Raw genomic sequence first — 144,179 nt, forward strand, 5'->3', positions numbered from 1 at the left:
TATGTTCTTATACAAAAAAACATGTACTTGGAGGTTTGGAATGCGCTCTTTTTTATAAGAATGTTGTGCTACAAGAAAAAGAGACTGAAACAAATACACCAAAAGAAAATATGAAAACAATTCTGATTCGATTCTCGGACACAGGGACGCTTAAATTTTGTACAGACAAAAAGTAGGTAGCAAAAAGCAAACAAAAAAGGCATGTTGGAAAAACTGATTTTAACCCACTTTTTTCTAGTTCTTATACAATGCATAACTGATCACTTTATGATTCATGTAATGTGACTATCTTTTCCAAAATTGAATTGAAAGAGATCTTCTGGGAAACGCGTTTACGTTTACGACGAATTTCGTTAAGAACGTTCAATAATGAGAACAATACACCTTTTCGGCCGTAGCCGCCAATTGCCGCGCGAGCATTTTCACTAAAACCGTCCCAGTCCTTTTTTGACACATTTTTCTATTGTCTATAGGTGCGAAAAAAGGACTGGGATGGTAGTGGGATAAAAATGCCCATGCGGCAATTGGTGGCTACGGTCGAAAAGGTGTATTTCAGACCCACCAAACCTGATCTTTGAAAAGTCTCCAAAAATCTCATTAACACGCCGCCACCCCCTTCTCACCAATGGGACCCCTTCCCACTGGAAACAATTACCGAAACATAATTTTTGTCTTTGCTGAAAATGATCGGATAAGCAAATCCTCATAACCGTGAAAAGCACAGTTTGATATCATATATTGACCTGTGCCGACCGATCGAGATTCTATTCAGCGCGAAATCAACGCAGAGAAAAAAGTAACCATGACGACAATCCAAGATCTTGGATGAAGTTCAAAGTTGATATTTTTATTCCCGTCGTTGAAAACACAACTAAAAAATGTCATCAATGAGTTAAAAAGAGTCAGTGATAGAAAATCATAACATAAAGTCTGTCAATTATTTCGATTCAATTAAAGTGACATTTCCATAATTAATTGTTCAGTAATTACTGTTATACATTTGAGGATCATGTAAAAGATTTCTTTCGAAAAAAACTCATTTCAATTACACTTGGAGGTTTCTGGGGAATTCGTAAATAGTAAAGCCCCGCTTATTATTTTTAGATTTTTTCCAACTCCCCCCCCCCGCTTATTCCAAACCCCCGGCTATTAATTACCGGAGAGTAGGCAAAAATGGGTGCTGGGTATGTGCGGACGGTAAGGTTTTTTTCCACCTTTCAAAATCTCTCTGAGGGTAGCAAAAATCAGAAAAATTTAAATTAGTCCCTCTAGGGGTAGGGAGTTTTTTAAAAATCGAAGAAAATTATTCAAAAAAGTCTCTCTAGGGGCCACCTTTTCAGCAAAAGCTAGTCTCTCTAAGGGACGTTATCTCCTGTAAGCGACCAGCAGATGTTTTGAAAGAAATCGACCTTCCTAGAAAATGAAACCTGTTGTTCACTTTTTCATCAAAAAGCGTCCCCTGGCAAAGAACAGCAGATATTTCGTGAAAATGGCTCGCCGAATGCTTCTTTGTAATCTCCAAAGAAATGTCCAAAGAAATGACGGCAGTCTATACTTTTTGATATATTTCTTATACTTGGGAGTAAATACCGTGAAAAGCACAGCTCAAAATCATATATTTACGCTGTGCCGACGAATCGAGATTCTATTCATCGCGCAATCAGCGAAGACAAAAGTAACCATGACGACCATCCAAGATCTCGGATGAGCGTAATAGTCGATATCTTTATTCCCGTCGTTGAAAACACAACTTACAAAAAGTCATCAATGCTTTGTAAAAAGAGTCAGTGATAGAGAATCATAATATAAAGTCTGTCTATTATTTCGATTCAATTAAAGTGACATTTCCATAATTAAAAGTTTAGTAATTACTGTTATACATTTGGGGATCATGTAAAAGATTTCTTTCGAAATAAACTCATTTCAACTACATTTGGAGGTTTTTGTGGAATTTGTAAATAGTAAACTGCATATTGATACAGTCTGCTAGACATAAATATGGTAATATTTGCTCTTCTTCTTTGATTTTTTCTACAGTGATTAGATTGACACATGTGCGATAAAATCTATATATTAATACGCTTAAACGTGTGTGTTTACAACGTTTTGTAAAAAGTTTTCGAAAATCTAACAAAGCTCTACAAAGCCTCCTCTTCATGGCGTTGAACCATCATCTTTTTGCACCTTAAGCAGATTTCCTACCACTAGACTAACTTTGAGACCCCAAGATACTATTTTCTATTCACCAAGTTTGGAGCTTGATGGGTTAAAATCAACCTTCTTCCCAATTTTTTTTCGTCATTTTAAAGAATTCTTATTCAGATGCTCTTTAAAACTTTCTGTTTACAATAGCGACTCCCTATCACTTTCAAAACTTTTTAAAACATTTTTATATAATATTTTGTCCCGGTTTGAACTTTGGTCTTTTTGAAGAACGTGCATTCTTTTGAACCAGTAACCCAACTGTGGCTTGCGTAAAATTAGTTACTTCATCCAAGGATAAAGCAAGAGTGTCTTTCAAACTTTCACTTTGAAATTGTCTCTCTAATCTATATATTAATACGCTTAAACGTGTGTGTTTACAACGTTTTGTAAAAAGTTTTCGAAAATCTAACAAAGCTCTACAAAGCCTCCTCTTCATGGCGTTGAACCATCATCTTTTTGCACCTTAAGCAGATTTCCTACCACTAGACTAACTTTGAGACCCCAAGATACTATTTTCTATTCACCAAGTTTGGAGCTTGATTGGTTAAAATCAACCTTCTTCCCAATTTTTTTTCGTCATTTTAAAGAATTCTTATTCAGATGCTCTTTAAAACTTTCTGTTTACAATAGCGGCTCCCTATCACTTTCAAAACTTTTTAAAACATTTTTATATAATATTTTGTCCCGGTTTGAACTTTGGTCTTTTTAAAGAACGTGCATTCTTTTGAACCAGTAACCCAACTGTGGCTTGCGTAAAATTAGTTACTTCATTCAAGGATATAGCAAGAGTGTCTTTCAAACTTTCACTTTGAAATTGTCTCTCTAATCTATATATTAATACGCTTAAACGTGTGTGTTTACAACGTTTTGTAAAAAGTTTTCGAAAATCTAACAAAGCTCTACAAAGCCTCCTCTTCATGGCGTTGACCATCATTCTTTTGCACCTTAAGCAGATTTCCGCCACAGACTAACTTTGAGACCCCAAGATACTATTTTCTATTCACCAAGTTTGGAGCTTGATTGGTTAAAATCAACCTTCTTCCCAATTTTTTTTTCGTCATTTTAAAGAATTCTTATTCAGATGCTCTTTAAAACTTTCTGTTTACAATAGCGGCTCCCTATCACTTTCAAAACTTTTTAAAACATTTTTATATAATATTTTGTCCCGGTTTGAACTTTGGTCTTTTTAAAGAACGTGCATTCTTTTGAACCAGTAACCCAACTGTGGCTTGCGTAAAATTAGTTACTTCATTCAAGGATATAGCAAGAGTGTCTTTCAAACTTTTACTTTGAAATTGTCTCTCTAATCTATATATTAATACGCTTAAACGTGTGTGTCTACAACGTTTTGTAAAAAGTTTTCGAAAATCTAACAAAGCTCTACAAAGCCTCCTCTTCATGGCGTTGAACCATCATCTTTTTGCACCTTAAGCAGATTTCCTACCACTAGACTAACTTTGAGACCCCAAGATACTATTTTCTATTCACCAAGTTTGGAGCTTGATGGGTTAAAATCAACCTTCTTCCCAATTTTTTTTCGTCATTTTAAAGAATTCTTATTCAGATGCTCTTTAAAACTTTCTGTTTACAATAGCGGCTCCCTATCACTTTCAAACTTTTAAAACATTTTATATTAATATTTTGTCCCGGTTTGAACTTTGGTCTTTATGAAGAACGTGCATTCTTTTGAACCAGTAACCCAACTGTGGCTTGCGTAAAATTAGTTACTTCATTCAAGGATATAGCAAGAGTGTCTTTCAAACTTTTACTTTGAAATTGTCTCTCTAATCTATATATTAATACGCTTAAACGTGTGTGTCTACAACGTTTTGTAAAAAGTTTTCGAAAATCTAACAAAGCTCTACAAAGCCTCCTCTTCATGGCGTTGAACCATCATCTTTTTGCACCTTAAGCAGATTTCCTACCACTAGACTAACTTTGAGACCCCAAGATACTATTTTCTATTCACCAAGTTTGGAGCTTGATGGGTTAAAATCAACCTTCTTCCCAATTTTTTTTCGTCATTTTAAAGAATTCTTATTCAGATGCTCTTTAAAACTTTCTGTTTACAATAGCGGCTCCCTATCACTTTCTTTCAAAGTCACCCTCGAATGTCCAACCACGATGGCTAGCCACGATGGCCAAGAAGATCTAAAATATACTTTTGCTAAGCCATTTATTTAATTGTGGTTAAAAATTGCAATGCAATGTTATCTTCTTCCTCCTTTATTTCCTAAAATCAAAATCTAATCCATCGATCGGCGGCTATCTTTTTACCGTTAGAATTTTTTAGATGTGTAGTGATTTACTGGATTGGGACACGCAGCGTGCGACGCTGCGCATACGGCTAGTTTCTATTATTTGTCTTCAGAGGTTACTATTTTCTTTGAAAACTTAACCTCTGATACTCAGGGTAGGGAGTAAAGGCTGGGGACACAAGAAGTTTTTTTTCGCGTATTTGCAATGCAACATGCTCCATCCCACATTTGTAATGCCCAGTTTGAGTTAGAAATCGTCATTTTTAGTCTAACTCGTAGGAATTGGATTGGGCTTCGTGGTCAAGCAAAAAAAAAAAGTGAGTCTTTTCAGCGAGATTTTAAGCCAAAAAGAAAAAAAAATGCAAAAATTTGACAAAAATCCACTTTTTTAAAGATTTTGACCGTTTTTTGACCATTTTTGGTCAACGAGTGATCCAAGAACCTCTAAATTTGGCCCTGCTTTACTTGATTCTGTCTTCCAGCGAATTAGTTTGAAGTTTTACTACTGGGTACCTTTCTATTATTCAGGCGGGTCTGCGCAGCGGGCCTTACTGCTTTGATTCCCCTTACCTACCCCATTTTGCCGCCCACCCCGCCCTTCCTAAATCGGGCGGCGCCGAACAAGCTCCTTCTAGATCCGGCGATTTTCTTTAAAAAACTTAGAAAATGACCGTGGCACTTAAAGGGTTAAAACATCGCTTCATGTGTGTCCATCTTCATTGATACTGTTGAGTCTCTATAACTCGAACCCGTAAAGGAATCACGAATTTGTTCGAGTTAAAGAAATTTTGAGCTATGGAATAAGGTTTTGAGAAATTTTATTCACTCGAGTTAAGGAGACCTTTCGAGTTGTGGAGGTTCGAGTTAAAGAGACTCTAACGGTATTTTAAGCCTGTAACCTGTTGATGAATAATCAAATCAAAAAAACGAAAATATGTATTTTTTTTCTGTACATTTAATTGTCTACTATAAATCCTCAATAATAAAATATAAAATCTAAATAACAAAGTGACATTCAATAAAATCTTTGAAAAAAAATTAGTTTACCTTAAAAAATATAATTCAAAACATCAAAATAAAAAACAATGATAAAATTTTTTAAACAGTCAATTCTCTTTAATTCAAACCTCTAATATTCGATCTTAATTTCTAACGTTCGAATTTCCTTTTACATGCGAAGCTTCAGATTGCTAAGAATACTTGCAAATAAAGTAGATCAAATTTTGTACCCCCCCCCCTACACACTTTCTTTTTTTCACGTGGTATATTTTTCAAAATCTGGTGACGGTTTTTACTTTAAACGACATTTGTGTGAAAACAACACACGTCACGCTTTTTGGATGTGGAATAAGTGGTTTTATTTCCCATCCAAGAGTTTCAACTCTAGCTCTCGTGGCTTTGAAATCAATGGGACCCCTCCCTACTATTTGGTAAACCTTATGGAGTCAAACATGTCATTTTAATGGAGGTTGGAGAAAAATCTGACGACTGCGAAACAATGATGTAAATCGTCCAAAACTTCATTTAAAAATTCTTCACTTCCCAGTGTGTTTCTTCTTTTTCTTTTGTTCAAGTTATCATGAAAGCCAATCACTATTTTCTTTATTGTCGTTTGTTGCTGATTGGTTCCAGAGCTAGATGTGGGCGTCGCGCCCGATCCTTGGGCGGTTGTGGTAGGTGTACCTTTGACCTGTAAATCGATACTCATTTGCTTTTTAGGCGTTAGAGTTGGGCTTTGTTTAATAATGCTTGATTGAGTGACATTGGTTCGACCGTGACACTTGAAGCCTGGAGGACACCAGCTTGTTTGACGTCGTACTCTCGGCCTCTGTGCGCCGGACACATTATCGTCAATCAAATACTTGTTACCAGACTCCTGGAGAACGATGCTCAATAATTTCTCATTTTCTAACAAGTGAGATTTGTATTTCTGACAGCGCTCTGATTTGCCATCCGCAACGCATCGTTGGATATGTTTAAAAGCACCTGACAATCGATGAATCGTTCGCGAATCGAAGTCAAGCGAAGTGTATCGGGTATATTCATCGCCTTTTGTACCGAGTGGGTATGTTTTCTCGTTGAAACCTTCCAAATCGATTTCTAAATCGGCTGCCTCGTTCTCTACCGCAGCTTGTCTACCATATTGTTTTTGAGTGCTACGATCTTTGTTATTAACCACTACTTGGATACGAAGAATGCTGTTGTCAAGGTCTTTACATACAGTATAAGTTGTAAGGGTGCCTTCTTCATCTTTTGTCGTTACTGTGACGGAATTGCATCTTTCTTGATTGCTCTCAACCTAAATGTAATAGAAATATATTTTTGAAACTATCCTTTAATTTTCAAAAATTTTACGAAATTTCATAAAAAGATCGTCTTTTTTCGTCAAAAATACAAAGAAATGCCATTTTCCTTAAAAAATACCAAGACGTTTAATTTTCCTTAAAAAATACAAAGACTTTTAATTTTCCTCCAAAAATAAGTATAATTAATTTAATTAATTTTCTGCTAAGTTTCCAACTCAAGCAAACTCAATCAATGCACCTTTTCGACCGTAGTCGCACGGTCAGGCGCGTGCTACTTTATTATTTAACTTACCACCCTAAACTCGATCCATCCAATTCTTTTTTGACACTTTTTTCTATTATCTATATGTGCGAAAAAAACAGACTGGTACGCTTTTAGGGTGGTAAAAATACCCGCGCAGCAATTGGTGTCTACGGTCGAAAGGTGTATAAAGCTTGTTCGAAAACAGTGGTGATAATCCCTCAACAGCATCCGAACTGATCGAAAATTCTCCAGATTAAACAAGAAAGGTCATTTAAATCCGAATAGAAATACATAAATTATCTTAAACAATAAAAAACGGAATAATCAGACGGCTTGTATCACGAAACGAAACTAGAAAAAAAGTTGTGAAAAATAGAAAATCATAATTTATTTGTCTAATTACCTTCAATGATAATGTATGCGTTAATTGCATCATTATGCAAAAGAATGTTAGCCATGCTAATTGGTATAATGTATTCCTCAACATTATCATGCAGTATATCTTGTATTGTAATGCTAAGTATTTTTGCAAAAAAATATCTTCCTCTTTGTTTTATTGCCTATATAAATACTTCGATTCCAATTATGATTTCTTTGATCAAAATGCCTCTAGTCTGGAACAAGTTCTTCTTTATTTAGAAGAATAAGGTCTTGAGTGAATGAAGATGATCGAAAAGTGAACTGACATTTAGAATGTTGGTTGCAGTCCTTATATACGACTCCAACTCCTCGTTCTCGAATAGGTGGGTAATCAATTTCGGTTTTAAAACAAGAAGCGTGGGAGCTTTATTGAACACACACAATACCATATTGCAATTATCGAAACTTTTTTTGTGTTCATTAATGCTATTTCATCAATCAATGGCTATTATTTTCTATCCAATTATTTTTTTCATTTTTGACATCATTGAATATTCAAGACCAGAAATGAAGCAGAGGGTTGTCCTTAGCATTCTTACAATCTTAACTTCAAACGCCCCGACAGAAACTAGGAAATAAATTTTTCGATGAACCTAAGCACCAATGGAATCGTCAGAAACTTCTAGGTACTAAGGTTGGATTATGACTTCACAATGACGAAGTGTCTATAGTTAGATTCCATCGGAAGATATTCGAACAATCCCGTAAAACTTTTGCTAACCAAGGCCACCCTAGGTTAAAACAAAGTCAAACCAATGGCATTACTACCTTATACGCCTTTTTTACGTAGACTCTTTATTTTGGTTATTTTTAGGCATGTGAAGGATGAGTAAAAATAAGTATGTTAATCTGGTGGCTGTCGGCGGAGCCGGGAGTGAGAGAGTCTATCCCCTTTTCTAATTGCGCTAGACCTGGGAGGTCGAATGCTGAGGTACAGAACCACACCTACTCTCATCTTCAAGTAACTCACTGCATAGATCAGATTACCCAATCTAAGCTACTCATTCGCTGAGTCAGTTGGCGATGACCGGGGATCGAACCCATAATCCTTAGATTCTAAGACGAATGCTCTACCGACTTTTTCTGAAGGATAAAGGTTAATGTAAAAGGGGCCAAACATTTGCCTTTTCAACTTAAAGGCTACGATAAGAATAAACAAATTAGGTGAAAATTCTTGTTCTATGTTCTTCAAAAACCACCTATCATTAATTTAACGTTGTTAGCCAAATTATTGCCTGTACCAGACGATCACGGCTTTTTTCTCGACACCGTTCCGATCAATCATGTGTTGGGTTAGGGATAGACTAGCCAAACTAGGACACTTAATGTAGATTGCGAAAAAATAGCGATTCAAAAGTTTTGACGTTTTCGAGTTAAATAATTCATAGTGTCAGTGGCGGTTTAAAGTAATGTATTTGTAACTTTCAAATAACGTTATGAGTACGGAAAAGTGCCTGGCGTCGGGTCGGGGTCGTGGTCGTGGTCGGGGGTTTAGCTTTGGTACCAATCTGTAATTAGAATTCACTTGGTAAGTGAGATACCTTGACTCAGCTTAAGATTTCCCTTTTTCTTGTCCAGAAAAGGTTGAAGATTTCCTTCGGTTTTTCAGGCGTTGATATAAGAATATTGCGCACGTGTATCTTGAGAAGAAAATAACCAGCTTTATTTCAACATGATAGTCTTGTCATTTGTTATTCATTTCGTTGGATTGAAAGTTAAATATAATATCGCCAGATTTCGAAAAATATGCAGCTGATAACGAAGAAAGTGCTAGATTCAATACGACGTAAATCTTAGACTACAATATTTCTTGCTTGGAAAAGTTGAAGGTTCAACTCTATCCATTAAGTGGGGCTTTAAACACAATGGTGACCTTTCCCTCTTTATTATCAATGACAGCTTACAAGTAAATTTAATATATATCTGTGATTTAGATCAAATATAGATAGTTCCAGTCACTACGTTGGTTGGATACCTCAAGGGAGGTCTCATTGTGTCCCATATTGTCTGTCGCGGATACTGGATAGGGGGCGAAACAGAGGATGCCATGGATACTGGCAATCTTCACCCCAAAGACAATCAACCAGATTTTTTTCTTTTGCAACCTAACTACTTATTTGTACAGTTTTGGGGTTCTCCTTCCAAATCAACTAAATCTAAATGCAAATATTCCACCTCCATAGCACAAGATTCAAAATTATGAGAACGACAACTTTGATATCCAAGCCTAAGAACTCACACAAATCTACCTTCGCATTCAGCTTGTTTCGACAAAATTCGGCCCACTAACACTCTACTAATAATCTTATTCTCTGTTATCACAACTCCTGATGTGCACGACCGGCTATCATCCAGATGACTTGTATCATTTTGGGATCCGTCCTAATATTATGCATGTCTCATCTTGATGATATTATTAAAAAAGGGGCGAAACAGAGGATGCCATGGTGGATACCGTCTGACGAGTCCATTGATACAGGTGTGTTCTTTTCTGAAGACGGAGCGATTGGCTCTTCAGCTTACACGGCGAGTTTATATTTTCTGAAAGATGGGGGGATAGACATCATGAAATCAGGAGTTTTAATTTGATTGTACGTCCTAAACGCATCCCCAAATGGAGGGAATCGCCTTTTTAAAAGAGCGCTAAGGCGAGGCCATGAAAATGAAAATTATTCTTTCGTTATCACGTTATACACACTAGTACAGAATACGCTTAACCATGTACGCATATAGTATTGGTACCTTATCGGCCAAAACTTAGTCGGCCTTAATTAATAGTCGGCCCTAATTTTAGTCAGCTCGTCAAAATTTAGTCACTAAGGGCCAACTAATAATTAAGACCGACTAAAAATTTGGGCCTAAATTTACAAGCAGATGGAAAATAGGAGAAAGATTAAAATACTGGAAAATAAGGAAAGCTTAATTATAAACTTTAAATTTGGCCCAAATTTTAGTCGGCCCAAATTTTTAACTGGCACTAATTTTAGTCACCAAGCCAAAATTTAGTCACTTAGGGCCGACTAAGTTTTGGCCGATAAGGTATACTTGTATTAGATACTTTACGTGCTGACTTCCACGATGTTTATTTGTTCATTAACCATTTATGTCAGAAGCCTATCACCCACTAAGTCTATTCACATTCTTGTTGAAACTCAATGCATGCAAGATAAGTCCCAGCAGACTTTATTTGCACCACAGTGGAGAAATTTTAATTTTTATCTTATTGACCATGACTACCAAAGTCTTTTTCAAATTAGCTGCCAGTGAAATTACAAATGTGAAAAAATTTTGATAGAATTTGATTCAGCGTTTGATTTTGTCCTCGTTGGAAAGGTAATCGTGAGTGAGAAATCATATGAAAAAAATTCGACCAGTATGAGAGCAGAGCTCCAAAAAACAAAAGTTGTATTTTTGTGAGACTTTTTATAACCTAAATCGTAGAAATTTTAGCGAGACTAATTTTAGCGTATATTAGCGAGTCAGGAAAATCTTGATTTTTCTTGGATTTATTTTAGCGAATCAAGATTTCAAAAAATTTCGCGTGGATAAATTTTAGCGAATACTCGTATTACGTTATTGACCGAACTCGTTTTCTAGCATTTCTTTGCACTGAAACCCTTCCTATTGATGAAAATGTATCAAAGCAATATAACCAGAAATTTCACGCGGATATATTTTAGCGATACGTCGATTCGACGTGTTTTAGCGATATTTATTTTAGCGAATATAGGGAAAACTCGCTAAAACGCTAAAATTAGTCTCGCTAAAATTTCTACGATTAAAGTAGATGAAATGAAAGACAAGACAACTATAGACAACTAAAAGAGAGGGTTTTATTCGAATACTCTGAGGTGCCTGATAAAAGAGGGGGTTGGATATTGTGGGTCTAAATACCCCCAAAATAAGGTAATTATATATTAAAACCAGGCTTAAGTAAAACAGGAGACTCGCCTTTTGAGAGCCGAAGTTATTTTCAAAATTTGATTTATTCTCGGGTGTCAAGATATGAAATAGGGGGCAATACTTTGTCAAAATGTTGTCAACATTTGGTGTTGGAATCTCGCAACCACGGTAAACTACCGACACCTACATCTCTAGACACATCATTGACACCTACACCTGAGAATCCTCCGCCAAGAAGGAACTTGTTAATCAAAAGTCTGTCCATGTCATAATATCCTTTGAGATGGTATTTTTAAATTTGCCTAAAATCTTGCTGGCAAGAACAAAATAAATTGAGTACTGGTTTACGTAAATCTTGGGAGCTTTCAAAAGATTAATAGTCTTGGATTAATTGTCCTAAATTACCAAAATCTCGTGATCTTCAATATCCCACTCACTAAACCAAAAAAATTTCTCAAAAATGGTCCCAAAAATAAATAAGGCTTACATAAGCTTTACTTCCGAAGAATCCGGTCTTTGATCGTTTCGTTCCATCATTTTACGCTTTTGTCGGAAATTTCATTTTTCGTTAATCGTGAACGAACGCCTCGCCCTGGATGTTAAATGGATGTTTTTTGTACCAGCAAAACCTTCTAGAAGCTTTGCTTATGATTCGTGCGCCGTAGAAAAAAGATCCGCTTTCCAATCTATGTCGTCCGTCAAAAACATATGAGATTGTACGTTATAAGGATGTCTTTTGAACGTCTTGAACTAAAAATTCTGCAGAGGTCAGCAAGTTTTGTAGGTGACACGAAAATTCGTGAATACATCATTTTTATGTTGCAATCTCGAATTTTTTATAGTTTGTTTGGAAATAGAAGATCTACACGTTTTCTGACGTCATTAACTTAATTATGATAATTGATAATTATGAGTTAATTGATTGGTTGGTCGAAAAGATAATTGATGTACTTCTTGGCATTTTTAATGATTTCATTATTTCACGAGATAAGAAACTCTTCCTGTGATGCTTGAGTAAGCCTATTAGTCAAAATTTGGGCTTATCTGTCACAATTATTTACTTGCAGTCAACTCACTGTAATTCGAACCTCTATTATTCGAATCTTTCTGTAATTCAAACTAAATTATTGGTCCCCTCAGTTTGACAGTGGCTTAAATTACTCTCTGTAATTCGAATCTTTCTCTAATTCGAAGAAAATTTTTGGTCCCATGAAGATCGAAGTAGAGAGAGTGAACTTATAATCTCTTAAAGTGCTTTGTCAACATTGAGAAAAGTTTGCTATTCTTTACAACTTTGAAGCTTATCTCGACTGTTACTGCGGGCCCCTCGATTAACCCCAATCTTCTACATATGTAGAAAAAAGTAATTCGAAAGCTGGGGTGAGATGAAACTATTTTGATCTTATTCGGGTATAGTAGCATCCGATATTTCTTTAAAAACGCAATGTAATTATTTGTACAATTGATAATTAGGACAGGTATTTCCTTTACCAATTAAATGTAGTGTAAAGATATGTGTACACCAGTTTTCTAAACTAGACGATATTGTGCACTTCGGATATCTTTTGTTATAGATAATTTGTTGTTATAATGTGTAAGTTTGTATCCTTATCGAAAGTACAATAGACTCTCTGTTTATTCTAACTTCTATAATTCGAATCCTTTTATAATTTACAAACTTGTTCCCAGTCCCCGTCAAAGAAGAAACCCACTTATAATACTTTCTACAACTCAAATTTTTCTTTAATTCCGTCGAACAAATAAGATTTCCGATCGAGCTTGAATTAGCGAGAGTCGATTTTAATACATCCCATATAAATTGCACTAATTCAAACCTCCTGTTAGTTTAGGCTTTTTTTTAACAAAAACAAATGACGATATAATCCTAACTTTTTTGGGAAAATCATCCTTAAATAGTCTTCAGGTATCAGCAAGTTTTATAGGGTGAAAATTCAAGCTAAATTTTAATATGTTATACATATACCCGAATATGCAAAAAAATGGCACTTTTGCCAAAGGTTTTGAGCCTTACTACGGTATAATTGGTAAATAGCAGTTAAAAATGGGCTTTTCCAGAAAGAAATATTTACCCCCACTGTTGAGGATATTGATTTTTCGAAGTATCAAACCAGGGGTATCCTACTTTTTTAGTAAAGACCCCCTGGATATCCACTCTTAAAAATATGCTCAAACCCCTGGATATCCTCTCTTATAAAGAGGCTTACCCCCTGGATATCCACTTTTGAACAAAAATCGTTAGCCCCCTGGATATCTGATATCCTCAACAGGGGGGGGGGGGGGCATGGACTATTTATGGAAAAGCCCAATAGCATTCTCAGGTTCAGTTGTAGACGATGTTATCGTCCGTTAAAGTGATAGTAAAGGCGGGAAAATATGGCGGTATGGCGTTATGGAGGGAAAAAGGAAAAATAATCGGCGGGAGAGTTTCGAAGACTGGCAAACTCTACCGGATGTAAACTCTTTGCGGCAAAAAACCCGTTTGCGAATTTTTTTCGGATTCGGGCTTATTTCTTAGATAGTGATTTGTCTTAGACTGTAGCATAGTCTAGTTTGGTTGCCAAATTCTACGATGCCGATTAGCGGAAAACACTCGTTGACTTTTGGGTGCTTCTGTATTGTATCATGAATAAGTGCTCCAAATATACTCGTCTTTTTTTAAGAACCAATAAATTTTTGTCGAGGCTCGGCTGTTCTTATTTTTTGGCACTTTAAGCCTCAAATTGTTCTTATCCTGTTCTTATTTATAGGGTGTTATTGAGGTATTTAGGGACTTTTTACCCGTTCTTTACTACTTTGACCCCTTAGTTGCTTGAAATTGAGAAATCTCGGGCTCAGCATAGTTCATTGTTCATTTTTTGGCGTTCTTGAGCCTCGTTGTTCTTGCAAAATTGTTCTTAACTTATAAAATAGACGAACTTTACACGACAAACTAATGGTATTGTTGGACCGAATCTATTTTTCTGTAGGCTCAAATTCAACGAGAATACCATAGCAACTGTCAATGGCAGCATTCAATGCTGATCACGAAGCGGATCAAATCATCAGGATCGAGAGGGGCACCACATTAGACGAATAACAACAAATTTTCTATTGTAAGTCTTGATAATTCGTCTTTGCAATAACCGATCATAGTGTTCTATTAGGTTCGTCCCCCCTCAAAAATTGGAAAAAACCCCACTGCCCCCCCCCCCCCCTTTTAGCCCCTCTAAGGTTTAGAAAAATACCCACTTTAAAATTGTGTGTTATGTTCTCTTAAATTTACAAACTTTTAAGCCTGTGTTCCTATTTTCCCTTACATATATGGAGGAAAAGAGTATTATAAGTCGATACTTTCCCATTTGCGCCCGGATTATTTACTTCCTTCTTCACTTCACTTACAAGCGAGAGGGGCCCTAGGCATTTTCGACTGTCAAGCGATGATTAACTTCTTAAAACGTTCGTTACCTACGAACTCCAATAGATTAGTTCTGCGTGCTATAAAGTGTTGTAGTCATCCAAAATGCTGTAATTCTGGAAGCTGGAAAGATGAATTTTCATTATTGGCAAACTATCCATAGAAACTTTGAGTCAGATTTATTGATTGATCTTTACTTCCCGTCTGTAGATTATGCTACCATTTTAAGTTTACTCATGTATGTCAGCAATTTTGCATTTTGGTTGCTCCTGACAACGTTAGACCTTTATTTCAGTACATCCCTGTTTCACAGCCCCGGTGAAACTTTTTTTCTTCATCGGGGATTAAAATCCCTATTGAAATCTCAATGGGAATAGAAATTGTTCCAAGGTTAAAAATCCAGTGGAGATGGGTTTAGAGTGCAATTTTTAGACATTGATTTTCGAGTGGAGATGAAATTAAAGTCAATTTCCCAGCGGGGCTGAAATTCCAGGGTATTTTCCCACCGGGGACCCAAATCTTTGCCAAATTTTCCAGTGGGGCTGGGATCCCAGCGGGTCTGTGGCACAGGGGTGTCAGTAATCTGATAATCTGATAAGATTTCTTCATCTGATAAAGGAAGTTTTCTCGCTATGTGTCGAAATTTAAGAAAAGATAAAAATATTTATGATATTTATGATGACTTTACCAAATACACTTTTTTATAAAAACAAACTAAGAACATAAGGTTTAGATGACCATAATATTAAGAACAAGCTGAGAAAATTTAAAAGTTAAAATTAAAAAACAAACATGCAATGTGGAAAAAAATGTAAAATTTCCTTTCACTTCAGTATTGCGCAATCTAGTGAGTCATTGGGAGAATAATCGTTGTTCTGTGGGGGTAAACTCGTATATGGTACGCGTCTCGCTCTTGTAACCACAGGAGCAATTTTTTAACATTTTGTATTATTAAGATAATTATATACTGTAATTGAAGAATTATTCTACATTTTCATCTGATGAAATTCAATTGTCACGCCCCTTATCATTTTACGAGTTAGGAAAGCTCCTTCAGCCAACCTCTTTTTTTAGGAAACCTCAAATTGTAATTAGTAAAGTTAATTTCAAAAACAACTCAATTACAGTAAGTATCTTCAACTTGAAAACAACAAAACCGCAACGGACTATTTATTTAGCCGCCGGTCAAAAAACTCATTTTCCCTTTTTAGGGTAATAGCCCACGTAATTATCTCCAGCCTCTAATACACTTAGAAAATTGCATAATTTATGTGGGATTATGTAGGAAATAAATTAAATAGGTCTATTTTGGTTAATATGCACAGCGAACGAGGGTATTCATTAAAATCTAGTAAACAACAAACCACAATAATTTTGGGCAATTGAATAATGTTTAATGTCATGACATTACACGTTTTTTTATAAGAACATCCAACATTTTTAAAGCATTCTGATATTATTAACTTTTTGGGTTTCAAGCCTAAAAGTGTTCTTAAACTTTTCTTATTTTTCGACTATTTTGTCAATTTTCCTATAGAATCAGCATTTTTTTTGAGTCCGCTAAGACTTAAAATGTTTTTGACTTGTTCTTGATGTCTTGGCTTCGAAGCCTTTATGTTCTTATATAGTTTGTTCTTATAAAAAAACACCTACCCTACTTTTAAGTGGAGACGTCAAGGAAATAAGCTCCTTGAATGAATTACATAATTTATGTGGGTTTTATTTGGGAGGGAATAAATTATGTGGAGGTATATGGAGTCAAACAACGAATTATTCAAAACATATTTATTTAGAACAGTCTTTAGCTTTAACAACCACAAATTAGTTTGTATACGACCGAACAATATGTATAATTTTCGTTCGTTTAACCTGATAACATCTGTTCATAATTTTCTTACGGTAAACCTCTGAAGGCGCTTGAAAATTAAACATCTGAGGAAAATATTCTGCAACAAGAATCTTGTTGTGCGCTGGAAAGTCACAAACTAAGTTTTCCTGATATGACGCCCTATTTTCAAACACAACCACGTAACTTTGTTGTCATTCCCAGTTCTTTTAGACGAGCGCGGTCCTTACGATTTTGAGATAGCTTATTCGTCAGATTGTTATGTTTTCACATATTCCTTTAGAGCTACAGTGTGGTGGGCAGAAAACAATCACAATCTGATCTCAGGTTACGTTCGTTTGGGCGTCAAAGGAGGGGACTTTTACTACACAAAAACTAACTAGAGAGGGCGTAGTAGTAAACCTGGGGGCGTACTAGGGCTGCAAGCTGGAGATTATGCGCCGCCTGATTTTCTAAAACGATTAATAAAAGGATAATTTTGTGAATTTTACGACCCTTTTTGGGACTAATTTGTCCGAATTATCTTTCAAGGGGAAAAAAATCTTCCTTTTTCATGTACCTCAGTGATACTGAAATTTAATTTTATGACTTTTCAAAGTCTCTCAGGTTCCGAAAAGGCACCCAGTGGCATATACCCGTACCCTTTACCTGCCTAGATGCTCCACCCCTCCCGGGTAGTAGATTAGTTGAGATTTAGTAAGCAATACAGTTAATTTGAGCGTTGTCAAATATGAGCGTTGACACGTCAGATAATGGTTTCATAAATTTCAATTGCACCAATATCATTCGAGAATTTACAAAAACAAGATAATTGTGATGTTTTCTATTAGCTTAAGAATAGACCATTGGAAATAATTATGTGAAAATGATTTCATACCCCACACTACTTCTTTTGGAGCGTAGCTGCCAATTGCCGCGCGGCTATTTTTTGTCCGTTTTACCACCCTTAACTCGATATCCTTTTTTTACAATTTTTTCTATTGTCTTTAGGTGCGAAAAAAAGAATGGGACGGTTTTAGGGTGGTAAAACGGACACAAAAATGCCCGCACGGTAATTGACGGCTACGGTCGAAAAGGTGTACATTGTCGCTAAAAAATCCCACTTTTTCGCAACAATATCCGACTGTATATACATAGTCTGTGAAATATTCAACGATATCTTTTTAAAACGCTGCTGGACCTCGATTGGAGCCTAATTCTAAGTCCCAAGTGAGGAAATACGTGAACCTGGCCCAATTTAATTGAAATTCATTGCACTTTTTATGAGAATATTTTTGAAGTCTTCGGATGTTCTCTGTTATGTTGTGAATTTCAACCTAAAATTTTTTTGAGTATTTTTGAGCAATCTTTTAAATTTGGTGTTTAAAGTCTAAAATGTTCTAAATTATTCTTGATATTTGCTCATCGAAGCATTAAGTTCTTTTCATATAGTTTATTCTTAGAGAAATTATTTTCTATATTTCGGTTTTCTTCGAATACGTAATTAAATACAGCATGTACCAAAAAAGTGGATACATGAGATGTCAAATGTTATGTCTGGTATACTGAATATTTCGATCTCAAAAACCTATTCAATTAAATGAATTGAAAGGGAATTGAATATCTAGTGAGTGAACAGAGACTTATATTCTCTTTTTAATTATTCTTAGCCCAGTTTAGGTAATGAGTTTTGAGGATTTTATTTTATGTACAAAATTTTCCACTTTTTTTTGGTACACTGTATTAAAATAAGACTCCAAAGTGGACCGCCACACTTGGCAGGCAGATTCTTTACGGAGATTGCGTAAGAAACCAGGACCTGTTTGAAGATCGGTCCTAGTCGCATTGGCTAAAATGATTAAAACACCCCTGTCTCACAGCGCCGGTGGAACTTTTTTTCTCAGTGGGGATGAAAATTCCTATTGAAATCCCAATGGGGATAGAAATTCGTTTGTTCAAAGGTTAAAAAATCCAGTGGGGATGGTTTTGGAGTGCAATTTTTAAACGTTTAATTTCGAGTGGGGATAAAAGATGAGTCAATTTCCTAGTGGGGCTAAAATTCCAGGGTATTTTCCTACCGGGAACGAAATTTCTGACAGATTTTCCAGTGGGGCTTAGGATCCCAGCGGGTCTGTGACACAGGGGTGTATTAAAATACCCTAGTCAATTATTATTCCCAAAATTAATTTTTCCGCTCAAATTCTCCACTTGCGCGTGCTTCAATCACACTTTTTGGGCTTCAATCTTTTTTGCTTGGAAAAAAAATTACGTCATAAATAATGTAGCGCACGAAAGAAAAGTTGAACACATTTTAACTTTGTTCAACCGTTACGTCAGATCGCGCCAATGGAGTTGCTTCATTTTTCTTTTGACCAATAGCGTGGAAGCTTTGCTCGAAAAAGTGCGATTGAAGTGCGCGCAAGTGGAGACCGGCCTTAATACTGCCGTCCCATGGTAAAACCAGGTAAGTCCAAAATTTGGACTTTTATAGCTTTTGCATAAAAAAATCCTAAAGGTATAAGGAATCATCCCATATAAACAGATTTTATGTAAGGGTTTCAAATTTTGCAATATGAGGACTTCTTTAAAAAAGAAAAAAAGGTAAGTCCACTTCAACGACTGAATTTACTACGATAAAACCAGGTAAGTCCATAATTTTTGCTTGAAAAAACTTGTATTAGGTAAGTCCAAAATTTCCAAAAAGTTGAAAATGGACTTACCTGATTATGCCTTTTTGCGATTTTCTCAAAATGAACCTCAGTGGACTTACCTGGTTTTACCATGGGACGGCAGAATAGCTAATTATGCAAACAATTCATTTTTCGAAGAAGAATTGCGTGGGCAGTACGTGAGTTACAACGTCATCTGTTAATCAAAAAACTTTAATGCGAAAACTTGATGATGAAAAATGAATTTCTAATGTCTAGAAAGGAAATCATTAAAATGTTATTTTTAAATTTGGCTGATTCTTGTTTTGAAATACACAAGGCGACTGACACCCTCGAGCTTCATTTCCGGGGGAGGGGGCACTTCAGGTAAGTGACCTACCGGACATGCGGCCCTTAAGGGTAAGTTTTTTGGACTTTGGAAAGTGCACTGTAAGGGTTGATTTGTGAGCAAGTGGGAAAAAGTGCACTGTAAGGGTATAAAATTTGGGAAATTACCAAATTTTGATGTAAAATGTGAGAAATTTCAAAAAATTTTGCTCTGAAAAGGACAAAAACTTTCGAAAAATTGCACTATAAGGGTCGATTTTCAGCCAAATTTTTCCTACACTGTAAGGGTCCGATTTTAGAGACCTGATTTTTGGCCGAACTTACGGTCGTTTTCAAAATCGAGTGCCCCCCCCCGGGCTTCATTAAAAAGCCCAACTTTTCTAACTCTAATACTCCTAACTCTGTCTCACCGCAGCATTGGAACTACTTCCTGTGGGAAAAAAATAAAAACTTACAAAATGTAGTTGACGCTCTATAATTTTCATCTGTTTTCATCACCCGATAGATGATACGTGTATGTTTTCTTGTTTGGCGGTAGTCTAGCAAGCTAGACGACTAATTCAGACATATTAGAAATAAAGCAAAAAAGTAAATTTTAGTCGTCTAGAAACCTTTGTGCACTAACTCCAAACAAAAAAAAATGTCAATATCGCAATTAAAATTTTTTCCCGCTCAAAAAGAATTCTTGAAAATAAAATGTGTGTGGTTTGTGTGTTAAAAATGTTTCATTTGAGTTGATTTTATTTTGAGAGTTTGTTGTTGCTTAATAAATTGTTTTCTCGCTACGCAAGTTTCTGCGTAGCTAGGCCCGGTATCTATAAGGCTGGAACACCGGATTCTTCCAGTCGTTTATACAAACTAAATCCCGTATCATTATTTGTGTTTATTATTAGTATTACATGCATTATAAACGACTCCAGTCTAGTTTGGCGGTGGATTTCAATTTTTTCAAATAATTTAAAACGTCGAATTAGGGAGCGTAAACTGTATTTCCAAAAGAAAAGAGATGAGAATTTTATTGGTAAAATTTCTTGATAAATGGGCTTTAATAGGTACCTGATGGTAAGTGATTTTTTTATACTAACTAATAAATTAAGTTTTTTATAATTGGATTATCCAAGAAAGTTTTAAAAGAGAAGTTTTAAAACTTTCTTGGATTATCAAAGTTGTTATAAAGTAGTCGCGCGGTCAGGCGCGTGCGTGCCACTTAATTATTTGATAATCCCACTAAACTCTATCCAATCCTTTTTTGACACATTTTTCTATTGTCTATAGGTCCGAAAAAAGGACTGAGACGGTTTTAGCGGGATAAAGCGGACAAAAAATGCCCGCGCGGCAATTGGTGGCTACGGTCGAAAAGGTGTATTTTTTTAAAAAGCGTTTAAAATAATCATCATGACCTACTCGAATAATTTGAAACAGTGTTCCCACGTGTCCGCTCTACCATAATTTATTACTTTAAAGGATGCACGTGGAAAGAACCTAATTATGCGGTTTTTGAAAGTCATTGCATGATTATGCAACCAACCACGTGCCAAGCAATTAATTAAAAGATAATTATACACATCCGTGGTTTCTGAACGACAATTTAAAAAATGACGGATACAGTTGTGCACTTAATTATGCTTAATTTATGCGGAAAATTTATTGCTGGAGACAATAGAACGTAGGTTTAGCGAGGGTAAATAATATTGAACTTTGCAAAGAATCGGAAAGACAAGATTGCGTGATTTATTAATTCTAACTCTCGTGTATTTTTGAATTCGAGTCTACAGTTGGCTCTCTATAATTCGCTCTAGATCTAGATACGAGCCCTGCGAGTGTATTCGGAATGGGTCCTACTCCCGATGGAGTAGGAATCACGGCGCTGACAGACTGCGACTTGACAGACGCGAGGCGACGACAAGCCATGGCGTATACCGTAACACTCGAACGACACTAGGAGAGCGATGCTCACGCGAGGCCGAGCCTCCTGAGTGCCACGGCACGTCACAATATCCGTCTAATCTACCCACACTCTTGCACCAGAGTAATGGTACCCAATTCCCCTCACATGGTATTGGTTTACCAAGGCGGAGGTACATTCACTTGCCGAGTGAATCGTAGTGACACAGTGGGTATCGAACTCGGGCCTCCCAGGTGGTGCTCAAGGATGGTAACCACTATACCACTACGCCTATCAAAGTTTTATGCTTTTATATAGTTTACTCTTGTAAAAAAGAAACGATTAAAATCATTTGGTCATCATGACCTACTCGAATAATTTGAAACAGTCTTTCCACGTGTCCGCTCTACCATAATTTATTACTGTAAAGGGTGCACGTGGAAAGACCATAATCGATCTTCAAGGGACCAAAAATGTTCTTCGAATTAGAGAAAGATTCGAATTACAGAGAGTAATTTAAGCCACTGTCAAACTGAGGGGACCAATGTTTTAGTTCAAGTTACAGAAAGATTCGAATAATAGAGGTTCGAATTACAGAGAGTTACCTGTACTATGACTACATTTTGGAGTTTTTGCCTCAAAACTCTTGTATCTTGCTTATTAAAAAGTGATTTCATTGTTATTTGCTTATTGTCAAATCTAACAAAATCAACATCTAACTGCATTAAAATGGGACCAGAAAAATCAAACACCATGGTCTAAGAGACCATTGAAGATTTTTTTGCTAACGTTGGAGATATCCTTTATTGAGGATTTCAAATTCTGTTTTCCTAAAGCTTGAAACTCATAGTTTCTCAGAAATATGTTTTCAAAGTACAGTATATGGCCCCCAAAACGGAGACGGCCCCCAAAACGGAGACGGCCCCCAAAACGAAGGTTTTCATTAAAATGAAGATTCTGACTTGTAGATTTATCAGAATTAAACGATTTTTGTTTATTTTGAAAGAATGATGGTTAAAATGAGCATGTTTTTGCTGGTTTGAAACAGATTCAAAATAACATATTTGCGTCCATAGGAAATATTTTAACACCAAAATTAGATAAAAATTGCATATAACTCACTCTAGCTCCTTGGATAATGTGAATGAGTTATGAAAACAGGGTATAGGAAACTTTCTACACCTAATGCCGTTCAGAAAATGCAAATACAGACTTTAGAGGCTGGGTAAAAGATATAGCATCTTGAAGGTCAACCAGTATTTTGGAGCCCTAGAATCAGCATTGACAAAACCGAAAATTCTAAATATGAGAAAAAGCAAAAAATCTTGGAATTCTATTCCTATCACCTTGAGTTGATAGTTTGTTTAAATAAAAAAAATTAACATTATATATAAAAATTTTCGCTGAATCAGCAAAAACGGCAAATTCTGTCATTTTTTTGCAAAACATAGGAGAAAAATATCTTTAAAGCTTAATATTTTCAGTTTCAGTTAAACTTTTTTCTAAACTTTTCACAGCTTATTCTATACATGAATGGAACTATTTTCAAAAGAGATTGGTTTTCAAAAACTTGATTAAGACGTTGTTAAATCAAAACTGTCATTTTGAAAATTTCTAAATTTTCAGTTTGGACTTTGCAATATCGAAAATCTTGAAATATTTCATAAAAATCATAAATTTTACATCCATCGGGTCGTAAATTTAAGGGGAAACACAAATATGTTCATAGTTTTTCCCCCTATTACCACTGGGCTTAATAATTTGATTTTAACTACACCTCCGTTTTGGGGGCCCCAAACCTGCATTTTGACAACCAGGGGTATACTGTAAAAATTTTATCAAATAAATTTATGCCCAAAACCCTCTAAATCATATTTCAAAACTATGGTCAAAATTTTGTATTCATATCTCTTAACCTTTAGAAGCCGCTGTCTTTTTTTGAAAAAGGCCAAAAAGTTCATCATTTTTTTCTGGAAATTTATTCTTTCAAAGGCAATTTCTGGACCAGGACAAACGATTCAGGTATCAACTTTGGTATCGTTGGAAAGCTCTTTCTCTCAGCTACAAAAAATAGCGGATTTTTTTTCTCTGAATCTCAAGTGGTCAGGAGTTATGACCAAAAGACTGTGTATCGGTAAAATGGCCTTTTCAAAACGTATATATACGTATTCTGGCTTCTAAGGGTTAAAGATATCTCGAGAAATCGCTAAAATTTCAAACCTCCGTTTTGGGGGCCATTAGAAAAAAGCTACCTATCTTTAAGCGATTGAAAAATATTGTTGAAATTTAAAATTTTGAAAAAGAACTTCCAGGAAATAAAGTAGAGATGTTAAAGGTTTTCATGCAGCAAAATTTTTTGTAAAATCTCTTTTCCTCTAGATTTGAGAGAAATTTCAAATTTGATCACTGTTTTGGGGCCACATACTGTAGAAAAGAGCGCTTCTTTCCAAAAGGGGTGAACCCGTGCGGTACAGTTGATGTTCTATTATTCGATACCCTCCGTTATTCAATAATTTGTCAACGCCATTAAGAAACTCTCTTAAACGATTATTTTGAGCGCAACGATGGAAATCAATACCTTGAGTCTTCAAGCGTTACTTTTATAAATAGATTAATTTTTTTATGAATTCATCTTGGAAACAATTACCATACATAGTAATAATTAGAAAACGAGGTAAGTGTTGCTCGTGACGTAATTTATGAAAAGGTCTATTACCCTTGAAAGTAGAATTCGAGAGTGACAACTGTATTTTTATCGTCCGGGACGATTTTAGACTCATTTTTCTGATGTGTTGGATAATATTTCGTGTCATTGCGGGTCATTCCCTATTTCTTTAAAAACCCAAGCACGTGGCCAAGAGATCGAGAAAATGACCTTTCCAGGGATATTCTCAGGTGCTTAATAAACGGAGGGGGGTAGAATAAACGAGTGGGGGTCGTAAAAAAACTTTCAAATTTCAGGGGATCTAATTACGGGAAGTGGTTGGAAACTACCTTTAAATACTTCCAAAATAAGGTAATTAAGATAAAATCTGGCTATTTAGAGCAGAATAAAGGACTCTTCTTTTGACTGCTGAGAATATTTTCAAAAATTCATCCGGGGGAAAAGGGCGTTAGAGATTAGGCAACTGGGAGTATTGGCTTTGATCATAAGTAGCGACCTGAGTTCTGCGACTGCGACTCCTGGACCAGTGAATTGAGAGCATTGTCTCGATTACGGCCGAGCAATGAGGACGATGATGATGATTTACCATCAATGGACGAGTCAAAAACCGAAAAATTCCATATGATTTCCCATAATAATATCTTACACGCGGTTATCTTTTCAACAAGCACAAAATCGTATTCTAATTCAAGCTGCATAAAGGTTTTTCGCATTCGAAACTCTGCTGACAGCTAATTTGAAAAGTTCTTAAGCTACAGTGTAGTCTTCGTATTTCGAACCTCTTTAAACTCGAATGTCTCCTTGACTCGAACAAGTGTTCTCATCCATTCAGATAACAATGTCTTTTCAACTTTTCTCCATATCTCGAAATTTCCAAGTTCGAACAAATATGTATTCGAATTATGGAGAGTCCATTGGAGTAATTTTGGCAAAACTCTGAGTCTCAATAAAATGTCACTTGTATGTTTCGCGGGGGGTTGCTGGCGCTCTGCCTCTTCGATATAAATATAACCATTAAAGATTTAATCTATATTCCGGAAGTAGAGTACTACTTGAGTATTCTCTACTATTTTTCATGATTATGTCGTCATCGATAAGATTTTCTTCCTGTCTTAAGGCCGATCTACACTTTCGCGCGAAATGAGCGACAGTTTTTTTCCTGAAGAAAAGATTATGTTATAAAAAAGTTTCGCGCGAACAAAGTTGAAGTAAGTTCTACTTTTTTCATCCGTTACGTCAATTTCGGCCAATGGAGTTGCTTCATTTTTCAACCGACCAATGACCTTACAAAAACGTCAAAAAGTTTTCACTCGTGTCGCGCGAAAGTAGAGACCGGCCTTTAGGGATAAGCATAGATTAAAATTAGGATTATTTTCTTTGTTGCTATGGATACTCTTTGAAGCGGAACTCAGTAGTTAAAATACGTTCAGCAATGGAGGTTAATTCAACCATGCAATGTGAATGAACTTATGAGACAGTTTACGAATGGTTTCTCTTTTATCAAGTGTGTTAATCTGATGTGGACCACCAGGAAACAAGGCCAGTGCACTCTCATCTTATTGGTTGGTCTTGTCGAAGTTACATTCACTTGGCAAGTAAATCACATCATTAAGTTAGAATCGAACCCTGACCCCCTCTGCGCTCAGCGCTCTGAAGTCCGAAGTCTTGGTAAAGCTAGGCGCTATATCGAAGAAGTCTTTCTATGATACACTTTTTCGACCGTAGTCATGTGGTCAGGCGCGTGCCACTTTATTATTTAATTTACCACCCTAAACTTGATCTAAAATCTGTCCAGATATAATTGGCAGTGGAAACAAGAATGCCTGCAACTTTTGATAGTCAAATATAATTATGGGAATTTTTTTTTCTTGTTTTGGAGAATTAAAAGCGCTATATTTGAATGTATTTTTGGTTGAAAAATTCGCAATTTTTAGCGGTTAAATTTGCGATTGCAAAAATTGAGCTTTTTTTCTACTTATGCTATAACGTTCATTTTTACACCAGTGGTAGTTCGACCTTGGTTAAGAAATTTGTCAAATTTCAAGGCAAACAAAAAAGTCCTTCGGAAGATATGGGACCCGAAATACCCCTAGTCTGAATTGCAGACCTCTACAAAACCGCAGGTAGTAAAGGTCTGCTTAATAATCTACCAACCGCTTTCCGATTCGGTTTTTTTTTATTGTATTTTACAGAATCTTGGCGAGTGTAAAGTTTTAACGCGAGTGAAGTCGAGTTGACTAGATTACGTCATTCTTATTTGCTCAGTACGATTGAGAGAATGATAAAAATCAATAAAGGCGGCTAACTCGCGTGAGGAAAACAAGATGGCGGAGGGGATAATCTTGTTACCTCTGCCAGAATAGGTCCACAAATTCCTGGGACAGGAATTTTTTCTCTGCTAATCTGCAAGAAGTAATTAACAGAAATTTACAAAATCAATGCCTCCAAAAGTTCATTTGTTTGCCAATCGTGCAAAAAGAGTTTGACAAAAATTAAGGCATCATTTTTTGCATTGGATAATAATTTTTGGTGCAAAGGGTGAATCCTGAACACAAAACATTGGTAAGGATTATTTGTCTTGTGATGATTGACTTTCAACTATGAAACTGTGAGAACTGTCAATGTTGGCAAGGAATATGAAATATATACAGACCACCTCCGTGTGCCATCTGGCCATGGGTGGATTAAAACCTTTTATTAAAAGTCACTTCTTTTGGTGGCATTCAGACTTTGAAGCTTATCCTGCTTTAGATTTGATCTGTAGCATCACGCTTCACCTTGTCTTGATAATTTTCAGATAAATTGAAACAAACAATTGCCAAACAAACTCTGGTACTTTTTCTTGATTTCAGAAGAAATACACGTAGATTTGGTCAAGCAACATATTGTAAGAAAAAAAACAAGAATAGTTTACTGTATTATCAGAGATATCAAACTATCAGTTTTTGGCAATAAAAATCTTCTATATTTCCAAGTCAAAACATTTGAATTGAGATAAAAGTGAAACATTTAAAGACATAAAAAATCAGGAATCAGCTCACAAAATTTTTACGAGTAATCTCTTGTTCATTTTTCTTATCTAATTATCTAAACTTATTCTCAGTCCCCGCAAGGAATTTGACAGTAATATTGTGTTTGTTAGACCATGACTTCAATGGTCTACCAGCTCTTTTACCTTTAGAACCAGAAAATTGATCACACAATGCACAATTATCTTCATGCCTCTGTTGAGAGTTGCAAAGTTCAATTTGAGGGATGATACCACGGTATATGTGTTTATTAATTTTAGACAAACACTTTCCTGCAACGTACACGGTTTAGGTGGATATTTTCTTTTTCTTATATCCTCGTTAATATTAACATCAAAGTATTTGAATAAAATATCTTTGTAGTGAACAGCTTTTTTACATTCTCTGCCTTTATCTAATTTCCGAGAACAGATTCGACAAAGTCCTTCCAAGATTTTTGAATGTGAGGCATAATCCATTTCTCTGGTGAAATTAGAGTCTCGACAGGGTTAACAGTTCATATTCACCAAATAATCAACAAATAACAAATAAGTTATAAAACAACAACACACAGGAGGAATGAGGAAGGAAAACAGTATCCGTGCGCCCATCTATTTTCTAAATTTAAACTCAGCTCTGTACACTACACTCCTATGTAGAATACTTTGAATTTTTGGCGCTCTACATGGTTTCAAATTAATTAGAATTTATTAGAAGAACAGGAAAGCATAGTTTATTAGGGTTCTTGTGGCTGCAGGGTGTATGAAATTCAATCTAGGGTGCCAAATTTTGAAGATGAGTGCCAAACCTGAAACTCTCTGAAAAGATTCTTTAATATTGTTAAAAATCAGGAAAATTAAAATCAATCATGAAAAAATTCAAAATTACCATAAATTTCACTCTTCTTTGCAGTAGGTTTCATGGAATCCATATCATACACCCCCATCATATTTTCCGAGATTTCTTGATTGAGCCATTAAAAACAACGATAAAATTATACTTTATAGCAAGCCTAATTATGTGGCTTTACCATCCAATCAAAGAGCATGGCATAAAATATGTTTTTGCTTTCAATATCATAAAAATTATAGCATGAGTCTATACAAATTACAATTTGGCTCTTCGCTGCAGCCGCCATGTTGTTGTTCCTTCTCGTAGACATGCATCTTCAACAAAAGAAAATTATTCTTTTATCGAGAATCAAACCAATCGAATCAAATCGAATGCAATCGACCGATTGAAATTCGATTGTCGAACGCAATCGAACTGCGAGATTCTAGGTAATATTTGATTGGTTACATCTATGTGTTGAAAAAATAATTGATATATCATGAAAATCTGATGATCTCCAGTGATTTGCAACAACTTCTAACACCCCTAAATATACCACTGGAAAGTTACCCTTATGAGAGTTACTCCTACAACTGATCGACTACGTCATCCTTAATTTAATGTTGTCACCCATTCTCACTACTAGGTCTTAAAACATCAATTGTGGACACGGTTGATGTTTTTTATCCACAGTCAATCATTTTTATAGACAGTCAATATCCAAACATCGACTGTCAATACTTTTCATCAACTGTCAATATCCAGATATCAACAGTCAATATCCAGACATCAGCAGTCAATATCCAAACATCGACTGTCAATATTTTTCATCAACTGTTGAGATTATTTAATTGACTGCTGATGTCTGGATATTGACTGTTGATATCTGGATATTGACAGTTGATGAAAAGTATTGACAGTCGATGTTTGGATATTGACTGTCCAGAGAAATGATTGACTGTCCATAAAAATGATTGACTGTGGATAAAAAACATCAACCGTGTCCACAATTGATGTTTTCAGGCCTAGTAGTGTCTGGTGAAAAACAGAAAAATATGTGAGGGGGAATCGCTGTTTGAATAGACTATAACTGGAAACAGCTCATTGCACGTACCAGGTGTGAGGCTGAGGGTATAAACTTTTGAAATCTCCAAATAAATTAACAGTCCATAATTTCTGGTCAAAAACACACAAACAATCAAGAGGGATGTATCAATTGTGATAACGAGCAAGTTCATTGATTTTGAGGTAATGGAAATGCCCTCATATTATTAAGCTATGCTAAGCTCAGAAACATTGACATGGATTTGATGAAATAATGCAAAACATAAAAATATCAAACCTTTTGGAGCACTGAAATATGTGTACTTTCCATTTGCAAAAGCTCTCAGTAAATTGATTTGGGGCTCTCGAAAAAATGGGATACCAAACTGGAAAGCCAAATTTTGTAATGTTGTTTCTTCATCCAGTTCATCCATCATTACAAAACCAGTGTCAAGTGTGGACTCCTTGAAAATCTACACAATCACTTCCTCGCTACAATTTTGATTCCTTTGGAAAATCTATTTTGATTTCTAAATCACATCGGATAGATTTCCCTTTAGAAAGCGTTTCGCAAGGTCCAAAGTCCGCTCTCACCAACTAAAATACTCCTTTAGTCGATATACGACTAAGAGCAGCATTTCTGTGGAAAGAGGATCTACCCTCTATTAAGCATCCTCTAAAAGAAGCACGGATTCGTTAGTGGATTCGAGCAGCCTAAAATACCCCACTTTTCTGTGAAATATCAAATCTCCAACTTATTACTAAAAACAGGGGGTAGTGATATGATTGATAAAACAGTTTTTCGATCATAACACATTTTACGATCTTTTTAATGACCTCATAGCCAAATTGTGTTTAGTGTTTTGGCTTTTTGGGAATTAGCAAAATTCTTTAATGACTTAAAAATAACAAAGGCAATATAAGTCCATGCTTATCTTTTCAATAAAAGCAATTATACTGTGATTTCACTTCGTTTCGAAATAATCAATGATACCAATAATATATACCATAATAGATACCAAAAAATTTCCATAATTATATTTGACTATCAAAAGTTACAGGCATTCTTGTTTCCACTGCCAATTATATGTGGACAGACTTTAATCCTTTTTTTACACTTTTTGCTATTGTCTTTAGATGCAAAAAAAAGTTTTAGTGTGGTAAAACGGCCAAACAAATCTCCGCGCAGCAATTGGCGGCTACGGTCGAAAAGGTGTATTTTACAACAGCCAACTAATTTTATTGCCGTCTAGCTTACCACTACTGTTGTAATTATATGATTCTAAAATCGCGTCAAAATGGTGGGTGTACTTGCATAAAATTTGAATACTATTTTCCCGTGCCAATATTTTTATGATGTCAGTTTTATAATTATGCAAGTTGTTGACTACTACGGTATTTGATGACATAATTAGTGTCAGTTTTCTTAATTATGATAATTAATGCGGTCAAAATGTTCCTCTCTCTCTCGGAGGCTTAATGATGCGGTTCAATTATCTTCAAAATGATAAAAATAGAAAATAATCTGAGCGGATGTGACGATTACTGGTCTTGATTGTAAACAACCTTTTATCAGTAGAAAATTCGTCGGTGAAAAAATTGCTCGATCAAAAATAATCGTCGGCAAAAAATGTCGTCGGTGAAAAATTTGTCGATAAAAGATTTCGTCACCAAGCGTCACTAAGTAGGCTTATAGCAGAGACACAATGAGGCGATCCTATCGTCTACTCAAGGTCACTAAAAAGGGGATTATTTTGAAGGCGGGAGGTTAGCCCGGGTTGGAGTAAGCAGTGGCGGAGGGTGTTTACAGTATCTGTTCCAATCCCTACCGCCACTATTTTTCCTATAAACCGCCCTGACGCCCTGCGTTTACTATCCCTCTGACGCTAACGAACAATAGTATCGTCTAAGGCACGATTGGAAAAATGCATGGTGCAAATAAAGTATACACGTTTTTTATAAAAACAAACGATATAAGAATAAAAGATGATAGTAAAAATATTGAGAACAAGTTAAGAACATTTTAAGACATCGCGTACTTTAAAACACCTTATTTCTTATGAATCTGCACAAAACATGCACATAAAATCATGTATTTGGGTAGAAGGCTTCAAAATCTTTGCATGTTCTCATAAAAAAAACGTGTAGGTCCAGAGCACAATCGGGTTCAGTTTGAACGTTGAAGTTTGAATGCGAAGTGATAAAGGGTTATTTCAAAAATTTACCCCTTAAAGCTTTTATTTTTACATAAGTGTTCCCGTTTCATATCAGACACATATTTCCTATCAGGACAGTGTCTCCCTATTATTATATTGTGCTGATATAAGCAAAAGTTATTTTCTTTTCCTCTTTCTGACCAATCTTGCTCCACATCCGTGTCAATCCAATGTGAAAAAGCTTGTGAATTAAAATTGATGAGTAAGCAAATGATATCACTCTTATTTAAAAACAAGCAGAATGCTTTTTTTTTTGAATTTTCAAAATTTAACCTGTAGAGACACTCTGTTAGGGGGGGGGTTTGTAGGGGTTCGAAATACCGTTTTCCCGTCAAAATTTTTGCTGAATCCCGGAATCCCGAAAATTGAAAAAATAATAACACCGTCACACCGGCTTGTACAGGGCAAAAATGTACCTAAATACCGTCACCGTCTGATTTTAAAATACCGTTATCCCGTCTCTTTTTTCGTCAAATCCCGTAATACCGTACGAAAAAAGGGCCAATCCCGTCACACCGTAAAAGTACTAACCCCCCCTGTTAGCATACAATACAAAATACCTCAAACATTTTAGACGTTTTAGTGTACAGTGAAATAAACGTAATAGACGTTTCAATGTAGATAACTAGAAGGTTCGATGAAAACCTTAATTGTTGTACCGTAGAAGATGCCAATTCTTATCATGAATTTCCAATCATGGACAAAATATTCGAGACAAAAGGGATTTCCCTGCGTAATTTTAAACACCACAAATGATTTTTAAGCGTGTTAAACTACAGTTGGAAAGTAAATTTTTAACATGGGTCTTAAGACTTATGACCTTAGGATCTCAGGATTTAAGAGCTCATATCTGCTTCAATAAGGCATGGAATATAGCCCAGAATCCATCGAACCCCTCCAAAATCGAAATATTCAATGAAAGAAAGTTGAAGTGCTCAAATAGCAATTCTCGCCCGAACTTTAAATTCTGAAAAACGTTAAAATATCAATATATTTCGACCATGATTGTGAAGAAATTCTTATAAAGTATGTTCTGATATAAAATGTAAAGCAAATTCAGCAATTTTTGCATTTGTCTGAGTCAAATCTTATCAGAAGTTAAAATCTCGAAAACGTAACATACTAAATCAATGCATAAAAAGCCACAATTATACTCGGCTTTTTCAAGAACAGACCCCCTGATTTTTAAATTGATTTTACAAGAAAATCACTTATTGATAAATATTTTTCAGGGGGTTTACAACTTTTGTGTTGATGACACATCCATATAATCTAAACCCCCGTCTTGATATAATAATTACCATCTATTCCTACGTATTAGGATTGAATTTTTTTATTCTAACTCATTTTTGGTATAACATGTTATATTATGAAAGTTTCATTTTTTCTTGAAAAGAAAAATGATCAGTAAGTTTGTTTTTTACAGTCTTCACTACTTTGAGTAATATTTTCCTTTGTATTTAAACTTTAGCTAGCTAGCTAGCTATACAGAGTGTCCCAAAAAAGTGGAAACATTTTTATAAAAAGTAAAATCCTCAAAACTCATTATCTAAGCTGAGCTTTTAAATAATTTTAACAAGATTCTCCGTTCAATCAATAGATATTCCATTTCCAAGATAGGTTTATGAGATTGAAATATTAAGTACGAGTTTTAAAATTTGGCGTAAATTAATAAGGATTTTACTTTATATAAAAATTTGTACGCTTTTTAGGACACACTGTACTGTTTGTTCTAATTATTTTTGAAATACTTTCGTATTTTGTTTTATGTCTATAACTTCCAATGTATGAAGAACGTAGGGTGTACTAAGGTTGGAGAATGCCGTGTATGTATGGACCGGACCACCGAAAGCCGACACTTAGAGGGATTAAATCGGCAAAAATTAAAATAAATTACAAAAATATTTTTTTTGTTTTTTTTTTGTTTTTGCATGGTTTTCGTGACCTCAAAGCGATTTAAAAAGCGGAAATTTCCGATCCTTAGAGAGAATATTTTGACTTTTGGTTGTTTTTTTATAACCTTTAGAAAGTAATAGCAAACCCTCACCGTCCGCACATACCCACCATCACCTGATTTTGTCTAGGTACTCCCCCTGGGGAATGTTGAAGAATATTTGGTCTGAAAAATTAGGAACTGCTAAGAATAGCCTAGACTAGGCTTCATCCATTCTTATATTTACAGGTCTGTTGTATTTGTTGTTTTCATACCAACTCCTCTTTTTCAATGGAATGGATGTTTCTTGTCAAGATCAACAACCACTAGCTGAAGGTATGTTCTTCTTTTTGGACACCTACCCAGCAGGCACGCACACAACGTTGTTTCAACGTTTGTTTAACGTTCACAACGTCCATATAACGTTAGATGAACGTTGAAACAACGTTGTGTGTCGGCTGGGACAATCTTGGACACGATATCGGGCAAAAAATAGGAATTTCCCTCCTAATTTTAAAAACCCCAATTAGTTTTTAAGTGCCTTAACTTAGGGTTAGAAAGTAAAGTTTTAACTGTGAGTTTTAACATGAGATCTTAAGACTTGCAACCTTACTCTTGTCTCCCGAATAGACGCCCCACCCCGCTAATTGTTAAGAAAAAAAATCCAACCCCCCCACGCTCTTATTAAGACCCCCCCCGCTAATAAAGTTCGAATAATTCAATATTTTATTACAGTGTAGATAGACCTTAAACTTGTTAAAATTGTCCTTTTTGTCAGTATTGGTTCTTATTTTACGTGTTCATCTGTTAAAGTTTCTTTTTTGTTGTTGAAATTGATATCAATTTAAAAAAATCTGTCTTCAAATTACCCCCCCCCTCTTATTCCATCCCCCCGCTTATTAGAATTTAGAAAATTTTCCCACCCCCCTGCTTATTCGGACTCGCCCCTCCCCCCGTCTATTCGGGAGACAAGAGTAGGATCTGAGGATCTCACTAGGCTGACAGTATAGCCTGGAACCAGTGTACCCCTCCCAAATCGAAATTTCAATTAGCCTTAAAATGTCATTCTCGCCCGAACTTTCAATTCTGCAAAATGCTAAAATACCTAAAAATGTCAACATATTTGGACCATGAATTTAGCTGACAAGGAGGAGCTGCAATAAAGTTCAAAATATATTGATGATTTTCGATAATTTTGGATATTTTACCGTTTTTCAGAATTTAAAGCTCGGGCGAGAATTTCGATTTCATCACTTGCACCTTATTTCGTTGGATATTTCGTTTTTGGAGAAATTCAGTGGATTCTAGGCTATTCCCAGCCCTATTTGTACCTTTGGAGTCTTTGCATCCTAAGGTGTTAAGTCCTAATTAAGTCTCATGTTAAAACACAGAGTTAAAACCCCTGAATGTCCCAGAAGTGAATCAGAGCACTTAAAAATCATTTGTGGTGTTTAAAATTTTGCACAAGGAATTCCCCTCTTTATCAAATATAATTTACTTCATTGTGTGCTGGGGTGGAGCTTGATCTAAAATCGTCTTTTTAAAGTTTCGAATTGATTTCAAGTGTTAAATTGACGTCTTTCAGAATTGTTAGAATTGTAATCAAAATCATGAGATTAAACAGGAATCCCATGCTTGTTTTTGTGAGACTCTGGATAAGATACCCTCGGTCAAATTTTGAAATTTTTTAATTCCAAAAAGTTTCAAAATTGACCTCGGAAAATTTATCCCGAATTTCTCTTATAGCCATGAGATTACTAGTACTAATCTATCTATAAAAAAATGTTTTAACCTCCATCTATAATGAAATTGATGGTTTGAGCTTTAGATGCTGAAAAGCAATTTGCTAGGTTGGTTTCCTGGACCGATTTGGGTCTCTTAGAATAATACATCCAGGATTTAGTTAAGGTAAGTCGGCAAAATGGATCCATAACTTCAGGAAAAGGGTTGGCTCTAACGTCTAAGAGGCTGGTCTGTCGGGCTGGAAAATGAAGGAGTGACGAGTGTTCTTAACATTGGGTGATACTTTATTCTTTTTTGTTCTTAGATGATCTGATTGCTCCACGTGTACACGAAATCTTCCTGCTACCGCCCATCCCAGTACAAAGGGTGATAGGGCGTGATAAATTATATCTTACTTGCATGGCGTCAGGAAATCCCGCCCCAAATTTAGAATGGTCACGTGATGGCGTTCTCTTTCGAGAGGGCGTTCCTTTCAATAGTTTAGGCGGAGCAGGCGGCAAGGTCAAACATATCTTAAGAGGTGAGAATAAAGATTTTCTAAAAGAACTGCAAAAGCCGAGATGTTAGACAGCTGGTAATCAGACCCACCGCTTTGATAACCACTTTCTGTTGTATTAAAATTTCTTCGGGTTCACGCGTCTGACAATATGGAATCCGTTATTGGAGCGCAATCAGTGCAGAATTACCCATTCATTGTGACCTCCTGCGTGAACGTGCTTGGGATTCGAACATTGCACCTATCTTGTGGTGCAAGTCTGTGATCGAAACCTTAACACTACCAATCGGCAGAATGTTAGTGAGACACAGTGATAGCCTTATCCGGATTGTGAGTGAATGTTTCGATCACAGACTTGCACTACAATGGACTGTGTTTGAATCCCAAGCACTTCCAGGCAGGATGTTAGGGAAAAATGGTGATAGACTTTTTGCCTTCACTAATATATGACGTAATTATCTCCACTTTTGTGCCTATTTTTACCATGGACCAGGGGGGGGGCACGCAGTTACTACAAGACATGATGTGTAGTAAGTGCTTTTTCAACACTTTTTTTCAGGACCACCACCCTTTGCAGTTACTACACCTTGGTAGTAACTGTTTTCAGAAAAGATTTCCAGGTACCACCCCTGTTTTTGAGTGATATCATCAAAAACATGCTCAAAATTACCCTAAATTGCGATTATTTTTCAACCTAAAGCCATTTTTGTGCTAGATTTTCTTTTAATTTACTTTGTTAACAGCTGTTGAGAACATTTTAATGATAATTAGGGAAAGCATAATTTCAAAGTTGGGTCTGAGAAAAATTTCAAATTTTTTTTCGTCCATTTATAACAAAAATATTTTTTTTTAACAAAGAATTTTTTCACAAAAAAATTCATTTTTTGTGAAAAATTTTGAAAGTTCTTTAAAAAAATTAAAATATAAGCACTTACTACACCAAAAGTGCTAGTTTTAGTTTTTGGCACCACCCCCAAACAGCAGTTACTACACTGTGTAGTAACTGTTTTCATAACTTCTGAATACAGTACCACCACGGTAGTAAGTGTCATACTGTCTTGTAGTAACTGCGTGCCCCCCCCCCTGCATGGACTGCTGTTTCACCTCCTACTACCAAAACGTTTTAAAGATTTTTCATCACGAACGGGAGTTTATTTTCTCCCATCCTAGCAGGCACACAACGTTGTTTCAACGTTTATCTAACGTTCACAACGCCCATATAACGTTATATCAACGTTTAGGCAACGTTGTGTGCCAGCTGGGATAATTCAAATTTGATCGTGAAATGTTCTATGAATTATAAAATGTTATTGACCTCCTGTGCCTTTTTTTTTTAGGAAATGCATTGACCATCACTGAGGTTACCGGAGATGAAGATTCTGGTCGATATCGGTGCATTGCTACCAATTCTGTTGGTTCAGTGTTTTTAGAGAAAATTATCAATATCAGAGGTAAAAACAAAACCTGCTGCTGTTTCTCCCTTTACCTATTCTTGCCTAGCTTTCTACTCTAAACCACTGATCTTTAACTACTTGACTGGATCGGGCTACCTGTGTATAATGGAAGTATCTCCAGTTTTAGAGCTGACTAGTCTGCCATTTTTTTTCTGGTCGTTACGTTAACAGCGCGTTTCGAATGTTTTAAAATTCGAACGTTCAAAAATCTATGGACAAAAAAATGGTCTAGTCGACATCAAAACCTTCCATGGGATGTCTGTGAGCAGTTAGCCTATCTCTAGTGTAAAAAAAATTATGATATTTGTGCCCTAAACTTTGAGACAAAAAAGAAAGGACTTACATACCATAAAATCTAAAGCTAAATTATATCTACTACAAAAAAGGTTTTTTCTTCTATTTGTTTTTAGTAATTGGAGAATTCTTTCCACCTGGGCGTTATCAAGATCCGCCCATCAAGCTGAATCCCACTATCGGGCGTAATTACATCATTAAATGTCCGCAGCACGTGTCAGGGTACGGTACAAAAATGAAATGGGGCACTGTGTCCGAGAATTCATTCATCCCGAGTTATTTTCTAGCCGGACGACCACACAAACGAGGATTTCCGATGTCAGGCAATCGGTTTGCGTTTTCGTATGTGACAAGAGACGACTTAATTTTCTCGAAAAATGTCGGTGGTGTTCGATGTATTATGGTGAATTTTGGGTTTATCGTGGCTTCAGTTCAAATGGTGTTATGGCAGGCGTACAAAGGTTTGTTAATGAAAAAGTTTTTTTTCGGTGCTTTGAAATCAACGCTTTAGGTTGTCCTAGACTACGGCCGCAACCCAGACGGCACACAACGTCAAAACAACGTCCATGTGACATTCATAACGTCCAAATAACGTTATTTGAACGTTAAAACAACGTGTGCCAGCTGGGAAGCTTACTTTTACTGATACCAAACGTAAATTTTCTTATATCTCAGTGATCAACGAGGTGAGGAAACCAATCTTGATTCAGCACATGCCCGAAACAATGGAAGCCTTAGTAGACACGAGTTTCTCCATGAGTTGTGGCGCTACCGGATAGTAAGTTTCGAAATATGTGCCTTTTCTTTTTGTATGAAAGTAGTATATAAATTTGTAATTGAGTCCCAATGTTTACTTTTCTGTCCAAAAAAGGAAAGCTAAAAGTCGCTCTTTCTGACGACAAAATTTTGCTCTTATGTAAAGATGATGAAAACTGGAAAATAGTTTCTGGACTCCTTCAGGAATTTCTGAGTAAGTGCCCTCTAATGGGGAAACACTGACAACCACGTGACATGTATTACACGAGAGTACAATGGTTGAGCGTAAGAGTTCCAAAAATAAATCCTAAATTATACAAACGAATGAGTGATATTTTATTTATTGAATTATTTCGTCATACTTTTGGTTGTAAAATAATCGATAAGAGTAATCAATGAAAATTGGGCGGGAAAACTAATTTTTCAGTTATTCGAAGTCTCACGTTATTTGAAGTTAATTTTTATTCCCCTTGGAGCTTTATCATCTATTCTGATAGACCTGACCTTGTTGTTCAGCAAAAACAATCAAAACCGCGTTTCTTTTTGCTTGAAATCGAAAGCGAAACCTTTAATATGATTGATGCCCGCGAACGGTATGGTTGTGAGTTCGAGTCTCGCCGGATCCGTTGGTTTTCCAACGGTTCTGGTGGCTGGTCAGAAGACAACACGAGAGCGACTGTATTCACTTCATTTTAATATGATTGGCTTTTAATTTCATTCCAAATCTGGATTATTAAAACGGTATCCCAACCTGGGAAAAGTCTCATAAAATCGCGTTTCTTTCTAAGAACGTGTGACCACTGAATGAATAACAAAATTTGATTGACCGTGTTATTAACTATCATTTAGAGGTGGGAAATTCAAGCTCGTAGCCCAAAGCATGGAGTTCCACCAAAGGTTACGAATTTTGATGAATATTGATTACTAGGTGAAATTCGATATGACAATTGGAACAAAACACAATGAAGGAGAGGGAAATCTCCATCGCAGGGAAAGAAAATAAATGATGCTGCTAGCATAAACATAACAATATAAAAAGGACAATCGGACAGATGTTGCAGAAACAATAACATCAAACACGCAAGGAACTTGCGAGATTTCTTATTATTGACGTTTTTTTTTATATTTTGCACGTTTTTTATTACGGAGCAGAAGCAAGCTGGATCAACCAAACTTTATGAATATATTTTTCGACCTGAAGCGCAGAAAAACTAGTTGCACGCTAAAAGGTGATTTTAGCACCTTTTATCAGCTTGGCAAATTAAACCAACAAATCCAGAAACAGTTCTCAAAGACTTATTATCGAAATGTGGCTACAGATTGCTTTAGCTGCTATCATCGTCTCGTTCACTGCATTCTACTTGTACATGAAACATAAAATGTCTTACTGGAAGCGGCGAGGGATACCGGAAGATAAAGGATATTTCCCCTTCGGTAGCAAACATGCTTGGGATCTTTTACAAAGGAAATTGCCGTTCATGCATATGACAAATTATGCATATGAGACACACCCTGGTGAAAAGGTCGTTGGAACTTATGATATGTTTGGAAGCCCAGCTCTGGTTATTCGTGATCCTGACATTGCTAAATTAATCTTGGTCAAAGATTTTGATAATTTCATGGACCGTAAACCATTTCATTGTAACATGTATGGTCCTAAAAGTAAGAATAACAGATATATGCCATACATGCTGTTAGAGCTTCGTGGCCAGAAATGGAAGAATGTAAGATCGTCATTGACACCTGTTTTCACTAGCGGCAAACTGAAGAATATGATTCCACTCATACATAAAGTTGCTGATAACTGTGAAACATACTTAGACAAGAATATTGGTGTTGAATTTGAGGCGAAGGAGTTGTTAAAAGGTTACGCTTTGGATGTAATCATTTCAACCGGATTTGGTTATGAGAACGACACTATAAATAATCCAGAAAATATCTTCAAGAAGCATGCTGATGTGATTAAAGGGAAAACGTTCAGTCTGAAATTGATCATTGCTATTCTTATGTTCATGGCGTGCCCCAGGCTTCTCCGGTGGTTGGATTTGTCCATATTCGATAAAAACTCGGAAGATTTCTTTGCAGCACTCATTGTTAAAACTATCAAGGTGAGATTTTTTTTTGCAGTCACTCTATTTTATTTTCATTTATGATGGTATTTGACCTAAAAATTTGATTCTGCATTTCTATTTTCAATAGAACATCATTTGATACGGTTGTGCAAGCGCATTTTTTTCTCTCTTTGGTCTCGAGAGGTAAACAAACCTGTTTACGCCTGCATTTAAGGGTTTAAGGGAAGTTGTTTTTTAGTTCTGTTGAGCAGAGTCCTCTCCAATTTTAATATTTTCTTGATATTTATGATATTAGTTGTATAGTGGAAGCTGAAGCTGAAGCTTCAAAAACTGAAAGCCCACTTTTCCGGTCCTTTGTTGGCGGTACATTGTCCCTCCAGAATTTGGGATATCAAACGCAGCTGCCAGCTTTAAATGATATTACTTTGAATTCTCTTTCAGGAGCGCAAAGAGAGTGGACAGAGAAGAAACGATTTGATAGATGTCTGTGTTGATATTTTGGAGAAGGAGCGAAAAGAGAATGAGAAAAGTGTAGAAGATGAAGAAGAGGCGAAAAGAAGAAATGAAGAAATGGAAAAAATAATCATCGCTAATTCATTGATCATGTTTCTTGCAGGTAACCAGCGAATTATTTCACTAAGTTCTGCTAAATCTTTTATTAATCTATTTTGCTACCTTTAAAGGCCGGCCTCCACTTTCACGCGAAATGAGCGAAAACGCCGTATTCTTTTCTGTAGGCAAAAACGATTGATAAAAAGATTTCGATCATTTTCGCGTGAAAGTGGAGGCCCGCGAAATAAATCTCAAGGTAGTTAGTATTATTTTTCACATGAAAACGCCTAATAGCATGAAGATTTAATTTCATAATTTTTGGAAATTTCAAAATCCCGCTAAAGCGGAATAATCAGGGATCTTCCTGCAATAAATTTCCTAAAATTGTGGTTGGGAGTTGGTTGTAACAAGAGTATCCCAGATTAATTAACAGGGAATTCTTTTCAAGTTGGAAAGATAATGGTGTTGATATTGATACTCAATCCAGGGGAGGTACTATGAAGGGTATGTGCGGACGGGACCTCAGAAAAATGACCCTTAGAGAGACTACATTTTTAGTGAAAAAGTTCCCCTTAGAGAGACTTTTTTGAATGAGAAATTTTCTTCGACTTTTGAAAAATTTCTTTACCCTTAGAGTGACTTTTCTTGAGGAATTTTCTTCGATTTTTGAAAATTGTCTTACCCTCAGAGAGACTTTTTTACAATTTTTTCTCTCGAAATCAAAACAAGTTCTTAAAAATCGTGAATTTTCCGACCCTTAGAGGTAAAAGATTTCTGTTTTTTTTAACACCCTTAGAGAAACTTTTGGAGCGAGGAAAAAACCGACCCTCATTGTCCGCACATATAAAGCACCCATTTTTGCCCGGGTACTGAATCAATTTAAAGCCAGTTAAAACTGTAAACCATAAAATCAAACCTTTTTGGTTATCGTTTTAAAAAATAATTTCATAATTTCATTTCATAGGATTTGATACAGTCTCAAGCACTTCATCACTGATGATGTATTTCTTGGCAAAGCATCAAGATTGCCAAGAAAGACTCTACCAAGAAGTTCAAGAAGCTATCGAATCCACCGGATCTACAAACTTCGATTACGCTACCATCATGAATATGCCTTATATGGAAAAATTCTTCCAAGAAACCCTAAGAATGTATCCTTTTGTGCATTTAGAAAGGTGTTCCAAGGAAGAATATAAGATCCCTGACACTGATATAGTGATCCCAAAAGGTATTTTTGTTCGATATGCGGCCACCGCTGTGGTGAAAGATGAAAAATATTTCCCCAATCCTGAAGTGTTCGATCCTGAGAATTACAGTGCTGAAAAGAAAGTTGACAGACACCCGTTTGTCTCTGGTGGCTTTGGACATGGACCGAGGAATTGTATTGCACAGCGATTCGCGACAATGGAAGTCAAAATTGTGATTGCACGGTTGTTGAGCAAATATAAGATTGCACCATGTTCGAAAACTGTGGATGAATTGATTCCAGATCCCAGGTCAAGAAGTGGGCAACCGAAAGGGGATATTTGGGTTACTGTTGAGAAAAGGTGAAAAAATCTTCATATAGGATGGCAATAAAAAATCTTTTGCAAGGAAAATATGATTAGAACATTACTGATTTTAAATGTGAAAACTTTAGAACAGATATAGAACAGCCTGAGCTGCAGACTAACAAATTTACTGATGTTGATTGGGCTATTCCAGAAATAGTCTATATCTCCTATGTTGAGGAGGTGTGACGTCCAGGATGGTCTGGAAAATAAAAAATCCAGGGTGGTCAGAAAATCGGGTTAAAAATCCAGGGTGGTCCAAAGAAACGAGAGAAAAAAATCCAGGGGGTCACCTTTAAAAAAAAATCTCCTCAACATAAGGGGAAAATCTTTTTCTGGAATAGCCCATTTTTGTTGCATCTCAACATAAATTCAAAAAGGTCACAATATGGTAGACTGTTTCTTTTTTTATTGTAAAGCTAAATGATCCAATAAATCTTTTAATTTTCGAATAAAACTTTAGAAATATTATTTCTTTATTGTAAATAAATTAAAATCATGGTTATTAATTTTCACAATTTTTGCGATTTTTGGCATTTTTAGCGGAAGTTAATATTTTTCAAAATTCTTAACAGGGTAATTCGCGAAAAAATCGTGAAAAAATTCTGAAAAAGTCTGATTAGTACTAGTAATCATCGTCAGTAAATAATCATTAGTAAATCATAGTTTTGAAAAAGAATCTTTTTCTAACTTTTATATTTTTGTAAACATTCGAAAACCTCCTTTTTTTCTTTTGTTTAAAAAGAAAACATTGCAGTGTAATTTTTCTTTCTTTTCAATTAAAAGAAGCTATTGTAACGTAAAATTTCTTTGTTCTTTTTTATATTGAAGAAAAAAAATGTCTTTGTTTTTATTATATAGTAAAAAAAGTCTCTGGAGAGAAAAGAATAAGGGGACAAAAGTGTCCCCCCGCCGAAGAGTGCAAAAAGTGGTAATAGTGCAATTAACGATTAATTGCACTCCTCTAAACCAATCAGATTCGAGTAATTTTGCACGGCTGACGATTATCTATGAAACTTCAAAATCGTAATAAATATATAAAATTTTCAGCATATTCTTAGCTTTTAATTAACGTCTTTTTAAATTCGATTTTTTTATCGAATTCAAGAAAAATTTGTCACTTTTTAAACAACTTTAGTTTAGACATTTTCATTTTTTCCCAAATGATTTGCAAAAGTTTATGCTCACGAAAAAACTTTTTTGATTTAAATAAATGTCGTAAGTTTCGTGATTTTTCGACCTCGCGAAAACTAATTAATCAAAGCCCGCGAAGCTTCTGATTGGTAAAGCGTTGAAATTCTATTGTATTGTCACATGACCTATGTAGGATTTCCTACCTAACCACGGCACACACTCACACTTTTTTGCAAAAGTAAGCTATCTACTAAATTTTAGAGAAAGCTAAGCTGCGATGTCCACGGTATTAGCCTGCTCCACACCTACCACGGGTGATTTTTGTTTGTTTGGTGAATTTTGCCGTGTTTCAGTCTGTTATGGTTAAATAAGTTTCAAGTCTCGCTAACCAAAATTTTGCACGTTGCACGTTGACGTTCTCTGATTCGATTTTCAAGGAAAATTTTTCAAAAAAGTCTCTCTAAGTGTCACCTTTTCAGCAAAATCAGTCTCTCTAAGGGTCGGTTTTCGGAGGTTCCGTCCACACATACCCCTCATCCGCCAACCTTAGTACCACCCCCCCCCCCGGTAACAATCCAAAAGCTTGTTAAACAATTAAATGATACATTTCCGTTGAAAATGAAAATTTCCGAATAATTAGGCTACTCATATTGACTCTGCAAGGAGTCCGTGGATAAAGGTCATCTTTCACTGCACTATCCAGATTTTTTATCATTCTGTCGCGTTTGATTATTCATTGAACCTTTTTGTTAACTGCAAATACACTACATCCTTACAGACGACACAAAACATTAATGTTTGTTGCGACAGTGGACTATCGCTTATTCGTACTTCTATCATTCGAATCTTTCTATAATCCGACAGGGGGGTACATGTTCAGTGTAGTAACCCATGGGGTAATAACCTGATTTTCGGTAATTTTAAAAAAATTTGGGACCACCACCTTTTTTTTACTAGTTTTTTCTGCGATTTTTTTTAGGGGACCACCCCTTTTACTACCATGTAGTTGCTATTACCACCAATTCGAATCCTTATACCACCCTTTAGTAGATATCACCGCCCATATAAATCCCTATACCACCCTTTTAGTAACCTGTAGTAGCTAGCACCACCCATTTCAATCCTCATACCACCCTTTTAATACCCTTGTAGTGGCTACCATCACCTATTTTGAATCTTTACAACACCCTTTTAATACGCTGCAGGAAACTAACCACATCTGTACCATTTACTTTGTCTTTATTTTTAGTACAAATAACCATTCTTTCTGGTTCTTTTGAAAAAGTACTGAAAAGCAATAACAAATACATTCATTGATATTAACCATACTTAATATTTAATTTTTTCGATTTTAAGAGGGGCGTTTAAAAGAAGGGGGCGTTTTTTTAATTATTTTAGTTTAAAGTCTAATATTTAGAGCAAATCTACTCTTTGTTTTAGTTCTTTATCAGGATTTTAGTGCAAAACTTCTTTGGTTCAAGGATTAAAATTGCATCGAAAACTGCTCTGGTTACAAGAAATGACAAAAATCTGTATTGAAAGTTCATTCCAAGGGGGCGTTTATTAAATAATTTTTCTTTTAGGAGGGGCGTTTATTCGAAGTAATACGGTAAACCTATTGAAAATCATTTCTTGAGTTAATGACTATTTTACGTTTTGAATAAGTAAGTTCTTCAATAACATTAAACGTCACGGCGAAATCAGCACTGATTTATGTAAACATTCGAAATTCGAATATTTCAAACATTCGAAATTGAAATTTCGAAACATAACAAAAAGAAAGAAGAGAAAAATAAACAAAGAAAGAAAGAAGAAAGAAAGATTTTAGTTATGGCACATGCAGTACAGTGCAGTACGATAATACAACTGGCAGTTTTTCGATTTGGTTTGATCAAATCTAGCTGAATATACTACATTGTACTATCCTTTAAAATTAAAGTTTACTTTAGTACCACCCAATTTAGTACATGGTAGTAATTTTTTCTGGGATTTTTTTTAGGTGACCACCCTTTTTACTACCATGTACTAAATGGAAATAACTTCGAAAAACCACCACCCCACCGGCCATGGGTCACTACACTGAACATGTACCCCCCTGAATCCGAACTTGTTCCGAGTCTCCAACAAGGTTAAATCACTACCGTGAAAAGCACAGGTCAAAAAATTGAGAACTAATTTTTGTAACTTAGCGCTTCGTGAAATTTCTGAAAGGTGAATGAAAGTACTGGGCTGCTAATGAATAAAAAAGACGGCTGCACGCATCCCATCTGATATGTTTCGATATAGGGGAAGCGTGACATGTATAAGCTTCCCATCCGAGTTACCCCAATTTTGTACCGTGAAAAGCACAGGCCGAAATCATATATTGACGCTGTGCCGACCAATCGATATTCTATTCAGCACGCAATCAACACAGAGAAAAGTAACCATGACGACCATCCAAGATTTTGGATGAAGTTCAAAGTTGATATTTTTATTCCCGTCGTTGAAAACACAACTTAAAAATGTCATTTGGTTTTCAAAAAGAGTCAATGATAGAGAATCATAACATAAAGATCTGCCTATTATTTCCATTCCATCAAAGTAACATTACCAAAAGTAATAGTTTAGTAATTACTGTTATACATTTGGGAATCATTTAAAAGATTTCTTTCGAAAGAAACTCATTTCAATTACTTTCTGGGGTTTCTGGGGAATTTGTAAATAGTAAATTGCATACTGATACAGTCTGCTAGACATAAATATGGTAATAGTTACTCTTCATCTTTGATTCTTTCTACAGGGTGTCCCTAATAAAAGTATCGAGTTTGAACATGCGATTGAGTAGAAAGTTTTAGTGTGTATTCACAAAATTGTATTTTAAGCTCTCCCTCTTTTTTCTTTGTCAGTTATACGTTGTAACTACCTTTTGTAATGAGCCTATGTGATGGAGAACGTTATTATATTTTAGCGATAACACACACAAACTTTTCTACTCAATCGCATGTTCAAACTCGATACTTTTATTAGGGACACCGTGTACAGTGATTAGATTGACACATTCGCGATAAAATTTCTATTATTGGTCTTCAGAGGTTAATATATTCTTTGAAAACTCAACCTCTGATACTAAGGGTATGAAATCACTCTTAATATAATTTCTATTATTCGAATCTCTCTGTAGTTCAAACAAGTTATATTCCCCGTTCGAGTTCGAGTTAGCAAGAGTCGACCGAACAGTCGCTAAAAATGAAATCGTTCGCTTTATTTTTCAGTCCCTTACCTAAATACAGATGGCAGTACCAAGGGATTGGCTTACGGTCGCGTTGGTTGAACGGTTCATTGGAATTGAATTTCGAGTTTTTTCGTATCAAGCAAGCAACTCACGTTTTAGAAATATCACGAGTGACGAAATATTCCGGTGGCACGTTTCGTTGTTATGCTTATAATACTCTTGGTCAAACAAAGAAAACAGGACAGTTGACCGTATTGTGTAAGTTTCTTTCTAGTTGACTCTCTCTAATTCGATTTTCAAGGGACCAAAACAATGTAATTTCTTTCAATAATCAATTTTTTTCATTCTCGTTTTTTCTAATTTTGTTAAGTTACTATTCTGTTCTATTTGTGGCCCTTCGTGGAAGCAATTCCTCAGCTGCCTAAAACCTGTTGAATGTTTCGAAGCATGCCACGTAAAGTATTTGTTATTGTTATTATTAAAAGTTTTCTTTGAATTAAAGAACAATTCGAATTACAGAGAATATTTTATACAGCTTTTCAGCTGAGGGGACCTATATTTTAGTTCGAATCATCATCATCATCATCTTTCGTATAAAAGAGGTTCGAATTACAGAGAGTTGATGCAATATTTTGTATCCAATCCCGTAGTTTGTTTATTATTAGCGAGTACGTATTTGCATTTTTTATGACGGTAAAGTGACTGAAACGATTTAAAATAACAACTCTGTTTTGACCCAGGACGGTAAAAGTACTTGTTTACCGTCGTCCTCAGATGATCAGGATCTAGACAAATTGGGAGCTAACCGTCTCTTTCGCAGAAAAACACACATACATTTTTTTCATAAGCATTGCACTTATAAGCATATCTGGGCTCAGATATGGAAAAATTTTAAACATAATGCTAATGAACCAACATGAACCAACAATTTTGTTAAGTTACTATTCTGTTCTGTTTGTGACCCTTCGAGGAAACAATTCCTCAGTTGTCAAAAAAGATGTTGAATTTTTCGAAGCATGCCACGTAATTGTTATTGTTATTATTGAAAGTTTTCTTCGAATTAAAGAAAAATTCGAATTACAGAGAATATTTTATAATACCGTTTTTCAGCGTTTTTCAATATTTTAATTCGAATTATAGAAAGATTCATATAGAAGATGTTCGAATTAGAGAGAATTGACTTTACTTTGATGCAGTTTTGTATCCAATCCTGTAGTTCTAGCTTATTACTAGTGATTTTACGTATTTGCACTTTTGGGAACTGCGGAGTGACTGAAGCGATTTGGCTTTTCCCTTAAGATTCTTCTGATGATGGAGGTAATAAATTTTTTCCTTATTTTTAAAAATTCCCTATACGAAATACAGTGGAATCTCCATAACTCGAGCACACACGTGGGAACACATACTGTATACGTTCGAGTAAAGGAGATTTTGAGTTATGGAGTATTGTTTAAAAGGCATTGTTAACTAAAGGGACTAGAAAATTTGTTTGAGTTAAGGAGACATTCGAGTTATAGAGGTTTGAGTTAAGAAAAATCCACTGTACTTATAACTTTATAACTTATGTTTTTTTGCTTATCTCTTAGTCCCACCAAAAATGATTCGTAATTTCGAAGATTCTTATGATGTTCGTATCGGCTCCAAATGGTCGTTCAACTGCTCGGCTACTGGTGCCCCGACCCCTAAATATGAGTGGTATCACAACGGAACACTGGTCGATGCTGAAAATGAGTAAGGATTCCTTAATTTTTCCATTTCTCATTTTTTTCATACCCACTTTTTTTGTAAGAACAGTTTTATAGGAACACGGGGCTGAAAATTGGCCAAAGCCTGAGGACAACTGATAAATTAAGAACAATATTATGAGTCTCAGATTTTAATAATTACTAAGAAAGTTTAGAAATTAACACATTTTCATAGATTTCAACCCTTATTTACTTTTTAAGTAAAGAAACTAAGCGTTTTACGAACATTGTAAGAACATTTTAAGCAAGAAAATTTCAAAAAATCAAAAACAGCCCTGTCTGAGAGAAAATTTACTGGCTTTTTTGAAAATAGGTGTATAGGAACAAAGAACAAAAAATCAACATTTGTTTTTTTTCGCATCGTAATTTTTTCTCTTATATTTATCAAGTGTGTACCGGACATTAGAAGGAGGAGTTTTGACGTTACTGCAAGCTAGATACATTGATAATGGTATTTACATTTGTATTGCAATTAACAAGGTGACCTCCGTAACAATTTCAACCCAGCTCAAAATCAAAGGTAAAGTTTTATATTGAAGGTTTTTGAATTTGCCCCCCATTTTGGCTATTCACCTGTATACTTGCATAAAAGAAATTATGGCTTTATGAATTTTACTTCAATTTAAAACGCCAAAAAAAAGAGAAAAAAAATACTTAAGCCTGGAATGAGTAAAATTTTAAACAGGGTCGTAGTAGTGTAGTAAAAATGGGATATTAAGTCTAAAACTGCATGTTTATAAAAAATAAGCGACTGGTCTCAATAAGAAAACTGGTTCTTATAAAAAGAGTATAAAGGTTGAATTAGCAATGCTAGCTTCCGACGAGCAGAATCTCAATAGCTCGAGCCTTCCCTCTATAACTCGAATGTCGTCTTCAAGGGATACCTAGCTATCTTTCATTTTCAGATAATTTGAAAAATGGCAAATTAAATCTATTAATTGTTTCAGTACCAGAGCTTGTAACCGAAAATAATTTCACACAACTAACCTATTTTCTTTAAAATTTCATCCTCCAATGATAGCTACGAAAGTTCCGGAGACCTCTTAGTTCTGGAGACCTCTTAGTTCCGGAGAAATTAGCCCATCAAAGTGGGCTTCCATTTTCTTTCAGCTATGGCACCTGTTTTCAATGTACCCATTATGGATCCTGTCTTTGTTTACGAAGAAAGTTCAATGGAAGTAGCATGTGATATTTTGGGAGGTCCTCTACCTACCATCACGTGGTTAAAAGGCAATGCACCAGTAAGTATAATGACGTAATGTTTTCTATTATTTGTTTAACGAGTAGAGTAACGCCCCGAAAACCACTTCTGAAAAATGGTGTCTTTCAATAGTCTAGCGATTGAGTTTAATGCCCCCGAAGGGGCTAGAGAGGAATCTTCAACCTTTCTTAAGCAAGAAAAAAGGAAAGTCTTAAGATTTGCGCCGCATTTAGAATGACGGATGTAATTTACCGATTTCTAAGTCTTCGAAGTCTCATTGTGCTTTTCTTTTTTCATTGAAACCATCAGGTAACGACTATTTCCGACCGATACAAAGTGATGCCATCAGGAGCCCTGCACATAACCAAAGCAAATGAAGACGACATTGGAAAGTATACGTGCAGAGGAGAAAACGTGCTGGGAGCAGTCGAACAGACAACGACTATTCAATTGCTAAGTAAGTGGAATTTGATGAAAGTTCAATCCATCATCCCAGATGTGGTGCAAATCTTTTGTGGCCGAGAAAGTTTCCTCTCAAGCTCAACCTTTGGCTGTATCTCATGGCGTGAGACTACCTTAACCCTTTAAGTGCCAATGTCATCATCCCAGATGTGGTGCAAAGTTTAAGGGGTTGCTTTTGTGGCTGAGAAAGTTTCCTATCTCCCAGCTGGTATATAACATTGTTTCAACTTTTAAATAACGTTCACAACGTCCATATAACGTTAAATAACGTTCACAACGTCCATATAACGTTAAATGAACGGTGAAACAACGTTGTGTGCCAGCTGGGCTATATCTCATGGCGTGAAGCTACCTTAATGTCGTAGAAAACTGGTCCCCAAATCACCACACATATCAACTCTATATTTTCTTCAATAGAACCAACTGTTATAACCAACCCACCAGAAAAATTGACGTATCAAGTTGGTTGGCATTACGGCATGATGTATTGTGGTGCCTCTCACGATGAGAGGTTGGATTTAAGAATCGAATGGTACAAAGCTGGCGTACTGATGAACAAATTTGATTCACGTATCTACTTGGAGGCACGCGCTTCGGGACCGCCGCGGATTTTGTATTTCAACGATTTTAAGATTACGGACGCGGGAAATTATTCGTGTCACGCTTACACGAAGTACGGAGATAAGATTTCGGAACAATGGGCGCACGGATCGATTCGCATCAAAGGTTGGATTTTTTTGTGATTTGATTTTGTTTTGACGCTTTATTAGACGATGCTATCGTCCGTTTAGAGGGTCAGTAAACGCGGGAAAGAATCAGGGCGTCAGGGCGGTTTACGGGAAAAATATTGGCGGTAGACTTTTGGAACACTGTAAACATCTCCGCCACTGCTTACTCCACCCGAATTTACCACGCCTCTCCTAAACTATTCCCTTTTTTAGTGATCTTGTCTTGTGTAGACGATAGGATCGTAAAATTTAGCCAAATGTCAGCTGATTTTTCATATTTCTTTATGAGAATAAACTATATAAGAAATTAAGGCTTTGATGGAAAACAAGTTAAAAACATTTTAAAGGCTCGGATTATAGGGAGCGTTAAACGAAGGTTTCTCTCTGACGGGACCAGAAAATTGAATCGAATTATGGAAAAATTCGAAAAATAGAATTTCGAATTAGCAAAAGTCCTCTGTATCATCATTGTAAATTTTATAACTCCAATCTCCTACACTTTTATTAAGGACCACCCGAACCGGTTGCTGGTCTCCGCGTCGACGGCGATTGCTCTGCTGCATTCAACAACGTTGGAAAACCACCCTCCTTACGTTGGATCAAGGGCGAAGAATTGGGCGTTGAAACAAGACGTTTTTATATTGAATACGCTACAATCGAATCTGCTGAAGAAGGAAAATGGTATGGCGGAGAAGGCCCGCCCAAGCTACCAGGGCGTCAAATTTATGCTTTCCCTGGGACTGCCAACTTTTTCCGACTTTCAAGTAGCACACTTGTCCCAGGAGCAAATTTGATTTTCCGTATTCGATCTGCTGCCGATCACAGTATAGGGCGGCCGAGTCGTCCATCAAAGAAGGATGAATGTATAACACCACCTCTAGGTAAGAATCTAACACACAATACTTTGTTTGATCGTAATCGTGATCGATAAGAGACCGCTACATGAAATTCAAAAAGAAATTAGACTAAATCAAACTAGTCTGTTAACTAATCGTGTCACAGGGCGGGACCATAAGGGCGGCACCGGCTTGCCTGAAAACGGAGCTGTTTAGAAGACCAACAAAGTGCAGGTAGATTAGTCTGACACAGAATGTTATAAACAGATGTGAACACAAGGTGTGTGAACCCTTGTTGACAGACTTTCTGAACTTTGGAAACCCAGGCAAACACACATAATCAACTTACCATAAAAACACTTTCACTAGCTCTAAAGACTTTCAAAGCTTCTAAAAACCACATCAAAACATCAGCCACATGTATTTAGACTTCTAGCCAACAGCCATTTTGTTTCTAAATGAATCTATGTTTTCTATGTTTTCCTTTTTTCTGCAGAGTCAGCTTTTTCCATAAATTATGCGCGCGCATCGAAATTATCAAAATGCGTGCGAAAGTACTGCTAAGTAATACGCACAAAATCTGGCCAATCAGACTGAACCTGGAAAAAATATCATAATCTAGACTGCGGAAAATTTTTTAACAATGTACTACCAAAATGAATTTTTTTTATTTAGTTTTTTTCAGGGTCGGTTGGGCCTGTAAAACAACTAATCAAATTAGTCTCCCCTGACTCTGAATATTTTACTTTTTACTTTCCATTTAGCTCCGGTATACAACAGTGCGAATGTTACAGTCCTCTATGATGGCCCTGGAACACTGACCATTTGGTGGGAGGTACGTAATGTTTTTAATCTATATTGAGAAGGAGATTCGAACTTTTCAGGGTCTGACATATTTTGGCCTCAGACAACTTAAACTCGATTTCGTCATTGTCAAAGCAGAAGGAACAATCTCAAAATAAGTCTCATAGCACATTCCCTTCTCACAGACCTACTGGGACCCCTTCCCACTGGAAAGTTTGGCCAAAATATCGTCCCAGGAGGAAAATTATACTCCAATTTTTGTCCCCATTGAAAATAATAAACAAGACGACTTGAAGTCGAAAATTTCGCCTAGAATTTGAGCTACATGGGAAAAACAAGAAGTAGATGAAGCTAATCTGAAATCTACTTTACATCGAGCCTTGATGAAACAATTTTACAACAAGAACAACGAGGCTTAAAACCGCTAAAAAAATAAGACCAATTTAAGAATAATTGTCGTTTAATTTTTAAAAACTCTCATAAAGTATATGCTTATAAAAAATAGATATGCTCTTATTACACGCCATCTCTTGTTTACTTTGTAAGAACTAATTACCGAAAGGTTTATCACCATCTATCAAGAGTTATTGATTTGATTCTTATAAAGTATATGCTTATAAGAAAAATAAATATGCTCGTATTGTGCCCCATCCCTTGTTTACATTGTAAGAACTAATTACCGAATGGTATATCACCGTCTATCAAGAGTTATTGATTTGATTCTTATAAAGTATATGCTTATAAGAAAAATAAATATGCTCATATTGTGCGCCGTCCCTTGTTTACTTTGTAAGAACTAATTACCGAAAGGTATATCACCATCTTTCAAGAGTTATTGATTTGATTCTTATAAAGTAAATGCTTATAAGAAAAATAAATATGCTCATATTGTGCCCCACCCCTTGGTTCCTTTGTAAGAACTAATTACCGAAAGTTATACCACCGTCTAGCAAGAGTCATTGATTTGATTCTTATAAAGTATATGCTTATAAGAAAAATAAATATGCTCTTATTTTGCGCCGTCCCTTGTTTACTTTGTAAGAACTAATTACCGAAAGGTATTTCACTGTCTATCAAGAGTTATTGATTTGATTCTTATAAAGTATATGCTTATAAGAAAAATAAATATGCTCATATTGTGCCCCATCCCTTGTTTACTTTGTAAGAACTAATTACCGAATGCTATATCACCGTCTATCAAGAGTTATTGATTTGATTCTTATAAAGTATATGCTTATAAGAAAATAAAGAAAAATCAAAACTGCGAAGCTAAAGACGCAAAGATATAATGACGTAATCCAAAGAAAACCTGCGAAGATCTTCCGTGGTTATACGAGCGTGTAATTTGTAAATTGATTTTAGTGAGTTTGTCCACCGTATCAAGTACTTTCGTTTTCTAAATTTTCGTCCGATATCGCACCATGCCTATCGTAATACTTTCGCTACAGTAAGGCGAAATTAAAAAAGTCAACCCTCACTGCAAAATATCATGCTATTTTTCCCATTCCCGCTGAATTTTCTTGCTGACTTAAAAACAATGGAATTGAAATCCCCAGCCATAAGAAATATGGGAATATCAATTTCCATCGAGTTTCAGTTCGTTAATTTTACCCTTACTGAAAAAAAAAAACCTACCTGGTCTGTGAGAAGGTGGTGTCATACGGCATATTAAACACCTTTCTATAAGATGAACCTTCTCGTTGTCAAAGGTGTATCTTATCTTATGAAAATATACTTACTTGTACTTGTAAACACCCCTGTCTCGCAGCCCTGGTGGAACTTTTTTACTCAGTGGGGATAAAGATTCCTATTGAAATTCTAATGGGGATAGAAATTCTATTGCTTTAAGTTGAAAAATCCAGGGGAAGTGGTCTTGGAGTGCAATTTTTAAACATTGAATTTCGATTGGGATGGAATTAGAAAAAATTCCCAGTGGAGATGAAATTCCAGGGTATTTCCCCACTTCAGACGAAATCTTTGCCAAATTTTCCAGTGGGGCTGCGGTCCCAGTGGGTCTGTGACACAGGGGTGTTTGTAATTCAAGTCTTGGCGAACCTTTCTTCGTGAAAGACTCGAATATTTGGAGGTTTTGCTGCTCAGGATCATTTGCATAGAAAGTTTTTTAAACTTTCTGAGAGTGTCTGGCTACGGTCTACGGTGCGTAAGATTGTGGGTTTAATCTCTACAGTCACAAACTTAATACAATCAACTCACTCCTAATTCTAACCTCTATTATTTGAATCTTTCTGTAGTAAACCTTCAGTTCAGCGTCTACAGTTCACAATCCAAATTTATCGTACTTGTTTATTTATCTCACTATCATACGCATATATATGCAATTCGAATCTTTTGATCTATTGAATAGCAAATTACTCCAGCACCAGCATACATTAGCAAGTCTATGTATTTGAGATAAATCGAGGGGGATGGTACCATAAAGCAAAGTTGACATGTCTCTAAAATCACCGTCCACTTTGGTCGACGACGGAAAAATACCAAAATACCGTACATCAACTATCGACTTTGTTTTGCATCGTTTCACTCACCGTCGCACTCGATATCACCCGATACATAAATCGGTATTACTTTCCATCAGCTGGTACAAATGGGATAAAATATATTGTCCTTGGGTACAGTAAACTGTGTTGTAAAAGACAAATCAATTAGATAACGTTATCACTAAAAAACATGCTGGATTAATTAGTTATTCAAAAGACCGTCGCGTTATCCTAAGCGACTATTGGAATATAACTTTTGCTTTGGTCCCTTGTATAGAGTAGAAACTTTTAGAGGGGAAATGGAGCCATTTAATTTCCCATCCAGAACGCGCCCCACGTGGTTTTTACACAAACGCAAGATTGAAAATAAAATCTATCGCTAGATTTCAAAAAAAGCAGTCCTCAAAAACAAAGGAACAGCTAGATACACACCGTCGTCATAATTGCGGCTTGTTCTAAACGCGTTCTGGATGGGAAATAAGTGGCTTCACTTTTTATTGCCTGCGAAAGATTAGAGATTCTACTCTAACCCTTCGGGCTTTAAACTCAATGGGCCCTTGAACTGAATCAGAGACCAATCTACTGCTATTTCTTAATTGATTTTATTTTAGCCTGTAGATCCCATCCATTACGGAGCGACCGGTTTTCATTACATCGTTGGATACAAGAAACTTTTAGACCCTGATTACACGACAGAGAAAGTTCTCATCACTGAAAACACACTGAAAATTGAGTCACCTGGTGTAGATGAAGCCTACAGTTTTTACGTTCGTTCAGCCAATGATAAAGGCATTGGTCCGGACCCTGAAATCTACCAAGCCAAAAGTGGAACAGAAAGTAATTACACAAGCCGGCACACAACGTTATTTCAACGTCTATACAACGTTCACAACGTCCATATAACGTTAGAAGAACGTTAAAACAACGTTGAGTTGTGTGCCAGCTGGGATACGCTTTTTTTATAAGAATACACTTTATAAGAATGTTCATGATAAAAATGGCCAAAAAATTAAGAATATGGTAGGAATATCACCATCATGGAATTTCAGCAACTAAACCTAAGGATGCCATTTTTAAAGCATTTTCACCTGTAAATTGCCAATAACGCTCGATATTCTCCAAGCGTGTATTACATGTTAAATGTAGGTTAAATTTCGATCTTAACCTAAGAATACCGTAAGAATATTTTAGGATGATTTTCACCAAAATGTTAAGAATATTCATGATGAAATGAAGAAACACCATTTCTTATAAAAAGAAACGTGTATAGAGTTAAAGCCCAATGGGAAACGAAGCCAATTATTTCCCATCTGGTCACCCGACCCGACCTTCTTAGCCAATTATTTCCCATCTGAAACGGGCGACCTTTCGTAGTTTTTACACAACGCCAGATTGAAAGAAACATCAATATCATACCTCGACAAATATGTTGTGTGAAAACAAAGAAAGCGCTTCATTCAATCTGTCATTTCAAAAGCGGCGCAAAATCTTAAGGGGTTCACTTTTTCTTTCCTGGGTAATGTTGAAGATTACTCTCTGGCCTTTCGGGCTTTTAACTCAATGAATTGAAACTTTATATATAGACGGTTGATTGTTTTTTTTTTTCAATTATTCTCATTAGAGCCATCGAAAGCACCTTCAGACGTTCATGTCAAAGTCATCTTAACATACAGTGTGGAATTCGGATGGGCACCAACAGAAGATGTCACTGGGTACAGGGTAAGCCCCGGGCTGCACTCGATTCACAAATGACCGTACGTGCGGCCCAAAATTAGGCCTTTGAAATCGGACCCTTACAGTGGAGAGAAAGCTAGTCTAATTTTGAGTAAATATGGGCAAAAAGTCGACCCTTACAGTGTATTTTCTTGAAGATTCTTGACAGTTCTAAGGCAAATTATGAGCAGAGTTTTCAATTCTACACACTTAGAGTGCACTTTTCCTATCTTTACTCATTTCGGGCTTTTCATTAGTATGTAGTGCTGTAGTGCTGGATGTTCGTTTTACAAGAAAGATCGGCTTGTCAATTCAAGTTCATTTTGGAAGAAACGGCACGTTCTTGTACGCATTGCAAAGAAACATTCGACTACCTTCTCGGCCCTTTTTACGCCGGCCCTTTTTCCGCCGGCTCTTATTACGCCACAGCCTAATTTTCGAAATTATCGAAAGAGGAACCTTCGGGTCACCTCCGACTGCGGTCACAGAATTTCTTACTTACTTACTATTACACCTATAGGGTAAAAAATTGCTCAATGATTTTGAAACTCTAAAGGGTAGAACTTCTTACCAGTATTAATTTTTTCAATATTTCTTTTACCATCTCCAGATTACGTATTGGAATGTAACAGACAGCGAAGACAACCGTGGGTTTACACCCGACTATTTTCTCAAGAAACGGCGACGTCGTGATTTACAAGCACAACTTGACGGCTACGTCATGCAGTACCAATATTTCTTCGGCAACGAATATAGGAACGGCGCAAATTTAGTGAACGCAACTGCAGACCAAGTTCATCAAGCAACTGTGGCCGCAATCAATAGCGGCGGCATCGGGCCGGAAAGTGAAATGATTGAATTCATGACAGCGATGAGAAGTGAGTGTAGAGTAATCCAAATATTTCTAAATCATTAACAAGCATCAAAACAGATGTTAAAGTCAAAATGTTTCAACTCAGGCACAACGTTGTTTCGCGTTCGTTTAATGTTCACAACGTCCATATAACGTTAAATGAACGTTGAAACAACGTTGTGTGCCAGTTAGGAATATATCAAGCCAATACTTACATTGAGCTCCAGATTTTAATTCATTGTGTTTTCCGAGACCTGCCTTATCGGTCCTTATCAGCCCTTGATGATTTTTTGTAATTCTTGGTGAAATAAAGGCCAGTATAAGGGCTCACATTGTTACCAAAAACGAAAAAGCTGAATAAAGTGACAGATATAGTATAAAATGTTTGTGAAAATTTGTTTGTGGTGTCTAGTGACATTCCCATTGTGTTTTTATTCTACAAAAGCACCATAAAAACGGACAAAGAATGATAAAAATCTAATTTATTGTCAATTTGAAAGCCCCGGGAGAGGGGATACTCCGGTCCGGCAAAAATGGTTGCTTGGGTATGGGCGGACGGTAAGGGTCAGTTTTTTTACAAAAAACAACAAAAAGTCAAAATATTATCTCTAAGGGATGAGATCTCCCCACCCTTTTGTACTGCATGATGTAGCCCCCACCCCACGGATTAGAAAGTTACCATCAACTTCCTATCTCTATTTTTCAGTTCCAGAAGAGCCGATCAAAGTTTCTTTACAAATTTTTGGTGAGTCAGCAAAAATGACTTGGAACCCTCCATTACATCCTGGTGGCTTTGTTGAAGGTTACGTCATCTCATGGTAAGTATGAACCAATCAGATTGTAGTATTCTTTTGTTTGACCATTTAGATTCTGATAACCAGGCGTTGAGAATGTGTATACATATCTTGAATTTTCTATCATACCAGGGGCTGTGGCTCCACTTTGAAAGTGATATGGCCACGATATACTGACTAAGGAGGCGCCACCATGGTTGGGGCGGACGGGCGAAAACTTTTGAATTTTAGCCCTTCTAGATCGCCTAAAACAGTTCTGTTTTAAGTTTATTAAACAGAATTTGGCTTGAGTAGTAAATTTTCCTTTTGCTTTGAATTGCAAATTTTGCCCGGACTGGCCTATCCCCCCGCTACCGCGGGGCCTGCGTAGATTCAGTGTTTATCAAATGAACAAAAACTTTCAAGAAAATGCACCATAAGGGTTGATTTTCACGTAAATTTACTCAAATTTGGCTAAATTTTCTCTGCACTGCAAGGGTACGAAAAAGCCAATTTTGGGCCGCACTTACCGTCGTTTTTAAATCGAGTGCTCCCCTTCCCTCGGTGTTATATCGGTGGATCAATAAACCTTATTTCAAATATATTTTGCTAATTCATGTTATGCACCACTGGAGAGTCTTCTGAAAGCTTTTAAAATCTTCCACCCAATACACTACTTAAACAATAGAATCAATGTCTAGAAAAAGGGGTTACGCGCGCTCCAGAATGCTTAAGTATGTTCCTCCACTCTGTTTGCATAGCAAAGACATGTGAGAGTGACAAAAACAAGCCGTAAATGTGACGATCATTTAAGTTGCGAAGCGACCCAGAACCTCCTCGATTTGCAAGTTGCAAACAAAAAAATTGAATGACAAACAAACGCCGTATATTAAAGTAAGACTAGCCGGTACCCGGCGTCGCCCGCCGGTTAAGCTGTAGCTGAACGCACTAAAAGTCCTTTGGATGTTGAAGCTGGCTAGCTGGCTTAAAAAAGCGATCAAATAAAAAAAAGAAATCTGTACAACGTTTAACTCTAACCTTCCCCGGGTGTCTTATCTTTTAACCATATTTGGATCGTTTACTGCCCCCCCCTCCCGAGACATAATTTTTTGTTTAAGTCAAAAGTTATCAGAAAGAGCATCGTTTACTGTACCAGTGTCGTTTGAAACGACTCTACAGGTAGTTATTTTTCTCGCTTCGCTCGCTTTAAATATGCCGTCCAGATTAAATGACAATTTTTCAGGAAAAAGCGGGAAGGTCAAAAAGAATAGTGCAACTTTTTGTTTTTATCAGATCGAAAAAAAAATATAAATTTTAAGTTGCTTTTTAAACCCTTGTCAAAACTTTTCGAATTTAAACATAAAAAATGGCGTGCACACTTTTTAGCAGTAACGACCAATGAAGTATAAGCCCGAAAGGCTAGAAGTCAATCTCCTTGGTAAGATTTGAAGCCAACAAATCCTACCAAAGTTGCGCAGCCTTGAGCGGGCTCGCCTGGTTTTTACACAAATGACAGATTTAATACTAAAATTTACCTCTAAATTTCGAAAAAAATATCAATCGTAAACAAAGGGATTGCTAGATTCAATCTGTCGTCAAAAATACGGCGCATTTTTTAAGGCTGCACTTTTTCTTGCCTGAGAAAGGTTAGAGATTGAACTTTAGCTCTTCGGGCTTTAAACTCAATGGTAACGACGGCTTGAATATTTTTATAAGAAAAAAGAAGTGAACTAATTTTTTCTTATGCTTTATATCGCCCTTTGAATGCTGTTGTTGTCCACAAACCTTTTTATGTTTTGATTTACTTTTTAAATACACGTTTTTTTTTTTATTAGAACACCTAAAATTTGGCTGAGCCTGGATGTGCCTATTTTTTTAGCAATTTTCAGCATAAAATGTTCTTAAATGCGTTCTTAATTTTTCGGACTACTTTAAATAGACAACATCATGCAAAATAAAGAGCACTTAAAGTTGGTAAAATTTGGACACTATTTGACTCTCGATTTTAGAAAATCCATCCATAAGTTTGGTTAAAACTGCTTGAAAAGAGGAAAAATTGTAGTTTCTTGTCAATTTTTTCCAATCTGAGGCTGGGCATGTTCTTACGATGTTCTTAATTTTTCGACGAATTTCAGCCTAAATGTTCTTATAAACTGGGTTCTAATAAAGAAAAAAACGTGTATTCTTTTCTATGAAATGAAATTGTTTTGTTTTGAAAAGAATTCGAATGTCATTAATAAATACGATCGTTAAATACATTCGAAAACATTTAAAACAAAAGAAGAGAGAAAAAGGCAAGTCTGGGCAGAAGTTAAAATTACTAAATGTAGATGGGCCTTAAATTTCAAAACAAAGGCTTAATAAAGTCTAAACCAAGCTCTATCCGATCTTTTGCAAATGGCGCGAATCCAATAAAACAAATTTGTAGAGCAAGAACTGGAAGTCATCTTTTGGAAGAACAAAAACATTGCGTTAGAAAACGAAAGTAGAAAACACAGACAAACACACATACAGACTACCACTATTAATATATAGATGAAAACACTAGACACTCTCAGAGGATCTTGAATTTGAAGAGTTGTCGCAATAAACAGACTGTACCCTTATAATCATAAAGGTTGGTGAGTCCAGTCAAAACACAGATTTGATCTGTAGCGTCATGCTTCACCTTACACCTTTACTTTACAAAATGGAGAAAGTTTTACAATAAACCAAGGAAAATATCAAAATTTCTGAGAGATGAATTTTTTTGGAATACTATCATGTGTAAAAATGCTGAAAAAAGGAAGAAAAGTTTAGTACAGACCTTTTGCTATCCGCAATGTCATGTCTGAATGAATAAAAAACTCAAGCAGACTTATGATAATATTTAAAATCCACTTTAACTAATTATACATTAGTGAATTAATGTTTTAATGTTGAGTTTTTAATTACTTAATATGAAATCGTAAATAGCAAAAGGTCTATTTCCAAAATATAATTCTTTTAAATAAGGGACCACAAATACAGGAAGGCCTTCTGAAGAATATGGGTCATACCTGGTCAGCAAGTCAGTATATAATAAAACTAAATCTCTGAAAATCTAGGATCAGAAGGTCAAGATCTAAAAAAAAAATTGTGACCATTTTAAAGCACCAGACTTTTTCCTCTTTATTGATGAATGATATTTGTGTCATTTTCATTGTGATATTTTGAATTCATTTAAGTTTTGAGATGAATTTACAAATACATTTTAAAATTTTCAACTTGTTCAGTTGCAAATTCAATACTATTACTTTTCTATTTTGAAAAAATAGGGTCGGTCAGGCCTGCAGAACAATTAATTTGGTCTCACCTAATGCCAAAAAGAAAAAAACTTTCAAACCAGGGAAACGATTTCATTCTTCCAAAAAAATGCAAAAAAGGAAAATTCATGACAAAAGTATTACAGTAAACCACATTTTAGATGCATGCGAAGGAAAGGTCATAAGGCGTCAATCACATATAAGTTGTGTTCGCGTCATTTCCAGCCCCAAAAAGTGAGTTGGTCGGCACTAAAATCGTCGGAAAAGTGCGCTCTGAACCTAGGCAGTCGGTCAGCACTAGAATCATCGGAAAAATGCGCCCTGAACATAGGTTTGTTCGCGCGGCAAGAATTTTCAAGCGCACTAGCTGCATTATGATCTTTGTTACATATCACGGTTGCAAAAAACAGTCGCATAGCGCTTTTTAACGCAAACAATCTTTGAAAAATTACGGACGGAAAGCTTCTTTGAACTAACACTGGATGATCCAATCGGCGACTAACGATGAATGTATAAAATGCTTTGAAAAATATTGGTAAAAAATCCGATAGATTTCCCACTTTCCGACTGAAAAGTGTCGGATTTTTAAGATAGAAAGTGAGTCGGTCGGACGACGCGAGCACAACTTATTTGTGATCTACGCCTAAGTCATAATTCACGACAAAAGTTTTCCAAGTTTTAAACGCCCGATGAAAGAAATCACCAAATTCATGACAAAAGTTTTCCCCATTTTAAACGCATGCGAAGGAAAGTTCATAGTTCACGACAAAAGTTTTCCCCATTTAAAACGCATGCAAAATAAAAGTTAATAGTTACGACAAAAGTTTTCCCCATTTTAAACGCATGCAAAGGAAAAGTTCATAGTTCACGACAAAAGTGTTCCCCATTTTAAACGCATGCAAAGGAGAAGTTCATAGTTCACGACAAAAGTTTTCCCCATTTAAAACGCATGCAAAATAAAAGTTAATAGTTACGACAAAAGTTTTCCCCATTTTAAACGCATGCAAAGGAAAAGTTCATAGTTCACGACAAAAGTGTTCCCCATTTGAAACTCATGCGAAGGAAAAGTTAATAGTCCACCACAAAAGTTTTCCCCATTTTAAACTCATGCAAAGGAAGAGTTAATAGTTCACGACAAAAGTTTTCCACATTTAAACGCATGTGAAGGAAAAGTTTATAGTTTGCAATAAAATTTTTGTGTATGTGCGGTGATCTCCAATTGTCTACATCCATATTCAATGGGATTAGCTAACTTTTTCAGAAGTTATAACGTTCTTCGTTGGTCATGTCCTGTGCTGTGAGCGTGATGTATATTCAAGTTCAAGTTTCAAGTTTATTTTCGTTTTACGAGCTTGTTAAAAATGTATTCACGAAAACCATCAAGAGAAAAGAGGGCTTGGAGAACTGAATTAAAGAAACAAATATTTTGTCCCATGTTTTTCAGGGGCGGCGGCAATGGTGAATTTCTCTGTTGTTCACGAGAATTCATATTTGAGATGGTGGATATTGAAAAACTTCGATTAATTTTTTGTTAGCTAATAAATTCAAATATAACTATTATGCGTTTTATAACTGAGAGTGATGATACACAGGTAAATATTCAAAATATATTTTGTATAAATCCCTTTTTTGTTTTTATTTGTTAGTTGTACAGTATACTGGTCTTTTGGGTGTTGCTAGCGCTAGCCTAGGTAAGTTAAGGCCAACAACCCTCAAGTTGGAAAATCAAGGGGCAATGTTGTAGATGAATAGCTATACAAAATTTTATACTTCCCTTTGTACTGTTGATTGGTGCTGCCCTGTCTATCTGTTTGTTTGGTGCTGTCTACTGTTGATGAGGTATGAAGAAATTTGACTTGAATACAAGCTTCTTTGCATTGATACTCAAAATTCTATATTCAATTATAACATAGAATATGGTCCTTGTGGAAATAGCTCGGAGGAGAAAATTCCACAAATTTCAACAGAAATTGCTTCGGTCATTGGTCATCGGTCCGCAACAAGTCATCTTTACGTAACTAATGGTAACGGATGAGCACTTTTGAGCAATCTCATTATTTAAAATATAAAGCACTGAGGATCCTTCACTTGCGATCGGAGTGATCTGAGGATTTAAAAATTGATACGAAAATTGATGTCATGTAGTCATACACGAAATCTGAATTTTGAAAGTGGTTGAGCGATATATAGGAACTTAGTCGATCGCGCGCACATTATACCAAAGGAGACGCGCTGCGCGCGTAAAAAGTGACGTATTGGGTGGAACAAAAACAGAAAATTGCATAATTTCGTGAAGTCATTGCAGTGGTGCATATCATGAATAGAGTATAACATCTACCAATACTTTCAAAACTCTCTAGGTACCGTTCAGATCCTCACGATAAACTACCGACCGGAAAAATCGAACAAATCGGGTTGCAGCGGTACGCACGTGAAGCGTATCTCATCAAAACATTTGAACCAATGAAGTATTATAATATTCGTTTACAAGCACGAAATCGTATGGGTCAAGGTCTTCAATGGGAAAAACAACTGGTTGCGGTCAGTGCTAATGACAGTAAGTACAATTGTGGTCAAAACTGGTGTCTGATGACGCTTTCCCACCGGCAAGTCCCCCTTCTCCCCCCAAAATCAATGTTGGAGTTGAATTCTTGCACGTTCACAAGACTCACCATCAACATTGATATTGGGGGAGGGGGTTGGACAAACATATATCTCCAGGATTGGGCTTTCCCAGAAAAAAAATTTACCCCCAGTGTTGAGGATATTGATTTTTCGAAGTATCGAGCCCCCTAGATATCCTACTTTATTAGTAAAGACCCCCTGGATATCCACTCTTATAAAGATGCTTATCCCTGGATATTGTATTTTTACTTGAAAAGACACCTTATCCCCTGGATATCCGCTCCCTTGTAGATATTTAACCCCCTGATTATCCACTTTTGAACAAAAATCGTTAACCCCTGGTTATCCGATATCCTCAACAGGGGGTGCACGGACTATTTCTGGAAAAGCCCATTGTTGACTTGCTTTTGTCTAAGACTATTCACTATCTTAAAGAAAAAAGCTTAAAGCCGATGAAAATTCACGAACGGCTTTTTTGCCGAAAAGGGTTTACGCAGCCGGTAGAGTTTGCCGTTTCTTTGAACTCTCCCGCCGATTTTTTTCCGTATACCACCATAACGACTGTAAACTCCACGTATGTATATTTTCTCTCCTTTACTATCCCTGTAATGAAGACGTGTTTTTGGTGAGAACATCCAAAATTTTTGAAGACTTCGGATGTTCTTAACTTTTTGTGTTTAAAGTCTAAAAATGTTCTTAACATGTTCTTATTTTCATTATTTTGTGAGTAATTTCCTCCAGTTTCCTAAAAATTAGAAGTCTTAAAATGTTCTTAAATTCCCTTAATATTTTGGCTATCAAAGCCTTGTGTTCTTGTATAGTTTTTTCGAATAAAAAAAGTGTAAGTTAAGGACTAAGAGGGGGTTCCTGTACGGCATATTTTCGGCATTTTCGGCCGGAAAAGAATTTTTCTCAAAAGATCGGACTCGGCCATGTTTTGGGCATTGCTAATACGCATCTTTGTGCAAAAAATCTGAAAAAAATAATGATGAAATCTCGAGAAAATGCCAAAAAAACGGTTTTTCTGGCATATTTCCGGCATTTTCGGCCGGAAATGAAAAATCGGGCTCCGTCACATTTTGGGCATTACCATTTTGCATCATTGTGCCAAAAATCACAAAAAAACTAATGAGCCAATCTCGAGAAAAGCTGGTAACAGACGGACGGACGGACGAACGAACGGACAAAGGTTAATTTATAGGACCTCCAGGTAGGTCCAAATATTGGAAAAAATAATGGAAGAGTAAATAAAACAAAGAAGAAGAGACACAAATAGAGAGAGAGAAAAGTTTGTTGATATTTTTCAAGTTGACGATAAACCAGCTATCACACTATCTGACAGTAAGGTGTCACAAAAATTGACACTTTTCCAATACAAATTCATTTTTTATGTAATTTAATGAATATTTAGGGTAAATTTAAGCATTTTAAACTCAGGCAACTTTATTCTAAAGCCTTTGTTAGAATACAATAGTTATTTATAAGAACAAAGGAAATTTTCGGTTTTTGCTCACTTTGGGCATGATGAGTGACGTCATCAAAAAATAATTTGTCAAAAGTTACCTTATGTGACAAGGATCTTGTGTGCCAAACTTCATCAAAAAAGACCCACTAGATCAAAAGTTAAGGGGTGGTGCAGGATCAGCCCCCCTAGTTCTGAACCGCCCCTAAAAGCCTAGGTTGAATAGGGTTAAGATATGTTCTTAATTTGTTATAAAAAAGCGTGTATGGTCGCCACAATACTTTCAAAAAAGAACGAAAGTCAAGTCATTTTCAGGCATTCTTCCATAAAATGAGAATGATAATCCTTCGCCAACTATCTTTCCTTCACTAGGTTTTTTGGACTCGCAGCGTGCGATGCTGCACTTAGACTAGTTTACATTTCTCTCAAAATAAACTTCATGGGTAGATAGTTTGGATTTGAGAATCGAGTTGGAAAGTTGTGGTTTGATAACGTGGATATAGCTCGGAAAAGAGTTTTAAAATGTTATTCAGTTCAAAATTGTCAACAAGTTTTTTAACCAATGCATCCCTATTAGAAAGTAGATTATCAAAACGTAACGCTGCAGTATTCAAAAATTCTTGTTCAAATCCTTGCAATAAATTCATTTTCGGTGCGAAGAAACAAGCAAGGTATCCGATCTTCAAGGCATCAGATAATTTCCTAAGAATCATCAAAGCAAACTTTAAATAATCCTCGGATTGCTCAAGTCTCTCAATCTCTTCTTGTGGCGTGTTCTCCAAAGTGAAAAGATGAACAGTCTTAAGAAGGTATGAAGATAATTCTCGTTCAGTTTTAACGTCAACTAGATCATGCGTTTCTAAAGTGTAAACTAGTTTAGCCAATAAATAGGTTTTCTTTTGAAAACGATTCTGTTTGCTAGCTAAGATTCCTTCAGCGCGAGAGAAAGATAATCGCCACGTATCTTCTTGGTCTCTGATCGCCTTTCGAACGAAACCACAACCGGCGTCGCGAATTTCACGTACAATATCCGGCTCAGGCCAATAACGTTCGCGTTCAAACCATTCTTCAGTTATATCGGGCCAAAAATCAATTTGAAAACTGACGGTTAAGTCAACCTTCATCCTCCATATCATCTCCTTTTCCGTAGAAGTAAGATTTTCAATTTTTTGCCAAAAAGTGATATTCCCTGTTTTAAGGACGTCATGAAGTGAGAAAGTTATCGAAGGACATCCTATTTTGGATGTACAACAAGAAACATAACCTTCCTCAAATGTATCTAGAAAGGTTTCTTCACCCTTCAATAGTCGATAATTATAGGGCAAATCGTCAACTCCTTTTTTGATTACGTCATCATCAGTATCGATCAGATAATAGCCTGGATATTCTGTTTCGATCAAGAAAGAACTAGCCTGTTCTTTTGAAAATTTTTCTATGATTAACATAACATCAATGTCACAGTTTTTGTTAACGGTGGGAATCATGAAAGGGACAAGAAATGCCCCATCTTGTAAACTGCCACTGATGATTAATTGGTTCCTCATTGGATCATCATCATCAACTAAGCCCGCCTCAATCCATTCTCTTCTCACTTTTTCATCAGACTCGTAAAACTTTTCCAAAAAAGTTTTCATCACTGTTTCTAACTCCATAACCCTTTCGTATGTCAAATATTCTCTTCATGAAAAATATTATAAAGATTGTACTTTTATCAGACTCTGTTATCAGATTACAATACACACGTTTTTTATAAGAACAAGTTAAGCATAAGGCTCCAATGGCCAATATCTTAAGAACAAGTTAAGAACATTTTAAGGACTTTGCGCACTTTAAAACACCCAATTTCTTAGGAAAAAGGACCAAAATACTCACAAAATGGTGAAATTAAGAACATGTTAAGAACATTTTTAGGCTTTAAAACTCAAAAAGTTAAGAACATTCGAAGGTTTTAAAAATTCTGTATGTTCTTATAAATAAAACGTGTAACAGATTACAGTAGATAAACAAATAACATCACTTGTCAAAAAAGTCCCTAGATCCATCACATGACATCGATCGCTTGATTAGTTTTATGCCAGACAGGTTGTGGCCCATGTCTTCCTGTGGCCGTAGGAAGCATTGTGATTTTTACTTTTGGGAGGGAGGGGGGGTAAAGTGTAGTGACACCGCGAGGGGGTTTGGTCTGAAGGTCGAATTGAAAAAGTTATTGGGAGGCAAAGCCGTTGGTACGGCACCCCAGCTTGCACACAACGTCGTTTCAACGTTTATCTAATGTTCACAACGTCCATATAACGTTAGATGAACGCTGAAACAACGTTGTGTGCCAATTGGGACTGCTTCCTGTTTTGATCCAGAGTTTAAAGGAAGCGGTTCACTGTACTTTCATTTTTTATTTTTTGATGGTTTCTCTGTTGAACTGTTGAACTGTCGTCTTTCACTTGTACACGTTTTTTATAAGAACAAACTATAAAGAACTTTAGGCTTCGATGACCAAAATATTAAGAACAAATTAAGAACATTTTAAGATTTCGCAGACTCAAAACAGCCATTTTCTTAGGGAATTTCCAAAAAAAATCATAAAACGGTGAAAATAAGAACATTTCAAGAACATTTTAGGACTTATTCTCAGAAACCTTTGATGTTCTTATTAAAAAAAGGTGTAAACACTTTCTTCCTTTACGTTTTAGTTCCCGGAAAACCAGATATCCCGTTAGTGCAAGCATTTGACGACACTTCTGTTAACGTCACTTTCCGTAATTCAAATTACGGTGGATTACCGACAAAGTTCCGTGTTATTGTACGTATAAGAGGTGAGTCTGTTTGGTTTACAGTTGATTCTATCTAATCCGATTTTCAAGGGGCCAAAAAATTTCTTTGGTTTAGAGAAGGATTCGAATTAAAGAATGTACTTTAAACCACTTTCCAGCTGAGGGGACCTATATTTTAGTTCGAATTACTGTAGATTTTAATAATAGAGGTTCGAATTAGAGAGAGTTGATAGTATTTTCTGAGATGGATCTTTTTAAATGAAAATTTTGTTGCAAAAGAATAGCAGTTCGTTAACTTTTAAACAGGGCTCTTCCAGAAAGTGTTCGTACATAGGGGCTGGAGGCCCGGGGGGGTACTAGGGTTGGTGAATGAGGGGTATGTGCGGACGGGACCTCCGAAAACCGACCCTTAGAGAGACCAAATTTTAGTGAAAAAGTGACCCTTAGAGAGACTTTTTCGAAAAATTTTCTCTGATTTTCAAAAATTTCCTACCCTTAGTGAGACTTTTTTGTAATTTTTTTTCTCAAAATTAAAATTTTTTTCTAAAAATTGTGATTTTTTCCACCCTTAGAGAGACTTTGAAAGGTGAAAAACCCGACCCTTACCGTCCGCACATACCCAGCACCTATTTTTGCCTAAGTACCCCCCCCCCCCCCCCCCCCCCCCGGGGTGGAGGGATATATTGTCCGGGGGTAGTGAAAAATCTACAAAATTTGCCTTGTCCTGGGGGGGGGGGGGGGTAAACTTGCTCTGTTAGGGGGTCATTTTGATTGTCCATGGGGTTAACTAATGCTTGCCCGGGGGGTTGGACCTGCTGTCCAGGTGGTCAAATATCCAGGTGATCACAATATCCGGGGGGTAAAATTCCACAAAATGTTATATCCTCCACCCCTCCCCCCCCCATTTTAATTTTTTTCTGGAAGAGCCAAATACAGTGCATACGCACTCTCACTTATTGGGAGCTTTTATTATTCGATTCTGTTGGTAACTCGTTTGTGTCAAAATCACCAAGAGTAATCTATACATTTTTACGACAGTTGTCTCTCGCTAATTCGAACTTGAACGGGGAATTTCATTAGTTTGAATAACGGAGAGATATTTGAATCATTGAAGATTTTACGACAGAAAACTAGCTCGAATTATGAAAGATTTGAACAATACGTACGAGTTATCGCATGACTTCGAGTGCAATACGAGAAATATTTTACGAGTTCCGAGATTTTTTCGTAATATTGGTAAAATTTCGGAACGAGTAAAATATTGAGTATTGCACGAGAGTTAAGTTATTTCTTTCCCGCCGCTTACCCATTCCCTCAAATGTCAACGTGGTCATATTTTGCACATGTGAAATATGAAATATCGCAAATATTTTGATGTTCTCAACCAAATAAAAATTTTTATATTTTTTTGGGTCGGCAATAAAGTAGACTATTGCTTAATCGAACTTCTATTATTCGAATCCTTCTATAGTTCGGATTTGTTTTCAGTCCCATTCAAGGAGAAACCCTCTTCATATACATTGCTATGATTCGATTCTCTCCATAATTCGAACAATTAAAATTCTCCTTTCGATTTCGAATAAGCGAGATTCAAGAAATTGAGTAAATATCATCTTTGGCAATTTCTATCAACTGAAAACATGATGTTTCGTCTGTTGTGTAAAATTGCGTAAATATCATCTTTCTGTATTTCCTTCATGTAGTAAACATTCATATTTACTGATTTGGAGAAAGTTCACTTATCTGTCTTCACGCATAAAGTAAAGATCATTTTTCTTAAAAATTGTAAAGTTGTGCAAATATCATATTTAGGCTTATTTACCTTACCTAGGAAATGTCAGTTTTTCATTCATGTAATCCACTCATATAGGTCGTTACTACGAGAAACAAGTGAACTACGAGCAAGATTTCCCACAGCGAGCATGGATCTTGGTCAAAGATTTGGATTATCTCATTTACGATATACACACTGTGGGCGTCAACCCTCTCGGACAAAGTGAAACAAGCGATGTTGTCGAATTCAGACCAAAGAAGAAACCAAGTATGTGTGAAAAATAACTAGAATTTACAGCTCGTTTATGTCTCAAGCCAACCACGCGATATCAAATCAACGGCTATCGAACATCAATTTCTATTCCGTCAAAATCTTTCTTAAGGGCTCTGATCACAGTCAGAAAATTTGTTAAGGGATTCGAAGATAAAACTTTTAACAAAACAAGTTTTTAACCTTCACAAGTTGTTTGGTAATTTATCCTGTCCAGAGTAATTAAGAATTAAGTTACAAAAATGACGTTATGAGCTTTAAAAAGATGTTAGTAAAATGTTATATTACCCTCTTCATCAAAAAGTGCTAATTTTTAATGGGTAATTAACCTTTTTGTTTCAAACTTTTTTTAAATTGTCCGCAAAGAATTGAACTATTTGAAATTTTTCGGAAAAATTTTCTAACTTGATGTATCAAAAATGATGACTTTTTTTCTACGAAAAATTGGGCTTTTCTAAAGTTTTTCCGAAAATCTCTTTTTAGTTAGGTTAAAGCATGGAGGTATAAAGAAACAGGAGAAGTATGCTATTGTAACCATGCTCGCCCTACGATTAAAAATATTACGAGGTATGCATGCTCATAATCTCATATATCGTGCATTTTTAATGAGCTCTTTTGTTGATAGGTAAAATCTTATTGGCTAACTTAAGTGTTGGAAATAAGATGGGACGAGATTCATTGTTTCTGACATTGGTGTAAGAAAATATTTGGATTAAAAAAGGGCCTGTAAACTTTGCAATCCTTCATCAAATGACAAGATTTTTCGATAAATATTTTCTTCAAGGTGAACTCTATTGCTTAATACTTTCCTCCAAAATTCTCCAGCGACTTTTTGTCTACAAATTGGGTCTGAAATTGTGTGTGCTTATAAAGAACTTTTCATTTTCTGGCTTGAGAAAATATCTTTTAAAAACAAAATTTAATGGATGACAAAATTGAACGCAAGCTTATTTCGTGGAGCTAAATTTTATTTTATTCTCGTATATTAGAAGGCTGGAAATCTTCGATGCCGATAGTAAGAATGTTCAGAGCAAACTTGAGTTCTACTAAAAAGTCGTATTTCATCGGGCGAGCCTAGAATTTCTTTTGATTTATTACATAAAAGAAATCAAAAGACTTTAACGACCAATTACCGACAAATTCATCTCCTGTCTTTCTTTATACCTCTATGGTTAAAGATACACCATCTAACGCAAAAAGAGTTTCAAAATATTTTTTCTTCGCCGAGAATAAGGTCCTAAAAGGTTGAAATACTCTTCTTCGCAAAAGTCTTAATTTTCAGTTTCAGGAATAGTTGGCCTAACAGAAAATGTATAACATGCCATAGTTTTGTTGATTACACCAAGCAGAAAACTACATTTTATTACACCCCTGTCTCAGTGCCCCGGTGGCATGGTTTCAGTACATGATTTTTTTCAGTACATGGTTTCAGTACATGATTTTTTCCTACGTCACTGCAGTAATCAAATTTTTATTGCACTCATTTGTGAATTGAGATATAAATTGAATAAAGACAGCGACAATAAAAAACAGTTCTTGAATTCCCAAGCCATTTAGGATGATTACAAATGAGTGCAATAAAAATTTGATTACTGCAGTGACGTAGGAAAAAATCATGTACTGAAACCATGTACTGAAAAAAATCATGTACTGAAACCATGCCACCGGGGCACTGAGACAGGGGTGTTTTATTCATGGCAGATATCAAAAACTCACTATGGTCAAGTTCTATCAATTCTGTTTACTTCTGTCACGCACAAAATTTCGATCGAATTTTTACATTTTTTTAAATAACGAATTTTTCTACATTTCTCTTTCTTTTAGAGTTCAACGCTCATTCATCGCCTACAGAATGGTGGGGGAAATATTGGTTCATTATCATCTCTCAACTTGGTCTATTCCTCATCATATTCTTCGCTACTCTTTTCGCATTGCTCAGAAGCAACAACTATGTTAGCACTCACAAAAGTAAGTACATTCGGGTCCGTAAAATTCGAGGAGTGAAAAATTTTGTAGCCTATACTAGTCGCCACGGATTTTTGTTCTACGTTTATTCCAATTTTGCAAATTATATCTAAACTAGCCATAACTTTCATTAAGGTGCAACCACAGCAAAACGAACACATAGAGTTGAATTTGCGTTCAAAAGGAATGATCTTAGCCCTACAGTAATTTTTGTTAAGAGTGACCTCTCATCTGAGACAAAATTCTTTCAAATGCTAACAAATGTGTCAAGGGAGTGATTTACAGTCTCCTTAGATTGACATCCTTGCCTTGTCTTACACGTTTTTTATAAAAACAATTTCATAAGAATACGAGGCTGAAATTTGGCCAAAACCTAAGAACAAATAAAATCTGAGCCTCAGATTTCAGAAATTACTGAGAAGTACAGGTTTCTATTTTCATTAATATTGATATTTAAGCCTGAAAAACTCATATAAAATTAAGAGCAGCCCAGCCAGAATCATATGACTTACTGGTTTTTCCTATAAAGAGCGTATATCTGAAGATACTGCTCTTCATATGTTATTATGCTAATGTACACGTTTAGCAACATAACTGTTTGAATACTTTGAGTGGAGTAATATTTTTAACCTATGAAGAGGGCTTGTTAACTACTTGTGGTATAAAAAGGGAATTTCCCAGAAAAGGGAATTTCCTTAGATTCATTAACTCTCCAGGGATAAGAAAAAGTCTTTTTGATGATGATAAAACAATAGAGAGACCGTAAGATAAGAATGCTACCGTTAAGCGGAACTAAAATACTGAAAAACGCGCGCAAAATTATGAGATGTTTGCCCAACTTCCTTATGCGTGAAGCTATGAATGCCATCCTCGGTCGCCTTAGGCTCCCTGCGGTGGTAATTATCATCCAAATTATATCCAAATTTGCGGAAATACACTTGAAAGGCTTCTATTTTTCGAAAATCATCAAAGTGGAACTCACAAAGAAACGGAATGAAAATCCCGGTTTTTAGTGATATGCTCTCCAGAAATTTTAGTGCTACATTAGAGTCTCCATAGCTCGAACACGCACGGGGAACACAGATTTGTTCGAATTATTGAAATTTCGAGATATGGAGTGAGGTTTACAAGGCATTATTAAACAGTTACTTTTTTTTGAAGCGGGCTACACGACTTTTTGCACAATGCAATTTGTTCTTTTCGCATGACGACGGGCCTTCATTGTCCAGAGTTGCCCGTCGTTAGGAAAATTCATTGTGACGTCTCTTTTTCAAAGGAAAATGAACAATGCGTTCACATCATTTCTCTCGTTTTTTATTTCTGACGTCAGAAATTATAATAATTTTTATCTCTTTTCGCTTGTTTTTTTCGCTTTATTTCGCTATTTTTCCTGGATCAAGCGCTAAAAATCAATCGAAGCTGAAGGAAACGGTTAACAAATACAATAATGACCGTTTTTTTTTCGGGCTGTACTGAAAATATTGCCCTCGGTCAACGCAACAACCTTGCAAGATCGGTCGTTACTTGACCTCGGGCAATATTTCTCAGTAAAGCCCTCAATAACCGGTCATTATTGTATTATTATTAACTGAAAGGGCCATAAAACCTGTTCGAGTTAAAAGGAGACATTCAAGTTGTATAGGTTCGAAATATGGAAACTCCACTGTATTTTACAATTACAATTCATCTTGGTAATTGTTTCTATAAAACCTTCCCTCACTGTCATTGAGGTATACGTGTAGTCTTGTCTATGAGATACACCGACCATCAAACTGCACCTCCTCTTCCGATTCACAATTTTCCCAAGTTCCTTGGTTTTCCTAACCTCTTACGAATCATTTATCACGTTTAACTAGTCAAAATCATCTTCATTATCACGTTTAACTAGTCAAAATCATCTTCAGTGAGAAAAGAAATTTTTTGAATTGGTACCCGTAAAGAAGCCATTACAGTGTTAAAAATTAACGTCTAACGGCGCTACATCATTAAAAGTTTTCGAGGGAAAGTAAATCTAGCGCTCTCGATGTATTTACACCGCTATCGAGTAGTGCCGCCATTAGGGTACTTTTCAAAAAAACTCCGATCAAAGATTTTGCTTGGCCTGGATTGAGAAACTTGGTCCAGGGTATATACAGGTCAATGGTTGCCACCTTATTTCTAATTCGAACAAAACTAGGGAAATAAGTAAGTACGCAGTGCTGAAAAAGACGAAATGTATAACCTTCTCTGCCACCCCATCTCTTGAAAGAAGACAGCTGAACAGAAATCCTTATTCTTCTTTCTTCATATATTATATTTATTCACAGAGGAAAAAAGTTGGAAGACACTTTACAGTTCGCGTCGCGATTTATCACCGTTGATCGAACATCCGGAATCTGACCAGCACGATGGTCATTTTGACAGTGGGGTGGCCCCGGTTACCTTAGCAACGAAGAAAGTGGATAGTTATGTTACATCGAACGGTGATACAACATCAGTAACAACATTCGGGGGACATACAAACGGTTACAATACAGGGTGAGGAGTATGATACTTTATAAAGTCCCTTCAGCTCTAGCTTAGACGGTTCATTTTTAGCCCTGCTGATTCCAATTGTGAATTAATCGTCATAAAGTTGGCAGTCTAACCATTTTGAAAATTTAAGTCCAAGATTGCTGGAAAATGCACTCAAAATGTAGTTGCATTTGGAGAAATAAAAATAAAAAATCAGTTATTATCAGAAAATTTATAAAAAACATTTCTCATTATTCGAAATTCTGCTTTTATTTTTTGTATTTTAGAATTTCCAGTGTTCAACTTCATAATCCTCCCGCTTATCAATCCCGAAATCAATCTCTCCAATCCCGATTGACCGACAATTCTCGTTTTACCGAGAACACACGTAACCGATCGCAACAATCCATCGTTAAAAAACGTCCGGCATCGTCATCATCTTCCGAAACCCGATCATCAATTTCTTCCCGATCGGATGATAGTATTTCCGATTCGGAATCATATACTAGTGAATCAACTGTCAAATCGGGGAAATCGGTTTATTCATTATCTGATGATGAAACAAAATATCACTTATTTTAATCGCTTTAAGGGAGAAAAGTATTTTTTTTTTCCAAATTTATAGTATTTTTTAGAACTTTTTTTTTTGGATTGGTCAAGAATAATTTTGGTGAATATATTCCACTTTGAATTATCTTTTTAACCAGGGGTCTAACTATAAAAGTGATACGCTCTTCTGATAAAAATCTTTAAGCTTGAAGAACAAGTAAAATTTTGCTGAGGCTCGGCTGTTCTTATTTTTTTGATACTTTGAGCCTCAAATTTTTTAAGCGTTATAGCCAATTTCACTAATTTAACTCCTAAATTGCTTGAAATTGAGTAATTTTAGGCTCAGCATTGTTCTTAACCCTATTCAGCCTAGGTGGGGGGGGGGCTGTTTCTGTTCTGTGGTCAAATTATTGGTAATAGCTTTTGAAATAATAATGCTTTTGCCATGAAATTTTCTGTAAATTCCTAACTTTTATTTAGCTTAAAAAAAACACTTTTCCAATACAAATACTTTTAGACCTTACGGATAATCGTTCGTAAGGCTGTCTTTTTGGGAATTTCCCCGACATTATGTAGAGTTTTTGTTGATTAAGAGGGCCTTACGTGACTTTTGCTTCCGTTAAAAACTTTTTGAACGTAAGCAAACTCTACCTAAGACCTTAAAACACTACGTAAGCTTAGGGAAATTCCCCACCCTTCAAGGTCTTAAGTAAAATTTTACGTACATGTGAAAAAAGCTATAAAACAAAAGGAGTGTAGGTCAATTTTCTCACCCTCCAAATATATCCATTTTACTGACTGGCTTTTTAAACAGTGGGAAAAAAATATGGTAAGACAAAAATTTCTTCTACTTGCAGAGTAATTAGTGCAATAGACATTCTAACACTTTGATAAATTGGTCCTCTTTGTCTTTTTACGACATATTGGCCATTGAGTTTCAAGCCCGAAGGGCTAGAGGTCAATCTCTTTGGTAGGATTTGAAGCCAGAAAATCCTACCAAAGTTGCGCGGCCTTGAGCGACCCGCCTGGTTTTTACACAAATGACAGATTGAAACTAAAATTTACCGCTTAATTTCGAAAAATATATCACTCGAAAACAAAGGAATTGCTAGATTCAATCCGTCATCAAAAATACGGCGCATATTTTAAGGCTTCAATTTTTCTTGCCTGAGAAAGGTTAGAGATTGACCTCTAGCCCTTCGGGCTTGAAACTCAATGATATTGGCACGTCCCTGAAGACGCTTACACGTTTTCTTATAATAGAACAAACTATATAAGAGCATAAGGTTTCCATGGCCAAAATGTTAAGAACATGACAGGTCTTAGATTTACTGATTTTCAAGATGTGTATCTGATCTGATAGGGTAGACTTTTGGTAATTTTTGAAGGTTTTCGAGTGATGTACAATTAAGAATGACTGTGAAGTCTTGATTTTTTCCACACAAAGCCTATCGTAATATTTTCGCTATGCGAGATTAATAATAAAGGGAATCAAAAGAAATACGAATCCTATTTACCTTTGCATTTGAGGAGTATTTCATATGATGGGAAACATTAACTTCAAAACGTATTTATAGAAAAATGTATAAATATAGTGTCTGGGGCGATATTCCTGGATTCTTACCATATATCCATTTATATATAGGAATTCTCTTTCCGAAAGTCTAGACAGACAAGAGTACCAATATATTTTATTTGCGTCAAAGATATTCGTAGCCAAAGTGACCTTTGACCTTAGATTTCCAGCAAGGTTCTGATTACTCCACGATGACACATAATCACTCTAAAGGTAATCCAAATAAAACAGTGGATACACCTCTTTCTTACCAGACTCACTGGGACTCCTTCCCACTGGAAAAATTGGCCAAAATACCGTTCCCAGTGGAAAACTATACTCCAATTTTTGTTCTCGTGGAAAATATTATTATATAAAAGATATCATTTTTTCGAGATATTTCCAACTTTTGGAAATATGATATTTCAGTCCCAGTCTTTTTTCGCACCTATAGACAATAGAAAAAGGTGCAAAAAAGGATTGGATCGACTTTAGGGGGATAATTAAATAATAAAGTGGCACGCGTGTGACCGCGCGACTACGGTCGAAAAGGTGTCTATGGTGAAGTTTACCCTCCGAGCATCTTAGGGTTGGGTGGGGGGGGTGGTGCAAAGAGGCCCACTCTAATCTCTTTCTACTTAAATTTTTTTTTTATTTTGTGAAGCAACTCCACGTTAAATGTATTTTTGAGTAATTTGTGACACCTGCTGGCATCATGTATTTTACAGACTGGCCCAAAAACTTTCCGTTTCCCCAAAATTAACACTAGCTCACTGTATCTGCGGATTGAAAAATGCTATTGACTTTAAATTTAAATATGTAAATCTTGAAAAAAAGAGATGCTCGAAGGGTTAAGCATCACGTCTTATCCTCACGCCATCAATTCGATCGAAAATTTGGATCAAGTCAAATTAATTGGAAGCAACGCCATGAAAAAATTGCTTCGAGCACCCGTGATATTATACCATATTTATGCTTATTTGACCAACGACTATCGTTTCTCATGCTTAGATCATCTAAAAATCTTTTATATTACGAGATAGTGAAAAAAAGTTAGGGAATTTCAGGGCTCGAGCCTTAGCTAATTGGTTGCCTATAAAAAATGTGTAGTATTCCATCTGAAATTTAAAATTTTGTGATCCCTTTATTAGGAAAAGAAAGATCCGTCGTATATTGCTATCAGTATTTTTGTCTAGAGGTTCGGAAAAACCAATTCTATATTTGTGCACAAAAATCCAGGAATATATTCAAATGTTCTATATTTGTATATTTCTCTTGGTGTATTTGAGTCTGTATTTTTGCGAAACATAGGAAAAACTTTCTTGAGGGAGGAGTTATCAAGCGTGTACCGGAGTACACTATTTTTTTCTTATAAGAATCAGTAGATTTTTTATTAGGCTTGGCTGTTCTTATTCTTTGGTACTTTGAGCCTCAGTCCTTATCCTGCTCCTACTTATAGGGTTTATACCGTGAGTATCTAATTTTTGGCCGGAAAGGGGCTTTTGTTGCTTTGCGTATTAAAAATCATTGAACTCGTTTTGAAAATAGCTTCCGATGTGTGACAAAGAATTATCATTATATGCAACGATGTAAACTACTTCCAACCCAGTAGTTGTGTAAACACGTTGTGAATCCAGACTTAAGGCTATAACTCCTGACCACTTGACTTAAAATGCCATCAACCAAATGCTTTTGAAAGGGTATCAGAATACCTTATCAATGGTACCAAAACCATTGTTTATTGAGTTTTAACGCTAGACTGAAGACTTACGACCTTAGTTCAAAAGTTCAAAAATAGTCCAATAAGGCTCAGAATACAGCCTGGAAGTCTGCCAACCCCTCCCAAATTGAGATATTCGATTAAATTAAAGAGATAGCCCGAAATCGACTTTCTCGCCGGAACTTTAGATCTTAAAAACGTTGAAATATCTGGAATTTTCAATATATTTCGACCATGATTGTACCAGTTACAGTTAAGATTTTATGTCAATTTGAAATTTTGGATTTCAAAAAAAAAATTTGAAATGTACACCTTTTTTCAAAGGATGTTACACCTTTTTTCAAAGGATGCTACACCTTTTTTCAAAAGATGCTACACGTTTTTTCAAAAGATGCTACACGTTTTTTCAAAAGATGTTGCACGCTGGAAAGGTTAAGCTTTGAGTATAACTGTTCTCCATCTTCGACTTAATGAATATTAATGTGATCAAGACATGTGCGGAAAACTTCTATTTTGTTTGTACACAGACCCAGTATATACGGCTAATTTCAAAATTCACTGCCGTAGAGGATCTGTTGTCATTGTTTTTCTCATTTAAGATTTTTCAAACCGACCACTGCGATGGAGTGTTGGTGAGAGAGGGTGGCAATGAGAGAAGTATTGCTATTTATAAATCATACTTCATCGCAGATGTCTCCGTACGGGGATTTCTTCATCAAACAGACAATGCGCACAGAGTGTACTCCGAAGCGATAAACGTGAGATAAACTCTGGTACAGAGTATTTCCTCATAGGTTAAATTTCTCCATCTCCACGGTACATTTTAAAACCTCACAGCGGAAAACCTGCAAGATCCCATATCCAGTATTAGTTTCTCATTTTGATAGGTGAGGAGATAAACGGAAAAGCTAATGCAGAATTCATGCATTTATGCTATTCAACAGAAAGACTTCATTGAAACTCACTGACGCTCTGAAGCAAACATATAAATAGTTTATTATTCATTTGGAAAAAGTTTCAAGTGAAAACAAACACATTTTCGTCCATAATGCTTCTATTTCATCATCAATAAATAATCTTCCGAAATAATATTCAGTTTTTCCTCAATGCCTTGAACTGGTTTTTGACATATATTATCATGAAATATCGAACGCTGAATGAAAAAGTTTGATTAACAAAGGATAGAAAGAGGAACTCACTGTATTAAATCAACATTTAATTCAATATATTCTTAAAAAGATGAGATATCAAAGACAGAAATATTAAAAGTTTCAAACAGGAAAATTAGCAACTTTAAAAATGTTTAGGAAAATTTATCATTGGTAAATTTTTAGTGTGAATCTCTTATTGGACTGACGCGAAACACTTTTGACCAGGTAAGCAATTTATCGCGTGGAATTTGAATTTTTCCTCTTATTTATAGATTTTAGCCCTTTCCAATCAAGGTCTTTTATTCTTATGATATTCAACAAAAATTCCTTTGAGGTAACGCTCTCGGGGGGGGGGGTACTTAGGCAAAATGGGTGCCGGGTATGTACGAGCCATAAGGGTACCTTTTCTCATTCCTCAAAAGTCTCTCAAAGGGGTACAAATTCAAAAGTTAGTCTCTGAAAGGGTCCTAAAATCACAAAAATAAAAAAGTTTTGTCTCTCAAAGGGTCGATTTCCGATTTTCGGCTCGGACATACCCGTCACCTCGCAAACCTAGTACCCCCCCCCCCGGGGGTAACGCTACACTGAAAGATTCTACAGATGGATTCGATGCAATTTAGATTACGTTGCAAGCGCCTGAAAAATTGGAAAATGCAGTCACATCAAATCTTCTACAATTACTCTGAAATGCAATAAGAATATTATGACGAAACAAATTGTAAGTCCTTGCTGCCCGGGGATTTGATTTTCAAACTTTGATTCGGACATACCCGTTACCTCGCAAAGCTACAATCAGAGTCTAAATACATTGAGATTTTAGTGTACTTTAACGATGGTCTAATTTATAACGAAGTAAGTTCCAACTATTGGCAAGGATTGGTATTCGAAATCTCTTTGTTTGTTTATAACAAAAATGTATAAGTGAAGTTTTACTACTCATACTGCTCATTTTTAGGCAAAAAATGAAAGTTCAATTCGATACGCGTGCCGAAGCCTTCCAAATCTTATCTTTGGAAATTGACAAGTTATTGAAACATGCTAAACCTTGTCACGTGATGAACCAAACAGCAGGTATCCGATTGGTTAAAAATGATGAAGAAATCCAAATGCAAAACACATATCCAAATGTATTCCATTGTGCACGGCGTATCTCTTTATGTGCACGTCGAGTGACAATGCCGGTTGCGTGTGGAATAAATATAAGACGGTTTTGGCTTGGTAAAATGTGCCGTGGCCGAAATTACGAAGATGTTGATAATTTCTTTTATAAAGGACAATCCAAACAGTTTTGCCTTGAAGAAGATGCAAATGATTTCTTAAGCATATTTGATCGCGCATGTGCGGTAGATTTGGTTCAAGAAATATTGTTGAGTCATCACCAAGATGGTAGCTTTGACCACACGATAAGAATTATCATATTTCGGGATGAGTTGAAAGAAATTATAAATATCAGGACCCGAATTAACGGAACTCTTATTGAGAAAGAAGACAATGTAGTGGCTGACACACAAATTACTTCGGTCATGAAAATAGTCAAAATTCGAATTCCATTGTTTAAGAAACCGTCTTATTGGTCCAATGAGATGAATACATTCGTTTTAAGTGGTTTAGAGTCGTCTATGTAAACAAATAAAAACGTAAAATCACCCACAGAACTGATGGGATCAATACTTCACTGGAAAATTTGTTTCCATCCCCATTGGGTTTTTGATATAGATTTTTAACCAAACTACTGGAAAATGTTCCACCGGGCCTGTGCGACAGGAGCAGTGAAATTCATTAAACGTTTACTCAAAAATATTTGTAAATTAGCTATATACCGGTATATAACTACAATTTTGATAGCTTTTAGATGATCGATAGGACACAGAAATGTGTTTTCACCCTGAAATTAAATAAGTACCCTGTATGAGATCAATTGTCACAAGTCTAGAATCTACTTTCTGACTGCTCCATTGACTTCCGGGCCCGAAGAGCTAGACTCGAGACTCTTGGATGGGAAATGAAACCACTTATTTTCAATCCAGAACGCCCGCGCGCGGTTTTTACACAAACGTCGCATTGAAAGTAAAATCTATTGCTAGATTTCAAAAAATACTGTCATCAAAAACAAAGGAACCGCTAGATATAATACGCCGTCATGATTGCGGCGCGTTCTAGGCGCGTTCTTGATGGAAAGCTCTAAAGGGATGTGAAAAAACATAACAATCTGACGAATATGTAATCTCGAAATCGTAAGGACCGCGTTCATCTAAAAGGACTGGAAATGACAACAAACTTGCGTGATTGTGTTTATGAATAGGGCGCCGTATCAGTTTTTGACTTTCTGGCGCACAACAAGATTCTTAAGTGGGGCGCAAACCGGCCAACATGTTGGCCAACATTTCGACCAACATCCACTGGCCAACCGGTTTGCGGTAGGCGCCAACATGCTCGAGAAGAAAAAAGATCTCAAAAAATGCTGGCCAACATTTCCGCCAAAATTAGCATGTTGGTGGCATTTTTGTCGGTTTGCGCTGTGTAACCAACATGTTGGCCAACATTTCGACCAACATCTTAGTTTTCGAACGATTTTTTGCTAGAAATTTCCTTAACTTGTAAAAATTTGAGTTCCCCGTGCGCGTTGGACTTATGGAGACTCGACGGTACAGTCTACATTTATATTAATCGCCAAAAAGAAAAGTTCAAGTGCGAATTTTGAAAGAATTAATAAGTTCTAGGAAGAAAAAAATTGATAGAAAAGAATTTTGAAATCAGAAAATTCTGTACAAACCCATCAAGCTTGGCTGAATATATATTTAACATCCGACAGTTGCGTTTCGCTCAGAGGCGGGCGATATGTTCATGTAAAGACACAACATGTTATGGATAGTTTTCTTGGGAAAATCACTTTCGGTTTAAGCATATCAATTCAATTCCAGATCAAACGTATTATTCAACCAGCGGAGGCACAAATAAATGAAATGTCATTTATTATAAGATAATAATAATAATAATAACAATAATAACGATATATTTCACAGTATCTCCAAAGTTTTACAATTGTCTCTTCACCTGGAAATTGAGTATGATAAATATATATGTAACGTATAAAAAATATGATTTTCATTAAAAATACTGAGACCGGTTGTAACTAGAGACTAGAAGGCTAAAGGTTGGTAAAGCCAAGTACGTTCGATCAAATACCGTTGTAGAGTAACCAGTTGCCGGACCGCCCAAGGGTTTCCTTCGTCTGGTCTTGGAAATTGAAAACAAAAGGCCCACGTTTTTTTGTTTCGAAATTCACGGACACGCTGAGCACGGCAAGCACAGACTTTGAGGGTATATGACTAAACATCGTTTGATGAGCACGCTGAGCACGGCAAACACGGGATATGAAGGCACTGTGTGTGGGGGGTGTATGTGCCAAGTGTGTGTGAAGGGTGTATATGAGTAGGGTATAAAGGGTGTATATGAGTAGGGTGTAAAGTAAAGGTAGGGTGTAAGAATTTTCTTCGACAATTCAGACACGCTGAGCACGGCAAGCACGGACTTCAAGGGTATATGACTAAACATATTGTGCCGGACACGCTGAGCACGGCAAGCACGGACTGCGAGGGTGTATTACTAAACATCGTTTGATGAGCACGCTGAGCACGGCAAACACGGGATATGAAGACACTGTGTGTGTGGGGGGGGGTGTATGTGCCAAGTGTGTGTGAAGGGTGTATATGAGTAGGGTGTAAAGTAAAGGTAGGGTGTAAGAATTTTCTTCGACAATTCAGAGACACGCTGAGCACGGCAAGCACGGACTTCAAGGGTATATGACTAAACATATTGTGTCGGACACGCTGAGCACGGCAAGCACGGACTGCGAGGGTGTATTACTAAACATCGTTTGATGAGCACGCTGAGCACGGCAAACACGGGATATGAAGACACTGTGTGTGGGGGTGTATGTGCCAAGTGTGTGTGGGGGGGGGTGTATATGAGTAGGGTGTAAAGGGTGTGTATGAGTAGGGTGTAAAGTAAAGGTAGGGTGTAAGAATTTTCTTTGACAATTCAGACACGCTGAGCACGGCAAGCACGGACTTCAATGGTATATGTCTAAACATATTGTGTCGGACACGCTGAGCACGGCAAGCACGGACTGCGAGGGTGTATTACTAAACATCGTTTGATGAGCACGCTGAGCACGGCAAACACGGGATATGAAGACACTGTGTGTGGGGGGGGTGTATGTGCCAAGTGTGTGTGGGGGGGTGTATATGAGTAGGGTGTAAAGGGTGTGTATGAGTAGGGTGTAAAGTAAAGGTAGGGTGTAAGAATTTTCTTTGACAATTCAGACACGCTGAGCACGGCAAGCACGGACTTCAAGGGTATATGACTAAACATATTTTGTCGGACACACTGAGCACGGCAAGCACGGACTGCGAGGGTATACGAGTAAACATATTTTGACGGACACGCTGAGCACGGCAAACACGGACTTCGAGGGTATATGACTAAACATTGTTTAGTGGGCATGTCAGACAACCACGTTTCTACGTCTGTTTCAAGGAGAGTATGATAGTAATGGTTTGATGTATAGAGAACGCTAAGTACGACAAGCACGCATTTTTAAGGTGTCTTTAATCTATATCGTATATATTGATATCATCCAATCAGATTTCAGCTTTATAATGTTCACCACTACTCGTAAATTTGAACAAGATTGGAACTTTTTCCATGATGCTACATGTGAATATGGTTGTTTCTGGATCTGTTGTGTTTTACGAATTGGCGGCTTGATTTTTCAAACTCGACACAGAATTATTATAAATACTAATTTTAAATGGAATATGGACATGGTAAATGTAGACTAAAATGCAGCTCATGTGTAAATTTGAACAAGATTATAACTTTTTTCATGCAATGATGTTGTTTCTTATGGAAGTTGAATTTAATGATATTTTGAATTTGATTGTTTACCTTCGGGTAGAAAGTTTCGAGCTTTCAACATTCAATTTATTTTTGATTGACTACTGTACATTATGTTTCGTTTATTTTTTCACTTCCCTGTTCTAAGAAATGAAGAAAGGAAGAATTATCCTTTGTCGACTTATTTTTCATTTTATTTTGCTCGACGCAGTAAAATTTTAAATCCTTTGGACATCCCTTTCCTGAAATCTTGTTAAACATTTTCTGGAATTTTTGGAAATCGCGTAAATTACGCTTTTGCTGGGCCTTCACGCCTAACGGGCTTCTTGTCTGGTTCTTAATGTGTCATTATGTAGGTCATAAAATTGCCGTGGGTCTCTTAACTATGACATTGAAATCACTCTAAGGTCAAAGGTTACGCATTTTTTTATAGCAAAGGAAGTGAATAATCCCTCGTATATTGCTATCAGTATTTTGGTCTAGATGTCGGAAAAACTAATTCTATTTGTCCACAAAAATCCAGGAATATATTCAAATGTTCTATATTTGTATATTTTGCGAAACATAGGAAAAACTTTCTTGAGGGAGGAGTTATCAATCGTGTACCGGAGTACACTCTTTTTTTCTTATAAGAATCAGTAGATTTTTTTATTAGGCTTGGCTGTTCTTATTCTTTGATAATTTGAGCCTCAGTCCTTATCCTGTTCCTGTTTATAGGGTTTATACCGTGAGTATCTAATTTTTGGCCCGAAGAGGCTTTTGTTGCTTTGCGTATTAAAAATCATTGAACTCGTTTTGAAAATAGCTTCCGATGTGTGACAAAGAATTATCATTATATGCAACGATGTAAACTACTTAACCCTTCCATCCCGGTAGTCGTGTATACACGTTGTGAACTTGTTAATATACCGAGTCCCAGACTTAAGGCTATAACTCCTGACCACTTGATTTAAAATGGCATAAACCAAATGCTTTTGAAAGAGGTACCAAAACCATTGTTTATTGAGTTTTAACGCTAGACTGAAGACTTACGACCTTAGTTCAAAAGTTCAAAAATAGTCCAATAAGGCTCAGAATACAACCTGGAAGTCAACCAACCCCTCCCAAATTGAGATATTCGATTAAATTAAAAAGATAGCCCAAAATCGACTTTCTCGCCGGAACTTTAGATTTTGAAAAACGTTGAAATATCCAGAATTTTCAATATATTTCGACCATATGTCAATTTGGAATTTTGGATTTCAAAAAAAAAAGTTTGAAATGTACACCTTTTTTCAAAAGATGTTGCACGCTGGAAAGATTAAGCCTTGAGTATAACTGTTCTCCATCTTCGACTTAATGAATATTAATGTGATCAAGACATGTGCGGAAAACTTCTATTTTGTTTGTACACAGACCCAGTATATACGGCTAATTTCAAAATTCACTGCCGTAGAGCATCTGTTGTCATTGTTTTTCTCATTTAAGATTTTTCAAACCGACCACTGCGATGGAGTGTTGGTGAGAGAGGGGTGACAATAAGAGAAGTGTTGCTATTTATAAATTATACTTCATCGCAGAGCTTTCCGTACGGGGATTCTTTCATCAAACAGACACTGCGCACAGAGTGTACTACGAAGCGATAAACGTGAGCGATAAATACCCTGTACCAGAGTGTTTACTCTGGTACAGGGTATTTGCTTACAGGTTAAATTTCAGAGTGATCAGTTCCACTGTACATTTTAAAACCTCATAGCGGAAAACCCTCAAGATCTCATATCCAGTCTTAGTTTCTTGTTGATTGGTGAGGAGATAAACGGAAAAGCTAATGCAGAATTCATGCATTTATGCTATTCAACACAAGACTTCATTGAAACTCATTGACGTTCTGAAGCAAAGATATAAATAGTTTAATATTCATTTGGAAAAAGTCTCAAGTGAAAACAAACACATTTTCGTCCATAATGCTTCTTTCTCTTCAATAAATAATCTTCCGAAATAATATTCAGTTTTTCCTCAATGCCTTGAACTGGTTTTTGACATATATTATCATAAAATATCGAACACTGAATGAAAAAGTTTGATTAACAAAGGAGAGAAAGAGGAACTTACTGTATTAAATCAACATTTAATTCAATATTTTCTTAAAATAATAAGATATCAAAGACGGAAATATTAAAAGTTTCATACAGGAAAATTAGCAACTATAAAAATTTATTGGAAAATTTATGCGGGAATCTTCTTTTGGGCTGACGCCAATATTGACCAGGTAGGCAATTTATCGTTTAAACTCGATTTTGTAACGAACTATTGTCAAGGATTTGTATTTTTGATTTTTATTCGAAAATTTATGTTTGTTTGTAACAAAAATGTCTACCTTATCGGCCAAAACTTAGTCGGCCCTAAGTGACTAAATTTTGGCTTGATGACTAAAATTAGGGCCGACTAAAAATTTAGAAATGGCCAAAACTTAGTTATTAGTCGGCCTATAGTGACTAAATTTTGACGAGGTGACTAAAATTAGGGCCGACTAATAATTAAGGCCGAGTAAGTTTTGGCCGATAAGGTAAGTGGAGTTTTACTTTGGACAATGCTCATTCTAGGTAAAAAATGAAAGTTCAATTCGATACGCGTGCCGAAGCCTTCCAAATCTTATCTTTGGAAATTGACAAGTTATTGAAACATGCTAAACCTTGTCACGTGACGGAACAAACAGCAGGTATCCGATTGGTGAAAAATGATGAAGAAATTCAAATGCAAAACACATATCCAAATGTATTCCATTGTGCACGGCGTATCTCCTTATGTGCACGCCGAGTGACAATGCCAGTTGCGTGTGGAATAAATATAAGACGGTTTTGGCTTGGTAAAATGTGCCGAGGCCGAAATTACGAAGATGTTGATAATTTCTTTTATAAAGGACAATCCAAACAGTTTTGCCTTGAAGAAGATGCAAATGATTTCTTAAGCATATTTGATCGCGCATGTGCGGTAGATTTGGTTCAAGAAATATTGTTGAGTCATCACCAAGATGGTAGCTTTGACCACACGATAAGAATTATCATATTTCGGGATGAGTTGAAAGAAATTATAAATATCAGGACCCGAATTAACGGAACTCTTATTGAGAAAGAAGACAATGTAGTGGCTGAGACAGAAATTACTTCGGTCATGAAAATAGTCAAAATTCGAATTCCATTGTTTAAGAAACCGTCTTATTGGTCCAATGAGATGAATACATTCGTTCTAATTGATTTAGAGTCGTCTATGTAAACAAATAAAAACGTAAAATCGCCCACAGAACTGATGGGATCAATACTTCGCTGGAAAATTTGTTTCTATCCCCATTGGGTTTTTGATATAGATTTTTAACCAAACTACTGGAAAATGTTCCACCTGTGAGACAGGAGCAGTGAAATTCATTAAACGTTTATTCAAAAATATTTGTAAATTAGCTATATACCGGTATATAACTACAATTTTGATAGCTTTTAGATGATCGATAGGACACAGAAATGTGTTTTCACCCTGAAATTAAATAAGTACCCTGTATGAGATCAATTGTCACAAGTCTAGAATGTACTTTCTGACTGCTCCATTGACTTCCGGGCCCAAAGAGCTAGATTCGAGACTCTTGGATGGGAAATGAGACCACTTATTTTCAATCCAGAACGCCCGCGCGCGGTTTTTACACAAACGTCAGATTGAAAGTAAAATCTATTGCTAAATTTCAAAAAATGCTGTCATCAAAAACAAAGGAACCGCTAGATATAATACGCCGTCATGATTGTGGTGCGTTCTAGGCGCGTTCTTGACGGAAAGCTCTAAAGGGATGTGAAAAAACATAACAATCTGACGAATATGTAATCTCGAAATCGTAAGGACCGCGTTCATCTAAAAGGACTGGAAATGACAACAAACTTGCGTGATTGTGTTTATGAATAGGGCGCCGTATCAGTTTTTGACTTTCTGGCGCACAACAAGATTCTTAAGTGGGGCGCAACCGGCCAACATGTTGGCCAACATTTCGACCAACATCCACTGACCAACATGTTGGCCAACAATGTTAGCCGGTTTGCGGTAGGCGCCAACATGCTCGAGAAGAAAAAAGATCTCAAAAAATGCTGGCCAACATTTCCACACTTTTACTCGAAATTCTTATGTGCTTGCTACATGACATTTATTTCTGATTGGTTCGAATTTATTGACACTAATAAAGTTATTAACTGAAAATTGTAAAGCAAGTAACATGGGAATAAAATCATGTGAACCTTTTCGAGTGATCACATGTTTTGACTGCATTGATATAATTTTGCAACCCGTGTATTTATTCCACGCTAATTTATTCCACCGCCAGCTAAAAGTGTTTACAGTTGGTAGAATTTGCCAGTCTCCTCACACCGATTTTTTCTCCGTATACCACCATAATTTTCCGTGTTTACTATCACTGTCATGGAGGTATAAAGAAACAGGAGAAGTATGTTATTGTAACCAAGCTCGCCCTACGATTAAAAAAGTTACGATGTATGCATGCACATAATCTCGTTTATCGTGCATTTTTAATGAGCTCCTTTATCTATTGGTGAAATCTTATTGGCTCATTGAAACTTTAGAAATTAGATGGGACGAGATTCATTGTTTCTGTCATCAGTGTAAGAAAATATTTGAACTAAAAAAAGGCCTGTAAACTTGGCAATCCCTCGTCAAATAAAAAGATTTTTCGATCAGATACTTTCCTCCAAAATTCTCCAGCGGCTTTATGTCTACAAACTGAGTCTGAAATTGTGTGTGCTTATGAAGAACTTTGCACTTTCTGGCTTGAGAAAATATCTTTTCAAAACAAAATTGAACGGATAACTACGGATAAATGGAACATAAACTTGTCTCGTGGACGAAGTTTTATTTAATTTTCGTATATTAAAAGGCTAGAATCTTCAATACTGATAATTAGAATCTTCACAGCAAACTTGAGTTCTACTAAAAAGTCTTATTTCAACGGGCGAGCTTAGAATTTCTTTTGATATATTTCATAAAAGAAATCAAAAGACTTTAACGATCAATTACCGACACATTTTCTGTTTTTTCTTTATACCTCTATGCTGTAATGGACGATAACATTGTCTATGAAGAAGTCTTGAAACTGTACATGATTTCACTTTCACCTAGAAATTCACTTGTGGTTTTGAGAAATTTCCCAAGCGATATTTTAATATTTTTTATGATTCTATAAACACATCATTCATTGATAGATGTATTCAATGTTTTCTCTTGGGAATTTCTGTTACACACTTAGGAGTCGGGAAATTTCTTTTGGCCTACCCATAGATTTATGAAGCCCGAAGGGCTTTGCGCAATATTTGGATCGTACGCCTTCTTATATTGGAGTGCTTTAAGCTCTTCCAAGCAAAATAAAGTGAATATCGCAAATTGCTATTGTTTTCGAAAACCCACGAAGCTCCTGATTGGTCAAGGCGCTGAAATTATATTGTAATATTACGTGAATTAGGTAGGATTTCCTATCTAACCTCGGCACACTTTTCAGCAAAAGCATGATATTCACCCCTTCAGGCTTTAAAAATCTATGGGCCTACCTAGAGCTACTTATAAACCCATGGTCTGTAATTTTTAGTTTTGCGCAATATTTGAATCGTACGCCTTTTGATATTGGAATGCAAATCACATTAGGAAGATCAGGCGGTAAACCAGAAATATCATGATAAAAAAATAGTTTACAATCTGGATATCCAGGCTAGTTAGAGCATTGAACAGTCAGGTACTATTGCAAACTAGGAGAAATGCGTGTATTTCGCTTAAATAGGATGATTTATCCTAAATAAGATAAAATCGATAGCTTAGTTAGAAGAAATAGCAGAAAAAGTTGATTTTCTGAACAAATTCAGAGATCCGCGTCAAGCTTTGCATAAATTTAAGAAATTTGGCGCCAGTATAGTATGCTTGTGAAGTCTGATCCATCAGTCAGCGTGCGTTCAGAAGTTATTCAACTTTTGACAAACTTCAGATTTTATGCATCAAACTCTCTTAGTAAAAACTTTGCTCGTAACGATGTTTTGAAGAAATAGAAACTTAGATATAAATAAACTTATCCTATTGTAGTAGACACATTTGCGCAATTTACGTTTGTGTGGTTTGTGTCAAGGAGAATGAACATTTCTCGTCCTTCGACACTTTTCATTCAAGCTCATATTTGTCATACGGCAAAGCGTGTAACAAAAGCATTATTTCTCCTAATTTGTATATTTTATCCAAAATAGGATAAATGTTTTATATTTTTTTACTCCGCGCTGATAAGAAGCTAACATTTGGCCTAACATGATCTTCTTTATGAGTATAATTGATTTAGAGAGTTAAAAAGACGCGGATCTCTGAAGTTGTTCAGAAAATCAACTTTTTCTTCTATTTCTCCTAACTAAGCTATCGATTTTATCTTATTTAGGATAATTCATCCTATTTAAGCGAAATACCCGCATTTCTCCTAATTTGCAATAGTACTCGACTGTTGAAAGCGTAAAACAACTTAAAGAGGATGGATGCGTGTATTATTTATATAACTAATTAATTTGATCAATCTCCTGGAAGCTTGCACAATAAAGTCTTTTCAGCTTGTATATGTTATTTTCGTCACAAAAGACATTCAGGCACCAAAGAGAAGTCATAAAGGAAAAACAGACTTGTCAATTAAAATTTCAAAATAGAAAATAATAAACTGTCATTTAATTCAATTTCTTTAATTTACAAATACATAATTCTTTTGTCAAAAAAATATAATATATGTATGTACAAATCTTTCTAATAATATAAATAAATAAAATTCTGTCAATGTCATAATATATAAATATAATTTCAAAGGTCACTTGCTTTCATTTTTGGATTGTAATGTTATTAAATTAATTTGTTTTACCAATATTAAAACTTTGCTTCGGTCTGGGTCAAATATTTTGATGTGATATGGTGATGTGGATAGCATCATTTCAGGATAATATCGAATAACTCCTTCCAGTATTCTGTCTAGCAGAAATTGGAAATTAGGCGATTGCCCCTTTGAGTCGTGTTTTCCTGAGGCCATGGTGTCGTGTAGCGTTTTGATCATCTTGATACTAGGTCACGATATCTCATATACGTAACGTAAACAAAAACGACATCCAAACGGCATGATAAACTTTGCTCATGCAGAATGATAGCTCACATATCTCAGCTGATTCTTAATGCTGATCTTTGCCTCAAAAATTTAACTGTCATGAATCGTTGCATTTTCTTTGTTTTCTTTGAATAGGCAATTTGAGATACAATTTTCATTCTCAAAGCCTTTTTACGTGCTGCATCTCCCCCTGAAATGAGTTTCTTCTTGAAATGCGTACACCATGATGGATTTTGTTTGCATAAATCACCAGTATTTTTGTTCTAAAAAAAATGTTGATGTCATTAATCCTTTTATTTTTCGAAATAACTTTGCCGTGATTTGGAAAATTAGAGAACAGTTTGTATACAATTTAGCATAGCCTGTATTCGTGAGATTGTGACGTTATGTCCGTGCGGAGACACCCAGGTTTTTGTTAGTAGTAGCAAATTTAGGTTGGAGGAAAATTGATTAAAAACTAGAAAGTTTTCTATAGGAAAAATTACATAATGAAGATCATGAATATAGCTCAGTAGAGTTATGTAACTTCTACCATAACAAACGAAAACATGCGAGTAACAAAAGTAATTCGAATGTGTTCTTCAACAATTTAGTTTGAAAAAATGTAAATTAGATTTATATTTATATTTATTCTTTAATCAAAATAAAATGAACAGATGAAGAACTTACCGGGTCAGCAGTTGTTTTCATTCCAGCGTTGCCAGTACCCGACATTCCATTGACTTCGTGTATAAATGACATCAATACAGTCAGCATAAACATTGCCATAATTTTCATTATACGTGCACTTGTATTTAATTTACACTATAAAGTAAAAAAACATTTTTTAGAATTAAAACATTTTTTAATACAAAAATGTAAATTTCATATATATTTTTCATTGATTAAAACTAAAACTGTCCTTCTTTAGACTAATTAGTTTTGTGATTTCATATCTATATAAAGATGAAACATATTTGTCTATTTTCGTGTATCTCTTTTAAAAAGATTTTGACAAATAAATATAAAAAGTTCAAGAGAGACATTTACATGTCACGATATAAACAATATGAAAACCTGATTGAGAAAAGAGTACACGAGGGGCCTTTTGTACCGAGGCATCAAGTATTTAATTATCTTTAAACGTCGGAAGCTGGGTAATTCATAGTCTTCAAAAGAATAGCTAAAGTCTCCGGTCATACTCATTCAAAGACAAAAACGCAAATCTAAAAAAAGCTGTCGAAGTTTTTTTATAACATAGTTGTGGTCTGGTTTTGAATACCATTCACAATTGTCTAGGTATTTTCTTCTTCCTGCTGTATGAGAGCAATAATCACTCATAATAACATATTGCATATTACTAATAAAGAAATCCAAACAGACCCTTTGTTATGTGATTTATATTTAGAACGTTTTAAATTTATATAATAAGTTTCAGATTCGTATTGAGGTAATACGGATTTTAATAATGTGTGGTCGAGGATTTTTAAGCCCTTAAGAGATTATCGCTTACGTATGTAGGGTGTTTGTGATTAACTCTAATGTAAGTGCCCTCCCAATGACGTGTAGTTTCTGATGTCAGAGTATAGAAGAAAAGGAAAATCGGTTTCTTTTGTATCATAATAATTATTGTGTTGCTTGAGAACTCTCTTCATTTCAATTTTCTTATGAGAACGGTATTAGATCACTAATTAAAAATGCCACCAAACCTGTGTGTAGCCTTAAGCCTTTGAAGAAAGTCGTGTGGTTTTTGAATGATAAGTTTATTGGCATCACTTCAACTTGGATAAGTGGTTACTTGTCTGAAGTGATTCAATAATAGCCGTTTTTATTAACAAAGTTGGCTTCCATATGGTTCGGGCTTGTATTTTCTCTTCAACAAATAATTATCAATAACTCTGTGATTTACCGTCCCGCGAGGGAGGGGGTACCTTTGCAAGTAAAGGGTACGGTTATGTACCGCCCCTAAGGGTGCCTTTTTGGAGCTTGGTAGTCCCTGTTAGAGTTAGAAAAATCAGGAAATTAAATCTTAGTCCAACTTATATTCAATTTTATGCTCCTTGAAAGATCGAAGTTTGGCTAAAATACTCCGAATTAGGGACGTAAAATTCACAAAATTTTCCTCTTTATTTTAGGTCCACCAAGGATCCGGGGATCGCAAGTCAGGTGCAATCTTAGTACTCCCTCTCCCGGAGGTAATTATTGCGTATTGTGTGATAAAGATAATGTAAATACTACTAGAATTAAAGCTAGTCTATTCAACCCTTGCGTTAGTTCTAACCCCTGAATAGTAACGGCTTTAAAATTTGGAGTTGTAAATAGTGCCAGTGTGATATGTTTTATCACGTATTCGGAAAATTAAACCAGAAGTTCTCATTCATGTTACATAAAAAGTTTTTTAATCAGTTATAAATACCAATTAAGTATCTTCTAATGAACATTAATGATAGGCGTATCTTGAGCCCACTCAATCTGTCAATGAAATAATTCAGCAGTCTTTTTCTCCATTCATAAATAAAAGAATTCAAAATATTTCCCATTCATCATTTTAAAAAGCTCCATAATAACTCTCATAACAATCGACCTGTCTAAAATTTGTCTCAAACATCCAAAAATAGTGCTATTTCCCAGCAATCCCAGGGCGTTTGTTTTCGAGTTTAGCACGACAATCAATGAATGAAAGCAAAAAAGACAGTTGACAGTCGAGACAGTCAATATAGTTAAAAAACAAAACAAGTCAAATGTTATCCATACAGAGTATATGTCAAATCAGGGTGGCCATGCATGCTACTGAAGAAGAAATATGATTATGAAATGGCATCATGGCCAATCGCTACACCGACTAATTATATCTGTGTAATTTTTTTATTTTTCGGTGTCATGAAGGAAACTGAAAATCTATAACATCCCTTTAAGGTAGTATGAAAAACAACCCTGCCGATTGTTTTGTGTTATTAAATGGATACACAAAGGTGGAATAGTTGACAACTGAAAGAGGAACATATTTACTTTGCTTGAAGTACTGCACCAGGCATATTAAAGTATAGAGAACCTGTCTAAAATGGGTATTTTACACCACCTTCTCATAGACCCGGTAGAAGTCTTTCAGCCAGTAGCGGTAAAAATAACAGACTAAAACTCGATGGGGATTGATATTTCCATGTTTTTTATTGTTCTCGAGCCAGAAAAGTCAATAAGATAAAAAAACTAGCACGATTTTATGCAGTGAGGACTTGCTTATCTTATTATTTTCAACGGGGACAAAAATGAGTGTATAATTTTCCACTAAGGACGATATTTTGGCCACTTTTTCCAGTGGGAAGGGGGGTTCCCAGTGGGTCTGTGAGAAGGGGATGTTATTATGTATTTTGGTAATGGACCTGGTAACAGATGGTCACAATTTCCTACAATCACGGTAAACCTCTGAAGGTGCTTGAAAATTAATAATCTGAAGAAATCGTAAATTCTATTACAAGAATATTGTTAAAAAAAACTAAAAAATTTTCAACTTTTTCTGAAGGCGAAAAGCAATACAAGCAAGAGCCGCTCGTAAAGTCGTAGAGAAAAAGCGAAAGGACACTTTCCAACGCCCTGTTTCAACATACTCCTGACTCCCAGTCCTTTTTAGTCTTGCGCAGTCCTTAGGATTATTCATCACATCGTTTGTTTTCACACATTCCTTCCGATCTGATTTCCTGTTATTTCCTGCTTTCTAGGCAATTGTCTAGAAATATTATAAATGTCAGCAAAATTTCAAATGTGTAGACTTTTTTTCAAGGAAAATTGACTGAAGGTAATGACTTGAATTACTTAGTAGAATCATCATAATTAATTTCGTATTTGCGAGAAAAAATCCAAATGGTGCAGAGGTAACATGTTGCCGGAAGTTGTCTAAAAACGATCAAAATTTGGCAAAAGGAATTTGGCGTATGTACCACAAAGGAGTCTTGATAGCCTTTAATGGCATTATTGTGGCTACGGCTAATTTGTAAAAAACAAATCTAACAAGGTTTAATTAAAGATGTACAAATTTTCAACCTGTCACTATCGAGACAAATAAATCATAAAATGTTTGTTTTTGGGAGATGAAAATTCATACATCCAGTAAGTGTAACTGAAGATGAAACTTCTTAGAAAATGCATTTTTTGTGAAACCCTCGTTACCTCCAGTAGCGCATTAAAATTACACGTTTTTTTTTTTATTAGAACTCCTAAAATTTGGCTGAGCCTGGAGGTGCTTATTTTTTTAGCAATTTTCAGCCTAAAATGTTCTTAAATCCGTTCTTAATTTTTCAGACTACTTTAAATCGACAATATCATGCAAAATAAAGAGCACTTAAAATTGGTAAAATTTGGACAATATTTGACTCTCGATTTTATAAAATTCACCCCTAAGTTCGGTTAAAGCTGCTTGAAAAGAGGAAAAAATTGTAGTTTCTTGTATTTTTTTTCCAAAGTGAGGCTGGGCATGTTCTTACAATGTTCTTAATTTTTCGACGAATTTCAGCCTCAATGTTCTTATAAACTGGGTGCTAATAAAAAAAACGTGTACACTTTCTTAATAACCTAGAAGGCGATCGGAGAAATAAACAAAGAACGAGATGACAAAATTAAAATCATAATTTTACAACTGAGGTATTCTCTACAAAAATGACCAAGGACACACATCCACTATAAACTAACATTACCCTCATAAAAGGAAATTTTAAAGAATCACTGAGAGACGATCCCGACCATTGCATAAGTCAAATGGTTTTGAAATTGCAAACACAAGGTAAACAACAGCACCAGCGTGTACACATCCATTCATGTCTGACTGACTTACTATAACTTTTACACATCATCAAAACATTCTTTTTGCATCACCCACCTAACAGCGGGGTGTCTGTTTATTATGTTTTTCCTTTTTCATGATTTAAAACTAAAGAAATTATTTTTGAAGGATCAAGTGGCTATAAAAATGACCAGAAACACACACATCCTATTCTAGACTCAAAGCCAATCATAGAGGGAACATTTACGAGTCGACCTGACCATAGTTTAAATGTTTTCTTGAACTGACTTTGCGATTGATAACTTGTTGTCTTACAGTTAAATGTTGGAAACGAAAAGAATCCTTATCGAAATCCTAACATCAATATAAACAGTTTTAAAAACTATATTCTCAAATGTTTACAAACACAAGGTAAACAACAGCACCAATATATACACATCCATTCATGTCTGACTGACTTACTATCACTTTTACACATGATCAAAACATTCTTTTTGCATCACCCACCTAACAGCGGGGTGTCTGTTTATTATGTTTTTCCTTTTTCATGATTTGAAACTAAAGAAATGATTTTCAAAGGATTAAGTGGCTCATTAAAACGCTATTGCTTTCACGGATTAATCTGTCAATGTTCACAAGTCAACACAATGTAATGCGATGTCAAGTTCATTCAATTCATGAGGCAACTTACAGAACCTGAGTAAGGTCATAAATGGAAACTATACCATTTTCAATTCCATATAAAATAAGGAATGATGCTTGAGATTAGCTATAATAAGAACAATGAACTCCACGTTGCTATTGGTTTCATCTTAAACACGGGCAAATAAAAGGTGTGCAACAGGAAGCTAAAAGTAAAAAGAAAGGTTGTATTGTATAAGCGTATCTCTTGTTGTAACACGTGGTCGTGACTCAGCAGAAAACTGGTTCTAAAACTGCACGCAATAAGTAAACCACTTTTGCACTCATTTAAACTGCAAACACAAGGCCACGCAGAAGCAAGCTCTTAATGGAGCGCTTACAAGATAGTTTTAACGAATTTGTTTAATCTTTATGGGAGGGCGCATACCTTATGAAAATTTGTAATGTGATCTAAGTTCTTTCCGGTGGGAAACCATTTATAACCTATATCAAAAGAAGGTACTTGAAACTAAGGATCAAACAAGTTGATTTGTTTGTCTTTCTTTGCTGATGGTTTTTGCCTGCGGACACAGTTTGATTTCCTTGACATCAAAATAAGTTGTGACCATTATGACTAACAGTGTTAAAGATTAATCAAATATACCTTGCTCAGGAGAGATGCTAAAATGATAGTTAGTTTTCTCCCGGGGGGGGGGGGGGGTACTTAGGCAAAAATGGATGATTGATATGTGGGACGGTAAGGGTCGGTTTTTTCGCCCTTCAAAGTCGCTCGAAGGGTCGGAAAAATCCTAAAATTTCAAATTAGTCTCTCTAAGGGTCGGAAAATTCACTATTTTAGGTAAATCTTCTGATTTCTAGTGAAAATCTTTCAAAAAAGTCTCTCTAAGGGTCAGTTTTTGGAGGTCCCGTCCGTAGATACTCCTCATCCGCCAACCCTAGTACCCCCGAGTTCTCTTCCTCTTTTACTGTAACGTGAAAAGCACAAGCCAGAATTATATATTGACCTGTGCCGACCAATCGAGATTCTATTCAGCACGCAATCAACGTAGAGAAAAGTAACCATGACGACCATCCAAGATCTTGGATGAAGTTCAAAGTTGATGTTTTTATTCCCGTCGTTAAAAACACAACTATTATCATTGCTTTTCAAAAAGAGTCAGTGATAGAGAATCATAACATAAAGATCTGCCTATTATTTCCATTCCATTAAAGTAACATTACCAAAACTCATAGTTCAGTAATTACTGTTATATATTTGAGAATCATGTAAAAGATTTCTTTCGAAAGAAACTCATTTCAATCACATTTGGAGGTTTCTGGGGAATTTGTAAATGCATACAGTCTGCTAGACATTAAAATGGTAATATTTGCTCTTCATCTTTGATTCTTTCTACAGTGATTAGATTGACACATGGGCGATAAAATTTATATTATTGGTCCTCAGAGGTTGATTATATTCTTTGAAAAATCAACCTCTTATACTCAGGTACCGTGGCTGAAGAGGACCTTTTAGTTTGTATTTAGTTTGCGTTGTAACGCACGGCCGCGCTAACTATACGCGGCCGCGTATTTTTTTGAAAACAAAAACATGCGGCCGCATCTTTTTTCGAAAACATGCGGCCGGGGAATAAAACCTGCGGCCGCGTGTTTTTGTCAAGAAAAAGACGCGGCCGCGTGTTTCTCTTAAGAAAAACTCGCGGCCGCGCGTTATAAACATGCGGCCGCATCTTTCTTTGATGAATGCTGAAGGGCAATCTCTATTAACCCGACCTCGACCTCGACCCTGACCCTTGAAAAAGGCCGACCCTCGACCCTTGGAAAAAAGCCGACCCTCGACCAAAATACAATAAAAAGCCGACCCTGGGTAAAAAAATGCTTTAGCGACTTTTATAAGATTTTTTTTGGATGAATATTCCAAAAACTGATCATTAGAACACTTAAAGAATACTTCAAGAATAGTCGTCGGGCGGTGGGGGGGGGGGGGGAGGATGAGAATATTCTTCACAAGACCCTCCGGGGGCATCATATCATTGACCAACATGTATAATCAGCCTCGTATCCATATATCCTAGGCTTAATATTTACGTTTTACGTTGATGCACGAGAGATAAAACATCAAAAAGCAGATATTACGACCCGCCGGGCGGGGGGGGGGGGGCGACGAGGTTGACATATTCATTATTCTTATAAAAAAGCGTGTGTATCCCATCCCACCCCCTGCTTGTCTGTTTAACTTTTATACTAAAAAAAGCACTGCCAAAAAAACTGTTTTTTTACCCAGGGTCTTTTAGAGGCTTTTCGAAGAAACGCTTGCATACGAAATCTATCTAAACGTGACAAACCCTACTACCGTCAGCTACATAAAGAAGTAGGGTTTGGCACAGGCTAGGGATATATGCAATAAAAATGGCGCGTTGTTGAAATTTTTATACTACTTTAACCGGATTAACTTTCGCGACATAAAGTTTGGCGAGGTCAAAAATTCGCGAAATGTTGCGCATAAACTTTCGCGAATTGGAGCTATCCCAAAATTTCGCGAGATAAACTTTCGCGAATGAAGAAATTGATTAAAAAACAAACCACAGAACCCAGCCAACTCCCAAGGGTCTAGTTCTCACCAGGGCCATGCAATTGTGAGGATTTGACCATTTGGAAGTGGCTCAATAGCTCCAGAGGTCGAGAAATTAGGAATTGGAAATGGAATTGGAAAAGTTGCAGAATTTCGCGAGATAAACTTTCGCGAATGAGCAATTTTAGATTTTTCGCGAGACAAATTTTCGCGAAAAAGGGCAAAATTCGCGAAACTCGCTAAAGTTTATCTCGCGAAAGTTAATCCGAAGTACTTTCTAGATTAAGTTTAGGTAGGAATTTTTCTAAATTAGAAGAAAGTAAAATAAGGAACAGACTTGTTTTGTAGAAACCGATCGTTAATTAAATACATCTATTGGACCTTTGGTTTTTTGGCTTGGTGTTTTGGAAAAGTTTTGGTTACCAAAAAATCGGCGCTTAGCTTTATCATAATTAGATCTAGTGAAATGTGACATTTTCCAGACCATACTTAGGAGGACTTAGTAATCCGATTTCCCGGGAAATACGAAAAAACCAAGCCGATCACCTTTTAAACCGACCTAATCACTTTATAAACCGACCCAATCATTTTCAAACCTCTGACTGTTGTCTAAACTGGATATTTTTGACATGGATACCACCCCACACAGTGCGCCCATTGGTGGGCATCATTTTGGGTAGACTAGCAAGCGTCCGGTTTTCCTGAGACACAAGACGCGGAAATTGTGCTTATAAAGTGATGTGCGGGCGGGGAAATTATTCTTGTAAAAAAGACGCTACGGGAATGAGAGGTTTGTATTCAGTGAACGTAGTGAGCGTGTTGAAAACGGAGCTACAGCGAAATACAACGACTAGTTACTAGTCTACATTTTGGGAGCCGTCGTGTGTCTTTTTTTCAAAAAAGACGCGGTCGCGTGTTGTTTTTCATAAAAGATGCGGCCGCGTGTTTCTCATAAAAGATGCGGCCGCGTGTTTCTCATAAAAGATGCAGCCGCGTGTTTTTCACGCGGCCGCATCTCATAACACGCGGCCGTGTATTATAACACGCGGCCACGCCTTTTAACATGCGGCCGCGTTTCTTGAAAAATACACGCGGCCGTGTGTTAAAAGGCGCAGCCACGTGTTGCAACGCAAACTAAAAACAAACTAAAAGGTCCTCTTCAGCCACGGTACTCAGGGCACTTTTACTGTATTTGAGCTATAAATACACCTTTCCCGAATTGTTTGGTATTTCTCGAAGGTCTTCAAACCATATTGAAAACTATATTTTTGTATTCTTCCTATAAAGACAAGTGCATGCTGAAAATTTGAGCTCAAAAGCTTTTTTCTATCAATTTTTATGACTATTTTAGTTCACGGTGAAATCCCTTATAAAAATTAAAACATACAGCCCGGCCTCGTTTCCATGTAATTCTATTGTTTATAAAGAAATTTCAAATCAAAATAACTCAAGAACCGGAAGTGCTTTTTTCATAATTCTTTTTTTGATTGTTTAGTTTTGCGACATACAATCTTATAAAACTAAATAGAAACATCCAAACATTAAAACAAAAAAGTCAAAAAGCCTAAATAACAATTCGGGAAAGGTGTATTGAATGGATTTTAAATTCGTTCAAACTGTTCTCTCTTTATTTGTATTTTTGATTTTCTTTTTCACTTCCTGTATTTCGGTGAAGTCAACATCAACAAAACGTTCGAAAACGATTCGAATTTTCATAACATGATATCCTCTTTTTCTTTTTCTGTATTTGAGCGATAAAATGAGTAGATTTCAGATTTCTTTCAAACATGCAACATTCACTAGGATGACCATTATTTAAGACTTTTCCTAGCTAGAAAGGTTTTTTGACATTTTCAAGGTAACGATAAACAAGTTATCACACTTTAACTCGTACAATACTAGATATATTTTTCTTATAACGACATAATCTATTTATTTATTTACAGTAATATATTTCCCAGGTCTATCGACCTCTATGAAATAATCATGCTTAACATTTTACAATTTATGGAGATCTTTTTCCCATTCTGCGAGCAATTTTTCTTTGAAGTTGGCGACAGATGTTGCAGCTACAACATCAACTCCAAGACCATTCCATATGTCAATACTTCTGTAGAACAACGAATTTGTTTGATACCCTCTGACACCATCATTTGCAAAGTTTCTTTGTAGTTCGTAATCGTGCTGACGTTTCGGGCGTTCGCGAAGGACAAACTTTTGACAGGCCGATGATTTATCATAAACGTGAAGATGTTTATATACTTCAACCATATCGCCAATTTTACGTCTGATTTTCAGTGTCGGAAGGTTAATCTTACGGAGACGGTATTCGTAAGATTTGTTCTTGTACCCGCTAACCAGTCTCGTGGCCCTTCGGCTGAACACTCTCGATGGCATCGATGTGTTTGATGAGTCGTGGAGACCACCAAACGGCTTGAGCGTACTCAAGATGAGGTCGGACGAACGCTATAAAAAGAGTGCGGAGCATTTCTGGTGAAAGAAAGTCAAAACTTCTGCTGATCAGACCAACGATTGAGTTAGCTTTCTTGATTTTACCAAAGATGTGTTCTTCAAAATTCAGTTCCCCAACGATAATCACTCCGAGATCTTTTTCTTGATCCACATGCTCCAGGATTAACCCGTCTATGTTGTATGGATGGGCATGTTTGATGTTCCAAAATTTTCCTAGTGTTAGCACGTGGCATTTATCTGGGTGGAATCTGAGTAGCCAGTCCTTTGACCATCTTTCCATTGCATCGATATCATGTTGCAAGCGAATGGCATCTTCAGCACTATTTATCTCCTCAACAAGCTTAGTGTCGTCTGCAAAGAGGTACATATCAGAGCTTGTAACCTCAGGTAGATCGTTGATATATAACACAAAAAGTAATGGACCAAGAACACTTCCCTGTGGGACACCGCTGAGTACTTTACCTTCCTTGGATAGTTTACCATTTACCTTGACATACTGATATCGATCCGACAGAAAGGATTTGATCCAGTCTAACGTGAATCCTTTGATACCGTATGCGTCGAGTTTCTTGAGTAATCTGCGGTGTGGAACTGTATTGAAGGCCTTGGCAAAGTCGAAATAGATAACATCTACCACTTTACTTTCTGATATTGAGTCTGAACATTTATCAAGGTAACTCAATAATTGTGTGACTGTTGATCTTTTCCCCAAGAATCCGTGTTGCTTGTCAGAAAGTAACTTTTTGTCAACTAGGAACTTCATTATTTGATCTTTAACAATTCTTTCCATCAATCTACAAGCAATAGAAGTCAAGCTAACTGGCCTGTAATTTTCTGCCAAGTTCTTTTTTCCTTTCTTATAGATCGGGGATACGTGCGCAATTTTCCAATCATCCGGTAGTGTACTTTCTGCGAAGGATTTGGACATAACAATGTATAGGGGGACAGCAATATAGAAAGCTAACGCCTTCGACATAGCAGGATGTATCTCATCTGGTCCCAGTGACTTGTTAGGGTTCAAGCCTTTCAGTTCTTTTCGGACCATTTCAATGGTGAGATCGAAAGTTACACATGAGTCTGTACGTGATGCAAACTCTGGTAGTGGTCCAGCAGGCTCTTGTGTAAAAACACTACAAAATTGATCCTGTAGTACGTCTGCTTTATCTTCATCCCTATAACAGAGTGATGAGTTATCCTTCGGGTCAAGAAGGAGAGGAGAAATTCCCGGTTTTGTTTTCATGGAGCTGCGAATATGTTTCCAGAATTTCTTTGGACTTTTCTTCGCTTGATCACAGATTTGTTCTTCTAGCCTCCTTCTTGTCTGTGCTATTTTTCTACTTACAAGGTTTCTTGTTGTCACGTATTCAGCTCTACTTCTCTGTTCTGTTGATGTGCCAATCGACCTTATCCATTTGCGGTGGAGACGACGCTTTTCTTTGATGGTTTTTCGGAGTTCTGTAGAAATCGCAAATTTCCTCTTTCTTTTATAAGAGTTTTCTTCTTTTGTGCATGGTACGTATTGGTTCCTAAGGTCAAGAAGTTTATTATCTCGTAACATATTCCAGCATTCATTAACATGTGTGACGTCTGCCCTGCTAATGAAACCAGTAACCCATTCAGAATTTTCAAGATCTCCTTTCATCATCGCTTCGTAGTCTGCGTTATTGTAATTGTATTTCGCACCTACAGGCTCGGTTTCAAAATAACATTCAAATGTGAATGAGAGAACCTATGATCGCTTTTGTCAAGGGGGGCTAGATAGGTTAGATTATTGACTTGGTGTTCTTTCGTTTGTCAGGATTAGATCGATAAGGGAAGGTGTGTCCGTCCCTCTAGCTCGGGTGGGTTCATCAACGTGTTGGTAGAAAAAGGCGTCTCTTAGAGCGTCCAGGAATTTTTCATCTTCCTTTGTTTCGTCGTGAGGAGTGGACCAGTTTTTCCAGTTGATGTCTTTGTAGTTGAAATCACCGACGATACATTTGTGAGTATATTTGTTGTTGAAACGCAATTTCCTTTAAGAGAAGGTTCAATGTAATGTTATTCCTGGCTGATGTGTTCGTATTAGTAGGACTCCTATACATACATGCAAAGAGTAAACAGTTTGATCCTTCTAACTTGATCTCTAGCATGCATACTTCTTGAAAATCATGGGTAGGTCTCACTTCAAGAACAAGGTTTTTTATTGACTTGTGTATAAGGATGACAATTCCACGACCGACTTTATTCAAGGAATTCGTTTCATAAGGCTCAGAGTAATCTTTGACGACATAGTCCTGAATCAAGCGCTCTTTTTTCCATTTTTTTGGTTTTACTTCGCATATTGCTATAATATGGGGCTTTTCATTTAAAACTAGCTGGTCTAGTTCTCGTTTCTTCTTTTTCGTAAGCTGGTCTGCGTTTGTATACATAATGTTTAATTTTTGTCGTGTTTGTTTTTGTTTTTGCTTCTTATTTTCTACTTTATTTGTCAATGGTTTCTTTTCTTAGTTAATTTGGCGATTGTTGGCCATTATCTTCTTGAGGCGGAACCCGTTGTTTTTTGCGGAACCTATTACTCTCCAAATTCCATCTTTTTCAGTCTGGTTCTTCGTTTTTGCGTCAGTTGCCTTTCTTTATACTTACTTTCTTCTTTGGTCTAAAGTTAGATCCTCGCAAACGCTCACACCCTTGTACATCTCTATCCCTTTCAATGCTGGAAGATTTCCAAACACACTATCCTTTTCCTCCTCACTGTTTAGAGTAACAATGAGTGGGCGCTTTTTCCCATCAGTTGATTTGCCAATTCTTGAGATACGTTTTATGTCTACTTTGACATGGAGCTTTTCAATGAGTGATGTTACCCATGTCTCATCTTTCTTAGGAGCATCATTTGTTGTTGTCTCTTCAATTCAACGCCGTGGATAATCAAGTTTTTTGACCGTCTGATTTGATCTCTTTCTTCCGCTGCCTCCTCATCACGGACTTCTTTGATAACAGTCTTGATATCATTGTTCGGAGTGGTGGGGTCTCACAATTGGTAGAGACAACAGCAGCGGCGTATGATCTTTTACACTCTTCTTTAAGAGTTGACAGAATTTCCGTCCGGAAATCTTCTAGCTTCTTTTCTAGTTTGTTTTCGACGTATTCTACGGTGTGCAAGGCTGGATCATTAGAGAGTTTAGTTTTTAACTCTGTAAGCTCTTGTTTCTGAGATTCGACAATTTCAAGAAGATGTTGTTCTGTTTTTTCAGTTTCTTGATCGTTTTTTCGTTTTCTTTGATAGTTTCTTTGAGTTTCGCTAATTCTGCGGCGGTTTTTAGTGACGGTTGTGTTGCAGCAGAGGTAACGAGATTCGAAAGGTCTTTAGAAACTGTAACGCAGTTTGGACAGACGTATTTACAGCTGGTTCTTCTGTCATCTTTAAAGCATTGTAGCATATATGGTGGTAATCTAGTACAAAGAAAATGTACTAGTCTGTTGCACTTTGAACATGCCAAACTGTCTTGATTACGATCGTCTACACATGAGGCGGTGGTGCAAAGAGGATTTGGAGTTATCTTTTGTCTTGTGGACGTCATTGTAGATGTTTTAATGAGAATGCAGTTTTCGATGGTTGGATGTTGGCTGGTTTAAGTTGGTTTTAGTAGCGATTTTCCATGATTTTCTTAGAAAAATGCAAATTTGTTGAATTTGACTATCGCTGTTAGATTGTGACTGCTCTCAATCTATAAAATACATCTCATGTTGTACCAGGTACTCAGCAGCTGCACTCTTGTCTCCCGAATAGACGTCCCCCCCCCGCTAATTGTTGAGAGACAAAAGAATCCATCCCCCCGCTCTTATTCTCTGGCGTCAATCAGTAACGTAAATAAAGCCTGGGATACACGGGGACGAGGTTGGACCCCCCCGCTAATTAAATTCGAATAATTCAATATTTTATTACAGTGTAGATAGACCTTAAACTTGTCGACTTGTTAAATTTTTTTTCAGAGACTTTAGGCTAGAAAAATATACTTGATATTACACGAGTGAAAGTGTGATAACTTTTTTATCGTCAACTTAAAAAACTATCAACGATTTTTTTCTCTTTATTTGTCTTTGTTTTGTTTTTTCATTTCCTGTATTTTTTTGGTGAAATCAACATCAAAACATTCGAAAATGTTGCGAATGGTCATTAACAATATCAACATTCTTTTGACAACTTTTGTGTATATTTATGATATGGCAGTAGTGTAAAATTTTATACAACTTTTGTTTAGTTTAAATTTGCCACTACTGGATAAAACCGGGGTATTTCCGTAGAAACGTCATGAATATGAGGGGAAGAAAGGTCCTATTCCGAAGAGTATACAATTTCCCACAGAAAGCCTCTTCTACACTTTACAGATCATCTAAATAATGACGCAATGTTTCGAGCTCCAACCCTGACCCTAACTGATAAGATCGAAATAATCAAAAATCGAAAATATCGAAAAGGTCAAAAAGGAAGAATAAAAAAAGTCCATTTTTTGCTATCCACAACCTCAACCGACTGTACCGATTCATTTCTAATTGTTTAACACGGGAATTAACTACATGTGGTCTAAAAGAACGACAAATTACGTATGCGTGTTAATGCAGAAGTCTGATTTTTTTAACTCTTCTTAATGGGACCGTTCTCTGACTGATATTATGAATTGAGGGAAAAAAGAAAACATTTCTGAGAATAAATTTCAAGACACGAAACAAAATCCAGTAGATCTATAGCTTTCCAGTTTTGAGCGCGGTCTCCTATTTTTACGTGTGTAATATGAAATACAGGATTTATGTAGGTGTATTTAGCTATTCAGATTGCTCATATTTTTCATGTTGACGATAGCATGTGATAACTATTACTAACATCTTCATAGAATCAGTTCATGTTACGCTGGCTACGATTCGACGACATTCTTTAACAGAATTTTACATTTGGAAAATTCAGTATTTTTCACCATTGTCCATCAATTTCAAGCTTTACTTATTTGATTTACGTATCTAATACAGATAATGGTCACCAGAAAAACTTCTAATGGGTGCAGTGAATGGGATGATCTGACAAGCCCGTTCAGCCAAAACATTGAAAACCCTCATTACCGAAAATGACCGGGCTTTAATGTTTATGTTTGTTTATAATTGACTGTATTTGCATTTCAGTGCGACTATTTTACCTCAGCCAATCTGTAATATAAGGCTCATTTAAGGGCTCTGACCATAGTCGAAAAATTGATTTTGGTATTTGAACATAAAAGTTTTATTTCATGTTCCTTAACACTTTTAACAAAGAATTGCCTTTATAAATTGCTTTTTAATCGAATCCCTTAAGAGTAATTAAGAATTTAATTGCAAAAATGACGTTATGAACTTTAAAAACATGTTAATAATATGTTGCATCACCCTCTTTTACAAAAAGTGCTTAGTTTTAATGAGTAATTAACTTTTTTGTTTCAAAATTTCTTTACACTGTCTGCAAAGAATTGAACTATTTTAAATTTTGCGGAAAATTTTTCTAAAAAGATCTGTCAAAAGTTATGACTGTTTTTTTAAGCAAAATCCAGATGAAAAATTGATGAAAAACCACTGTTTTGAAGATTTCGAGACAAAGAAGCATTTACAAAAATTCTCCGCAAAAATTTTTATTGTTCGGTGAAAGATACACCATCTACTGCGAAAAAATTTTCAAAATGTTTTTTCTTCGCCGAAACTAAGCTCTTCAAAGTTGAAATACTCTTCCTTGCAAAAGTCTTCATTTTCTTCTTCATAAAATTTTTTCAATGCAATTTTTGAATTTTCAGGTTCACGAATAGTTTGTCTAACAGAAAATGTATAACATGCCATAGTTTTGTTGGTTACATCAGTCAGAAAACACATTTTAAACACGGCAATTATGAAAAATTCACTATGGTCAGAGCCCTTAATACTTATCCGATATGGAGGAAAATCGAAGATGTCAACAAACCTGGATAGAAAATAAGATAATATGCTTAATCATGCAGTTTGGATCTAAAAGGAAATATTCACTGTTTTTTTGTTGGTTATCTATAAAGTTTAGTGCCTAGATTCCAATATCTGCTTATTAATCCCACCCCCTGCTCCCTTTTAATTCTTTTGGACATATACATATGCATATTGGGGCGATCTTTATTTACATGTCTATGCCTTGTCCAATTCATTACAAGTGTACAATCTACTGTCAGCTAGTAATAGGTATACCTTTTACTTTGCATTATCTTATCCTTCTGAGACACCCCTGTGTCACACACCCGCTGTGAGCCCAGGCCAATTGGGGGGAAATTAGGCCAAAATTTCGTTCTCGGTTGGAAAATTATCCTACAATGTCAGCCCGACCGAATGAGAAATTGACCATTTTATAATAATGTAGACAATCCAAAACGGCACACAACGTCAAAACAACGTCCATGTGACATTCATAACGTCCAAATGACGTTATTTGAACGTTAAAACAACGTTGTGTGCCAGCTGGGATGGCACTACAAAACCATCCCCCAAGATTTTTTAGAACTTCCCCAAAAACTTAAGCAAAATGGGTGCCGGGTATATGCGAGCTATAAGTGTCCCTTTTTACACCCTAAAAAGTCTCACAAAGGGGTACAGAACCCATTAAAAAGCAAAACGAGTTTCTATAAGGGTCCAAAATTCACGAAAATCTAAATTTCCTCTCTCAAAGGGTCGTGATTTTCAGAGATTTGGACAGAAATCAAGTGAAAATCGAAAGAAATTTTGGGAATTGGATTTTTCTCTCATTTTGGGAAAAGTTAGTTTATATCTAAACTAGGGAAAAGTCTCTTTGAGGGTAAAAAACACTGATTTTTTCTCTCTCAAAGGGTCGATTATCGATTTTTGGCTCGGACATACCTGCCACCTCCACCTTGCAAACCTAGTACTCTCCTCGGGAGAACTTCTCCCCCCCCATTGGGATTTCAAAAAAGATTTTCGAAAATTTTTTCCCTGCTCCACTGGGGCTGTGAGACGGGGGTGTATGAAAAAGTCTCTTGTATTTTAATTTGATTTTTCTTTCATTTTTGTATTTGGGAATAAAAATAAATAATTTATGCATATAAAAAATAACAACTGTCTTATAAATATAATACAGATCTAAAAAATATGTGGTAATACGAGTCAGGTTGCAGTAAAATGTTTATAGAATATATACCAGGAAAGAAACCTGCTTTCCTTAAATAAAACAAAATATAAAATTTAGTATTTTGAGCAAAGTTACTAAGCAACTCATCAACATCAAACTTTGTGTTTACAGAATTTTTTCATAAAGTCAATCGAGATCTATTTCTGGAAACCACAGCACACTGGATTGAGTATCTTTTTGAGATGATAAGAAAAAAGAGGGAAGTTACTGCTCTATTTGTCTAAGGAATTTTCGTCCATTGAGATTGCTTACGCAAGCTCCTTAGGACTATTTGTAAAATTGACCATATATAAACAATCAATGACTAGACTAGAATAAAAAGGCGGACATCTTTAGGCTTAGATGTTCTTCCTGTTATAAACAGTAATATATTTTCTTCCTCGTTGGTGTAAGCCCTTTAGCTCATTCAATTGATTCTTACCCAAGTCTGTCAGATCTTTTGATGGCGAGTTTAATAGAAAACTACACCGAAGGCACATGAATTTCGTGAATCATGAAGGAAGGAATGTGATGAGTGTCAGAAACCACTTTTCGACATAAATTTGTTAGTGCAGCCAACACGCTGGTGACATTTTGAACACATTTTTTCCATTGTCATCTTTGACATTTTCCGATGCGTTATTTTATCCATCAAATTTGGACATCTGTCAATAGCCTCTCTACTGCTATGCTTTTGGTCAAAATATCACGTTATTACAAGTTTCGAGCCTAAGCTTTTTAAACGCATTAGCCTCATAGATTTTTTCAATTTTGTTTTCACAACATTAGCTTTTTGCATGATTGAAGGTGACATTGTTGTTACCGGTTGCATTGATTTCGTCTTGTTTTTGATAGCATCAAGAATGCTACTCGACAGCAAGTGTTTCTTTGATTTTTGCATTGCTGCTAACATTTTAAGCTTTTTGCAAAACTCTGGCTGTTTCTTGCAGAGCTCGTCAACAGAGCTTCCCTAAAAGAAAAGAATAAACATGAACAAGTAGGATAAAGAAAAACCACCATTGGATTATTTGACAGACTTATCATTTAAAACAAACCCATTCTCCTAGACCCCACTGGCCCCGATGGGCACCGATGGGACCCCTGCCCACTGGAAAAAAAGGCCGAAAAATCGACAACAGTCGAAAATCATTCCTCCCACATCCCCACAAAATTTTCAAACTTGAAAACAATGGAGTTAAAACTAGTCGTAAAAAAAACATGAGAATATCAATTCCCATCGAGTTTCAGTCCTTGTTTTTTATCACCACTTGCTGAAAAATTCCTACCGACTCTGTGAGAAGGGGTTGTGGTTATGATCAAATGAATTCTTTGAAAATAAGACATGAATAGCAACTTACAGGGTCAATGGTCGTTGTCGTTGTTGTGGTTTTCAGTCCTCCAACGTTACCAGTATTTGACATTGCATTTAAACATCTAAATGGCATACAGTATCCAACGATTAGAAGAACTGATATTTGTTGTAGTACTTTCCTCATCTTCAACTTATTATATTTTTTATTTTTTCACTAAAGTATTAGAGGTAAAATCTGTCATTAAATCATAGTTGCAACAATGTGATCACATTCACCTTGGTGCATGTCAAAACAACAATTTTTGGCCTGTCTCATATATAAATAGAATCATTTATGTCAAAATCTCGGCCAAAACCTAAACATCACGAGACTGCAGAAGTAATTTTGCTTGCACACGATATTTGTTTTCACTTAATTCTTTTTCTTAGAAAATTGTCACGATCGTGGTTCCACCTATCATAGATCAACACCTTTTATTAAGGTCAAAACAACAATAACAAAAATAACAACAGCAAACTTGCGCAATGTTAGATCCTCCAAAAGAAAAAGCCAATAAAATAAATGTCTTGATAACATGTAGTTCCAACGTAGCCTGGATCTCCATGCTAAAATTCCATCCTTCTTCCAAATGAGAACATATTTTCAGAACATATCGTTTTATTTTGGTGGAAAATAAATAAGATATGTGCGTTGAGGTGGGAAATCCCAACTAGTTCCAACGGTAGACCAACAAGAAATACCAAATAATCTATGTGTAATCTTTCAAAAACAATCTGCTAAGACTAAACAAAGAGTCACTAAGTTGGTCACACATTGACGTCAAATTTCTCTCTGATTTTTCCTTCATATTATGCCACTCCTCATATCGAATAAAAATCAACATAACTTAATACCTCTGATCGGATTAATTGGAAAGTGCTTCCGTCAAACGATACTTCCCCAGCTGGCACACAACGTTGTTTCAACGTCCATCTAACGTTATATGGACGTTGGGAACATTAGATGGACGTTGAAACAACGTTGTGTGCCAGCTGGGACGATGATCAATTTTTTGTCAACTAATACGCAAAAAACAACTTGTTTAATCCTTTGAACATGTGAAGTCAACTTCCTGCTGCACTTTAATGTCACGTCTGGAAAAGTCTGAATCAAATACCGAAGAAATTGGCAATGATGAATACAAATATCTTATGCTTCAATCAAGAGCCAACAATAACTAAACTTAAATGATTGAAAAAAATCGCAGTGTAATCTATATAAACTTTCTTGCTGCTTAGGTCTTAATGGTTAAGCATTTATGTTTACTTTAGCTATTTTTAATTTTGAATGCTTTTATTTTGAGGTTGTCTTTCTCAATCGTGATTTCGAGTCGTTACTTAACGATAGCTTCCGTGCTATGAAAAATCAGACATAGGAAATTCGTAATTAAGAGTAGCTTGAACACTGAAAAAACTTTCAGGAAACTTTCTCGGACCTCTCACATGACTTAAATCCTAATCTTTTGGTAGGGACGAACGTTCGTACCAGAATGTGTGGGAAAAAGAAAGCTAGTCTTAAAGCGGTACCTCTTGAAATGGTGGTAAAGTAAATAAACAAGTCTTGTGTGTTTGTCATGGCTTAGAAAACCTCCTTCTCACGGAACTGCTGGGAAGAATTGGCCAAAATATAGCCCCCAGTTATAAATTATACTCCAATTTATGCCTCCACTGAAAGAAATTGCCAAACATAACAAATATAGGAAAAAAGCCCGGTCAATAATCTTATCAATTGTCAACAACCTAGTCAAAATCGAAAGAAAAATCATACTTTGATGAAAAATCCAGACTCGGTCATGATTGAAAGTGATTTTTTTTCTTATCTCGATGAGAATTGAGTTATAAAGATTTTAACCCGGTGAATTTCATATCAGACACCTCTTTCTGGCCAATCTTGCTCCACATCCAAGTCAATCCAATGGTGAAAAAGCATGTGAATTAAAATTGTTGAGTAAGCAAACGATATCATTCTTATTTAAAAACAAAACCTTTAAGGAGGAGATTCACCGTTGTGCAAAAGCACTTATTTTAAAACAAAATGAATGGTAATATTTCCATATGTTTTAGGCAGAGACTGCATTGCATGTCTAGACTAAGAATGGGGCCAGGAGAATGAGCAGTGATTTAAAGAGTTTAAAAATACTCTTAAAACTTACATAAACAAACAAAGTTTTTAAGTCTAACCACATCAACACTTCAAACTTAAAATACAACTTCAAATTTCAAGTAAACAATTTAAATCCATGTTAACAGCACCGTGTTTTACATCTTTATATTTTGAAAGAATAATATATGACCCAACACCATGAGAATTAAAGTTTAAAACTAAAAATTTATCAGAACAAGATAGTTTTGGTATTTTTAAACGCTTAGAATTTTGATTTCCGGTTCGTATAGGAAGTCCTTATTTGGCTGACAGGCTTCCAGATATCCGACTGTTTTTTTAGTCAAAAAAAACTTAAACTAACGATAAATTTTGCAAGAGATTTGCTTGTTTATGTTGGTGGTAACATTCTGTCAGTAAGGAAATAGGAAATAGGATTGGTTGTCGTCTAGGATGACAACCAGGACAAACTGATTAAGGGCTCTGACCATAGTCCAAAAATTTGAACATAAAAGTTATGCTCCAGGTTCCGTAACACTTTTAACAAAGAATTGCCTTTATAAATTACTTTTTATTCGAAATAAATTCTTTGTTAAAAGTGTTAAGGAACCTGAAAAATAACTTTTATGTTCAAATACCAAATCAATTTTTGGTGTAATCGCACGATGAGTTATTTTTTCTCATTTGGCGCGCCTTCAAAGAGAGCAATTAATCGTTAATTGCATCCTGTAGAGAGCAATTAATCGTTAATCACACTCTTCAATGCCGCGCCAATGTTTACAAAATTGATTTTAATGTTTTTTCTTACATCTTTTTTTGCATCGAACGTTTTAATTGCATTCGAAATTCATTTTGTGAGAAAGAAAAACTATGAACAACAATAAAAGAAAAACAGAGCAGATAAAAATATAAAACTCTCGGTTTAATTTCTGTAATTTACTTTCCTAACTGGGAAAAAGTAGTGAAAGCCAGCCATTGTGCGATTAGCTCGTAATCACATAAGAACTCGTACAATTCGAAAATTGCACTCGTGATTTTTTTGTTTCGAATTTTCCTCGTCCTTTCGGACTCGGAAAATTAATAGCAAAAAAATTACTCGTGCAATTATATTCGAATTGCACTCGTTATCATGTGATTACATATACAAATCAACATCAAAACATTCGATAATAATTAGAATGCCCATTAAAAGATCGAAACAGTCTTATTTGACCTGACTTAACAACTTTTTTGTGATTTGAGAGGAAAACGAAAACATTTCTGGGAATATTTTCTGTAAAAGACACAACAAGAAAGTTTAAAATACGATCTATCGCTTACCAGACCCATTTTTTGAACAGACTAAAATAACTTAAATGTGCTCTAAAACAATAACAACCGAAGCAAGATAAAAACAATTTGAGACTGAAAGTGGCAAGAAAAATAAGAGCAGCTTTAGCCTCATCAGAAATTGAATCTTATAAAAAAGAATCTTGAATGATAGCTAGGATATAAATCAGAGCCTTGAAGGATATGTCAAGATGTCAAATAAAGTTAAGATATCTCAAAATTGAAGTGGAATACAAGAAAACCCACCCTCCAACGTCATTACGTCATAACGATCATGAAAACTACCAATTTTTTTTTTCACTCAAAAATAGAAAACAATACCCAAATTAATAATCAGGCCTCAATTTTGCTCCCGATCAAGTCAGTCCCCCTAAAAGTTGTAAAATGTAGTGATTAAAAAAGAAAAAATTCAACATTTGAGAAAAAAAGACCCAAAAAAGGTCCCGAAAAAAAATTCCTAATCTGACGATACGAGCCCTCCCCATTGGAAATGGGTCCAGACACCGCTGTTCTGTTCACGCGAGACTACCTTGATACAGAGTGATGACACTCGAACTACGCGGGAGAGTATATAGCTCGCAGGCGAAGAACGGGATGAGTGACACTACACACCGCAATGTCTGGCATATCTACCACAGTCTTGTATCAGAGTAGTGGTCCCATATTCCCGTCACATGGTATGGGTTGACACGGGCGTAGGCGTGTTCGCTTGCCAAGTGTACCGTACTATTACAGCGGTAATCGAACTCGGACCTCCCAGACGGTAGACAAGAGTGATAATTGTGCTGGTCAATTAATGATGGAAGCAATAGGTGTTGGTGAAAAAATGTTGGAATCAATGGTGTCCGTGAATACAATGATGGAATCAATGATGCTGGTCAATGCAATGATGGAATCAATAGTTCTAGTCAATTAATGATGGAAACAATAAGTGTTGGTGAATATAAATGTTGGAACCAATGGTGCTGGTAAATACAATGATGGAATCAATGATGCTGGTCAATGCAATGATGGAATCAATGGTGCTGGTCAATTAATGATGAAAGCAATAGGTGTTGGTGAATACAATGTTGGAATCAATGGTGTCCGTGAATACAATGATGGAATCAATGGTGCTGGTCAATGCAATGATGGAATCAATAGTTCTAGTCAATTAATGATGGAAGCAATAGGTGTTGGTGAATATAAATGCTGGAACCAATGGTGCTGGTAAATACAATGATGGAATCAATGATGCTGGTCAATGCAATGATGGAATCAATGGTGCTGGTCAATTAATGATGGAAGCAATAGGTGTTGGTGAATACAAATGTTGGAATCAATGGTGTTCGTGAATACAATGATGGAATCAATGGTGCTGGTCAATGCAATGATGGAATCAATGGTTCTAGTCAATTAATGATGGAAGCAATAGGTGTTGGTGAATACAAATGTTGGAATCAATGGTGTTCGTGAATACAATGATGGAATCAATGGTGCTGGTCAATGCAATGGTGGAATCAATGGTGCTGGTCAGTTAATGATGGAAGCAATGGGTGTTGGTGAATACAAATGTATGAATCAATAGTGTTGGTCAATGCAATGTTGGAACCAATTGGGTTGGCCAATGCAATGATGGAATCGATTGTGCTTATCTATGCAATGGTGGAATCAATGGTGCTGATCAATGCAATGATGGGATCAATGGTTCTAGTCAATTAATGATGGAAGCAATAGGTGTTGGTGAATACAAATGTTGGAATCAATGGTGGTGGTGAATATAAATGTTGGAATCATTGGGATTGGTCAATGCAATGATGGAATCAATGGTTCTGTTCAATGCAATGATAGAATCAATGGTGCTGTTCAATACAATGATGGAACGAACCAATGGTGCTGATCAATGCAATGATAGAATCAATAGGTCTGGTCAATGCAATGATGGAATCAATGGTGCTGGTCAATGCAAATGATGGAATCAATAGTGCTGTTCAATGCAAATGATGGAATCAATGGTGCTGTTCAATACAATGATGGAAACCCCATAAAGAAGTATTCTACACAATATTTTGGGATTAAATGGAAACAAGGTTGTCAAGTTGAAGAAGGCTGTCAAACATCACAAGTCTGTCGTTAGAGTAATCAAAGCAATGCATCAAAAAATGATGTGTTGTTTCTACTGAATTTTTTCGACAGTTGCAGAACGGGTCAACTGTGTCTGCAAAATTATGCCTGAACTTATGCTCACGAAGATGACTGAAACCAACCCTTAATCGGTTAAGGAGAACAACGCCATCGTTGTCACTAGCTCTGAAAACTGAGTTAGCACTGGGTCTGAGAAATCGGAGAATTGCTTGCTTGAAAGACTTAATAGTGGGAAGATTTCGTATAAGATCTCCGAGGTTATTCCATTCATTTGTGCAAAAAGGAAAGAAAGGTGCCTCGAGTGGTGGTTTTATCCTTCGCCCTGCATTGCGCTCTTCCTCTCCTCTCTGTGGAGGAAGAATATTCGTAAGATAAGCAGGAGCAAAGCCTTTAATTATTTTATAAAAAAATACGAGTCTTCTAATTAACCGCCTGTCTGCCAGGTCTTCAAAGCCTAACTCAAGGTAAATTTTTTCTCTGGATGTTCCTCTGAAGCATCCAGTAATTGCAAGACAAGTATTATATTGAACTGACTCGAGTTTTTCAGAAAATGTAGAATTACCAGGACGATAAACATAATCTAGGTGTGGTCTAACATAGGTTTTGTATGATAGTGACAAGAGAATCCCTGGGCAGAAACTTACGAAGTCTGCAAATAAGACCAATACCTTGATTAGCTTTTTTTTGCCGCCCGACTTTTTCATCAAGGTGACGGTCAAAGGCCAGTTTTTGATCAAGTATGAGACCAAGATGTTTTTGATGATCCTGAACTGCGATGGCTGCATTAAAGTAATTTCTGGGGGATCAGCTGGATTTAACCTCCGGGTAAAGTACACTTCAACTGCCTGTTTAGAAGGATCAGGGTTGAAGGACATTTTCCATTGATGAGCCCACTCACTTATCTTCTGCATATCACTGTTCAACTCTTGAGAACAGCGAATATGGTCTAGGATAAGCGAGAACAAGGATGAGTCATCAGCAAAAAATTTGATCATGGAAATGATTCCTTCAGGGAGGTCATTAATGTAAATAAAAAAAGAGGGGTCCCACTAAATGTAAAATTGTATGAATAGATTATCAAATTCTAAATGTGTAAGCGATTTCAGAGTATTATCTTCTATATTTTCTGGATATCGAATTCTAAACAGGATTGCTGACCTACAATGGGTTTTTGCTTGTACACTTTTTTTTTATAAGAACCAGTAAATTTTTGTTGAGGCTCGGCTGTTCTTATTTTTTTGGCACTTCGAGCCTCAAATTGTTCTTATCCTGTTCTTATTTTTAGGGCAAATTTGGGGGTATTTTTGGGTTTTTGAACCCTAATTTCATTAATTTGGCCCTTATCTTACCTAAAACTCAGCAACTCCAGGCTCAAGATTGTTCTTAAATTGTTCTTATTTTTTGGCATTTTTGAGCCTCATTGTTCTTATAAAATTGTTCTTATAAAAAAAAAAGTGTATCTCAATATTTGAAATATATGGATGTTCCTATACAGATTGAATTCCATTCAAGTCACGCCTATGCCAAGACCTCCGGTTATTGCAATAAAAAAAGAAAAGAAGAGATTCAATAATTTGTATTATTTGTTATATGAGTCAAAACTGAATCAAATATTATTTCATGGGTGGGCAAGTTGTAGATCGTTTTGAATAGAGGCGGCCCATAATTTGACATCATTTTTCGTCCTGACAATGACTTGCTGACAGACAGGATGTTTTTACTTTAACCTCAATGATTTTAAATCAAAATACCAAATAAATGGTAAAAGACTTAGTCACATCATCATATAATCACGCTTTCTTGGCACTAAAAGTACCCACCTAATAAAATAAAGACAGTAATTGGCATCTCTAAAGGAATTTCCGTCTGTCTGTCTGTCTGTCTGTTTGTCTGTCTCAAATATGTTAGACATCTTTATATTTTATATTTTTAAAGTTTCTGCTTGAATGTCGCTAATTTATATTTTCAAATAATCTCGATCGATTTTGGAATCCTTATAGGATTAGAAAAGCTCTGGATATCTTCTAGTGGTAGAGAGTTCGTCGTTGTTGATATTCGTCGACAAAAAATTCGTCTTTTCTTTAAACACTGCTATGTCACAGACCCAATGGGACCCAACCTCATTGGAGGATTTGACCAAAATGCAGTTCCCGTTCGGAAAATGCTAATGACTTTACCAACAAAAAGTTCTACCGACGAGTTATCGCTGGTTATTTACATATCATTTTCAGAGAGTAGGATTTGAAGCCAACAAATCCTACCAAAGTTGCGCGGCCTTGAGCGGCTCGTCTTGTTTTTACACAAATGACAGATTGAAACTAAAATTTACCGCTAAATTTCAAAAAAAATATCAATCGTTAACAAAGGAATTGCTAGATTCAATCTGTCGTCATAAATACGGCGCATTTTTTAAGGCTTCACTTTTTCTTGCCTGAGAAAGGTTAGAGATTCTACTCTAGCCCTTCGGGCTTTAAACTCAATGGGCAGGATGGATATAGCCAATCCTTTGCATATACTTTTAAAGTTAGCGCCAAGATAATCAATTTGAAACAAAAAAAGTGCTCAAAATAACCATAGAGGTAATAAAAGTTAGATGGAGTAACAACTTTTCTGTAATAGCCAGAGAAGTCATAAAACTCTTTAGAAATTTCTTTCAAATCGGCCTCCTTTGATTACCAATCCTTTATAGCAAAAATCAGTCATGATATAGATTGTATGAGAACTAAAGTAAAGTTATTCTGTCCAACGAAACCTCGTATTTTTAGGTAAAATGCGAATTTTTTTCGAGTAATAATTTCTTTATAGTTTTAAAAGAAGTTTTTATTTTATCGGGAAACTTTCGAGAGGTAAACTTCTTCAAATTTTGCGAATTCTTTGTTGTTTGTGGAAGGTTCTTTGCTATAAATATCTTTGGATCTAAAATAGCAGCTGCCTCAAAATTTTAATAGAATATAGTTGAAAGATTGGCATTAGTAATTATGTAAAAATTGACAAAATTTGCCGAGGGTTCCCTGAGCAGCGAACATTTCAAATTCGATGTTCTGTGCTTATTCTTGCAAGGTTTTCTTATGTTTTATTAACAAAACTGCTATCACACAATGAACAAATTAAAAATGTAGCGTGATTTTATTCAAATTCTCTTCGACTCATGTATTCCCATGAGCAAAAGCAAAATTAATGGCTTTTTCCCAAAGCAACAAAGCAACAGTTTGCTATCAACGATACAATACAATAGAATAATAGGAGTGGTATCTCCATCTATATTTTTATAACCTCCATGGTAGAATGTAGGCGATTGCCAATCAATTTAGTTCAAATTTTTGCTTATATTACTTACAAATCTCACCAAGGTTGACAATAAGCTGACAGCCAAGTTTTGGTTTTAACTTATTTGGTATATAAACAAAGAGATAACGCATGACAGGCCACCCAAGAACGGTCATAAAAGGGTTTTAAAAATGTCAAAAAATTGGCGCCTGTCAATTCGTAGCTTTAAAGGCATTTTCCTGATTAAAAGGAAAGGGAAAATTCCAAGCAAATTTATCAAATAAAATCATATTTTAAGAAAAATGTCATGTATGGGATTGAAAACGATAAATTAGAGCTCAGACACTCTAATTAGCGGGCAGATCTAATTAGCGGACAAAATAATTTTCCCCGGCTGTTTTTTAGTCGTACGCGTTTTTTGCAAGAACAACAAACTATTAAGAACATAAAGCTTCAATGGACCGTGGATGACCAAAATATTAAAGTCTGCCTCAAAATAATTTGCAGCAGAGACAAAAAAGGCTGTAACTCTTGATAGAATTCGAATTAGAAAACGGTTTTGTGATCGTTTAAAAGATAATCCAGAGTGGAATATTATCAAAAAAGGAAAATTTTTATCTAATCTAATACGAATTTTATCAAAGGTTACAGCCTTTTTTGTCTCCGCTGCAAATAAAATTGAGACAGACTTTAATTAAGATTAAGTTAAGCACATTTAAGACTGTATGGAATTGGTTCTTAGAAAGTTGCACATTTTAAGAATCTGAGCATGTAGATGGTTACGAGATTTAGAATCTGGAATGGAAACTCTTTATACAGAATATGAGTAAACTGAAAAAACGTTTTGTTTCATCTTCTCTTCTTTATCTTTCTTTTGTTTTGAAAATGAAACGTAGCTTCTTTACACATATTCAGCACAAAGAAATCTGTAAAAGTTTATTGTCTATCTTATCAATATGGAAATAAATATATGGCTAAAATTTTGATTTCTATAACATTTTGATGCAGCAATCATGGTTGAAATATATTGAGAATGTCGGTTATTTTAACGTTTTTCAAGATTTAAAGTTCCGGCGAGAAAGTCTCTTTAATTTAATCGAATATGTTTTTCAATTCGGGAGGGGTTGGCAGACTTCCAGGCTATATTCTGAACTTTTTTGGATTATTTTTGGACTTTTAGATCCTCAGATCCTAAGGTCCTAAGTTTTAAGTCTAGCGTTAAAACTCACAGTTAAAACTCTACCCTTCGAACCTATTTTAGAGCACTTACAAATCGATTGTGGTTTCAAAACTTAACGGTGAATTTCTCTTTTTTCTCAAATATTATGATTGTGGTGCGATATGCTTTACAAAGAGAATGAATACAGTTTTTATAAAATTAACTTTTTTTTTAGTTATTGAATGTTGTATATTCGTTTTTTTATAAGAACATCCAAAAGTTTTGAAGCCTTCGGATGCTCTTAACTTTCTGAGTTTGAAGTCTAAAAATGTCCTTAACATGTCTCTTATTCCCGGGGGGGGGGGGGGGGCACTCAAGGTAAATGACCTACCAGACGTTCGGCCCTTAAGGGTAAGTTTTTCATAGTTCAGCTAGTGCACTGTAAGGGTAGGAAATTACAAGACTGCACTGAACTGCACTGTAAGGGTAAGAAATTGTGATAAAAGGCCAATTTTTTGGTAAAATTGGCACAAAATTGGTAAATTTTGGAGGAAAAATTCCACATTTTCTTGGAAAATTACGGGCGAAAAATTTTGAGAAAGTGCACTGTAAGGGTATGATTTTTCATGCAAATTCACTGCACTGTAAGGGTCCGCTTCTAGAAGCCAAATTTTGGGCCGAACGTATGGTCGTTTTCAGATCGAGTGCCCCCCCCCCCGGGCTCTTATTTTGACCATTTTGTAAATATTTTTGACCATTTTCCTAAAAAATAGGGTGTGAGTCCACAAAGCCTTAAAATGTTCTTAACTTGTTCTTAACATTTTGAGCAGCGAAGCCTTATGTTCTTATATAGTTTGTTCTTATAAAACACGTGCACACGGAACAAACAATGACAGCTAGAAATATTGAACCTTTGTCCCTTTTCCTGGTAAAGTCCCGGGGGACTAAGTACTTGGTATGTGAGTATGAAAAGGGCTGAGTTTATACTTTCTCAAGTGTCTCTATAGTAGTATTCCCGGTTCGTAACAAAAACTTACCCCTTTTTGGACATTTTTAAGGCTATAAAAAATCTTAAACCTGAAAAGCCTTAAGTTTTAGCCCGGCTTATTCGTCACATCCTTTTAGAGTAGCTTGTGATAGTGTGCACGAAATGGTTGGTCTATTATGAGGCCCCGCCAGCGGACCCAAATTTCACGCATTCACGCAAAAATTTTTCGCAATTCACGCATTCACGCAAGTTTTTCTCGAAATTCACGCAAACCCAATTTTTTGGGAAATCGGGGAGATTTTCGGGAAAAATTGGGGAAAATGTCAAAAATAGAGGTCTTGCACATTTCGCTAAGTTACGTAATTTACGTAATTTCCGCCATTATGGAGTAAACGTTCGATTTGCATAAAAAAGTATGACAAGGCTGTACTCGAGATATTATTCGACCGGATCTGGTCATGCACTTGAGAAAAACTTAACTCAGTAGTGATTTTTTCCTGTAGACCTGACTATAAAACACCGTGTTTAGTAGCGTCATAAGAAGCCCCCAAATAGAAAGTGTTACGTAATTTTTCAACTTTAATCACATGCCATCACGCAAAATATTTGATTCTTCTAACTTGTCACGATCGTTTAGAAAAGGTGAAGCTTCTGCAGTTAACGTATCGCGATAGTAAGTGAAAAGTAAGTGAATTTTTGTACAAAAAATTGCTTAAACATTATCAAAAATAGGTCAAACAAACTCGAGTATGACACCGTGATGCTTAGCTCAGGGTTAAGGAGGCGCAACCATGGTTTACGCAGAGAGGAAATTTTTGGATTTCTGTCACTCGCGTTTGGCTAAAAATGCTCTCTTTAACACCATTGAAAAAGAATGTAGTCTAAATTCGTTAGAGGCAAGATACGATCGCTTGATAGCTTGTAAAATGAGGTTAAAGAATGAACATTTGTTGCGAGTGAAGCGATCAAAAAAAATTAAAAAGAAAGGTTTTAATCAGGGCTCGCGAATTAATTTCCTAACGTGGAGGGGCCGAAAACATAGTGACTAAGGAGGCGCAACCATGTTTTGCGCCGACAGGAGAAAATTTCTATTTTAACCCTCTGATGTGCTTAAATACGACCAGGGTTTGATACGACTCCATTTCAGACTAATTTTGCAAAGAAATCAGGTTATCGAAAGTCTACATCATGGGTAAGATTTCTTTGAAATAAGTTTCTTTTTATTTGCAAAAACGTGGTGAAGTCATGGCCGCCTCCTGCCCCCAGTGACTCTGGCCCTGGCTGGCCCTGGCCCTGGATCACTCATCATGCATAACCATGGTTTTGTCTTAAACAAACACTTTCAAGGGGGCAAATTAGGGTTATTTAAGATTCGAGGGCCAATACATGTTTGGCCCGAGAGAAAAAATCTGGAAATTTAAGGTGTCTAGATTGCTAGAAAGCGCATTTAAATCATGAATCGTCTTATAAAATAGAGAATTTGAAAGTTGCTGATTTTTTTGTACACCTTCACCTGGCATCTCTTGAATTTGGAATAGGTGCGCACCTTTGTGAAAAGGAAAAATTCACGCGTTCACGCAAAAAACAGGGCAGATTCACGCATTCACGCAATAGAAATATGGATTTTCACGTTCACGCAAGTTTTTTCAATTCACGCATTCACGCAATTTTTTTTCGATTTTCACGCATTCACGCAACCAAAACAGCCCATTCACGCATTCACGCAAACCGCTGGGGGGCCCCTATTATGAGAATATGATTTAAAATACTATGTCAATTCCTTTTAGTATAATAAATACAGAAACAATGCGAAGTATACAGAACGCAATTCTCATCGGCGTCTTATCGCTTTTCTTATACGTTTATTGGTAAGCTACGTAATACACCTTTTTTTATAAGAACATCCAAAATTTTTGAAGCCTTTAGATGTTCTTTACTTTTTGAGTTTCAAGCCTAAAAATATTCTTATTTTCCCCATTTTTTATGTATTTTTGTCCATTTTTCTATGAAATTGGCTGTTTTAGAGTCCCCGAAGCCTTAAAATGTTCTTAACTTGTTCTTAACATTTTAGCCTTTGAAGCCTTATGTTCTTATATAGTTTGTTCTTATAAAAAAACCTGTATGTTACATTTACTTCTAACTGTTCTGGTGGGAGCATCGTCCAATGAAAAGCGAGTTTGTTTATGGAGAGTGTTCCGGTAACGACAAATAAACAAAAAAAGAACGGCGATAAGAACGACATCTTTATCCCCGACCATAGATCATAGCCCAAAGACCTTAAATTCACTTTTGTCCCTTAACACTAGCCGCCCAACAAGTCGAAGCTACTTTGGTACCTACCCAGTGTGCTGTTTTTTTTTGCTGTAAAGTGGTAATCGGAGAAAGTTTAGCGGTATGAAGTTGAACTTTATATCTCCCATTACTAGTATGTACCCAGTCTGTTCTTCTAAAGAATCCTGCATTGCAACACGCATGCGTAATTTGTTGTTCTTCTAAACCACATGCAGTTAATTCCCGTGATGAACAAAGAGACTTTCAGTCGGCCGGCGAAATATGTCGTTCTTTTTGTCTATCTTAAGTAATTCAGGATTCTTTAGAACATTTAGATAAACCATCTCACTTGACACTTAGAAAATAACACTGTTTTTCTTCCATTTCTTTTTATTTTTAGCAAAGTGAATACAGAGCCTAAAGTTGCAAAAGCAGGTAAGAAAAGTGGAACATTTATCGTCACAAACAAATAGGGTATACCAGTTATCTTCGGGTCGCTTTTTAAGATTATTATGAAATCGCCTTAGAGGAAGGTAAATTTGAAAAGTGAGATAATGCCCCAGTGCTTTTTTTGTGTAAAATATCGACTCTGTTTATTCAACATAATGATACCCCTGTCTCACAGCCCCAATGGTGGGACTTTTTTCCATACGGGGATAAGAATTTTGATCAAATTCAAATGGAGATATAAATTCTATTATTCCGAGCGAAGAATCCAGTGGGAATGGTATCGGAGTACAATTTATGTACATTGAATTTCAAATGAGCAGAAATTAGAGGGTATATTTCCAACCGAGGGCAAAACTTTACAGACTTTAGCCAACTTTTCCAGTGGGGCGTGGTCCAACCGGTTCTGTGATACTGTACAGGGGTGTATAATATAAAACGATGGTCGATTGAGAGACACTGTGCGCTTTCGACCTGTAAAATCTTATTCGAACTTCTATTCGAATCTCTCTTGACTCGAACTTCCCGTCAATGTGAAACACTCTTAAAATACTTACTGCAATTCTAATTTCTCTGTAATTCGAACAAATTAGATTCTCTCATTCGAATTCGAATTAGCGCAGAGTAAACTGTAATTTTTTCCCCATATTATTCTTTTACAAAACTCTTCAATGATTGCCATTCCATTATTAGAACTTATTGGACGGTGAAAAAGAATGCGGCTATTATATTTTGATTTTTCCCAATATTAAAACTTGAATATTGGATTTACGCGGTTTCTTGCCTGTGACCCATCCAAATATTCAAGTTGTAAAAATTGTAATATATTTTAGGATATTCGAACGCCAAACGTGACGATAAAGAAGACCCAGAAATAAACAAAGATTATTATAAAGCACGTGAATTCAACAAATACGCGGTTGCCGCAGACAATGTTATCTGTTCACGAATGGGGAAAGATATCTTGAGACAAGGTGGCAACGCAGCCGACGCGATCGTCACGACCCATTGTTGCACGGAAATCATAAATAGTCATTCCACTGGATTGGGTGGTGGTGGCTTTTTATTGTATTACGATAAAGATACAAGTAAGTCTCGCAGCTGGCACAAAACGTTGTTTCAAGGTTTACCTAACGTTCACAACGTCCATATTACTTTAAATGAACGTTGAAACAACATTGTTTGTCAACTGGGTGGTTTGGATTAGCCTGTCTGATCGCTGGTCTTGTCCACGTTTTAGAAATAATCTCTAAAGTAAAGCTTGACTAAAGTCCCGAGAAATATATTTACAGCGAAAATGTTAAAATCATCGAGCTAGGTATAAGCCCAAGGCTAAAGGCAGATCTTAAACGATTTCTAGCACAAGAAAAAGCCTTAAAATATTACTTCTCATTTTGTTTTAATCCAGTGCTTTCATTATTTTTGCGTTTTAATGTGTTTCAAATTGTAGCGGTAAACGTTACTTTCAATCCAGTGTTTGTATAATGAAAACTATGCGGATCGTGCAACTTATGTTGAAAATAATTGGCTTTAAATCATACACAGGAGTCCTACCATAATATAAGAAAGCCGCGGCCTATGGTCCTACATACATCTCTTTAGCCTCCGGTTATACCTCATTAGTTACAATATGGCGTAAATCACGATAATTGTTCATAAAGTTTACATAAAACTTGTTTCATTTTCTTACCATTAAATTTACTGTACAACTTATCTCACTTTTTCATGAATCTGATTGCGCTCACGAAAGGTTGTATCACGTATATCAGTAAAATCAAAAGTGATGCGATTGGCTCCTGGGTACAAGATTGTCAGTGGCTCTTATTTTCACCAGTATGTATTCTATTTCTTCTTTATTTTTCAGACAAAGCAACATCATACAATTTCAGAGAAGTTTTACCGGAAAAATATGTTGAAGGCATAAGTAAGTACCAGCCAAAAACATTACAGAAACGTCTACACTTTTTTTTTACAGAAAAACCAAAATTTTTGAAGCCTTCGGATATTTCTACCTTTTTGAGTTAAAAATGTTTAAAAATGTTTCTATAATGTTCTTATTTCACCATTTTGTGGGTTTTATTGTGTATTTTCCTAAGATATTTGGTGTTTTAGAGTCTACAAAACTTTAAGATATCCTCAACTCGATATTTTGGTCATTGATGTACCAACTTCCGAGATGCCTGACAAATAATGCAGGATAATAATAAAAATCTCTACCTCCACCCATTGCTGGGTATGGTTCAACATTAGGCCTACGTTTTGAAGGTTTTCTATTTTTGAAACAAAGCACTTACAATCTAGTCAATTTGGAATATTTATTACATTCTTTTTATGTAGACAAAACAGCTGGCGAGACAGTCTTGGTTCCCGGTGTTTTACGTGGTTTGGAAGCGGTACACCAAGATTACGGAAAACTGGAATGGAAAGAATTATGGAAACCATGCATCAATTTAGCTGAGAAAGGATTCCGTATCCATCATGCTTTGGAAATGGCTATCGCACACAAAGCTATGTTCATACATCGGAATCTAGGTTTAAAGTAAGAATCTATACTAGAAAGTTAAAGTCTGTTCCAAAAAATAGAATTTAATAGTCCACCCTATACAAATATTCGGGACAAGCTGGAGTTTTTACAAGCTCTTGTGTGATTTGGTTGGTCGGTCTTTTTCTAAAGAACGCGTCATCTCTATTACTTCAAATGACCAATTAGTGAAGTATCTAATAAAAACTCCAGCTCATCCCAAATATTCTGCTCGAGGGGGATATATCTTTAAAGTAATGCATCGTTGGAAAGATCATTTTGAGTGGACTGATGTAAGCTTTCTAAATTTTCTTAAAATTTGAAAATAGAAAGTTTTTCTACTGGACTAAAAAAAAGAGATATGAGTATGATTTACGTGTAGTTACAAGTTTAACGGTACTAGCCCTTTTTTGTTAGTGTTTCGGTGTTCAAAGAGAAAATTTACAGCATTGGGCGTCCGTATCTCAGTGTTCGCGACCCGGAGGAGTGTACTTAGGCAGATGGATGGTGCGAGTATGTGCCACCCTTAAGGGTACCTTTTTTGGATCCACTAATGGTCGGAAAAATCTGAAAATGTTTTCTTTTTTTACTCCTTTTAAGTCCGGCTAATCGTCCGTGGGTCGAAATTCGGGTGGCACATACCCGTCCGCTCACAACCCTCTAGTACCCCCGGCGGAGTTTGCAACCCCCGTGCACCCTAGAAACACAAAGGAGTCCTCGATCCTGAAATCAAGGGTTTTGTCAATCAATCAATGTTTGTTTCATATTTCAGAGAACTTTACGCACCAGACGGTTTCAAGCTGAAGAAAGGCGATTTATTGAAAAGAACGAAACTGGCAAAAACCTATCGTCTCATTGCTGATAAAGGAGCTAAAGAATTTTACGAGTAAGAAGTTTTCATCTCGTTTCAACCTAGCAGCTCAATAAAATACCAAATCCAATTTTTACAATCGGAGGGTTCCCCCAACTGGTCTGTTAAATGAGAGTGTATTTAGCATTTCACAAACTGCCCAAAAAATTGCAAAAAGTCTCCTTTTTAATTAAACGTTTTTGCGAGGCTAACTCGAAATCCCTTATAAAAAAAACTAATCTGAAATGCATGTATATACACACTTTTTATAAGAGCATTCAAAACTTTTGAAGCTTTTGGATGTTCTTAACTTTTTTGAGTTTTAAGCCAAAAAATCTGTCCATTCTCGTAAGAAATCGGGGGTTTTAGAGTCTCAAAGTCTTCAAAGCCTTAAAATGTTCTCAACTTGTTCTTAACATTGTTGCCATCGAATCCTTTATATAGTTTGTTCTTATTAAAAAAATACGTGTATATCCGTCTATCAGATTCATACCTTACCTTTACCTATGTCTTTTCTAGAGGTGAGATGGCTAAACAAATCGTGGCTGATCTTAAACAACATGGCGGCAAAATGTCTTTAGAAGATTTGAAGAAATACCAAGTGATTAAAGAAGAAACTCCAATTCATATCAAACTAAAAGGAATGGACATGTACTCCACTTCTGCTCCCAGTTCTGGTGCTTGGCTTGCATTGTGTTTGAAGGTTAGTGTGTTACTCGTGTGTTTTCCCAGCTGGCACACAGCGTTGTTTATAACGTTATATGGACGCTGTGAACCGCGTTATTAGACTAGAGTCTATTTCTGGCTGAACTTTGCTTTTTGATAATTTTTGATGACGCTGAGTCCAGTGAAGTAGACTAGGAGCGTTTGGCGAGGTCACCATTTTGAAAAATAATGTTTAAAATCCGAATAACATAAAAAACTACTTGGAGTTGAAAGATGTAATCAAAAATGAGAAACAAACATTAATAACAGATTTGCAATCCCTTATTCTCAAATAAAAACATTACTTCGTACTGTTTTTACCTTCCAAAAACAACTAAAATCTAAACAAAAGCATATTACCATATACTACCGGGCCACTTAATCGCGCCATCCAGTCTATCAAAAAGCTTTAAGTGGACCCCGGGCTAGTGTTTTATAAGAATGTCAAAATTTTTATTTGAGTTCTAAGCCTGAATATTCTTAACTTGTTCTTAATATTTTGGTCATCGAAGCCCTATGTTCTTAAAAAAACACGTGCTTGCGCGTTTAAGGTAATACAGTGGAGTCTCTTTAGCTCGAAACTCTTAACTCAAATGTCTTCTTAACTCGAAAAAATTCTCAGGTCCCTTCAGTTGACAATCCGTTATAACTTGTACTCCATAACTGGAAATTTCCATAACTCGAACAAATTTGTGTTCCCCGGGAGTGTTCAAGTTATGTAGACTCCGTTGTGGTATCACCAACCCGCAGGGGGAATCACCTCATTCTACATTCATAAACTTGAACTCACGGATCTTTCACAAAATAGGTTTACCTAATTTTACTTGAAAATCCTTTTTTCCAAAAGGTCCTGATATTTTGACTAAATATTTTGACTAAATATTGGTTAGGCTAGGTTAGGTTTTTTTCCACAGTGATGATAAAAATTTATATTTAAATCCCAATAGGGATAGAGATTGTATTCTTCCAAGGTTAAAAAACTCAGTTGTGATGTTTTGCAATGCAATTTTTTAAACATTAAAAATCTAGGGTATTTTCCGAATCGATGACGAAATTTGGACGGGTCTTTGACCAGTAGTGTAGTGGCAGGGGAATGAAGGGCGCCGAAAGACAAGGGGGGAGAGGACGCTGTTGATTACTTATTTCAGCGCTCCTTTGTTTTTTTAAACCTTATAATTAGCAGTTTTCAGCCAAAATTAGAAAAAATACCGCAACATTTTCGTCCTCGCTTCGCTCGCGTAAGTTCGCCGAAATTTTGATCCACTCACTACGCTACTGTCTGTGACACAGGGATGCTTTTGAGTTTCATGTAACACGGAAGGTGATCAAATAGATTCACTGCTCTTTGCCTTTAGGTTCCTGGTTTAGCTTCCTAGATTAGATTAGTTTAGGTTAGGTTTTTAAGTTCCGTTTAGGGAGCAGGAAGGGTGACCATTAGATTTACTTCAATGTCCTAATGATCAACAAAACTTCCCAGAAGTACAAGTCCACCAGTAAGGAGTCCTTCAAGGTTAACTTTGAAATCTCAATTTTTGGTAGGGAACCTTAGTTGAACACGATACATTTTCTACCCATAGGTGATCGAGAATCTGGACATGACAGCCAAGAAGTATAAGAAGAATCCAACTCGTATTTATCATCAATTCGTTGAAGCTTTCAAATATTCGTATGCTGCTGCTTCGTATCTCTCAGACACCAAATTCAATAAAAATGCGAACAAGGTTAGCCGGTAGATTTTGAACTCGTAATATCGGGTTTACTTGTCTTTGGAAAATTGTCTCTCCAGTTTACTTCCATTTTGGCCAAAAAAGGAAATAGAAATCAAACGGGCTCAAGAAGAGCCTTCGACTTCGCACCTGGATCCAGCGATAAAATAATTGACAGTTCATCTTGCTAATTGCACTTGTAAAGCACCCTAAACATTGAACAAAATCAGAGATTTCCATTTTGGAAAGTTTATCTTCTAACATCTCTCAACAATTTTCTAAAGAATATGCTCCAGATGCTCCGCAATATTTGGTAGTAAGAGATGTAGTGTTTTCAAAGAATTTCGGGCTGCACTTTTCACTTATTTCGTCGCCCAGTGAAAAAATTGAAAACAAATTCTTTAATTCACTAATGTTTCAAACCATTATAACTTCAATTTTAAGATCGAGCAATGGATGTTGAAACCCGAGACCGCCAAAGAAATCGCGCAACGTATAGACGACCATTCATACCAAGTTGAACACTACCAACCTTATAGTAAAGCCTTCTTAGAAGACAAGAAAGGAACAACACATATGGGAGCTCTTGACGCACATGGCAGTGCTGTCTCATTGACATCATCAATCAACGCTTAGTAAGTGGAGCCATATAGCCACCCCCTTCTAAAAGACCCGATGGCGGGATTTTTTGAAACAGCTGGGGTAAAAATAACGGACCAAAACTCGATGGGGATTGATATTGATGTTTTTCATGGCTGGGGATTTGAATTTCATTGTTTTCGAGCTAGAAAATCTAGTGAGGATGGAAAAAAAGCACAATATTTTGAAATCTTTGATCGGAATCTTGCTTAAAAGTGATACCCAAGTGGTAGTGCTGCCCAATATCGGAGAAAATATTTTAGGTTATCCATTACTTCAGGGAATATAAAAGGTCAGTGTAGGCAACCCTAAATTTCATCGTAATCCTTATAAAGAACCTTAGTCTGGAAGCTTTTTGTGTTTTGTTGGTTTTTCCTTTGTTAATATCAGACGATGAAAATCGTTTTGCTCAGTTTTTGATCTCGTTACCAAGTACTCCTCTAGGGATTGGTTTAAGATTCAATCACATGATAAAAAAGTGAGCAAAACAAACTCGTAATTTCTCAACGCAAAACAAGTAAGAAACAATGGAAAGAAAGAAAAGGCTTCCAGACCGGGGTTTTTTATACGAACTATGATTACATTAAAGGTTATGAATACCGTGAAAAGCACAGCTCAAAATCATATATTTACGTAGCCTGGATATCCAGGCTGTAAACTATTTCACAGTCTAGTTTTATATATTTTATGTTCTGGTTTACAGCCTGGTCTCCCTAGAGCGATTTGCATTCTCTTTATTAGAATGCAGTCCGCTTGCTTGCGCTCACTTTGCTAAAACCGTAAGGGCCAATCTACACGGCGTTGAGCAATTCTAAAGCAAAAATAGGATAGTCCTCCAGTTGCTAGTTAAGATAGGGCTTTCTGTTACATGAAAACATGAAAAAGAAGAAAACAGAGGCAAGCTCATTTTCCAAGAAAACATGGTTGGTCATGATAATGCATGCAAACTTTTTTATGGACTTTGGTGTAATGTTTGGATGTTTTAAATAGTTTTAGATCTTGTAAGACTGCTTTTTATTAATTTCTGTTTTGCTGCCCTGGGTTGGCTAGGAAACATGGGTTTTCACTTTCATTCTCTAGGGAGACCAAGCTCTATAATTTCAGAACTTTGTATGTTGAGGTAAATTTTGTTTTTTCTAAAATTTTGAGCTTGGATATCCAGGCTAATATTTACGCTGTGCCGACGAATCGAGATTCTATTCATCGCGCAATCAGCAAAGACAAAAGTAACCATGACGACCATCCAAGATCTTGGATGAGCGTCATAGTCGATATTTTTATTCCCGTCGTTGAAAACACAACTTACAAAAAGTCATCAATGCTTTGTAAAAAGAGTCAGTGATAGAGAATCATAACATAAAGTCTGTCTATTATTTCGATTCAATTAAAGTGACATTTCCATAATTAAAAGTTTAGTAATTACTGTTATACATTTGGGGATCATGTAAAAGATTTCTTTCGAAATAAACTCATTTCAACTACACTTGGAGGTTTCTGGGGAATTCGTAAATAGTAAACTGCATACTGATACAGTCTGCTAGACATTAATATGGTAATATTTGCTCTTCATCTTTGATTTTTTCTACAGTGATTAGATTGACACATGCTTGATAAAATTTCTATTATTTGTCTTCAGAGGTTACTATTTTCTTTGAAAACTTAACCTCTGATACTCAGGGTAGGTTATGAACGTTATGAAATAGGCGTCAATAAAATGATTCTATTTTTTAGTTTCGGTTCAAAGATCAGATCACGCGTCCTGGGATTCATGTACAACAACGAGCTAGCTGATTTCTCAGAATTCTGGCCACAATTGTACAATTTAACAAGAGATGAAAAAATCCCTGGTAAAAGACCTATCTCTCGATCTATGCCAACTATTTTCGTCAAGAACAAGGAGGTGCAAGGAGTCTTTGGTGCAGCTGGAGGAGCCTTTATCCCAACCGCTATGTCGACTGTAAGTCTCCGTTTCTGCAAGGGTGTCGGGAAAAAATATAAATATCAAAACGAAAGATATAAATAGTGAGTTTTGTGTCTATCGCTAATTTTCATTACGCAACGCGAGGAAGCTGTGAGTCTCCGTAATTGAGTTTAAATCCTCGAAGGGGCTAGAATCGAAACTCTTGAATGGGAAATGAAGCGGATTTCCCGATATCTAGGCTCTGTGAACCACGTGGTTTCACACAAACACCAGACTGGAAAATTCATCAAAAGATTTCGAAATATATATGTGAAGAAATAAGAATTTCTGTCCAACTATATTCACTCAGGAGATTTGGGTGGCAGAGCAGCATATGCATTTCGTCCTTATTAGGACTCGTCAGCACTGCATACTGCCTATATAAAAAATATATATTGCGTGGGTACAAAGAAAGTTCTAGATTTAATCCGTCATTCTAATAGCGGCGGAAATCTTAACGTTTCACCCTTTCTACGAGAGTCTTTAATTATACCAGGTTATTGGTGGCTTTCATGCTACGGTGCATTATAGCAGAAAAAATAAATAGAATAGATATTGGTCACGTATGAAAAGGTACTGGACTGTTCCTAATTGTTAAGTATTCACTATACTCTTATATTTTCCAGGTTTTATCCAACTGGCTTTTCTTCAACGACAATTTAAAAGTTGCCATCACCCGCCCTCGCATCCACTCACAACTTTTCCCGCCAACTGTTTTGTATGAGAAAACATTACCCCCTGAAATTGTGACCAGCTTGACGAAGAATTTCGGACACGTGTCAATTACGAATGATACTTATGATGTCTCAGGTGAGCGATTCTTTTTATTGCAGTTGACGCTCTCTAATCCAATCGTCTACTAACCGATACGCTCTATTATTCGATAATATTGAATAGCAGGGTCAGCAAGGAATTTTCTTAAGCGACACTACCTGAGGGACAGTAATGTATGTGGAGTAATTTGTTATTTAATAACCCGTCGCGTTCTCCTAAATAACTATTCCATAGACCGTTGCTTTCTCCTAAAACAAACATCCTCCTGTTCATCGTTCAACAAAATATTAGCTCAAGTATTACTCTCAAAGGACTATACTATACTATTCGATACTCGCCCTTATTTGATGAAAATCCGATCAAATTAGGGGCGTATACTGTATGTAACGATGTAACGATTTTTTGTATCTACACTTTTGAAGACGGCAGATTGACTGAAGCGATTTGAAAAAGTCTACACTTTTGAAAAAACCGTTTACCCCTGTTGAGGGTTTCCATTTCCGTTCCAAGGGGGTAAGGTTTGATATGTGGCGAAGTTTCATAGGAAGATACTAAAATCTGTCAAAAATAACTGGAATTCCATGGTTGTAGCTTTTTAAATCCTGCTAAAATTCAGAATTCCAGAGGGTTTTAAACCTGGAATTGCTTGGAATTCTAGGGGGCTACAACATTTCCAGCCACAGAGGGATGGACCTCCACAACAGGGGGTATACGGGTATTTTTTTCTGGAAAAGACCAATTGATGGCTGTAAAAATGTAGATTTTCCGCCGTCTCCAGTCAGTCAGGATCTAGAGGAACAGAACGAACCACCTCCGTCGCAGAAACAGCGCCATATATAAACTGGCTACTTTCGCTATCGTCAGAAGAAAACGAGACCCCCTTTTAGGAGGATTAATGCTTGGATAAGACGAAAATGACATTTTATACTACTCTTCCACTCTCTTTCAGGTCAACCAGATGCAATCCTCGGTGTTGTACAAGCTATCGTTCGAACACCAGCCGGAAAACTAGCTGCTGAATGCGATTACAGAAAGGGTGGAGCACCCGATGGCGCTTAAGATGAAATCATTCATTCTTTATAGGAATCTCAATAAACAGTAGAGTCTCTTTAACTCGATTAACATAGCTCGAATATCTCCTTAACTAGAACAAGTTTTCTTCTTCCTTCTGTTAAAAATCCCTTATTAACCTTACTCTATGACTCGAAGTTTCCTTAACTCGGATAAATTTATGTTTCCTATGCGTATTCGAGTTATGGAGACTCAACTGTATTAATACCCAGCTGGCACACAACGTTGTTTCGACGTTCATGTAACGTTATATGGACGTTGTGAACATTAGATGGACGTTGAAACAACGTTGTGTGCCAGCTGGGTAACAAAGATTGAAACTATCAAAAAATGTAGCACTCCCTTCTCGGCTACCCTTTGAAAGACTTTCAGCCACGTTGAGTGAATGATATAAAGGCGTTTCATCGGGGCTGTGGTACAGGGGTGTAATAAGCCTCACGGCAATGCGGTATAATAGCTCACTTTTGTGATAGAAGCTTCTACAATTATGGTCGAAATATATTGATATTGTAGTGTATTTTAACGTTTTTCAGAATTTAAAGTTCGGACGAGAATTATTATTTTAGCACTTCCACTTTCATTCATTGAATATTTCGAATTTAGAGAGGTTCGGTGGCTTCTAGGCTATATTCCATGCTTTATTCGAGCAAATTTGAGATTTAAATCCTGAGATCCTAAGGTCTCATGTTAAAACTCAGAGTTAAAACTCTACTCTCCAACATCATTTGTGGTGTTTAAAATTTCGCAGGGAAATCCCCTTTGTCTCAAATGTTTTGTCCATGATTGTAGATACAATCTCTAAACAAAAGGTATTGTAATCTTCTAAGGTCCATCCCTAACAAAGAAAAGTTGTTTTGAAATCGTAAATGATAATTAATCCTATCAATTTCTTTAGAAAAATTCTTAATCTTTATACCCTATTTTACAGTCCAAAATAATACGCGATATTTAAGCTAGGAATTTTTATCTATTATTACAAATTTTATTGTATAGAATTTTTAAAATATATTTAAATAAATTTATCAAAAAGATAATCTTAATTGATAATATTCAAAATTTCTCGATTGCTTCTCAATTAGACAAGAGTCTTACTTCTGGCTGAACTTGATAATTTTTGATGACGCTGAGTTCAGTGAAATAGACTTGGAAAGCTAGGCGAAGTTACTATCTTAAAAGATAATCACAAAATTAAACTACTTTGAGTTGAAAAATATAATCAAGAAAGGGACAAAATCTCGGAAGGGGGTTCTACCCTTGCCGACCGACAGGGGTGTGCCACTGAGGTTCGAAAAATTGTTCCACTTTTTTTCCAAGTTTTCCAAAAAACTACCTTGCAAGGGGCTGATCTTTTTAATTTGGGGTTTTTGCGACCCTACTTAGGACTCATGACATGACTCATGAAAAAGGTACTCTAACCAGCAGCACATCCCCTACCCCTTTTTGCCCAAGTACCCACTGCCCCTCCCGGCGACAAAATTAATGACAGATTTGCGATCTCTCATTTTCAAATAAAAATATTGCTTCATCCTATTTTTTCCTTCCGAAAACAATTAGAATCTCTTGTAAAGCTCAAAATTGAAAGTTACCATATTACTATAGGGTCATTTATTCCAGCTTTTAAAAAAAGCTTTAAGTGGACCTCGGGCTATAAGAAAAAAATTTATTGTATACATCGCGCTGAATCTAAAAATAGATCTTATTTTTGATATCATCATTGCTCTTGATGTGTTTGTACGAGTTCCTATCCCATCAACCTTTGGGTGCTTTTTCACTACGCTAGATAGATAAGTAGTTCTCATGAACGGTCCTTTTCATAAATTTCTAAGGGCTGTAAAAAATATACAATGAAGATTCGTGCTTAACATCAGATTTTGATCGCTTCGTATCAGCATTCCAGATTTAACGTCGAAAATTGGTCATTAAACCTTTTGTTCTCCAAGAGAGGGGTAGACCTCTCTTGGCTTAAAGACCAATTAAGCGAAAAAGGCAGCATAAATAAATTGGTTGCCATAAAAGTAGCAGAATGTGCAGTGGGATTCTTTTGTAAAAAAATAGTCATATGGGAAAAGTGTTTTCTTTCCCGATAGAGTTGAAGAGCAAACTTTCATCTGTATAGCGCACCGCGCTGAATCTAAAAATAGATTTTATTTTTGACATAATCATTACTCTCGATGTGTTTGTACGAGTTCCAATCCCATCAACCTTTGCGCTAATCTCTTTGGCACGTTGATTGCATCATTTGACAAAAGATATATAACAGCTTGCACGTATCTTTAATTGAGCCGCGTTGAATTGTGGGATTGCAACTCGTACAAATGTCAAAAAAAGTGAAAAGTAATAATTATGACGTATGCATTGCGGAGCGCTATTGATTTGATACAAAAGACGAGGAATCTTGTCACAGAAAATGTTCATTAGAAGGCTGTAATTCTAAATCCCTTGATATGCGAGTTGATAATTTTTAATAAAATTTTCTGCAAATTCAAAGGGTTGTAAACGCTTTGAAAACTGTTTTGGGAGTCAGTAATGCTTTCCTATCAATTTTCTTTGTTTCAGCTAATCGATTTTCGCCAGAGTGTCTCAGTGAAAAACCACCCTTTGCGTTAATCTCTTTTGCACGTTAATTGCATCATTTGAGAAAAGATATATAACAACTTGCACGTATCTTTAATTGAGCCGCATTGAATTGTGGGATTGCAACTCGTACAAATGTCAAAAAAGTGAAAAGTAATAATTATGACGTATGCGTTGCAGAGCGCTATAATTACCATCCAACATATTTAGAAAAACTTTTCTGGTTTTTATCTTTGGACGTCAGTGTTTCATAGTTTTCTTGTTGGAATCTATTTTCCTCTAACGTCGCATATTTGCTGTTCTCTAAAGCAGCATAAGCCTCCTGTGGAGTGGTTCCTGCCAACAGACTATAGTCATTTCTAGTCTCCTCCCTGACCGTTTCTTCATAAATGTTCTCCGACATCTTATTCAAAACTGCATAGCCTGGTACAAGTCCTTCAGTATTTTTGTAGTCTACTGGCTCATGAGCTATATTCTGTCCTACAGTAGGCTGAGTAGTATCTGCATAAATGTTTTCTGGAACATTTGTCAGTGTAGCATAGCCTACAGTACTAGAATCATCGACCTTTTTGAGACTATTTTTAGGGGCTATTGAATCATCCACATAATCGTATCCTACTTGAGTAACTGGTCTCACATTTCGGCCTGTAGACCCTGATTTTTCATTATCATAAACTGTAGTCTCAAAAGTTTCATACATCTCAGGATTGTCATAATCTTCATAAAGATTGGTTTCCACTTTCGGTTGATTGTTTACACCTACTTTCCGACTTTTATATAGAGGGTTCCTCAAGTCTTGACTTTCAGCGTAGAAACCAGGGTTCTCTTCGCATTTGTTTTCAGTAGGCGAAACGTATACTGCTTGGTCGCCTTTATAATTGATACTTCCTTCAGGACCTGAAATCGAATACACGTTTGTTTATAAAGGAACAAACTATATAAGAACATAAGGCTTCGATGCCCATAATATTAAGAACATGTTAAGAACATTTTGAGGTTTATAATCCAAAAAGTTAAAAACATCCGAAGGTTTCAAAAATTTTGGATGTTCTTATAAAAAGAATGTATAAGTAAAAGTTGGATTTCATATCTTTGATATCCTATATTTGTAGTTTTCCTTGCGATTTTCATGTCGGAAACATGCTCTATAGTAAGTACACAACGCAAAGCTTTAAAAAAAGGTTCACGTTTTGATGGCCTTGGTAAGAAAATCTCGAATGCCTGGGTCTGGGGCCACTTAAAACAAATTTCATCAAAATGAAACATAAACGAGCTGTAGTTCAATTTCTAAACTTTATTTCAAGTGGCCTCGCCTTAAAGAAATCTTAACAAAACAATGTTTGTCACCGTCATGTCAAAAGTTTTTTGTAACTGCTCTGAAACACTTTTGTTTCAGAAACCAATTTTTATATGTTTTCTCCTCCGTCATTTGAGGCGGGCCACTTGCAACTTTTTCATCAAAGTGAAACTTTATGCGTGTTTCAGTTTTCAAATGTTTCTAATATTTCTACACAGCACTTATAGATTCAATAAATCTAATTCTCAATTTATGCTGAGGAATCCGTTAATGGATGCCAGCAGCCTAAAAAATATCAAAATTGAAAATAAATGACAGCTCACCTTTATCGTTGTGAAATCTATAAAAAATAGAGAAAAATATTATTTTAATTTATGTTCTGGTAATTTATAGAATTCATTAATGTTATGATGTTATGAACCTCCCATCGAGAATGAGCTCGACTCTCGGAATTTAGAATTCCTACCTTAATGTGGTACTAAATAAGTATGACAGTTACTATTATCTCCCGAATAGACGACCCCCCCCCCCCACTAATTAAATTAGAACAATTCAATATACTCAAAAAATAGCGAAAATAAGAACATGTTAAGAACAATTTTAGGCTTAAAACTTAAAAAGCTAAGAACATCTCAAGGCTTCAAAAATTTTGGATCTTCTTATAAAAAATGTGTAAATGATGTATCATTTTTTGTAAAATTTATTTCCTAACCTTTTGCGACAAACGATGATGAGAAGAGCTGTAAGCATCAGGATAATGATGGTGGTGACAATAAGAGCGATGACCAAAGGTTTGTTGTCTGAAAGTGGTGTTGTTGTATCTGATTCTGATTGACCTGCGCTGGGTGGGGATGAAGTCTAGAAGAGATATAAACTCTGGTTTAAACACATCCCTGTCTCACATCCCCAGTAAAAGTTTTACAATAGTGGGGATAGAAGATCTAGAGAAATTCAGTGAAAGTGGTTTTCAGGTGCAAAAAAGTTGGTGTCTTTTGTTTTGAAGAAAATTTTGTGTGTCAGGATCCAATTGTAGACTTCAATGCAATCTCCACGTAAGTTTTTAAAACTACGACTTACCCTTGATCCCTGAAATCAACTTACTTGAAAAAGGTCTGTGCCCTCCTAGCCCGGTGGCCTGTTATAGCTTTTTGATAAACTGGATGGTGCTGATAAGAGGCCCGTTTTTGTGTTTTTCTTTCAAAATGGTGATCTCACCAAGGGCTCCTAGTCTACTTCACTGAACTCAGCGAAAAACAAGATTCAGCTAGAAGTAGACTTTAATACCCAGCCGAATTACCCTGCTCCAACTTTTCATCCTTGAAATCAACTTACTTTGTCTGAGGATGTTGTCACAGGTAAACTTGAAGACTTTAGAGGACTTTTGGTTGTTACTGACGTTTTCGGTATTGTTGTAAAGATTGTTTTAGCGTCGGTTGTTGGTGATGGTTTCATTGTTGTGGTGGTGGGTGTGGTGGTTGTGATTACTGTTGTTGACGTTCTTTTTGTTGTGATAATTTTTAATGTGGTTTTTGTCGGAGATTGTGTCGTAGGTTGAGTTGGAAAAAGTTTTGAAAAGTCGTATGGATCTGAAACGACAAAAGAAAGTTATAATGGAAATAGATTGAAGAATATTAGAAATTAGAGACAAAGAAGAAGAGAGAGCAAGCGGCTAAAGTATGAAAATTCTGGCTAAAAATTGGGGAAGAAAATTCAGTCTCCACAGTGTCGATTTTCGAGCTTTTGTTTGAGTATACTCGTCACCTCGAAAACAGTAGTACCCCATTCCAAGAAATTCCAAGTTCATTTCTTGAACGTATTGAGTGTTTGAAAATTCCTGCTCAAGTTATTAAACCCAGAACAGTGAGAAGTACTCTTTGAAAGAGGTAATTATAAAAACAACTCTATTAGGTCAAAAATGATTGTACTCGAAAAAAGCGGAACCCTTCCGGGGATCCATTAAATTCCCATACAGGGGGAGGAGGTGAACAATCCCAGCTAGCACACAACGTTGTTTCAACGTTCATCTAACGTTATATGGACGTTGTTAAAGTTAAATAAACGTCGAAAAAACGTTGTGTGCCAGCTGGGAACATTTTTAACGTAAAAAGAAAGTTTATTAGAAATGTGTGAATACCCCTGGAAAATGGCGAAAAAGAATCCTTAAAATTACTTACATACCTTAAAAGTGAGGGTGGGTTAACTAAAATCAGTCTTTTACCCGCTGGAGATTTTAGAAAAAAATACACCTTTAAACCCCTGGAAGGCCGAGGAAATTCTTCTCCGATTACCCCCGGAAAGGTTCACCCCCTCTCAGGATATGTAATGGGATTGCCCATTTTTAACCAGTTTTTTTTACGTATGACTTTTTACGCAACGCTATTGATTCATTTTGCATGAAACTTCATTGTCGTGTCAATTTTTCAAAGAAAATTCTACACTGTATTTTTGCGATAAAGCGCAAAGTAATAACGAGAAACAAAAAAAAAGGTTCACAAGTACAATAATTAACTGATTTGCCTGAGGTTTTACTAAAAATATTACCCTTGGTCATCTGACCTATAAACCCGGAACAAAACTATATCCACCATCTTTGATCAGACACAGAAACACTTTTTTTGATCACTATGACCTGGGCCGATAATAAGTCTACAAGTCTGCATTTTATTATTTTTGTTTTACTGCAGTTAACACTCCCTAATTCAAACCTTTTTTATACTTCTCTACCTCTGTAATTCGAACTAAACCATTGACCCCATTAGGTAGAAAGTTAGTATAAGCTGCTCTCTATAATTCGAATCTTTCTTTAATTGGAAGGAAAGTCTTGATCCCTTAAGGATCGAATTAGTGATAGAGTCGACTGTACTTACACTGTATGCTTCCAGCGATTTTGATGAAATAACACGACCCATCTGTGTATACAATTTGGATAACTTGACCTCCCCATGTTGTTGGAATCCCACTGATTGACTGAAAAACAAATATGATATTGTATAGTTTTGATCCCGGGGGGGGGGCAGTCGGATTTTGGACTGAGGGTATGTGCGGGCTAAAAATTGGCGTTCAAAATCGCACCCTTATAGTGCAGTGGTTTTTCCTGAAAAATACACCCTTACAGTGCATTTTTCGCCAAGTTGAATACCCTTACAGTACAGTCTAGCTTTTTTTCCCTGAAGTGATTGAAATGGATCAAACAAAGATTTCGTTTGAAAAAAGAAGAAGAAGAATTAGGTAAAGGGGATTGAATCCCTTAAAAAAACTTTGACTGGATAATTTCATGTTTGTTAGAATTTAGAAATTCGTACCCTTACAGTGCAGGCAGCAAAAACCCACCCTTAATGCCCGCACATACCCGTCAGTCAATTTGCTTGGCTCCCCCCCCCAGGGTTTTGATATTATGAATTAATAACACCCCAGTGTCGATGACCTGTCTATTAAGAGCTTTTATCTAAGCGGGGATTAAATAGGGGAGTGGGTTTGACGGTGTGGCGGTATTTTCCCTTTTCTTCTGTCGGTGTTTCGCTGTTTTGGTGTTTGAAGAAACTTTCGGTATTTCGATGTCTAAAAGGTTGATGACTCCTCTCTAGCACCTTCAGGGCTTTGAAACCAATGATCGGGATGGCTATAATCTTACAACAGATTACCCATTATGCGTTCTAAAGGATATGGCGAGTGTAATGATCTGGCCTGGTTGTTCAGCCAAAACAATCAAAACCGCGTTGCTTTTTGCTTTAAAACGAAAGCGAAAGCAACTGGATTCTAATGTCTATATGTTTATTATTGGCTTTTGATTTTGGTGCGACTGTTTTGGTTTAGCCAATCAGCATGCTCAAAGGCTCATTTAATGTTTATCCCGAATCTGGACGGGAAATATCAAACAGAGCGCCTACCTGGAAAGAGACTCTTACGGAGCCATTGCCTGTAGAGTGAATACATGCCAGGGTGGAGTTATCGGAATCTGTAGGAATGATGGTTAGGCTTCTGGTAATTTTACACTTAACACCGATGAGAGCCTAGTCTAGGTTAACTGCAGAAAATACACTAATTTATGATATTCATGACGTAATGTTTTATGAGGACTGGGTGTTTTCCACTAGCTTTTAAACTAGTGGCAAACATCCGACTTATCTTGGGTACTTTTGTATAAACATTACGTCAAAAATATCCTGAATTCAAATTATATACCAGTTTCCCATCTGTTTTGATTTTGAAATATTGCAATGCCTGTGAAGTGTAATCAATAAAAGTGCCTGCTTCTCGACCGTTGATCAATGTCCAGAAAAGAATCTTCTGAATGCCAGATTGCTGCTGGTTTGTGAGGGTAGTAGTGATTGTTTGACCCATACGGTATGTACTGATGGTGCTACGATGTTTGTTTGGACACGCACCGTCTAAAAGATAAGTACAGACTTATTTATTATAATCCAGTTTATAAAAACATTTAGGCTGAAAATTTTGGCGAAACGTAAGTACATCTTTGGAAGAACATGGTCAGCTTATGAATTGAAAAGGTTCCTGGAATTTGTTAAAATCTACCTGAATTCGTAAGAAAACTTCGTAATTGAACAATAACCTCGTTACCCACTTCATGAGCGCTTTCAGAATCATAAAAAAGCGAACTATTGGGTTAGAGTCATTGAGTTTAAAGCCCGAAGGGCCAGAGTAGAATCTCTAACCTTTACCAGGCAAGAAAAATTGAAGCCACTTATTTCCTATCCAGAACGCGCCTGAGACGCGCCGCAATTCTATCTAGTGGTTTATTCCTTTTTGAGGACTGCATTTTTTGAAATCTAGCGTTTGTGTAAAAACCATGCGCGGACGTTCTGGATGGGAAATAAGTGGCTTCATTTCCCATCCAGGAGTATGGATGTCAATGGTTAGAGTATCATAAAAACATTCTTACCTCTTTGACACATGGCCTGTTCGCCTTCAGGACTGAAATATGTGCCACGATAATAACATTCGCATTTGTGTCCTCCCTTCGAATTGCATTTGTATTGGTACTCCTTCAGTGAACCCAGGGTAAAGCGATCATTGTAGTCATGGAAATCTCGATCCACATCAATAATGGCGGTAAAAGCAACGTGAAAGAAAAAAAGAACCAAAACGGTTGTTTTGTCCGTTGCTGTCATTTTTTGCTTGTTGTCAATCTTCTTTATGCATGCTTATAAATGATTTTGATCTATTTTAGCTGAATTCTCTGGACACACAAATGATGTGCTAGAAATATGGAAAATGTGTTATAATATAATGTCAGATGTCAAAAACATCCCTGTGCCACATACCTCCGATTGGGACCACAGCATCGCTAGAAAATTTGGCAAAACTTTCGTGCCCTGTGGGAAAATACCCTGGAATTTTAGTCCTGGGAAATTGGCTTTGATCGCAGTTTTGATTTCATCCACATTCGAAATTCAATCTTTAAAAATTGTGCTCCAAAACCATCCACACAATTAGTCTCCGTCTCGGAAGAAGACTGGGGCCGAATTTGCGGACGATTTCACAGTTTCACTTTCGTTTTCGGCTATACGGCAGCGTTTTCAGGCAGAAAGCAGAGGAAATCTGTGAAATTATGGCAGGAAATGCTATCTTATTTTTCCAGTGTTTCTCAAGATTGGAGCAAGATTATGTTCTAGAAAGTTCATAAAGGCCTAATAGTTCCAGATTAGTATGATTTCATCAGAAAAAAACATTTATACCAAAGCTCCTTATTGATATGTGAAGGCTACCAAAAATGGCAATGTCCTCCATCAGAACAACTTTAACATGAGAGACAAGGACAGTCAAGAAGT

The 144,179-nt window shown here is 36.2% G+C and overlaps 4 protein-coding genes across 4 annotated transcripts; 3 read left to right on the top strand and 1 right to left on the bottom strand.

The window, feature by feature from the left end:
* Positions 1-14,322: 14,322 nt before the first annotated feature.
* LOC136799986 (contactin-2-like) lies at positions 14,323-75,348 on the top strand. The gene is made up of 24 exons (XM_067056610.1): positions 14,323-14,449; positions 33,404-33,490; positions 35,202-35,417; positions 36,731-36,844; positions 37,258-37,602; positions 37,817-37,919; positions 46,460-46,677; positions 48,006-48,150; positions 48,554-48,684; positions 49,275-49,405; positions 49,675-49,822; positions 50,245-50,553; positions 51,065-51,436; positions 52,156-52,226; positions 55,305-55,530; positions 56,315-56,412; positions 57,017-57,284; positions 57,966-58,077; positions 63,677-63,873; positions 68,091-68,213; positions 70,042-70,212; positions 72,040-72,183; positions 74,487-74,697; positions 74,961-75,348. The coding sequence occupies exons 2-24, from the start codon at positions 33,451-33,453 to the stop codon at positions 75,253-75,255; spliced, it is 4,188 nt and encodes a 1,395-aa protein (XP_066912711.1). The 5' UTR covers positions 14,323-14,449; positions 33,404-33,450; the 3' UTR covers positions 75,256-75,348.
* Positions 38,942-42,516, top strand: LOC136799982 (cytochrome P450 6B7-like). Its single transcript, XM_067056607.1, has 3 exons — positions 38,942-40,005; positions 40,411-40,585; positions 41,486-42,516. The coding sequence occupies exons 1-3, from the start codon at positions 39,205-39,207 to the stop codon at positions 42,070-42,072; spliced, it is 1,563 nt and encodes a 520-aa protein (XP_066912708.1). The 5' UTR covers positions 38,942-39,204; the 3' UTR covers positions 42,073-42,516.
* Positions 75,349-123,356: 48,008 nt separating the features above from the next.
* On the top strand, positions 123,357-135,195 carry LOC136799995 (glutathione hydrolase 1 proenzyme-like). The gene is made up of 12 exons (XM_067056619.1): positions 123,357-123,443; positions 124,247-124,281; positions 125,127-125,381; positions 126,158-126,217; positions 126,631-126,832; positions 127,587-127,700; positions 128,184-128,367; positions 129,947-130,090; positions 130,520-130,710; positions 132,446-132,671; positions 133,301-133,484; positions 134,398-135,195. The coding sequence occupies exons 1-12, from the start codon at positions 123,382-123,384 to the stop codon at positions 134,505-134,507; spliced, it is 1,767 nt and encodes a 588-aa protein (XP_066912720.1). The 5' UTR covers positions 123,357-123,381; the 3' UTR covers positions 134,508-135,195.
* A 1,709-nt stretch (positions 135,196-136,904) lies between these two features.
* LOC136799996 (uncharacterized) lies at positions 136,905-143,603 on the bottom strand. Its single transcript, XM_067056620.1, has 7 exons — positions 143,291-143,603; positions 142,573-142,778; positions 141,258-141,357; positions 139,723-139,976; positions 139,103-139,248; positions 138,714-138,730; positions 136,905-137,990 (listed from the first exon to the last, which is right to left on the bottom strand). Exons 1-7 carry the CDS (start codon positions 143,517-143,519, stop codon positions 137,284-137,286), a joined length of 1,659 nt encoding a protein of 552 aa, XP_066912721.1. The 5' UTR covers positions 143,520-143,603; the 3' UTR covers positions 136,905-137,283.
* Positions 143,604-144,179: the final 576 nt, after the last annotated feature.

The sequence above is a fragment of the Clytia hemisphaerica genome, unplaced genomic scaffold (genome assembly GCF_902728285.1).
Source record: "Clytia hemisphaerica strain Z4C2 unplaced genomic scaffold, Clytia hemisphaerica genome assembly, whole genome shotgun sequence".
NCBI lineage: Eukaryota > Metazoa > Cnidaria > Hydrozoa > Leptothecata > Clytiidae > Clytia > Clytia hemisphaerica.

Excerpts from the sequence above, each read along its gene's own strand:
- LOC136799986 (XM_067056610.1), top strand. The coding sequence starts at position 33,451 with ATGGATGTTTCTTGTCAAGATCAACAACCACTAGCTGAAG. Across the intron at positions 36,845-37,257 it reads GAAAATTATCAATATCAGAG|TAATTGGAGAATTCTTTCCA; the intron begins GTAAAAACAAAA and ends ATTTGTTTTTAG. Across the intron at positions 63,874-68,090 it reads TGCGGTCAGTGCTAATGACA|TTCCCGGAAAACCAGATATC; the intron begins GTAAGTACAATT and ends TTTACGTTTTAG.
- LOC136799982 (XM_067056607.1), top strand. The coding sequence starts at position 39,205 with ATGTGGCTACAGATTGCTTTAGCTGCTATCATCGTCTCGTTCACTGCA. Across the intron at positions 40,006-40,410 it reads TCATTGTTAAAACTATCAAG|GAGCGCAAAGAGAGTGGACA; the intron begins GTGAGATTTTTT and ends ATTCTCTTTCAG. Across the intron at positions 40,586-41,485 it reads ATTGATCATGTTTCTTGCAG|GATTTGATACAGTCTCAAGC; the intron begins GTAACCAGCGAA and ends TTCATTTCATAG.
- LOC136799995 (XM_067056619.1), top strand. The coding sequence starts at position 123,382 with ATGCGAAGTATACAGAACGCAATTCTCATCGGCGTCTTATCGCTTTTC. Across the intron at positions 126,218-126,630 it reads AAAATATGTTGAAGGCATAA|ACAAAACAGCTGGCGAGACA; the intron begins GTAAGTACCAGC and ends CTTTTTATGTAG. Across the intron at positions 127,701-128,183 it reads GGAGCTAAAGAATTTTACGA|AGGTGAGATGGCTAAACAAA; the intron begins GTAAGAAGTTTT and ends TGTCTTTTCTAG.
- LOC136799996 (XM_067056620.1), bottom strand. The coding sequence starts at position 143,519 with ATGACAGCAACGGACAAAACAACCGTTTTGGTTCTTTTTTTCTTTCAC. Across the intron at positions 142,779-143,290 it reads ACAGGCCATGTGTCAAAGAG|ACGGTGCGTGTCCAAACAAA; the intron begins GTAAGAATGTTT and ends CTTATCTTTTAG. Across the intron at positions 139,249-139,722 it reads TGACAACATCCTCAGACAAA|ACTTCATCCCCACCCAGCGC; the intron begins GTAAGTTGATTT and ends TATCTCTTCTAG.